The following is a 144179-nucleotide window of genomic DNA, read 5'->3' as shown; positions in this document are numbered from 1 at the left end:
GAGCTTGTTCAATTCCACCAAATTTAGAAATTTTAAAGGTATATACAGTGTATATAGCCTATTAAAACGGATCACAGTCAAATAAAATATCGTAGGCCTAATAATTTTACCAATGGCATTTATTGAGCTGCTCCTATGGTTTAATATTGATATTATATAATTGAGCTCCTTGTCAAGCTCCTGAGTACAGGGACTAACTGAGCTCCCGCTATTTTCAGAAATGAAGGCCTGGCCTTAAATGAATAATTAAGATTGAGGCAGCCTTTTGTTTCATTTTACAGAACTTTTTTTTAATCCCCCAAAATTAGTGGGTTTTTTTTTTTTTTTTTTAGGCTTTTAAAACGAAATTCAAATTTGGCAATATTTTCCATTGCTTAACGAATTGATCTGCGTGAAAATTCCTAAACATGTGGCCAGAGCGGGATGAGTGGTATAAAAATCTTAACTTGTGAGAAAGGACGTAGGCCTAGGCCTATGGGGTTGTAGGCTATGAGGTTGTGGATCACGAAATGCCCCTTTAATGTGTGCTAGGTAGGCCTAAAGTCATTCTTCCTCCCTTTCGACATGCCAAAATTTATTCCCTCCCCGCCCCGGCTTGCCAAAAAATTATGTTCTCGAAATCGAAGGCTGTGCAATCAGTAGGCCTACCGGTATTAGCCTACTAATTATAAGCCAAAATTTCCAAGCGACTCGCTAAAAATCGCTTGCCTCCCGTCTCAGCCAGCCAAAAATCACTTGTCCGCACCCCCCTGGACTGCCAAATTTTTGTGGCCCCTCCTTGGCCTGCCGAAAATGCCCCACCCCCTTTGCATAGGCCTAGGCCTACGCCTATATGCCAATTTTTTGGGATCCCCAATTTTCATACCCATACCTTAAATGGATTTCTAAATATCTACCTGTTGCAAGCGCAGCAAGCATGAAAATGTGCACATTTTTTTTTCGCGCCTAACTACCCCCCCCCAACATTTTCCCTCCCATGCACCAGGTTCATTGGCGCTAGATTTTAAGCTAGAAAATACCTAAATATTTTAAAATCCAAACTCGGCAACACCACTTTATCGGGCAAATAGAGCCCGTCGTATACGTAAACAGCGTGTTTAAAAAAAAATGAGAGTGTCACTTTTGTCCAAAAAATTTCGAATTTTGGCCTTGAGCAGCGACAATCAGAGGTAAGAAAAACACAGTATGACGCAGCTTGAAATATAGAATCACTATATCAATTTTGAAGTTTGTACTTCAAAGCACAAGCCGAAACGAGGTGAAATGGTTCTAAAAAAATTGATTTCGCTGTATCTTTTTATCGCGAAACTAGACAATTTGACAGCAGCGAGTCGGAAAAATAGCAAATATCTCAATTTTCTGCTATCGAAATAAAAATTTAAATAGCACCTGCATATAGAAGAGGGTTTATAGAAATAATGTAGGTCAGAATTTTGTCTATGAAATCGTGCACGGAATTGTTATTACTGGTTACAAAACGACATACAAGTGGAGGCCATTTTACTTCAAATTCGGCAAACATGTAAGCTTACTAAAACAAATCGAGACAAGCAATATCAAGAATGAATATGCACATTCTTTTATTGACTTGTTTGTAATGTGCGTCGTAGTTCCCAACAAAATCGCCACTTCCACTGAGAAATTATGGCCGTGTTCCCAAAAATCTTGATGCTCCGGATATTGAAAAAAATTGAAATGTTTGAAAAGTACATTTCTTTTTGAGCCAAGTGGAAAATTCAAGCATAATAATAACCCTTACACTTTCAGCTTTTAGACGTAGTTTGCGTTTTCTCTCTACGATATTTATTTCCAGAAATAGATAATTTTAAAGGGGGCTACATGCAGTCTCATTCTGGATCGATCATTGCAAAGTTTAGTATAACCTTAAGATTGTTCTGAATCCATATGCCAAGGATTTTGGCATCATTAACATAATCAAGAGGGGTGTTATTTATCTCTAAGGCAGTTGGAAGGGGCACATCTCTTTTAAAACACACCTGGAGGGCCTGACACTTGCTGGGATTCAAACACAGTTTATTGTCACTGGTCCATTGCGAAAAATCATCTAAAACCTCTTGGAGCTTGCCAGACGTGGAATTAGTGCGATTCTCAGCAAGTGTCAGGTCATCGACATATTTCCAACATTTAGAATTTGGGGCAAGATCAGTGGCAGCATCATGAAATGAAATCTGAGAATGACTGATTATATTTAACACATTGCACACGCTCGTTGATGAAATCACACAACCATGGTACGATGGCCCCCCTGACTCCCAAATGAATAAACTTCTCAATCATGAGAGTGTGGTCAACCATGTCAAACGCTTTTGAGAAATCAGTGAGGACCACCGTACCAATGTTGTTGATAACATCAGCACCTGTATGAAGAAAATGTAAAAGACAAACTAGGTAGTGGGAAGTAGACACTCCCTTTACATTACCAAATTGTTGAGTGTCTATTTTCTCTGAAACATCCTCTAGCACCCAGTTGGTAATAAAACTCTCACTGACTTTGGCAAAACAATCAGTCAGGGAGACAGGGTGTAATTTGTCTTCCCTGGGTGGGTGTGTCTTAGGGATGGGAACAACCACAGCTCTTTTCCACTGTTTCGGGACCACACCTTCAGTAAACGAGCAATTGAGCAAGTCAGTAAGAGGGGTACTTAATTCATAAGAGAATTCTTTGACTAATTTAGGAGATATTCCATCAGGTCCACATGCCTTTGATGGCTTTATTTTTTGAAGTTCAGCATAAACATCCCATGTGTGTAAAGTGGGTGGCGGTGTAGAAGCAGGAAGATAGGCCTCGAGCTTGGTGATATCGAGAGGGCACAAATGATCTGAAACAGAAACAAATCTGTCATTGATAGCATTGGCAATGCCTACATGGTCACCATCTTCCACACCAGGGATGGGTATGTTGACTTCAGATTTATTATTATTAGTCATGAGTTTGACCTGCTGGTGCCATTTGCGTAGGGTCAGTCTTTTGCAAATGACGCATTACGATTTGCATAATAATTAGTCTTTGCTTTGTAGATCTCCCGCTGAACACGGTTACGTAATCGACGCCATTCTGTAGTTCTTTGCGGTGTGAAGGCTTTTTGTCGTAGCTCAATTAATTTTGTTATTTTAGAGTTAACCCATGGTTTGTTATTGTTATGTATTTTAACAGTCTTCATTGGAAAGAACGACTTGACAGCTTTTGATATGCTAAGGGATGTATTCAGTTGAGAGTACAACAGAAGGATACTTTATAATATTTGTAGATCAAGTTCATTTTCTTGTTTGCATAATGAATTTGATGATCAAGTAACAGTGAAAATTTAAAATGTGGCCACACAACATTATGCAGTGTTCAGGTAGCTTGTTTGCTCTCTGGCTGCTGAGTAGGTGTTGGAGAGGGCTTAAATCATCACCCGGTTTAGGATCAGTGGAGATTTATCAGTGTTATATTACTCAATATTTAATATAATCAATATAGCCAGACAGGTTGTTGTTCATTTAAGTTATCCCTATTTGTTTTTCTTTCTTTCCTGTGTACGATAAAGACACTTTTTTGCATGATTTTAACACTAAAAATAGGTTTTATTTTAAACCTGAAGTAACAGGCACAAGCAGAATTTGTTGCATGCATTTTTAATCTCTTTTGATATACAGGGTGTATCAAAATAAAGTAAAAAGTTTGAAAAATGCCACTAGATAAAAAAGCATGATACATAACATGAGGTATTTGGTCAAAATGCTCCAGTTGATAGCCGACTCATTATCTTGTCCTCCCAAAACTGTAAAATCACTGGTGTGTGATCATCGACCATTAACAAAGACTCGGAACCTGGCTATTTTTGTAAGCAGAGTAAAAAAATACAATTGTGCAAAGTCAATTAAAATCAACACAACATGAAAATCACATGTTCCACCACTTTCTTTACAGTAATTGACAGTCTTAGTCTTCCACACGGCCACCATTTAATATTTGCATGCAGATTTCAGATTTCCTCAACATGGCACTATTCACACCATGTCTAATGAGAGGTCTGTCCTGCCTGAGGATGCCAACTTGTGCAATTACACATCTCTGGAGTTCATCAAGGTCTGCAGGAGGACTTGCAAAAACCTTGGAATTTCAGATAGCCCTACAAGAAGAAATCTTTACAGTGGTGTAAGATCCGGAGATCATGTTGTTTTGATTTTAATTGACTTTGTGTATTGCATACATTTACTCGGCTCACAAAAATAGCCACTGAATCCTTATTAATGGTCACACACCCGTGATTTTACACTTGTGTGGGAGGACAAGATATTGATACATGTATCAACTAGAGCATTTTAACCAAATACCTTAATCTAGTGGCATTTTTCAAACTGTTTACTTTATTTTGATATAATATACACTGTAATGGCACCAGTACTTCTAAAATAATTATTCTTCTGAATATGAAAATGCAATTTATAAGTTGCCAAATGTTTAATTGTTGCATTTTTTTAAAAGATAATTATGTAAAATTATCTGATCATTTGTAGACTAAGATATTTGATAAAACTGGAATAATAATTTCAGGTTTCTTGTGTTATAGTACAATCTTACTCACATTATATATGCTTTATTGGGTAGTGCAAAATTTTGCACAGTGGTATCCGATGTCATATTTAGTGTTTGATATCATACACATGCCTTGTTTATTTTGAGTAATTTGTGTACATAAAGCAAGCTTATTGAATTTGAATATTAATCTACATAACTATGCATATTTTAACAAAATCCATCCAGAGTTTTGAAATTGCATGTATTTATTGACTACATGTTGTTTCAAATTATGAAATGTAATTGCTAACATTGTGAATAAACCCATGTTTAATAATAAACTGCAGTCTCATTGTATACTTTCTGTTGCATCTATACATTTATCCCTCATCTGATAAGGCCAAGAAAAAAAATGTTTGGTTGCCTTCTATAACTTTCCTGGGGTGGGAGCACAGGAAGAAAAAAAATTCCATTCTTTTTTTTTTCAAGATTTCATAGTTAAAACGTCATATTGAACTAAATGAAGACGTGAATAAGGATATTTCACTATTATACCACTTCATTCATGTGAACTATAAACCATTTTCAAATCTTTTTAATCATAATTTAAAATGCAAAAAACCCTAACTTTTTCAGGTTTTTCAAAATTAGATTAGGTATTCTTTTGTAGTAGAATAAAAATATAGGAAAACTTTCCTAGTTTTGGTGCAGACAGTAAAAGACAACCAAACATAATGGCCAAACCATACATAATTATCCATCCCTTTTGACTCAACCCCAATTTTTTTAATGTTTTTGAAAATAGGCTGACATTATCTTTCAGCTGCAGACTTTTCTTACCTTGGGATCTGGTTGCAGGTCTTGTCCCTTGGTTGAATATGTGCTCTATGTGGTTTTTTTAAAATACATTTTAATATATGAAGAGCTTTGTTTCAAAACCCCTTACATCCACTTGCCCAATTTGAGAACACATCAAAAAATCATCAAAATAATCACTGATATAAGGGGTTTGTAACAAAAGCAGTTTTTGTGGGATGCTCATCCTACAGCATCCGCCAAAAACTGCTTTTGTTACAAACCCCTTATATCAGTGATTATTTTGATGATTTTTTGATGTGTTCTCAAATTGGGCAAGTGGATGTAAGGGGTTTTGAAACAAAGCTCTTCATATGTCATGCATTTTTTATTGATTGTAAATTTCACATCAATTCAACTTTCAGCTGCGACTGTGTCTTTTAATAAACCATGAATGAATGAATCTTTCACATCCTTATGTGCTTCATCCAAGTTCATATTTCAAATGGCAGTTAAATAAAACTGCAGTAACAAAACATAAAACTGCAGTAACTGCAGTTCTAACTGTTCTTTTCACTACCAAAATTCCAAATTTTCCGACTTAATCCTCATGTTGCTTGATCGCCATGATCGGTTCACATCATCACATGTGACAAAATTCACAAACTAACGTTCCTTCAGTTCTTAGATTTGTATTTAATAGCAAAATGGGTTTATTCTATAGAGCTGCAACAAACTGTTATGAACAAATATATGATTGATGCTCATTTCTCCCATACATTCTGTTTTGATTCAAGAAAGTGAAACAAAGACTACAACGTTTACCAGTACAATTCACAAGTCCCTTGCTATATTTTGTTTCACCTTGACCTTGGTAGTGATGCCAGTGCGCTGGTCACAGTAATATTGAATTGTGTGTTAACCTATATCACCCTATATGGTTATACATGCACACAAGGGTTTAGTTTTGCATATTGCTAATACATGTAGACTAGAAATTGCTCTCCTGATAATTTTAGAAATTTTGCATAAACTATAAGATTTAAGTAGAGCAGTATTTTAGAAATTTTGCATTACTAAAGCTGAATTTATACTCGATTGCGATGCACCGCTTTTGAAAAGCAATCGCTGAATTTTGCGATGCATCGCTCATCGCTTTTGCATTTGTACTTATCACGGCGATAGCGATTGCAGATGACAATTAAAATATTCTAAATGCCACAAAATACATTTTTAGAACATCCTTTGATGTCAATATTTATTGCGTTGAATTAATTGATCTCAGAAAAGTAATAATCGATAAAGTTAAATTAATTAGCAAAATAATAGATCCATTTGATAGGAAATGATTGGCTGATGAATTCATGTGTCAAGCGATATCGCTTGGAAGTTGAGATTTCTTCAACTCGCAAAAGCGACATCGTTTTTGCCTCAGATATTTGTATCGATTGATCGACAGCTTGACGACTGAAAACGGAAGTAAACATTGAGCATGCGTGAGAATCGCTTTTCTGCAAAAGCGATTGAGTATAAATTCAGCTTAATACTTAAAGTAGAGCAGTATTATAGGAATCAAGACTCTTGAAGAATCTAAAGTGAGTGAGAGTCTGTTAGAAGACAAGTGAATTGACATCAGTGGCATAGATTTCTTTTTGACTGAAATAAATGTAATATGTAAATACTTGTAATATGATAGCAATCTCAATGAAAGTACATGCATGTACATACCCCAGAAATTACTTAACCAAGGGCTATGTGAAATTGCTACTTGAAATTCCAACCATTTATGGTGTAGTAATATGTCCAAGGTAGCTATAGTGAGTGTTTAAATCTGACCAGTCTCAATCAAAACTGTTTCTTGTTATATGGCATATTTATCGGCAGTCCTTTTTCGTACATTTTGTTTACTTGACGACGACCAGGATACTCCTTATATCCAAACCAGTTCCTATTTTCAAATGGTGCCAAAGGATCATCTGGGATGTTCTTTTGCCGTCTCCAATATGCTGTCACCATCAAGTCTAATTTCTTGCTCTGTGGACCACTACAAAATACAAATGGTTTGAGTCGTTTACGGCGTTTGAGACTTTTCTTCCAGAGGCCTTTACTGCGGCCTGCTCTGCATCGCAACCATAATCCACTGAAATACAAATAAACGGGAAGATAAACAACCAAGAAAAAATTGTTATAAAATGATAGGAATTTGCACCTTGTAATCCTAAATCTTTAATAATTATGTCTCTTTCTCCATGACACTGCTCCCCATCTTCATTATATTCAAAACATTTTGTGCATAGCAGCTGGGAACTTTACCTATACATTTAAACCCATGATGTCCTGCAAAGCATCTTACGTGTCGAATGATGCACTATGTGACTAAACATTCCATCTCACTTTTAATATATCCTGTGTACTGTTCTCCCAGTCTTACTTAAAATTACATGATTTTCCTATGACTTTCCCACAACCTAATCAGATATCGAATTTCCACTTTCTCTTTGAAAAACAATTATGCAACTTTTCCATTATTTTTGACATTTCTGAATTTCCAAATTAATAATTAAAATGTTAAGGCTTCTGACCCTTCTCTGAAATTTCCACGCCAAATTTGTTAATTTTTAGTCTGTGGGAGCCCTGATGAGTAATTAATTGATGTCAAATGTTAATAAATCGACTAAGGGACTTCTTACCTGTTAAACCTGTAGAAGCGAGATACAACAGCCTTGACCGTTTTCTTCTTCCCTTTACCCAAGCTGTATCTAATAATGGTTCTCTTTGGTTGTACCAGGAACCTGATGGTTGGCTGCAATAACTGTGATGATCTGAGAAGGAAGAATTAATCAGTAATACTGTAATACTGCAATTGTCCCATGCCCGATAATGAACCCTCCCCCTAATTTTAGGAAAATAAAAGATTTGGGAAACATCCAATTATATTCCCAAAGTAAATTTTTGAAGCCTCGCCTCACACATCAGTCAAAATGCTGCAGAAAGTAGGTAAGTTTCCTTCTATGTTTGTTAAAATGCCAAAATGGTACAGTCCTGGCATTTGTCATATAGAGGACAATTCAATTATGTTGATCATCTCCCTCAGTATGATTTAGATGTCTGGATTATATTGTTTTGATGTGATATTGAAATAAAGCTTGAACTGAATTAAACTGAAAGAAACACATAATGAGGACTTACTGAGGGTAGCAGGATACGGTTGTTGGTGCAATGCTGGTTCCTGTGTGTGAAGTAAGGGATGAGAATGGACGGCTCCCTGGACTTCCTATGATACATTGCCTGCTTAATCTTGTGGCTAGAGAGTCACCTGCTATTCTCATATGCTGAGAACATACAGGCTGAAACCTGTGCTGCAGTAATGTTTGGTGTTTGATTCCATAATGTCTCACAGAATTTATGATTGTTGTCAGATGAACTGAAAAGTTTCAAATATGATATTAAACATAATATTAAGTTATCTTCCCAGCTAAGACCCTTTACAATTAATTCTTAGTTTCCTGTTTCCCGCCCACATCCAAAGTAGAGAATTGCAAAATATTTAATTATTTTATTTTTATTTTGGATTTTCTCTTTTAAAATAACTTTTAATGACTTCCATTTGCTACTTTCTGACTTTGTTTATATCAACTATAATGATGAATAAACAAAGAACATAAATGTAGCATTACTTATGTATAAAATCAAACATAGTTGTAAAATAATTAAATGCATGTTCCTAGTCTAAACGAGTTGATGTAAGTTGGGACCACTTGTTTTAAAATAAAGAAAATAATTAATTAATAGATAATTAATAATTAAAAGTCGCCTCATCCCTAGTTTTCAACCATGAAACAGGAAACTAAGACTCAATTGTGAAGGGCCTAATACAAAAACATTGTCTTGGTTTGAGTCAAAACGTTATGACAGGTTATATTAAGGTCACAACAGGGTTGTCACTACACTGGTCGGTACCGGTCGGTAGTAACCAGCACTCAGGCAGACCAACCGGCACTCAAGGGAATATGAGGACTTGCCAACCGGCACTAAAGTAGAGAAATTGTACTTTTTACCCTAAAAACAGCTGGAAAGTGACGCATGAGAGTATTTTGGACAAATATCATGGAAATTTAGCCGGCACTAAATTCAGTCTAGTGACAACCCTGGGTCACAACTATGTTTTGAAGGAAAAAAATACTACAACAACATTTTTAAAATGTTATTTTGAAATTATGAAACATTGTTTTCAAAAATGTTTTTAATGTTATTAGGAAACACACCAGCTTGGCATGGTTCAAAGATTTGCTTCAAGGATGTGTACTATTCCAGAGAATCTAGCATGACTGCCAAGATTTCATCTCTCCAATGAATGAGTGTTGAGATGTTCAAGATCAACAGCAGCTTACACATACATGTAGTACGGTAGATGTTCATTTGGGATTTGGGAACCCAATCTGACCAGGCTTACATGTACACCCAACCCCACACATAATCTGAAGCGCATATTCTTCCTTCCAAAGACCCAGAACAAAATAAACTATTCCAAATTGGAATGGATATAGATGTAAAGCTTCCAAAGACCCCGAACAAAATAAACTATTCCAAATTGGAATGGATATAGATGTAAAGCTTCCAAAGACCCAGAACAAAATAAACCACTTAAAATTGGAATGGATATAGATGTAAAGCTGAGTGACACTTTGATTTCTGGCTAGTCATTGCTCTTTAAGACCTTTCAGCCATTTGCTTATTCGGAAAATCATCAAAATTTAGTAGTACAAGTTTGGGCTCAAAACACAATCATGCATGGTAAAAACCAACCTCAGTGGTATGTTTAGAACATCAAAAAATTTGCAAGTTAAGGCTGTACATGTATGTCTAGCATACACGAGCATAAACACAGGAGTGATAAACAATGACGCAAATGATGGTTGAGTTAAGGGGGTACTACACCCCTCGATAAATTTGTGTCTATTTTTGCATTTTTCTAAAAACTAATAACACAGTGGTAACAAAAGTTATGTATATTATAGGGGCAAGGAATCCAATTACTACACTGGAATTTAGGTGACCCGAGACAAGCGGTTTGTTATTTATGATAAGAAATAAGGTACCGCTATGATGTACCTCGTTTCCTATCATATATACTGAACCGCTTGTCTTGAGTTGCTGAAATTTCAGTGTAGAAATTGGATTCCTTGCCCCAATAATATGTGTAACTTTTGTTACCAGTGTATTATTATTTTTTGAGAAAAATGCAAAAATAGTCACAAATTTACCACAGGGGTGTAGTACCCCCTTAACCAAATGGTAATCAGTGTGTAGAAGGGGAGGAGACCTCACTTCTACGCGATCATTCACTGACATCGTGTACCTTGGAGTCCTGGACTACATAATAAAAAATTTACTTTCATATAGTTATGTACAAACTACACTACACTACAGCAAGGTATTGCACTCAGTCATTTGCAGGTACATGTACATGGTTATTAAAATGGATCATCAATACTTTGGAAGTTACAACTCATCAATCATCATCAGACTTTTCTTTCATTACCGGTAATTTACCGACTCACAACACTGGGTATGGGTCATTCCAAAATGCCCAAAAGTTTTCCAACTGCTGCAGAATCTGTTACAATTTCCACCATACATTTGTGTATGTAGGCAGGTGTACACACAATAGCTAGCATTGTGGCCACCCTACTAATATCATGTATTGATTAGTGCCCCAGACATTTAACAATAAGGTCGCATGTACATGTTAATAATTTGACCTTTAACGGAAAATGTGCATGATGGCCGTCCGACTGCTGGGACTGATTTAATATTCAGACTAATATTAAACTGTGCAGGAAATAAAAAAAAATTTAATTTATACATTTTGTCATTCCCTGTTGTATTTTATAAATTTATAAATATAAGGCATAAGGCCGAGTAAAAAAACAAACATGTTTCTCGTCCGCGCCCTCCTCATTTTTTGAAGATTTTTCAAATTTCTTTTTATTTTGTAAACTTTCAGTTATAACTTGTAGAAAAAGATGTTTCAGAAGTTGAAACTTATTTTACGGTTTTGTAAATGCATTAAATACATCATTTAAGAAGAGTTTTGTGATCACTAGAGGGTCTACCTCTCAAAACAATAAAATAAAAGGGCCTCCTCCTTTTCTCAGATATCAATCTGTATGTCGAATACCGAAACATGGTGCCAAATACAGGTATTTAGCGTCGTTTTCCAATAAAAAATAAAAAATAAAAAGCCCCTCATTCTCCTAATTTTTAAAAACCCGGACGAGAAACATGTTTTTATTTTTACTTGGCCTAAGCTTACTTCTTACTGAGGCTGAGCTGAGCTTTTAGCTTGATAAAACTACACTGAGGCTGAAAACAAAGGCACAGACAAAATGAATCAATTAAAAATGTAAAATTAGAGCCATGAAATTAAAAAGGCTAATATATCAAGTAAAAAACACCTAAATTAGTCCTTAAACATGAAAAAAATCCCTACCTCCTTTTTTCACAAGTCTTGCCAAGGGCGCAGCCATTTTAGATTTGGAACGTCCTCACTACATAAAATCAAAATATTAGATATATTTTCCTAGCTTATATTTCTCTAATATCATTAAATTTCATAAATAAATATTAAGATATTATACGATGATATAATTAGAGACAGAATCTGGAAGTAATGTTAAAAAGATCATACATTTATTAAAACGGAATGATTAAAAGTGCACGAAAAAGGGTACGGTCAAAGGTCATCTGCCGTGGACGTGAGTGAGTTGAGAAAACTTATGAAATTTACGATTTGCTAGCTAGTTTTTGGCTGCTACTTCTGGTCTTTATGGAGATGTTTGTCAACTAACAGCAACAGAAGAAGAAATTTATATAAAAGTCAAAATGTTGCGGGTACCTAGTAGTGTTTCGGTCAGCTTAAAGGTAATAGTTGGAGCCGTCAGTCCGTAGACCGTAGCGTAGTCTAGACGTACATGCGTAGACGTAGTCATAGTCGTAGTACTCATTCAGTTATAGTAGCCTACTTAGCCTAGGGGTGGTGCAATAATTAGGCCAATGGAACTCGATTATTAGTTTCCGATTGGATGTTTGAAAAAAAAAGGACGAGGTCGCTATTTCATTATTCATTATTCGGTGTCAAAAATTGCCGTGATAGTACAGCGACTCCTCTCGTTTTTCAACTGCTACGCATCGCGATTTTGTTCGAGATAGGCCGAGCGACTCAGGCTAAGCAGTCAAGTTAGCTCAATCGATAAGGCGTTCGACTATGGTGCGAGAGGTTGCGGGTTCGAACCCTGGTGGTGCCTAGTATAATGCTCTCGTGGAAAAATTGAGTTAGCTTGAAATTCCCTGGACAAGGTACTCACTGATAATTTGTCTTGTTGAAACCCGTACGAAACTCGGGAGCTGATCCTGGTTGCGAAGGATATTTGTGGAATGTCTAGGGTGTGTGCTTTTGAAGCAGTCCCTGTATTGTTGTTTAATGGTTTATGGAATGATGTGGGCCGTAGTGGTCAGCGACAACCTGTAAAGTGTGCTGAGGCTTGTGGATCAACGTCTAGGCGTTGTGCCTGTGCGTAGCGCACTATAAATCACTGCGCTTAAAAAAAAAATTTTTTTTAAGCATACCATGACTATCATATTGAGATACACACAGAGTTTCTATATTCTACACATTATTACGATTTGTGCCAGGCCGCGACAAATTTTATTTTTTAGCTTGCCTGATCGGGCAGGCCATACTGTAAATGTACTTGCCCGAACTTGGTTCAAACTTGCCCAAGAATTCCCGCGAATTCCCGCGATTTTCCATGGGAAAAATAAGTTTAAAAAACGTTATTTTTACGGCGGCCATTGTGGTTTTAATAAGCCTATACTTTATGATGTTAACATGGTTAATGCCGAGTGATGCTACCGACGTGCCGTCACGTGCGGCCGCCGGCCGCCGGCAAACAGATTTAACTCACAAGTCTCGCATGATCATGCAAGACCCGAGGGCCTACATAAAAATTTAAAATGTATAAATTCTGATATGTACAACACTGAATAAAAAATGAAATAACAACATGTTTTTTTTTTTAATCAAACTTACCTTAAATTATTGAAGTAGCATTAGTGTTTTTGTGGTAATTTACACGATACGCGATCTGATTAAATGCAATCTCTCATGAGCTGTGTACAAAAAAATGCTTGCTTCACACTTTTACTCGCACGTGTAAATCCCTTGGGGCGTTGACCTGATAACCTGCATGTTGCAAATTGACATCGCCAGATTGACCAATAATATGATTGCTTAAATGTTTTGTTTATGTGGCGCTATTGGTATGCAAATTTTATCCCCTGACACGCGAGTACAAGTCAAATCACCATGGATACAGGGCTTCACCTACAGCTGTAAAGGGATGGGCACTCAGATTCCCACGATAGATCAGTGATATGTTTACATGAACGTGCTAGTAATTTTGCAGGACAATAATTTTCGTAGGACAGCTTAGACCAGAAAATAATATCAGTATCGTATTAGTATGGTATTATTATTAATTATTATTTATAAAAATTGTTTTCTGCACTGTATAATATTTGCGATACTATTATAAATGGTAGGTGGTAAAACCCGGGCTAAAAATGAATTAATATTTACTGCAAAAAAAGACTTGCGGTCCCCAACCGGAAATCCCCGACTCGCTGAGAAATCATGACAACAATACACTGACTGTGCCGTGCCGATCAGAATTAGGAATGCGTTATACAATTACATTCATGCTCTCCCGCAATAATTATTGTAATTTTTAGGTCTAGAAAATCAAATGTTTTCTTTCTTTTTCATCTGATGGAAATAATAATTGAAGATTTGACGTCCAAAGTCAAGCTTGTGCTTATGTATAAGTAGGCTTTCTATTGCAGGTAAGCTTTATTCAGACTTGCCCGATCGGGCACAGCTCTTCAGAGTTTTAATTGCCCGACAAAAAAATTGATTGCCCCGGGCTATCGGACAGGCGATTTGTCGCAGCCTGATTTGTGCATGCTCTAGTACCCCATATGATGTTTCTAATACAAGAAAATCGATTTGTTTTCAGGTAAAACCAGGGTTTTGTTTCCAGTACACTCACTAGAAAAGCAGTACACTAATTAGCGGGGCCTTGCAGCTTGCTATGGATATGGGTGTTTATATAAATATGGAGGCCAGAGTGTGACATTGGGACCAAATTTTCAAAATGGGTTAATGAGAATTTTGTTTTCATTATTTTACACCCTGAAACCCATATTTCACAAAAAAATAATCCGCTTTAATGAAACATAATCCCTATTTGGACGGCAACACAATAAAGTGAGACATAAGACACAAATTAACACCTGTAACAATGACACCAAATTGTTTATTTGTCTTGGAGCTGTAACAAATGTATAGTTGAGGTATGATAATGATTTGCTGGTTTTTAACAAATGTTATCGACATCTTTACTTTGGAAAAAAAAAGATCCTTAATCCTTTGACAATACTTGTGAAAAATGAGAACTTAATGTCCCAATATTTTGTCAAATTACGTCCGATTCGGGCAATTATGTTTCAAAATTACTGTAATGTATACCAAAGTATTATCCTTGCTTTGAAAAGAAGTTTAATAATCAAGGATGCATTCATTAGTGATTGGCAAGATTCAAAAATACTACTACAATGTCATAAATATAATATCCAATGCTCAATGTTAAAAAACATTTACACCTGTAACGCTGACACTGGTGTCACTGTTACAGAGTGACATCATGAACTACATAAGCTATCTATCTACACTACCTATTATAATAGCAAGTCCAAAACTAAGTAATATTATGTGAGAAATGTGTAACTAAACAATATTATATTAGTTGACATGCTCAATAATGTAAAATACAAACAAAGTGGCCAGAATTAACTTCTACCTGGGGATGATAATGATATAAGTTTCCAAATATTTATTCTAGTTTCCAAATATTTATTCTACAGATCGATGTACGTTGCACTATTTAACTTTGATTAAATTTCAGAATAGTTGAATACTTCAAAGATTTATTTTCCTCATTGATAAATGTAGTTATTTTGCTCAGTTTGACTATGGTTCCTCTCAACAAGCCAAGCTATTACATCTTGTGTTATCTTTAATCACACCTGTAACGCTGACACCAAAGTAGTACCGCTGACATTAAAGTACAATGTAGTACCACAGAATGCAAGGAAATGCGTAACCACATCAGGGCGGAATTATTTTCACAAGACTATTTTCTGACTGAGCAACATTATACATAATTTTAACTATTGTATGGTTACTTATCATTTCGCATGTCACTCTGACACCAAGCCTTAAATTTAGTGTTGGCTTGATGCGTCAAAGTTGAAAGACATTTAGAGAAGTTAAAATGTTACAGCATCATGTTACTCAAGATATTATTCAAAGTAGAACTGAATCATTCAGGTGGTTTATAAACTTAATTTTGCTGTTTTCTGCAAGTGACATATCTTGTAAACATTGTAATGTTGATGTAGAAACAGTTAAATAAAAACAACAGTTTGCTTTATTATACTAATAAAACACCACATTTGGGTTATCTATAATAACTTGTATGAAATATTTCAACACTTATTTCAAAATAATCATTAACATGGAAAGATAAAATCCACCTAAAACTACTTATAGTTTATACCTTCTGCAGATATTGTAATTTTGGCTTCCAGGAAAAAAAACCCCAAATTTTGCCCAACCGACCCTACTTGAAGTTGAAAGGTCCGCCCGCCCCTAAAAGTAAAACAGGGTGGTTTTTTTCGTCGCATTATATATCATATTTGTCTAATTAATTAAATAGATATCCATGTAGCACAATATTGTGCAGTTGTTTACTATAAAAAGTGCAACTTCCACCATGGTGAACACTGAACAGGTATGCAAAGAAAACTAATAGATTTGGAAAGTTGAATTGTCATGAAGCTAAAGGGGGGGGGGGGGACAAAATGTTAGAAGTTCAAATTGGATTAAAAGAAAAGCAAATATTCTTATTTGAACATAAACATGATAAGTAATAAATATAATAAATAAATAATATCAATAATTATCAATGCTTTGTAAAAAAAGTGCAGTTTCTATGCACGCAAAACAATTTACCCACCCTATCGCCATGTTTTGACAACAAACACACCCCTCTGCTATCAAATGGTCGAGTCCAAAAACGATATGGGGTCAAGGTTACGGCGTGATAAATAAACTCTGTATTTGTTGAAACTTGGGCATTTGGCTAACAGTAAGACAAAAATACATTACCCATTTCATTCAATATTAATAAAAATAGAGCACTGATACACAAATACAAATATTTATCTACAAAAACCACTGTAAAATAGCTCATATCGAACACGACGTAACTATGAGATTTGTGTTATGCCAATTTCAGTTACGGATGAAGTTTTCTGTTACCAACTAGTCCGTATTCGGCGATGATCTTTAGTACTAAAATGGTGTTTCACAGAAATATTCTGCGAGTCGAATCTCATGAGTTATTCGATCATTATAAAAACAATTATGGAGGGAAATTTCCAAGATTTTTGTCAAGGGATAGCGTTTACGTTTCTACATCGCAAGAAAATCTCACTCCGTAACGAAAGTGAGTGACACCAAAGTTATTAAAATCTCAATTTATCATTGAATATTTATTTGATTTGGATTACAGGCACATTCCATATGTTTTTTAAGTTAAGGTACTGTCATATTTGTTTCAAAACTCAACTTTCACAATACAGAAAGCTTACGTTTTAAACTGGCGACCGATTGAAAACTCTTTACACACCGTAACATTGCTCACACGAAATGTTACGGAGTGGTGTGAAATCGGCAAAAACAAAAACACAAACTTCGCAACATTTGATAAAATCTTGTTGACAATCATAAAAAATGGACCTCTGTTCATGTTTCCATAGCAAACAAGGTAAGGTTTTAATTATTATATGGGGGAAATGTGGAATTTAAAATGTCTCTTTTCATGTCACACTGTTTTCACAAAAAACATGATGACTCCATTACTTTTCGCCCGTAAAATTCTACTATGTCAACAGAAGTAAAAAAAAAAAAAGTCTTGATTTAGTATTGTTTAAATATTAGTTAAATGCAATGAAAAAAAATTAGCAGGCTTTTACATTTTTTCTACAATCTTGAGAAATGCAAAACAAGGCCCATGTTTTACTACTGGCCTCCATATTTATATAAACACCCATATCTTTTACTGCATTTTTTATGTAAAGATTTTGAAATCCAATGTAAAAATTTTGATATATTTAATTTTGAGAATTACAATTCTACTCTAGGTATAAAGGAACACGTTTAGCCCATTCAGTTAAGTTCCAGGTGCAAGCCCTATAACACAATGCATATGTAAACTTTCTTTATCTGTGTCAATAATAGAATACCGTATTGATTTCAACGGAGTATTGAGCTGTATGGAAAAAATATTTATAATACAGGGTGTTGACACTGTGCACCGTTTCTATATTACACCCTAAAAAGGCGTAGGAAACATTAAGAACACGTGAAAATATGCAAAATTTCCTTGAGACAATTTAAGGTTTTAAATTCAGGTTCCCCAAAATCTTGCATGTGTAAGGGGGGGCAAAGATTTTTGGCACGCCAAAAGGGGGGCAAAGGTTTTTGGCACGTCGAAAGGGGGGGCAAAGATTTTTGGCATACCATTTTGAGAATTCACCACCCCGGGGGTACACATAATTATTGCACCACCCCTTATTAGTAGTATGTATCATTGATTCATGGATTGTAATGCATGTAATGATCATGTATGATTGCCAATCATGCAATGCATGCATTGCATGTGTGTGTGCTGCTGCTGGGCCGGGTAAGCTTAAAATTCCAACTCCCAAGTCTTTCCATTGTCATTGACAATGACATCACACTTTCCGTACAAAATAGTGCTTGCGTTTCCGGTCATTAATAAAGCTAGGCTAAAGGAAGGTAACCTGATATATTTGGAAAAGGAAAATCAAATTCTTTAAAACTTAAGGGGGTACTACACCCATGGCCAATTTTGTGCCTATTTTTGCATTTTTCTCAAAAATTATAGCGCATTGGTGACAAGTAAGATATGTACAATGTATATTATAAGGGCAAGGACCACAACTACTGTACTGAAAATTCAGCAACTCAAGGCAAGTAGTTATTGATTTATTGATCAAATATTGGTTTTCCCTCATTTTTGGCTGTAACTCCACAACTGCTGTCTGTGCTGAAATAAAATTTCCAGTGCAATAGTTGTAGTCCTTGCCTCCTATCATATCCATATTTTACTTGTCACCAATGCGCTTTTAATTTTTGAGAAAAATGCAAAAATAGGCGCAAAATTGGGCAGGGGTGTAGTACCCCCTTAAAGTAAACTTGCGTAAATAATAAAACATGTTGTCCCTTTCAAAGTAAACATTCATGCAAAAAGAACACCAGTGGCATAGCGTCATAGCCTGGCTGGGGCACGTGCCCCCTCAATCGATCTGAAATTTTATAAAAAGTTAAAATTGCAGAAAAACAGCTATGCCCCCCCAATCAGATCACTATATCCAGTCTGGAGCTATGTAATCGGCAAACTAACATATAACTAAATTATAAGGTGGACAATTTAGCATGACGGCCTGCCAATTTACGCTTCCTGAAAACACTCTTGCACATAACATACAAAACCACAAACTCACTAACTTCAACTTGCACTACTCACAAAATAATATTATTAATTATTACCGATCCTGCAGAATAACTTACATAATCGTCAATTTCATGGAATCCTGTTGCTGAAAATCGCAAATTTCACAAAGAACTGTCAAATGCGCTGTGGATGCGCTTCATAAATCACAGGTGTGAAACTGACTTTAGGGCAATTCCACGGTAACGGAAGGACATTTGCACTCTAAAACGACATTTCAAACTTGGGAATCAAAAACACCTACCTTTATTAAAAATATCAAACAAATGTTACCATTTCATTGTAACTAATACTGCTTCAAATTCCACATCTTTTTTTCACAGAAATACCTTTCGTGTATGAAATATGAATATTAATGAGCTCGGTAACGGAAGGACAGTAAAACGGACATGGATTTTTTACCTAAATTTCTTTCGCATAAATTATGTGAATTTTGTAAGGCAACATTGTTTTCAAGGTGGGAATGTAATCCTTTGAGTGTTAGCTACTTAATATCACTTTTCATTTGAATTTATGTGTTTCGGTAATATAATTACAATGCCTTAAGTGGATTAGCCATGGTAACGGAAGGACAGTAACGGAAGGACAAAAGGTTTACTAAATTTTAGGGGATAATAAAATACATAAGAAATACAAAAATCATGAAAAACACCACAGTATGTAAAACTTTCAACTCTCATTGAGCTATTTTGTACAAAAAACCTGTAACAACATCTGTAAGGTTTTTTGAAGAAATTTCATTGTAAACATATTTTAAATTATCTGTAAGATAGCTCAAATGACAGAGCACATTGAACTCTTTCATCTGATACCAAATGTGTCATTGTAGCATGTGTAATTTCAAAGTTCTAAGCATTTTTCAATTTTTTTCTCATGTCCACTTTGGTGTTGAATTGCCCTTTATACCACTCGCTCGCTTTTGCAGAAAAGCGAAGTCTCATGGCACTGGGGCATGACGTCATGGACGTGTGCAAAATTTCCGACGGGCGCCATATAACCCGTTTTGTGATTGGTTGCAAAAACCATTCATTGCAATCGTAAGCCAATCAATGAACGCTACGGCCTTTTACGGTATTAATTTATGTGACCCCGCCAGTAAAGTACGTCTAACCTGATTGGTTTACAAAACTACTTTGACAATTGCTAAGCCAGTCAGCGTGCTCGATGCTTAACAACCTCGTAGAGGTTTTCGAGAGGCGAATTCATGTGGTGATCCAGCGATCGAGTATAAATTCAGCTTGACAACTGCTTTCGCAGGTGCAAGAACAATCACAGACATTTACACAATGAATTTAATGACTTATGAAATGACATGCATCGGCTGGATTTTACGATCGAGGTAAGGTTTTCGGCCTGTCCCTGCGTGAATATTCTTGGTTTTCTGCATCAAAGATGCTTGCGATGACCAGTTTTTTGCGGACACTTTGATATAAACAGAAACAGGTAACTTTTATACGTCATATGGTAGAAACAATAGCTGTACAATTGTACAAAATATACATTTTGTTATAGGCAGGGTTATAGCCACGTCGGTCGTGCCATTCTATATCAATACATAGTGTTATTAGTCTTATTATATAAACCAAACAAACTTTAGCATTTTGTTTCAATAGAGTGATTGATGTGATTCAGTATATTTATTTTTGATATTTTGTTTGAAATGATCGTAATTCCAAATAAGGAGCGCTGTTATTTACGCTCCCGACTATGCTTTGAGGTGCGCAGTAGGAGCGCCTGTGCGATCGCGCTCCTCAAAAATAGTGGACTGTAACCTGTTTGACAGCCTCATCCCCCACTTTACCCCATCAAAATGCAGATTTTGGTATCAGGTGAGAGCTCATATTTTTGTCATTCTAAACATATTGAAATTAGGTTTTCCAAGTCGGTATATTTATGGAGAAATATATGCTGTACGTGAGTTTTAAAGAATTTGATTTTCCAAATATCAGGTCACCTTCCTTTAATAATGAGAGATTCTATTTTTCTCATTAACATATTGAAATTAGGAGTTCCAAATCAGTGTATTTCTGAAGATATCATCAAAAAGTGTTGAATTAGTCTCAATTAAATAATTATTGGACAACTGCTTGGTTACTGACCAGTGTTTAGAGTAGAGTATTGAAGTAATCCCATGTGCAATTTTGGTTCATTTTTATCGATAGGGTTTTAAGATATTACCTTGTGAAAAATCATAAGTTGCTTTTTGAGCCCAGTTTACATATTATTTACAAGTTGATCTAAATAAGTAAATACATGTAAGTATAGACATGGATGCATGTATCAAAACTAAACATGATTTTAGGTTCATTTTTCAATGTATCCAAAAATATTTGGATTCTATTTTTTAATCACTAATTTTTGGGTAAAATCCAAATTCAAAAGTCATTTTATTTATAAATATATTTTGATATATTTCAAGAAGATAGGTCAAATCAAACTCCCTGCACAGAAGCTCTTCTTTTTAGCCCAAGAAACATGTTTTGGACCAAAATAGGGTATTGGTACAATTACGTAATTTTGAGCACTTCATGCGCACTAGCCCTTTAAAAGCCAAATTTCACCTTCATTTTAGGCTAAAATAATCTGAAATTGTATAAGTACAATAAGCACAATTGTCCCAGTAAAAGCAGCCCAAAATCTGCTCATCCTCGCTATATTTTAATGCTTCAGTTGCATCAGATAAAATCTGTGCACATGCTACCGCACTGTCACTGCATTACTGGTATATGATTTGTGCCTTAGTGTCAGAACTGCTTAATTGTGGCCCAACTTTGTATCCATCCAGCAGTGTTTATTGAGAAATCTATCTCTCATTATAATTATGATTATTGGTTGATTTCAGTCTGCCAGTATAAGAGTACAAGGACGGGGAATCCAACAACGATGCTGCAGATATTGTACCAAACCAGAAGGTGGAGCCAAGCCAGAAGCTCAGCCATCACAGCCTCCACCAGTGCCACCAAAGAAGTAAGATTTTTTAATTTACTCTTTATTTTACATGTATAAATAGTCCAAAATCAGGCTATTCAACACTTGGACACATCCTGAGCATGCTGAGGATGCTAGTGGAGGAGCCCTGTAGAAGATATATTCTTTATGTTCCATCACATGGCAAAAGGAGACCAGGGTGACAATCTATCTTACATACATGTACATGTGGATACAGAAGCTGTTGGGGGATACCACCAACGATTTACAACCAGGTGTCATTCCTTCACTAGCTAGATGGATCGTGGGTGCTTAGAGAAACTTTGTAGATGCCTGTTTCGCAGTCAAATGTAAAAAACAACAATGCAAAATACAAAGTGAGGTGACATGATACAACAAAATGTATAAAAATGAAGAACATGCAAACCTTGCTAGTGATTTTAAGTTCTTAAAACATTTGTTTAAATGCACTTTGATGAATATAAAACCATGATTTTTTCGATAATTTGTTCAATTTGATTATGTTTGTTCATTTGTGTATTAAATGTTCAATACAGTAATTATTAATGAGATATTGTGATTGATAATTTATTTAAATTTGTATTGGTACACTAATTTCATGAACAATTTTCTTTACAGATCAGGTGGTGGAGTATTAAAAGTCCTTGGTGCTGGTGTGCTACTGGCAGGGGGGTTAGCTGCTGGTACTGTGGCCTATGCTAAAACTAATCCAGAGTTCCGTAAACAGGTGGAAAGTAACTGGCCTGTGTTGGTCCCTATCATGCCATATTTATTGAATGAAACGGCAGAGTCAAAAGACGGTGATCAACTGACATTAGGAACCAAACAACCTTCGTAAGTATATGCCATAGCTGCTTTATCAGAGCACAGGGAAATAGACTAATAAAGGACTCCATTTATGTGAGAACCGTTTTTTGGAGTTCAAGAAGGCTTCAACCAAATGTTTTGTTGAAATAAAGAAGAATGTCAACACTGAAAAGGCTTGAATGGATTCAAGATTCAAGATTTTATTTTTTTAGTTATTTTACAAATTTGGCTAAAATACATCAAAAAGCAAAATAAAATTACATTGAAAAGAAAACAAAGAAGTTAGACCCAATGGCTAGTCTGGAAGATTTAGAATCAGAATCAGAGATGGGCATTTTGTTATATCAACATTGAGTGTGATTATTAACACTACTGTTGGTTTTACAGGGGACCACTTGCTGAATTTAAGAGTCAGCTGGAGAAGAACCGAGCATTAAAACCATCTACTACACATGAGCAAGAATCTGATGAGGATATTGGAAGTCTGCCAGGTCTCTCAGCACATGAACAAACTCCAACAGGGGAGGTAAGCACTGGTATCTGTAATTTAACATGAAGATGATTCAAACTTGTTTGCACCCCCCACACATACAAACCCACACACCCCACGTTAATATGCAAACGCAGCCGACTGAATCCGTACTCAGTCGATGTACCAAGGATGTTTTCTGCCATTTTGTTTGTGTATTTTTACCTAGCAACTGCGGACGTTATATCTTCATATATGATAGAGGACGTATTTTGCAAATTGCAGTCATTTGCAGACCTCCTTGAAGCAGACCTTATTGAACTGAGGACGGTCCCCTTTGCAGAGAGGTCCATGGTTTAAATGTGAAAAATGGGTGTGTGTCCTCGTTTACTGGAAAACATCTACGCAATCACAAATGAGATACGATGTAGCAAAATTAGTGAACTTTTATTGCATATTTTTCTTTTTTCGCTTAAATATTCTTGCCCATTGTAAATGTTACAATATTCTGAGAATCCCATTTACCATTTTAGTGGTATTATGCTTATTTTAATGCAGGCACCAGCAGTAAAAGTGAGTGTCACAAAGAAAGATGAAGCATCAAAGAAAGAGCTTCTATGGAAGAAAGAGAAAGAAGAGAAAAGGGCTAAAGAGATGCAGCAAAAACTTGCCAAACAGGAGGAGGAGGAAAAGGCCAATGCTGCAGGTAAGAGGTTACATGGAAACAATTTTTATGCTTTTAAGTATTAAACAGTTAGTCAAATAAACTTTATTTCAAAATTATTACGAAGAGATAACTTTTGTAAGTAAGTAAAAATGATGCTGAAATTCGAAATGTTTTAAACTGAAGAAAAAACTCTATAAAACTTTTTTCTAATGGCCATAAATTTTGAGTACACTTAAGGTTACACGAAGAAACGTATAAAAAACGTATAAAAGACGTATAAAGTTGTTCTTTAAAACCGCGTTTTCTCAGCAATCAAATATCGCAGTGAGTCAAATGTTGGTGCATGGACGTATCTTAACATTATTTTTGTGTCTTTATACAAATTTTTAGAATCCGTTTGAAAATCCTTCGTTTAAATCATTTTTACGCACCGTGTTCACAAGATCAAAAACACGTTCCATGCAGTTTTTTTCAAATATTCGCTCCGTATAAAACTACGCCGAGTGATTATTTTCTCCTTTTTTGTATTGAACTACAAATCGACCAAAGAAATAATGTTGCCATGGGGAAGAACCAAAAACAGTACCGATTAAATTTTATTAGCCTGTTTTTGGGAAAATTTTTCGAGAATCTTGTACCACAAAACACTGTTATGTTACATTATCGATATCTGGATTGTGGAACATTAATTTTGATTTCTAACTGCCTACATTATTGCTCAAAAGTATGTCGATTCCTTTCCCATTTGAATTTCACTCCAAATTTAAGCTACTTTTGCAAAAATCGAGGTTTTTCACCATCGATACCTCCGACATTTACAGCGGTTTACAGCGGTTTATCATAAGAGCCTGGTATGCACTATTCCATAATAGTCAGTTTGAGATCAATCGATTTCACAGATCACTCAGTAGCTCAATCGGTTAGCGCGCTGGTTCGGGCTCACGTTGGACTATATAATACTATAGTTTTGAGCTGGAAAACTTTGGTACGTGTTCGAGTCCCTATGTGGTCCATTCCATCTGTTTTATTTTATTTTTCTCTCACTTTTTTCTTTTTTCTTGTTCGTTTCTTTCTTTCTGACTGCAGCGATTGATTGTTTTTGCCCGTTTTTTTTTCATTATATTCAGGAATTTTTAGGCTATACTAGTCTAGGCGCGGCCTATGAATATATTTTTACAAATTAGATTAACAAAATATTTGTTGTTGGTTTTGTTACTGTTGTTGTAGTTATTGTTGTAGGCCTATATATTGCATAATCAGGGTATAAATAGGCATACTAGGGCTATTATAGCCTATAGAAGCATTGATTTATTTCACGACAGATATCATCCAGGATAATTTTAAAAATTGAAAATTTAGAAAATCCAAAGGAAAATTGCCGAAAACGGCTGCCCACAATCACCCCCCGCCCATATCAGCCCATATGGTCCTATCATGGTCGCCCCTTCCCTATCCCTGCAACATATAGGATGACTCACGAGCCGCGGTTTGTCCGTGTTCTAGTTCAGATTGATAAACTATTATACGCGTGAGTTCATTCTTTTCTGCATGGCTGTTTCCATTATTAACTTCCGCCCCTCTGGAATCAAGCCTTGAAAATCAATTGCATTTAACCTTAAGGGATCTAAAATGAGCATTTATTGCGTTTTACAGTATTTTTTGTGGGACATGAGAGCACCTCAGACCTATCGAATTGCATTCTGAATCTGAAGCATGTCTTTCTGATATCAAATAATTTTCATTTTTGAAAATCACAATAATACAAATTTAATGACAAATTATAAAAATTTGATATTTTTCAAATTTTTGATATATAACAGTCCTCAAGTAAATTATATAAATCTAATGACATATTCTTAAAGTGTATGTAGCAGGGAGGAAAAGCCGACGGTCAATTGAAAATTTTGACCTTTCATATTGAAGATATGGATTTTTTCCCAAAAAGACCTAATTTTTTTTGGTGTTTTGGGAAAAAAATCCATATCTTCAATACTGAAAGGTCAAAATTTTCAATTGATCGTCGGCTTTTCATCCCACCTACATACACTTCAAGTATAAATCATCAGATATATAAAGTTTACTTCAAGTACTGTTAAATATCAAAAATATCAATTTTAATGATTTGCCATAAAATGTGTATTAAATTGCAATTTCAAAAATCAAAATTATTTGATATCAGAATGACATTCTTCGTATTCAGAATGCAATCGATATGTCTGATGTGTTCTAATGTCCCACAATAAATACTGTCCAAACGTTCATTCCCCAGCCCTTAATTTGACTTGAGATTGTTAAAGAAAGATGAGCATATGACAAATTTCAACACTTCTTTGAAACTTGAATCAAGAATATGTGTAATAATAATGAATTCTTGGGTATTTTGTTCAGCCTATGAAGCCATCTTGAGCAACATCACAGATTCCAGTGCAAGCCTGACGCAAGCAGCCATAGAATCACAAAAGAGAGCTGTAGATGCTACAAGTGTGCATACAGAGAAACTTAAAATAGCGCTAGATGATGACACTGTAAGTTTAATAACTTGCTCTTTTCTGATGTTGCAGTTTTCAAAGCATACAATAAAATGTATATGAAGTAAATGATGCCTCTTGAAATGGGGATTATAAACGTGTGTGTGACTATTATGTGAGCAGATCAGGCCTCAAACTGAAGGCACTGAGACTGTATTATGTAATTTTTATCCCCCTGGCTTTAGCCATGAGGGGGATATTGTGGCTTTAGCCATGAGGGGGATATTGCGATAGTGTAATCCTTCTGTATGCGTACGTGTTTGCCGACAAACGAGGACACACACAAGATTTTTCACCCTAAACTGTGGACCTACTTCCAACCGAGGACTGTCCTCGGTCTCAAACTGCTGCAAAAGACCTCAAATGCATGCTAGATGCTGTAAACGCTATTTGCCTGAAACCGAGGACCACACGTGTAAAAACTACCGTCCGCAGGGTGATGGCTAAAATTCCGTTTCGTATTATACACACAAAAAATCCGCCATGTTAGTCCACGGTTAGGCGATGAAGACAATCATACACACGTCCTCGGTTAGATAGCAGAACACAATGTCCACGTTTGGAGGCAAACACAGACGGGGTGTGTGTGTGTGTGTGTGTGTTCCATTTTGGTTAGGTTTTGGTTTTCGCCTATTTTCTCAGAGACTAGGGATCGCACATTCCTCAAACTTGGTGGGTGGGTGCATCTTGACCCGAGATAGACTGCGCTGCATTCCTTTTTTTTTTTTTTTTTTTTTTTGATAAACAATCCATACGTTTCCATGCATGAAACCATTTAAAATCTATGACGAAACACATCACATCTCCAGTGACTGCCCTGCCCAGAGAAAAAAGGACTGCGGTAGTTGGATATGACCTGTGTGACCCACCATATCTTAACACATAGACTCAACCTCTTTCATCTCAAATCTGAGATGAATGTTAATGAAGTAAAAATCAATGTGGGTGGTAAATCTTAACCAATAACAGATAGGCAAGCATACATGTTTATGCATTAGCCCAACCCACTGTGTTCACTGAACCCAACCCACGTGGGGTAGCTCTATCTGTGTCATTCAGATTTCCTTTGACAGCTTAACCATCGCGTATATGTGCGCGACGTCAAGCGTATACATTGGACCTTGTGCAAATAATACGCGCCGGACTGCTATTCAAACAGCTTAATTTATAAAAAAACAAAACCACAGGATATGTGCATAAACAGCCAAGACTGCATTTTTAATGAGGTAACATCATACCCACTATAGAGTGCATAGTTCATTTTATATTCGAAATACAGTAGACCAGTTTTCTCGTGGATATCTGAGCTGTTGAATCAGAACAGGAATGATGAGTTTTCCATGGTCAGGTCAGAGAGATTAATTTAGGGAATGATAAATTAAACTGGTCTACTACAGTAGACTAGACCCGAGACAGAATCGGTTTGTATTGGTTAGTGGGTGAAGGTCACTGAGGCCCGGGGGGGCCACTCAAATATAATGATGTAAGCATGCGTGACCGAAAAAACGCGTGAAAAGGGGTGTTTTTTCTTGGTTGAGCACGTTACGCGCGTGACGCGTTATAGGGGTAAAAACGGTGATTTTCATGAAAAGGGGTATTTTTTAAATCGTTTGTAACGCATTTAGGGTACCATTTTAATCTGCTGAAACTACGATTCGAAAAAAGTTTATTCCAGTGCGGAATTCCCGTTCAGATAGAAATGTTTACAGCATACTCCAAACCTAGAGTGTCACTCTATTATGCAAATATATTTCATGACGTATTACATGTGATTTACCATGGCCTTGTACTTCTATGTAAAAATACTGTTCAGATAAAAAAACGTGCATATTAATTAATGACGTCATATGAATTATGATGGGTATATAGTTCAGTGGACAGATGGGGGGACGAAAATATCATGTATTTCAAACCCGATTTCAAAAAGATTTTCAAGACTTTTATAGATTCCTCACATTATTTACTACACCTGCTGGTAGATTTTTGAGTTTCCCCTTCTCTGGATTACTTTAGGAAATTATATTTGCGGTAGAAGCATGAAAAGGGGACACGATACCGGGACACGATACTTTAGGTGCCGAATTCGGAACCAAATACGAATACTGCTTAACGTTGCCTCTGGACTGGCTAAATTACGCTGTATATTGGTATTTTATATTCTCACAAAACTACTTTACGAGAATCCAATCAGATTCATGTAACAATCTGCGAATCTGAAGGCCTCATGGTACACTCTGAATTCATCGTGTCATTATTTATATGTAGGCTAGACCTAAATAAGTGATACCGGAGGGGGGTAGGGCATGCCTATAATAGGGAGGGGTAGACTTTTTAGTGTTCAATAACAAGAACTGACAAGTTAGTAGGCCTACAAAAAATTGTTCAAGTTGTCAAAATCCATCAAAACTTGTAAAGTGGGTCAAATTTAGACAAAAACTTGTTTAGGGGTCAAAATTAGACAAAAACTTGTTTAGGGGTCAAATTTTTGGGGAAAGCGCTAAAAACTTGCTTAGGGGTAATTTTGCTCACAGAGGAAAACTTGTTTAGGGGTGTTCAAAAAATTTGGTCACGCATGCATTACACTCTCATATTTGAGTGGCCCCCCCGGGCACTGAGGTCATCCAGGGGTCATCTGAGGTCAAATTAGCAAAAACTGTCGTATGGGCATGGAACTTCGTGGGTACAGTCAACATTTAAAGCCAAATTTTTGGAAGGTCATTTCGAGGTCACCAGGGGTCATCTGAGGTCAATTTAGTAAAAATTGTTGGATGGGCATGAAACTTGGTGGGTACAGTCAACATTTAGAGCCAAATTTTTGGAAGGTCATTTCGGGGTCACCAGGGGTCATCTGAGGTCAAATTAGTAAAAACTGTCGTATGGGCATGAAACTTGGTGGGTACAGTCAACATTAAAAGGCAAATTTTTGGAAGCTCATTTCGAGGTCACCAGGGGTCATCAGAGGTCAAATTAGTAAAAACTGTCGTATGGGCATGAAACTTGGGTGGGTACAGTCTATATTTAGAGCCACATTTTTGGAAGCTCATTTCGAGGTCACCAGGGGTCATCAGAGGTCAAATTAGTAAAAACTGTCGTATGGGCATGAAACTTGGTGGGTACAGTCTACATTTAGAGCCAAATTTTTGGAAGCTCATTTCGAGGTCACCAGGGGTCATCAGAGGTCAAATTAGTAAAAACTGTCGTATGGGCATGAAACTTGGTGGGTACAGTCTACATTTAGAGCCAAATTTTTGGAAGCTCATTTCGAGGTCACCAGGGGTCATCAGAGGTCAAATTAGTAAAAACTGTCGTATGAGCATGAAACTTGGTGGGTACAGTCTACATTTAGAGCCAAATTTTTGGAAGCTCATTTCGAGGTCACCAGGGGTCATCAGAGGTCAAATTAGTAAAAACTGTCGTATGGGCATGAAACTTGGTGGGTACAGTCTACATTTAGAGCCAAATTTTTGGAAGGTCATTTCGGGGTCACCAGGGGTCATCTGAGGCCCAGACAAACTAGTACCTAGACCAGTGACTTTGGTTCGCGTAGTGAAGCCGACACTGCTTAGCAACGACTTTGAAAAGGACGCATACCCGGACGCAAGCAAGCAGATATGTTCGCGTCTATGGAACATGTTGCATTTGACGCGAGCGATAATGGCGCAACAATCACGCAAACGATTGCGTCTTTCTCTCCAGACATGAACGCTTAATTCTCCGCGTCCGACCACCCGACCAAAATCACCTTGGATACGTGGCTTCACCTACTGCCACGGTTAGGGATGGGCAGTCATAGGTCTAGGTGGTATGTCTATGATCTGAGGTACAAGTTTACTGACCGCCCAGCCAGGGGGATCGCGTGGTTCGAGAACCGCCTATTTTTTCAATTGCAATGGTGACTTTGCACAGGTGGTTGTTCCTATTTCAAGGCTAGGGGTAGATACATGTCATGTAATTGTTTTTATATATAATGGTGTACTTGCTCATTCAAATGTTGTTTAAAGCACAGGTTGTTACAGAATTATTATACAGGAAATACTACATATAACAAAATAAATTTGCTTCTTCAGAAAGAAACAGAGGAGAAGGAGAAGCAGTGGAAGGAAGTGGTGACTGCAGCAGAGACCAAACTTGCTGCTCTCAATGATGCAGAGAAAAACTCAATATCTGCACAGTAAGTTAACTGATTGTATCAATAAGGTTTAGAAAATTAGCATGAGATTGAAAATGACAAAGGTTGTCAATTTGGTAATGACATCAGGGTAATTTGTACTTGGTACTTATTTGTGACACATTTTTTGTCATTTCCAAGGTGTGATCATTCAGGTAGCAGCTGTTTGCATGATATCAAATGAAATTCTTAGTGTCTGTATGTCTATAATCAGATACTATGTTAACAGCGATACATTTAATTGAAACGAAGGTGACAATAAATAAATTTCATCTAATTTTAAATGAATCAACAACATTTGTGATGCATTCAAGCAAAATCAGTCGGAACTCAGAAATATTGATTTTGAGATACAGCCAAACAAAGGAAATATTTCCTTTTGTTTCCTCTTGTTTTGGAAACTCTTTAATTGCGCATATCTTTGGAACTGGTTGTTCAATTTCAATGGGGTTTTCTGGAAAATGCAGCTTTGTAAATGTTTTTTACTATCCTGTAAGAAACTGAAAATTTAATATCTCCGAGTTCCGACTGATTTTGCTTGATCGCATCACATTTGTAAATGTGCTGAGATTATACAGATTTAATTTAGCTCATTGTCATTAATATTATGAAATTATATATATAAATTTATACTCTTGTTTACAGAGAGGAGCTACAAAAGTTAAAATCTGTTATAGGAGAGAGTAAGAAGAGCAAGGTCAAGGGACAGCTTAGCCCGGCAATTATAGGTGCAGAAGAAACTCTGAAAATGCTTACCTATGACTTACAGCAACAAACATCAGAAGTAAGAACTTTGCTTGATTTCCTGATGTATATATGTTTAATAACCAATTATATTTGCTTATTTTAAAAGGGTGTGTCTTAGATGTGCCTTTTTCGCAATATTTTTCTTTTATTTAGAGCATTTTTAGGTCAAGTTGTGTGTCAGTCAGTTAGTCAGTCAGTTTGTCCTTCAACAATTATGTAAGGTGTTTTGGTCTCACATGAACAGTTCAAATCCTATTGTAACCAAACTTATGTCATAGCTGCACTATGGGAACCCTCATCTATTGGTGGTGTTCAAGGTCATTTACTGAGGTCAAACGTCATTTGAGGTCAACTTGTAATGTTGTGTTTTTAAGATTTTCTGCATACTCAGTTAATGCTATCTGTCTTATATTTTAGGTTGTTAAAGCCCAGATTGAAGCAAGAATATTAAAAGAATACCACACACTGATTGAGGAGGGCAAAGAGAAGTTTAAGAAAGAATTAGAGAGCATTGTGCCAGATGTCAAACTAGGCAGGCGAGGTAAGGGATACATGGTTATGAAATGATGATAGTCATATGTGATGTGATCAAGCAAAATATCAGGAAATATTGATCTTCAAATATAGCCAAACAAAGGAAATAATTGCTTTTGTTGCCTATTGTTTTGGAACCACTTCAACTGTTCATATCTTTTGAACTAAATGTCATTTCAATGGGCATTTTCTGCAAAATGTAGCTTTACAAATGATTGATGCAATCATATAGAAAACTGAAAATTAAATATGCCCAACTTCAGACTGATTTTGCTTGATCACACCACATATATGTTTCCCCCCAGTTTTATTCCCTGTTGTTAGGTTTGTCCACCAAACCCAACACTTAAAAGATACCAGCTCATCTGTGCTCATGTACAATAGAATGTATGAAGACAATTATCTAATAAGCACGAAGTTTCATTACATTATTATCAATACAGAAGAGTACAGGACTTCATTAGCCTACTAAGTAATCACATTTTTTTTTGAGAAGCAAACCTAATCTACAATACAAAACACTGAACAAAAGACAGTCAAACATGCACTCACACTAGTCACCCAAATATTCATCAATCATACCCACAGTGTTGATGGTGCCAAGACAGCCATGTTATTTTAACTTAAAAAAAGAAAAAAATCATGAGGCTTCTAGATCAAGGGTCCATTGCTTTAAGGTTAGTTTGCTAGAATGTGCATCTGTGAATATGAAATTTCGGGCACAGAAATAGATAATTCACACAGCCATCATGTTTAGTTTGAAAACGTAAATTATTCCTGTGAAACATTATTAGTTAAAAAACCTAAATGTGACATGATCAAGAGGAATGAGTCACATGTCAGCCCTGGTCAAAAATGAGTTTTACCAATGTTTCTAAAGAGGACATTTAGAGCTTTCAGAAACTGAAAACCCCATGTTGATACGACTTTTCGTTGTGAAGTTACGTAAATTTATCAATCGCTGAAAACAATATAAAACAAAAGAATTTTAACACTTCCTATATCAATATCTCAAAATCAATATTAGTGACATCCGACTCATTTCCCTTGATCGTGTCACAAATTATCTCACAAGGGGGAAACTTTTTCACAGTCACAAAATAAGTGGTTTTTTTTTACAAAATAAGTAAATTTGTTACAAAAATAGCAATTGGTAGAATCAGCTTTAGCAATTTTATGAAGAAACTGGTTAGTGGAGATTGCCCTGTGAAAAAGTTCAAAATAAAATGACATCAACTGTGATTCAATGGTGCATTTGAAGTTAGCATTCTAAATATGATTCCAAACCACTTCATCCAAGATGAGCAGAGAATCAGTCCATTTATTTTAAACCTCAACAGCAGCATGGTCTCTCAGAATAGAGTAAACATACTTTGAAACTTTAACTTCATTCACAAGAGAAGCCAAGATTTTATTGAAAACATTTTTGGAGTTCAGAAACCATTTATGTTCAGACTCTACAATGGCTTCCACACTGTCTTACAGCAAAGTTATTATGATGCTTTTTTTAGAAACAATTGAATACCTGAGTGGAAGAAGGGCCCAACTCCATCAAAACTGTTTTCGAGATATTAAGAAAAAACTTAATATTTGGAAAAGTTTTATAGACAGAATGTTTTCACCTTCAGGGGACCTTTAATACATAAACATACAATATTACATACATTCAAAATTATATATGATGTTTCCATGGTAACGGTACAGGTCTTAATACGAGCTGGAGTTGGGCCCTTCTTCCACTAATATACTGCAAGATAGTGCCAATTCCGTAAGCAGATGTGTTATAAATAGCTACAGAAATTTGGTAATTATCCATTAATTGCACAAATAGAAGCATGTAGTATGTTAGCAAGAAAGTTTATTGTAGTGAAAAGCAGAATTCATGGATGAACAAAATTCCTCTTTAACCCAACCATGGAGATGGGCCTTTCTTCCATGAAAACCATGATTTAAGTCTAAGTGGAAGACTATTTCAAGAGTGGATTTTGGCTCATCTTTCACACACAAGGAAAAACAGTCTGCTTGCAATAAAATGCTGGGTCTAACTCATTTTCGTAAAAAAATGGAGTTGGACCCTTCTTCCACTCAGGTATTCAATTAAGACCCTCATTATATTCTTAGTTTTCAACATATCATTCACAATTTGTGTTATTAGTACACATGCATTTGATGCAAAGCTTAATTAAACTCAGTTGGGTTGGAATATTCAACTTTTACCACATAGCGAATGGTAAAACTATATGTAAACTGCTAGCAACTAAGTACACCTACAAGTTATGTTTACATAATTAACTTAGAAATTAAATAAAAGTTACAAAATGTAAACAACAAATTCTATAAGATCAATATGAATACTGGTCTTTGCAAGGTGCTGCGTATGTAATTATTATTATAATATTAAAGCTCTTCATTTCTATGATTTCAATCTACTCTAGGTAAGAAACTGTCAGAGGATGAACTCAACTCTCTCATTGCCCATGCCCATCGTCGTATAGAGCAGTTACAGAGGCAACTTGCTGAACAGCAAGCCATGGAACAGAAGAGGTTTGCTGCGGCTTTGGACATACAACGGCTGGAAGATGAAGCTATTACAGATGCAGAAATTAACAGGGAATTGGACAAACAAGCAGGTGATCTGGCTTTTGAACATCAGAAGAAGGTAATTCTTAACATTAGGGTGCAAGCATTGCTGACTGATTAAACACAACAAACTTTGTTTTACAGCCTAACTTCCCTGATCTGATTTTCATACGAAAATATTTTTTAAATCTTTTATGTTGCATTTCACTCGGCATCTTATTATGCTTCTTGTCAATCAGTACTCTTCTTGCTGTTGTCGTTTATTCTGATATGATTGGCACAAATACAAGTCTTACCTGGAACAGGTTGCATTGCTCCTAGAAGCATCCAGGACAGGTAGAACCATCATGATGTCTCATGCCCTTCAGCTAAGATACTCTCATCAGGCAATTATTTTCTGTACCTTGTCAGTTTCATATTCTTGCGAGTCAATTCAGTTGTACCCTACGTTATGTCAACAAGAGAGGTGGAACAAATATAAGCAAGACATGACTACATGAGGCAACTAACTTGACTTACTTGTAGAAACCGTCCTGTCAAATGGCCTAATTCAAAAAATCTAATTCAATAATGCTCTCAATATTTTATTTCTCTTCTTGCCTTATCTACACTAAATGTTGTACCACAGCAGATGGTTTGTACCAATTTCTTCACATTTGCAGTTTTTGATATGTTTATGCAACAAATAGCAGCTGTCCCTGTTTCTAAAGATGTTTTTACCATAACCTGCTAATTAAATTAGGTGTATTCTTGTTTTCAGCATTTGTCATTTTGTGGGCTGCAAGAGTAGAAGTTCTCTGCACTGTCTGCATGCTCCCAAGTTTTAAAGTGAAATTCCTATGAAATGGCTCCTGTGTAATCTATTGATTTTATATTGTGCCATTTGATCTCTTAACCTGTTCTGCAAATCTTTCATTTTGTGTAATTAGGCCCCCCAAAATAAATTGTTTGGTTGCCCTTCCAAGACAAAAATTTGGAGGGACGATAGGTTGACCTTTTTTGTCATGGGCTTTTCCAAATGTAATGACAAATGCTTGATCATTTTATGGTATAAAAATATGCATTTTTGGACTGAATTTAAATTGTTTTTAATCAAATATGCATTTAATAAATAAAATGTCTTTGATACTGTCCAAATTTAAGGTTTCTTCTAAAAAAGTGATTGAAAAAACCCAACCCAAGATTTCAAATTTTTTTGGCCGGTTGCTGAGGGCAACCAAACATTTTTTTTTTTGCTTTATGAGTGTAGCCATCTTTATAGATGTATTAGTAGTAGAAAAACAGTTTATTAGAATTCTTCTTATAAATGGAGAGAGAGTTACTCAAAAGTTGAGATACGACATTGGACATGAATACTTGACTTGTTTTTATTTGCCTCCACTTCATTAGTTGTGTGGAAAACAGGAGGTGCTTGACTGCTAGCCAATGGTTTAATTTGCCTGTTGTGTCTAGAAAGGCAGTTGTTATATGTAGTATTACATTTATGTGATTCTGTTATTATGCTCACATTCAGGATGTGAAAATATGGGTATTGATTCAAATTGTACAATAACATGTAACATGAAGTTCATTTCTAAAAATAATTAGTCTTTAAAGAGTGCCTGTCAGATTGAAATAAAATAAAATATATTCTATCATCTCTCTTGATATTTCCAGATGAAAGATATTAGACGAGAATATGAGGAGGAAATGAGAGTTCAGTTAAGGCGCCAAGCAGCTGCCCACAGTGACCATCTCCAGGAGGTGCTACGTATTCAAACCAAAGAGTTTGAAGAGGAAATACTGAAACATGAGGCACAGGTGAGGGAGGAAGAAGTAGACAGATATAGAGAGAAGATGGTGGAATCTTTGGGCAAATTGAGAGGAATAGAAGCCGCTATTGAAGGTAAGTTTTGCATCATTTTAATTTTGGTAGGGTTTAGTGTGAATTGAAGAGTGATGTTAAATATTTGATATGAAATGAATATATCATTGATATCATCTTGTGCTGTGGGATTCATGCAATCTACCAATTAGCAACAGGAAAGGAAAAAATGAAATAAATGGGCTATTGAAGTAGGTCATTGACAGTACTTAAAATGTATGGTCTCTATTGTAATGCTTACGGATTAGTGTAAGGCATGGGCTTTGTATAAAATTCATAAAATAGACCCTTTTTATATATTCTATCATGCATTTTACAAGGGGTCACTTCCACTGGCAGCATTTGCATTATACCCATTTGAATGTCTATGTTACTATTGGGCAGTCATCACATATTTAATCCTGTGCACAAGGAGGAGACTGCATACTGCCATATAACCCTTTTTGGGATATACGGAAACAGGTCTATAGCTTTGTAGATTTTGTTCATTTTGAACAATTCCTAAGAAAAAACTAAGTTTTTAACTCACGTTTTAGTGACGTTTCACCACTACACTAGTGGCTTCATCAGACTGGCAACTCATCACATCTGACTGTTTCCTTTTATGGGTAACAGGAGACGCCCGTAGAGGGCGTGATGAGTTGGTCAAAGATGTTGTTGAGTGCGTAGGCCCCCTCGTCCTTGTTTAGAGTGTCATGTCCTTTTCTGCGGATCAAAATGGCTTCCTTGAGCCACCTGGTAGTCTTATCAGCTTCACGATCATGAACTCCTGTTACCCATAAAAGGAAACAGTCAGATGTGATGAGTTGCCAGTCTGATGAAGCCACTAGTGTAGTGGTGAAACGTCACTAAAACGTGAGTTAAAAACTTAGTTTTTTCTTAGGAATTGTTCAAAATGAACAAAATCTACAGTTGAAATCTACATTCCTAATGAACTTGTTCAAAAAAAAAAGAGGTCTATAGCTTAGAGACTTGAAACAAACAAACAAACATTACAGAAACTGGAAAACAATGAAACAGAATACAGAAAATGATATGATAAGGAAGTGGCAGTAGGTGCAAATTTTAGACTGTTTTTATTGTGTAATTATATGTGCAGGTCATGCTCATCTTGAGAAACAAGCTAGAAGGTCCCATGAACTGTGGTTGGCATGCGAGACATTCAAGAGGACTATAGCAAGAGGTAAGATGAACTACTTGAAGATCAAAAACAAATGTGAGATTGAATGTAGCAGGTGACCACTGTTATATAATGTTGAACTCCATAATTCTGTTTCAATAATATGTGACACAGCAGATCAAACATGTATCCAACTCATAAAAAGTATAAAACTCATGTAAGGTTTTCCAAACTTATTGCATTGCTAAGGAGTTGAATGTGATCTGATAAAATCTGGTAAATACAGACTACCCTACATGTTGTTTTAAACAAAATGTAGATGAACTAGACCCCCTACACATGCACATCTTTTTTTCTACCGCACATCAGGAAAAATGGGACTGCTACCAGAGATACCTTACATTATGGACTATATAGAAAAGAGTTGGTGAATTTATCTGTTTTGTGTCTGTCAAACAGCAAAAAAACTAGCAGGAAAGAATTTAAACTTGTTCAACACAGACACATTTTTTTTTCTTTTCGGAGAAATGCTTTTTCATCTTGGGCAATGTTGGTTAGCAAATTCTCTACCAATTTTCAAAACATTATTAGTATTATCTTAGTGTAGATTGTTGAACAGTTTTAAATTGTTTTCTGTAAGTTTTGTAAGTTTGTAACCAATAGGTATGAGAACTTGTATACAGGATCAAGAAAACTAATTGGTTAGGATTTTTTTCTTTACATTTGCAAACCACAGGTAAAGCAGAAGGTGGTACACTGGAGGACAAGCTTAAACCACTAGCCAATGAAGTAGTAGCAATTAAGGAAGCCACTGAAAACAACCCATTTGTTGATGCAGTAGCAGGTGCTATCCCAGAAACAGCTCTGACACGTGGAGTATTCAACGAAGAGTCACTAAGACAAAGGTGGCAATCAGTTAGAAGGATGTGCCAAAGAGTCGCTATGGTAGGGGAAGAGGGGGGTTCTTTGTATCAATATTTCATCTCATACTTCCAATCATTGTTACTTTTCACTGATCCGGCACCCCCTACAGTTGATGAAGAAGTCGATGTAGCAAATTTGGATACATGTAAGCTTTTGTCATATGCAAATTATTATGTAGAGCAAAATGATTTTGAGCAGGCAGTTAGGTATGTAAATCAGCTGTCAGGAATGCCAAGGCATGTTGCCGCAGATTGGATAAAAGAAGCTAAGTTGCTATTAGAAACAAATCAGGCAGCAACTGCATTGTCAGCACATGCTTCCGCATCAGGGTTGGGTGGTATCATATTATGAATAATGTAATGTAGTGATGTTACACAGAACACTCAAGTGCATTAAATTTGTGTAAAAAAGTTTTAGCCATGTTTTCCAATTATGAAATACAGAGCGAACAGTGCATGAGGGTGAGAAAAGCTATGACTGGAACATTTTAGCTAGGTAAAACCAAAGCTTATTGTTCAAAATACTTTCCCATTTTAACAAAGACTAGAGTAAATATGGCAATTTGCTGTCTTCAAATCTGTTAGTAAATTATTTGCAAGGTTTTATTGACTGCTTGATATACAGTGGACAATGTGGGCTTATTTTATTCCCTCCCACTTTATGTCTCCTATTTTTTTGAAGGCGGTAATGAAGCATTATTTTGGAACAGACATGCACTGTACATTACTTTATTTTGTGGTATACAACGTGCTGAACAGTAAAAAAATGTATATGATTTTTATAGATAAAAGAGAAACCGATGGGGCCCATCAAGAGAATTCTCAAATATTCATGAGAGCTGATCGTTCTGTATCCTGTGTCTAACAACTTGTGCACTGTGTTGCTTGCCTTGTCTTGTTTGTCTTGGCATTCATATCAAGAATGAGCTTTGAAAAAATTATGCCCTAGCTATAGACCGGCACAGAGTGGGCATAGCATTTTCTTCTCTTACACTGCATGGAATGATTGACCCTCGTAAACAGATGATGCTGGACTTTGCCAGTTAGTGCAGTTTGTTATAGTTTGGTTCAACTCAAGTTCAGTAGTGACGTCAATGCTTTTTTGCGGTTGCGCCGCAAGCGTGCCGACAAGCCGCCCCTGTACACGTGCGTGGATACTCAGCGCGTTTAACTTTACGCGCGCGATTCGATACTGCGGCGAGCAAAAGACGCACCTACGTCACTACCAAACTTGAGGTGAACCAAAGTATAGTCTATGACTAGTTTATTCCAAAATGACCAAGTTGATACATCTTTATGGTATGCTGCTTGATGTCACTCTTACTTCATGATTTTGTTAAAGTGATTATGCATGTTTAAAAAAATGTGCTACATCACACAGGGTTTAAAACACACATAGCACAAGTGGCAGCTTGAACAGCTTGTATTTGAATCATGTGCTCTTAAAGGTCATACTATTATCATTTCACTTCACCCTCAAAGGTTGGAGTGGTTAATGGTATACGTAGAGAAGTCTCAGCAAACACAAAAATGTTATAAACATGTTGTGATTTTGGTCAAAATGTTTGAATGAAACATTTTTAAAAGTTTGTTATGGAAAAACACTACAACAATAGTGTCAAAATGTTATTAAAAATATTTTTGGCAAACAGTTTTGCAAAATAATTTGTCAACACTTAAATAACTTTATGTTAGAAAGTTTTCAAGTTTCCAGAAATGTTTCTTTATGTTATTAAAACGTTTTATATTCTTTTTATTAACCTGTCATCTAAACGTTTGCTGTAAAACGTTCAGTGTTTGCTGGGATGCAATGATAGATGCAAGTATTAGTTCCCTTGTTAAAGTATGTTTGCCAGAAGTGTGTGAAATCATTTGGCAAAAACATGACTAAATCATGCATTGATTAAAGCTGTTATACAAGATTCCAGTCTCTCTCTTCCCTGTACATGTGCAACACGCATACTAGGTATGTCCAAGGCGCAAACAGGCCCAAGCAGTGTTGGCAAATAGTGGAAATAATAAATGGTAATCAACCCATGAGCTATCTAGAATTAATATGAGTGCTAACACATGCTTGTAAGCTGCCATGCCACCATTTTGTGGAAATGGTCAGTACCTGGCTCATTCATTCATATATAACTCATACTTCAATTAAAAAAATTCTCCCCATATTGCACCTAGAATTGATATTTTGTTTTGAACCATTGCTGGAGATTTTAATAAAATGTCACAGTAAAATGGTTTTGCAAGAACATAGGTGACATGATCTGATTTACTCAGGCCAAAGGGTAGAATTGTGAAAATAAAGTTGTAATATTATTGGTCATGAAGTATGAGGTATTTTGCCTATCCAAGGGGGCAAAGAATACATTTGGTTCCCAAAAGGATAAATTTTCATTATTTTAAAATCCTGATTTAGCCGGAGTGTGCGGTTTCCCCTTAGATCACACCCATTAGCTACATTCCTGGCGGTATAGACTTGAGTTTAAGTGAAAATATTTGTTTACAATCTTACTTTTTCATGGCAGTTGACTCATTCAAATGATTTGGGTATTGTTGTTTTCTCTTTCAGTATTTTATTTTATGATAATTATCAAATAGACTGAAAAATAAAAAAACACACCCTATTGTTTAATTCCTTGGAAAGAGTTCATGGAAAATTAATGTACATAGCTTGCATTAATGGCATCCATGTTCTTGGCGCACTAAATGTGTAAAATCACAGGGTTTCAAATCTGTTGTCCTTTGAAAGGAATTTAGGGTGATTCTCAAAAGCAATACAATGAAAATCAATACAGTGTCCAAAATTTTCCTTGATGAATGTGTGGTTTTAGAGAATCCAAGTGAATTATGCCAGTTGTTGCCAGAATCCATTCACCAATACTTAAAATTTCATTCATAGGTATATATCTGCCAAAAGATGAAAAGTTTCAGGTCTGTATATGAAATTAGTTTTAGGTGATGCATATGTTAATAATTTTATTACCATCCATAATGAATATCTAATACTTAATGGGATATTGTACATGATTGGCATACCAACATGACTCTTGTTAGCCGAGCTGATTTTGCTGTAAACCTTTCCTGGTATTCTCATTTAATGGTAGAATGAATGCGACTATAATGTATGTGCATGGCGACTGATGATTGAATGAAATAAAAAACAATATCATTATATAAATTGACTGTTTGCATTTCCTCTTGTTGTAACACATTGTTTTTTATAGGGGGCCAGGACCCGCAGTCTTGTTTCCGTCTCTGGATAACGGAGCAATACATGTGCCTAAGGCGACTTTGGCATCAGTTATGATAGCCCTACCCCATTGTCAATAAATATGCGTAACCCAGTCCTATTTTTATTTTGTGCACATGTTTGATTGTTTATAGACTGTCAATGAAAGGCCCTTCAAATATCGCTTGCTTGCTGAGAGCTGCTAAGTAGACGATTGCACAAACCGGAAAATGTTTTAAATGTCGGGTTAAAGGTCATGAAAACGTTTTTGAAATGCTTTATATGAAAAAAAACACTACAACATTTTAGAATCGCTGTCATAATGTTATTGTAAAATATATTTTGCAAATATATTTTCCAACATTATGTTAGAATGTTTTGCATCAAATTTTTCAAAAATGTTTTTGGAATGTTATTAAAACATTTTTCTACCCTTTATATAACCCAATAAAAAAATGTTGGTGTTTGCTGGGTTGGCGGTGTTTAATTCCCTCACCAATGACAAACTAAGTGGGACTGCCATCCATATTTTTCGACATGTGCAGCCAATCTTAACCAAATTCTGGGCTTCAAGCAAAAACTAGCTTAACATTTGGGTTACTCATACAGATTAAAAAACCTTCCCACTAAACAAGCAGATTCTTTAAATACTCAAATCGATGTAAAGTGAGTTTGGAATTTACCATTAGGCGACGAAAAAAGAAAACCCTGTTCTACGGGCTCGATTGACCCAGATTTTGAACAAATTGGGAAAAATTTGTCTTGTGCAAATGAATGCTGACCCAAATTTTGGAAATTTCAGGAACAATTTTTTTTGTATTTTCTCAAATTGCAAATTATTTACAGATTGTGGTTATTGTTTGGGTCACTTCAAAAAAAAAATTGAATACAGGCCGACCGACCGACCCTACTTGAAAGGTCTGTCCGCCCGTAGAACAGGGTTTCTTTTTTTTCGTCGCCTTAACAAGAGATTTACCAATAACATAACATTACTTTATGTTAACCATTCTCATGAAACTATTAAAATGTAGGAACATGTTAAAATGAGGCCAATTTGTTTTGTAGCAGATTCAACCCATCATGGGACATTTTTACAAAAGGGTGTTAACTGAGGAATTTAATTTGAGGTTTTAGGATTTTTGCTTCAATTGAGAAATTTGCAAAAAGGTAGAATTGTAATTTTTTTGAACAGGTGATTGTACATGTAGCCCAATGTTGAATTTCAAAGTTTAAGAAATCCTTAAATTGAAACTGCTTCATTTTCAAATCACACAAATGAGGAACAATATAGCAATGCAGATATCATAACAAAATATTTTATTTACAACTGCAATAAAACTGATTAACATGTAATTCTAGCTACTGTTACATAATATAATACTGAAGTGAAACAATCTTGCATAGGCTATATAAACATTTAGATTGCTCCGAAGTGGGTAAGTGCAATAGTTGCCCTGTGAACATTTGGCAATTTACCACACAGTATATTGTACTCATCTGCACATGGTACATGTAGCTACACATGACAGCTATTGCACTTACCCACTTCTGGCTCTGAGCAGTCAATTTGTGACACATTCACTTTCAAGCAAAATGGGTCGTTTTGGGCAACATCAACTTTGATTCTTTGGTGATAACTCCATTGGAATGGGATAGGAACAAAATGTCTCATGTTGCTTGATGTCACATCTAATCCACATTATATCAGTACTGCTTAGATGATCAAAATATAAAAAGAATACATAATACATACAAGTGTATTTTCATAAACAATGAATACAATCATAATTGATTGGTTAGATTAGAAGTCATTCCAGTGTCAAAATTAGGGTCACTGATCCTCTTAGTCCACAAAAAAATTTGTCTCAGCTTCCTTTGGCCAAAAAAACCCAAGTGCTATGTTTTTCCCGACAATTAAAAAAAAAATATATGAAAAAAACATGTAAATTTTAAAACCTATTGGAGCTGGTAGCAGAGACAAACTTTTTGTTTTTTTTTTTAGTGATTTATAAAGCATGATTATGTTCACCTTGTCTGCGACTTAACAGTTCAATATGTAATACAGGTGTAAATTTGTGTTTACATGAACATTTATAAAAGCTCACATCTGCTACTCAATATTCAAAAAGCACTTGTCGTTTGTGCATCGCTCAAATGTGTATGTCACTTGATATCAATCCAGGACAAAATGGATCTCACCTATTACATGCTGATTAAAGGTAAGCTTCAGCATTCAAGTAAAGTCCCACCTTTGCAAGTATAGTAATCACTTGCAGCTGGACTGGCAAACATGGCAATGTAATACTATAGGACCAGCGACATAGTTAGGGGTTGTGGCGCCCGGGGTCAAGGATACAGAATGGTGCCCCCTCTCAACTCCTGAAGATTTGCACAAATACTACTAATTTGGTTATAATCAAGTTGAATTTCGGTGATTTTTCAAATGATGTTGGCGCTTGTGAAGCGCATTGAAGGGATGCAGAATCGATCCCTATACCCAGGGCACATGCTCTCCCTTTCTCCTTAGCTACACCACTGTACTATGAACTGTGATTTCTCAAGATTGTAGAAATTTGCTGAACCAAAACTGAACTATTTATTAATCCACGGCATAAGTTTAATGCTTGTGTGCTTATTGAGGAACTAATGGTACTTTTACAAAATAATGGGTACTTTTCAAAAAATTTGGCACCCTTAGAAGTTAGTAAAATAACAAAAACAAACGAACATAATTCAGACAAATTAGTTTGCAACTTTCTGGAATCAGAATTTGGAAAATAAGAACTGGCAAGTGTTTCTAATAGAGCCAAGTCCTAAAAGTGATCATCCTACTTAATTGAAACTGGGTGGTTATCAAATCACTGTATCTCCATTCACTTTTCAATAAATGCAAGTGTAAATCATTTTCAATCAATCCTTTAAAGACTAAAGAGTAAGAACAAGTAATACAAAATAAGTGCCAATTACACCCCAAAAGAGTTGTAATTGTCTGTGTCACTGTAATAACTACAAATATAGGGTCCACAACTTAAGTTCCCCTCATAAATACTTTTCAAATTAAGTCTAAAATATTTGACGAAATGCAAACGTGTAAAAAGATATGTGTATTCTTATTATTTGTTTTACACAAGTCATATGGACCAAATTATAGCATCACACATCATTACATTCAGTCACAATGGTTCATTACATAAAAAGAGACCATTTTAAACAGTGTTAAAAGTTGTAATCTGAGTTCATAGGAATCGACTCTCAAACAATACAATAGACCAGGCCTATTTATGTGTTTGTTAAAAAGAAAACCTGACTGTTATGGACTTGGGTGCAACTCTTAAAATGACCTCTTTTCGTACACAATTAACCATTCTGACTGAACATAATGATGTGTGACGTTATAAATTGGTCCACAGTGGTTAAGCAAATAGGACTATACATATCTTTTTACATGTTTACATTTCATTATTTTTTTTCGATTTATTTTAAAAAGTATCAGGGGGAACTTAGTTGTGGACCCTATAGATGCCATTGTGAAATGTGCATCATACACATAACATGCTCTCGCTTATTGTCCTTTCAACTGCTGAACAGAGAGAATTTACTAAGTTTCACATGAGAAAACCATCAACTGGATTTGAATGGCAATTGAAGCTCTATTTATATAAATATAACAATGTTTCTCAAAACAATATCAATGTACTGTACAGGAGCATGGCAACAGTTACATGCTCCCATGTTTTGTGGGAGAATGAATGGGGTTACATTGTTTTGCCAGATATAGTAAATATGAAACATACTCGTATATATGTTCTAGCTGGCTTCCTATATATGCTGCCGATGCCATACTTGTATGGTCTCAAGATATTATTTCAAAACTGTAACACATATCATCACCTCAAAATATTGATGGATCTTTAGTAAAGAGCAATATACCACTGCAATAAAAATAAAACTTTTGCTATCAATTTCTCTCCATGCTTATCATATATACCAGCTGAGTTGTGATAGATGTATGTTCATAGTTTTGTCCAATCAATGGGCTTTTTTCCAACACTCTTCAGAAATGTGTTGGCTTTTGAGAAGTGTCCACATCCAAAGAATCCCCTGTGAGCAGATAACGGTGATGGATGGACGGCCTTTAGCACATGGTGCCTCTTCTGTAAGAAAAGAATGAACAAGTGCACAAACATGATATCTAATGTCTACCTTTATTTCAATGTTAAAGATATGATTATATACTACAAATTGAAAGGCTACATGGAAGTCCAGACAAGAGAATAAAAGGTTTGCTTGTATTGTGTATTTAATTACGTGATTGCAATAGCCGTAATTGCATATTGCTTGCATTGGTACATGTAAGACAGAGATGCCACTTGGTGTTGTCAAAATTTCCTGAAAAACATGGAAAAATCCTGAAAATGTACTTTTCCCTATCCTTTTGCACAGGAAGGGGTAGAGCAAAAATTTCCTGAAATTGGTAAATTTTCTTTCCTGAAATCAGGAAATTTCCTGAAAAGTGGCATCTCTGGTAAGTCCACAGGTTTGCATCCAGAAGTGAAGAAAGCTGGTGGAACGTAAATGTGAGAATAAATTGCATGGAAGAAGTTTAAATAAAGAAAAGGGAGTAAAAAAGGAGATATGAACAAAGAAAGAAGTGAGAGAGGAAAAAAAGAGAAAACAAAGAGACATAGGGCCAGTGTTGCCAAAACTTTTCAGTGGCAAGGCCGCGTATTGACTCGATCAGGCCGCGGTAAAGGATTTTCAAGTAGCCCAATTTTGAAGCTTTAAAAAAAAGCACCCAATACCGGATATTTGGGCGGATTTATCCGAATTTAGAACGCAAATTACCCAATTGGGCGGAAAAGCACTTGACTTCAGGTACTTAATGGGAAGATACTGACCGATCAATATCAAATTGATAAATGGTCACAAAACCCATTGTATTGCATTTTGGAGCTTCAGTCTTCAGAGACTCAAAACCTTTAAAAATCGGCTAAATTCAAAGGAAAATAAGTTAAATTAGTGTCACGGCCTGACACTGGCAAAAGTAGTCAAATTTTAGGCAAGTAGCCGCATGTGTTTTTCAATAGCGGCAAGTGATTGCCCCCCTTGCAATGAAAATGCCCCCTTGCTATTGCAAAGACTGCTGCTTCTGAAATTCTATCGAGCTTGTTCAGTTAGCCAGGACTCTTCACTATCTTAATCTGTTTGTTTAATATAGTGGTGTGGTGGGTATGAATTTTAACAAAATTTAGATAAGTTTAGATTTGACCCCTGTGTTGACCTATGATTGACCCCTACACTCATATCCACAACCACATTATTGGCAAACGATCAAATTATGATAGCTGAAGACCCTGGCTAACAAAAACAGCATGGTGAATGAAAATCTCTAAGGCTGAGGGTTTTGATTATTGGCACATGCTCTAATAAACAATATGTGACACAATCTGGTCCATGGGGGCCAAAGGCGGCAAATTTGAAATTGAGATAAAGGCAAAAAGAACCTCACAACTTTTGAACCAACTATGCTAGAACTTTGGTGTTTTCAGTATATGATAGCCTAATGTTACTACAAGGTAATAATTATAGTAACTCAATTTTCAAAAATGCCTCCTTTGGCATCCATGGAGCAGATTGTGTCACATATCATACAACCTTTTGTTGAATTAATTTTGGTTGCACTGGTGGCACTGTATTATCAAATTCCTGCCTAGCAAACTTACTGAGTTGATAACGCTTCCTTTCTTGTGTGCATAAGATCCCCACAGCATAAAAACAACATCATCAAGATGTTTGTTTATCCATGAGATAACAGCATCAGTGAATTTTTCCCAGCCTTGGTCTTTGTGTGAGTTGGCATTGTGGGCTCTTACAGTCAACACAGCATTAAGAAGTAACACACCTGTAATGAGAAGAGGCAGGGTTTAGCTTTATTGAATATGTGTACCTAAACACACAAATGTATACACACCCCAACACCTCCTTGTATCACCAAACTTTAAATGCACATCCTCAGAAACCAAAGGTTATTAACCCCAACCCACCAAAAAGCCACAGCAGCAATGAACTGCAAGTATCGCATCCTCATGCGAATGCACATAATTGTGCATGGAAAGCTTGGCTTACTGACCGATACAAGTTGTAAAGTTATAGCCTAGGCTTTCAACGAACACATTTCTCTAACTTTGTATTGTTTGTTTTGCTTGCCTCTCAATTCTTATGTTAGTATGTCACTTTCTGTCCTAAAATAAAACGGTCAAATCCTTTTTACAAACCGTCCAGTGCATATCAGAGTGCATATTAAATTTGCACAAGATCCGATGCAGGTTTGGCATTGTGAGCATACTACGTCAGAACTATACTTTAAAAGAATTTGGCATTTTATTTTTTATAATAATTACCTTGTTGTGCCCAGCCATTTAAGTCACCATGGCCTGGATGGATAAAATCTGCAATCTCATCATCTTGTTGCAACTCCTTGAACATATTCTGAAGACTGGAACAAAATAAAAAAAGTTATGTTATCTCTTCAGTGCTTTTGAAATATTATAGATTTTTTGTTCATGTATTTACATAATTATTAATATGTTGTTTGTATATGCACCAGATACACTAATCTTGGACCTGAAAATGTTCAGGTTTCCAAGAGTAGTGTATCTGGTATATATATATACAATATTATGTAAATACATGAACAAGAAATCAAATTATACAGAAGTATTTTGTAATTTTGTGCCATGTGTGTAATTTTAAAAATCTCTGCAGCTAATCAATATGCAATATCTAATGCAACAGTTTTCTTTCTATACCGTCATTGGTAGTGATAAATCTCTCAATATTGCATCCAACATAACTATCAATCAAACTCTCTGTGGCCCGTGATTGGTTAGTAACAAGGAATAAGGGTATTCATCTGGTGCCTTCATCAGAGAAAGGGAATCGCAGCAAATAAGGTACACATACACATGTTTAAAGACACTGCATTCTTGCTGTCTTGCCAAGATGAAAAATAGTACAGCAACAATTTGTTGATGTGAATTTTGACTTTTTTTTGTGAAAAAAAATCACCACTATTTAAAATAAAGTGTTTTAAAGTTATTTTCTGTGATCTTGCTGTAACTTTTAATTAATCAATTTCACAATGATAAAAAAACCCTGTGTGCAGTATCAGATTGAGATAGCAAAAATTGCAGGGAAATTTTAATTGATATTTCTTGCCGTTATCTAAAATTGTTAAATTATATCGTACCAAAATCAACAATTGATAGGACTTAGAAAGATCCTTACCTTGGAGGTGGTTTCACACCCTTGACTACACTAAAACATAAACCTATAATGTCAACAAAAAAAGAAAGAAAAAAGAAAAAAAGAAAACCACTATTATTTTCTCTCAATAACTTGTGACAGGTATCCTATTATCTAACTTTGCGTTGGTGTTTTTCAAATTATGATGATTCCTGGGGTGGCATGGCACTCCCTTATATTAGAAGGATATAATATGATAGCAAACAAGACACCCAGGTTACGACCCGTGAGCTGCATTCAATCCTAATTCATGGTTGAATTTCTAGTCTGTAGCGTATCCGTTCACATTTTTTCCTTTCTTTCTGTTCACTTCTTAGTGTCTGCCCTCTATAAATTAAACATATACTTCCTGTCCATCACCAACCCAGTTTCATTCAGCGCATTAAAATGATGCTGTGTTCATTAAGAACCACCAGTTCAGGCTCTACAATTCCTTCTTAGCTCTGATCCATTCTTTAGATATAATATTGGCACCACATGCCCCTACAAAATGTACATATACCATTTTCAAAGTGAGTGTCCCCCCTGATGATTTACAAACTTTTATACATAAAATAACAAAACAAATAAAGTAACAATTATTGAATGTGAAATAGTTTCTTTTGATTGCAATAACACATACCATGTGCTTGTCCAGGTCCATGATATGGGTCTTGACCAAGGATTACAACTTTGACCTGTAGGTAGAAAATCAATCAATCAATCAATCAAATTTATGTACATCAAAAATAAAACATACAAATAACAAACATGATAAAAAACGATGGAGGAGACACAACTAGAAGCAAAAGCCTGTAAAATGTTGTGTCCCCTGAAACACTTAAAAGGAGGGCCTAAATATATAAACACAAAATGAAAAAATACAATACACCAAGCCTGAAGGGAAAAAAGAAAATACACTTGATTTCTCACCTCACACCTGGCACACTCCACCACAAAAATGTCATAGGCATGTAATAAAACGGTATTCAGTATACACATAAAATTAAATGTATAATAAATTTATTTATATCAAATTCAGTGGTATTAACCAAATGTTACCATATCAATGAATAAACATAATTCTACTTGTAAATATCAAAAATAGATTTCAAGTTTGACTTAAAATGACCTAAGTTTGCTGAATGCTGACATTTTAACATTTTTTGGTAATGCATTCCAAACTTTTGGTCCAACCGTTAAGATACCATACATGTAGGTATGTTATAATCATTCCTATTCTGTGTATTATAATTATAATTTTCTTTGTGAGTCAAAGAACATGCTGACAATTGGAATATTTCATCCAGATGAAAATAATGCTCAGTGAAAAAGGTTAATGTACTCAAGGGCTTAGTCAGCAACCTGTTCATCAATCATTTGGACGGAAGATTGCAAACTGGGATGGCCTGGAAATGCCTAAACCATCCATAACCTGGCTGTCTGATAAGGCAATTTCTATTTGAGAATGCCTGGTATACATGCATAAAGGGAGAGTGGAGCGATTATTGAATAGGGTGTAACTCTACTAGTCTTTATTACAAGACTGCCCTACCCCAACCCTAAACTCCGTAAACAAGGAATGGACTTGACTCAAGTTTAGCAAGTTGCACCCTATTCGGTAATTGTACCAGGAGAGTTAATAGTCTAGTGCTTTGGGTGGACTATCTGTCTATCGCAGCCTATTGTAGATGGTTGCGGGTTTGCTTGTTCTGTGTCTGCACTGTTGCCACATTTTATATCTGTGATTGCACTGGCAATGGTTAATTTTCTTTGTCTTTAGTCAAATACTCAGATTTATAGCATGGGTGGGTAAAACTGTTCTTTTTTTTTCAATTGCACCAAATAAATTGTAGTACTTTTTCTCAATTCCCAGGGACAAACATCAAAAATCAAGGAGGGGGAAAAACTCTTGTTCAAAAATGTGGATGAGTACCAGGTGTTTGTGTGTGTATGAGGCAAAAATCACCTAAAGTTGGCTAGATATAAGGGACCCATCCCTCATTGCCAAGTAAAGCTCCGGTATCGTAACTTACGTCATGAATGTCACACTGTTGGGTCCATGTGAACACTTGATGTTCAGGTGGGTAAATGGTTCCCTTGCTCCTTTCCTTTGAAACAAAGTCTTGCAGCTGGATGAAAAGATACAAATATTTGCATAATTATGTTATATATAACGACAAAACATCTTGATTTACGTAGAAATGATATTGTACCATTCAAAACAGAATACCGACTCAGACTGCAATTCATTTTGATCATTTATCTTATATTACCGTACTTGAAAATGTGAAAAGTTGCATTGCATCTTTGACATTTTTATCAGTACATTTCAGGTAGGAAATTTTGTACAGCACAAGTAGAAATGAATGGTAAATAACATAATAACAAATAATAAGAACATCCCTCGCCGATTTTGGAAAAAGTCCGCACGATATACATGTTACTTTATTTACTTGGCCTAAGGCGCGTGAAAGTCGATTCCGAGTTTATCGTCCCCCGCCCGCGTCACTTTTTGGACACCAAAAACACCCGCGTCAAATTTTCAAAAATGCCAAAATAATTAATTATTTTCAAAGTATCAGTGTTTTCACCAGTTTTAGCAATTGGAAACATAGCTTTTTGTTTGTTAAACATATAAATTTATAACTTGGAACCAAAACCAGGCTCTTTTCTAACTTTTCTAGTATAAAAACATGTTTATAAATAACATGTATGAGTGTGGCTTTAAATCAACACACACTTTAGATCAATAATGAAATCTGATGAAATAATGAAAAATGAAAAATGAGAAAGTCACCTCACCAACCTGGGAAAAAAAAGGAACGATAAACTCGGAATTGACTTTCATGGGCCTAATCACGCATAACTTGACAAGTACACAAAATCAGAATCAACTGAAATTTTGGGAATTAGCTTTTTTTGTGGATATCTACTGAAAAAACTCATAAAAAGAGTATGCTAGGGTCACAATACACCTTTTTAGAAGGACAAAGAAAAAGAACAAAATCTTACTTTCTTGAAATACTCCTTGTTGAATTCTGGTTCCAGAGCTTTTGCCCATGAAGCACCAAAGCCTGGTGGAGCCTTCTGAAGAATCTCATTGTTTTCAGCTTCTTTATTGCTTCAGCTCTTTTGCTTTCCATGCGCTCTTTCTGCTCAGGTGAGAGCTTTCCAGAGCTTGGAATTTCATCTACTTTTACTTTCTTTTTTTCTGTTTACTGAAAAGAAGACCAAAACAGCTGTAATTAAAAATGGATGCTCAGTACTTTGTTGTGTGGGCTAGTGATGGGGACGTTCTATGTACACTAACTATATTACCAGGTCAAGAAACAATTAAAATTATGGACCCAGTTTTTTTTTCCGCTAGGGCACTCAAGAATCTATAAAGTGGGGTGGGGGGCATATAAATTTGTTAGCAACTAGTAGTACTTGTGGTCACCTATCTTTTGCGATTGGTAAATAGCAACATTTGTGGCGGTTTGTAAATGGGGCCATTGACAAATTGAGATACAAAGAGCAGAGGTTGGACTGAGATTTACACAAGACTAATACAGAGATAAACGATTTGACTTTTGTTCTGCTCTAAACATGGTAACGCATTATTATGCAAGTGTTACAGTCAGTCATGTGCACGGTCGCTAATGACCTCAATCGGCTCGTTGTGAAATGAGTATCTCGACAAATCTCATGGTTTCTCGCTCGCAATCTGTGTACAATCTAAAATATCCTCTTTACCTTAAGGAAGTTAATTCCCAGTTTCCCGACCAAGTCCCGGAAAATAGCCAGTTAAATAATTAAATATTTCCAAATATTTCATTACTTGATATTTTATTATATCAAGTTTAAGAGAAACAAAAACTAATTGAAACTATTCCTTATCAAGAAAAACCTTTCTATGGATATAGGGGGTATATTATTATTAAATGCACTCAACTGACACCATGATATCGTTCTTGGCTTGTGTTGCACAGTCTACATTTGTAACTTTACCTGATCAACAGCATCATCCCTCACTTTTTCCTATTAAAATGGAGATTTTGGTATCAGAAAAAGCGAATATTTTTTTCATGAAATTTTAGACCTAAAATATATTCTGTTTAGATGTTATAAACGAAAAAGTGACAGCCTCATCCCCAGTGGTATACCACACATACCGTTCTATGGGCCGTTGCGAAACACATTTTTACTTCTAACATCAAAACGGCTAGTGCAATTTTACATCAAAACTCTTACTCTTACGAAGATACTCATCAACGCCACAGGTGGGGCACAGTGTCAACACCCTGTTCCTGTATTATAAATATTTTTTCCATACAGCTCAATACTCCGTTGAAATCAATATTATATTATTGACATAGATAAAGAAAGTTTACATATGCATTGTGTTATAGGACATGCACCTGAAATGGCTAAACGCGTTCCTTTATACCTATAAAGGATAATTGTCATTCTCAAAATTAAATATATCTCAATTTTTACGTTGGATTTCAAATTTTTTACATTAAAAATGCAGTAAAAGATATCCACAGCAAGCTGCAAGGCCTCGCTAATTAGTGTACTGCTTTTCGAGTGAGTGTACTGGAAACAAAATAGTCCCAAACAGAAATGTTTGGTAGACTCATAACCGGTGCGATCTTACCTTTCCGATGTTGATTAAGATACTTCTTGCATCGATCCCGAGATGCGGAAAAAAACCAATAGTCATTTTGTCCCACATAAATGAATAAATAACAAAACCCCGATCCCCGGTGGACTCACCCAAAAGGTGACGTCACACCATATGATCGCCCTTATCCGACTTGGGATCCCCTACTCGGACCAAACTTGTAGGGGGTGGCGGGGTCGGGATAATCAACATCGGAAAGGTAAGATCGCACCGGTTATGAGTCTACCAAACATTTCTGTTTGGGACTAGACTCAGTACACCGGTCGATCTTACCGCTTCCGATGTTGATTAAGATACTTCTTGCATCAACATCTGAAAGATCGATCTAGCAAGTAACCGACGGATGGAGGTACAAGATTGGTCAGCATCTGATCAGGGATCGGGAGCGGTAACGATGGTTTTCGCGAGGTCAGAAAATATTTTCCCCAACGGTCGGGAAACAAAAAGACCACGCGATCACAGACATAAACCTCCTTACTTAATAAGTTTGGTGGTTAAGAATAGCGACACTGGTTCTTACCATGCTGAGTATTCTGTATAGTCTGAAAACCTGGTACCCGTACACCACCGTATTATGATCGCCCGAACAATGTCCCGGTAAACCTCCGCCCGTCTCTGATTACTAACGTAAACGGAAGTATCGTAGAGAAGGGCGAAGGTGGCTTCCGGGACACCGCCTGCTAGATCTCCTCAAGGGACAACCGAACGGTATACCCAAGATGATGAGATAGCTCGTGTCGAGTGGGTCGTGGGACGCAAAACCTTCGCGATCCCCGGACCCCACCAACACCTGGACCAGCCATTGCGACAGCGGCTGGACCGAAAACTCTGTAAGGGTGATGAATGCGGTCGTGAGTCCTCGCAAGGCTTGTGTTCGGAAGAAATAGTGCTGCAGCGCCTTATCGGACACCCCAGCCTATCTTTGGCTTCAGCCGAACCTTGCCCAACCCTGGGGATTGGAGAGGGGCGAATGTCGGTATGCACCGCGCCCGTTAAGTCACGAGAACAGAGCGCCGAAACAGTGTCGCTCCAGTGTTTGTGAACACGGAAGCTAACCTCGAGACCGTGTGCAACTCAGCACCGCCGTCCCGAAGCCAACGCCAAACCGGAAAGCCATCTTGAGAGTTACGTATTTAAGCGTCGCTTTTGACGGAAGGTCAAAAGGGGTGACCCTTAAAGTAATCTAAGACTGTGTTGGGATCCCTTAGGAGGATCACTTTCCTTTTTGGTAGACACTGTTGAACATACCGTCGGCGTGAGACTAATAAGGTAACCATCGGCTATGATAGTCGACCCGTCTCGAAACCTCGGTGAATGGAGAGGACAGCTGACTTATAGCTGGCCCCAGTGGCCCGCTGAAGTCTTGCTTGGAACTTTTCTGTCAGAAACTCCGGAACTAGCAGCACAGAGGCTCTAGCGGGAGAGCTATTTGTCTCATTGCACCAAGCGTAGTGTGGAGCCAGACTCTGGCTATACGTACGGAGGGTAGACTTCCGTCTAGCCCCGGCGATGAGAAAAACAGCTTCTGATGAAAAGTATCCCTCCGCTGCGTGTTCCCTGGTAAGGGCCATGCAGCTAACTGCAGGTGCTCTAGTGATAGACTGGGTACCTCCGCTCCGGGCATCCGGAGTAGATCTGGTACCTCGGGGAGTGCCAGCGGCCTTGCCGCTAGCAGAATGACAATGCAGTCTTCCCACCCGATCTTGGCCACCACCCTCATGAGTAGTGAGATCGGAGGGACTGCATAAGCTGTCATCCTCCCCAGTCTATGGACAGAGCGTCCACGGTGAATGCTTGGGGTCCGCGACCCTTGAGCAGTACACCGGCAGTGGATGATTGCGATGAGATGCGAACAGATCTTTCGAGGGGAGGTACATCCCCTTGAAGATCGTCTGAGCGACCTGCGGAGGAAGGGACCATTCTGCTGGTCCCGACACCCTTCCTCGTGCCAGATTGTGCGCGAGGATGCTGGTGACGCCCGCGATGTGTATCGCTCTCATCGTAATCTGCCTGAACTTGCACCACCCTATCAGGTGTCGTGCATGCAGGCTCAATCGTGGTGGCCCGGAGTCCCCTTGTCTGTTGGGGTAGGCTACCACGGTTGTGTTATCCGTCAGGACAACGGTATGTGATTCCACGATCACCTCCTCGTAAGCGAGGGAGGTTGATGTGAAACTCTGTCTCTATGGCCCCCATAGGCCCGAGACGGAGTCTCCGTGGATGTGGACCCCCAGCCCCGTTTTGGCGCTTATGGTCGTCAGTGCGTGACATACCGGGGTGCAGGAAACCTGACACCCTGGGTCAAATTGGGCTGATGGGTCCACCACCAGAGTTCTCTCGCGCGATCTCCGACAACGGAACCGCGAGGGATATTGGTGACGACTGGGCCTGCAAGCAGGCTAGAAGGTGTAGTTGGGTAAGCCTAACGTAGAAACGGCAGTACAGTACGAGGTCTACCATACTGGCCATTAGGCCTACCACCTTCATCCATGCCACAGCGGGTTTTGCCCGAGACTCGGCCAAGAGTCAGGCACACCGCACCATGTTAAATCACCCGCTTTCGGGTGAGAGCACCATGAACCCCTCCGTGAGGGTGATCTGGGCCACTACAAATAGTGGTGTCTGCGTCGGGACCATGCTGGACTTTTTTGAGCTGATCAAAAAATCCACGGACCCGCACCCTACGGACTATCAACCCCATGAGACCCGTAGTCTTCAGTGGAGTGCGTCCGTATATGAGCCAAACGTCCAGGTAGCAACTGATGTTGACACCCCTGTGCTTCAGGCGCTGCCACCGCTCTGACCAAGAGTGTTAAACACCCTGGGAGAGATGGACAGGCGGGATGGCCGGTATCAAAACTGGTAATTTTGATCCTGTACCTAGAAGCGCAGATGCCTCCGATCTTGAGAGGCGATTGGCATATGCAGATAGGCGTCCGAGAGATCTAGCGATGCTGTTCCCATGCCCCTGATGGGGCAGGCTAGCACCGAGGCGAGAGTCCCCATTCTGAACCTCTTGGGCCTGAAGAACGTGTTCAACAGCCTGCGGTTTCGGATGGGGCTCCCGTCGCCGGTCTTCCTTGGAGCCAATGGCTCCAAGATCACCCGTAGAACGGGGGTAGACCGGGACAATCGCCCGCTTCGTGAGAAGCTGTGTGATCCCCTGTCAGTAGTGCCCGACGCTGGGGGCCGCCTCTGACGGCACTACTGTGGACCTCTGAAATGTGCAGGCGAATGTGGGGAGACTGGGTTGCCAGTCCGTAACCCCCACTCACCACTGACCATACCCAGGCGCTCAAAGAGATGGTTTCCCACCTCTGGGTGAAAGCCATAAGCGGTCGCCCACTGGGAGATCCCCTGTGGAAAAACCGCTGAGCCCCCAGGAATGCTCTGCCTAGCTTCCCTTGGAAGAGCGCTTGCTCTTCTTCGGGGCTTGCCAGCTGTTCCTGTGCTACCCTTGCGCCTCCCAGAAATGGGTGCTGCCGAGGTAGTGGGCTCGGGTACTGTTGGTGGTGCACGGCCTGCTGAAGTCGGAGCTCCTACCCATGGTAAGGGCAGTTTCCGACCTCTTCAGAGTGCTCCCGTTGGTAGCTTCTTTGCACGGTCCTCCAACGTAGCGCAGAAGCATCCAAAGAGAAAAAGGACCCTGCCTTTCCATCGCGTTGAGCGATTGGAGTGGCAGGCCCCTCCCCCCGGCGCTGAGTGGACACCCTATGGGCTAGGCCCATGGAGCTCCCGTTGAGGCTAGCTGTTAGCACCGCTAATAGGCTCACCCCGCGGAAGAGCTCAGATGTTGTCTGAGCGTGATACGCTTGACGACATCTGGGTCCCTCTCGGATCCCCTCAGGTAGGTCCCGTGGTCCTCCCGCGTTACGCGCAGAGGAAGCGTGCAAGCACGCGGCGTCATAGCTCTACTGAGCTCGACAGCCCTACGATATCTACCCGTGAGGTTTGCCGGGAATGAGAGTGCAGGCGTCCCCTGTGAGGAAGCAGCAGCTGAGCATCCTACTGAAAGGATCCCTGGTCCTCCTCCATGGACTCCCCCTTAGTGGGTGTCCGGAGGAAGATCAGTGCTGTTGCTCCCCTCGCGGGGCAGCGGGGGCAGGCGATTGTAGTGATGTCACTACCGGACTCAGCTTCCGACTCCTTTCCTCGCCCACAGTATCCGTATCATGCTCCGATGATGGCGGTAACTGAGGACGGCATCTGAAAGCGGGTAAGAAGGCATAACCACTGTGTGGCTCGCCGACTACCTGCCAGCAGAAGAGGGAGTACTCCGCAAGACCCTGAGGTATCCGCCATGGCACCACTGGGTCCGCATGCTCTCGCAGCCGTCGTCCTAGCGCTAGCAGCACGGGCCTACCTGATCAAGATCTGGGTTAGCCCCATGCCGGCTGGCCTGGTCAACAGCTGATGTTGGTACTGCGTGGCCATCGCTAGGCGACACTTGCCACGGTGCTGGGCCGTGGAAGAAACACCCTGCGGCGGGTACCACGGGCATACCCAGCCGGCAGCTGACCCTGAAAGGATCCGCCACCAGGGTAACCCCATGGTACTGCAGTACCAGCACCGCCTCCCCTTGTTGCCACAGAGACTGTGGCGACTAAAGCGAGTGCTGCGGTACCGGTGCGGTATCAGCGTGGGTACCCGTGAGGGTTCCCAACTGTGGACCGCTGTACCCTCGCCACACTGCGTTCCCTGTTTGGGGGATCAAGTTGTGTGCTGGCGTGGTACCGGCGCTGATACTAGCGTAGGTGCCCGTGAGGGCTCCGGCTGTGTACCACTGTACCCATGCCTCACTGCGTTCCCCGCAAGGGGATCAAGCCGTGTGTATGGGTACCGCGCTATACCGGCTGACCCGTGGCTAGAGGGAGCTTGCCTAGTACCACGGGTAGCTGAGCGTGCATACCCCCGATCAATCACCTCGCCACCTGAATAGGCAGCGTCAATCAATGGAGCTATGCCCTGTTGATTTGACAGTGATCGATCAAGAGAGGGTAATTGACCCATTGACGGTAATGGATCACCCACGCTCCGCTGGCTCTCGAGGACATAAGTGGGTTGTTGATCAGCTAGGCTGTTCAAGCTACTTACTGTACCCTCTAGAGCTTCGCCCAAGGTCGCTGTGTGTGGCGGACCACTCACGGCAGCTATGGGCGGGTGCATAGCGGCTACCACTGAAGTCAAGCCGTGGCTCGTCTTTGTAGCTGCCACCGAATGCACCTGGGTCGCTGTCCCGTGAGAGACTGCGAGCCCAACCCCTGAATAATCGCCAGCCAGTCCCTGTGGACAGCCAGCAGCTATTCTAGGGCCCAGGGTATCACTTTCGGCGGTCCCGCCATGGAACGCTGCCGTGTGACAACCCCAGTTGGTTCTGCTAAGACTACACCCACAGCGTTAGCCACGGTATCGTCTCTGCTGAACCCATGCATGCTAGGGTTCAACCCAGGCAAGCCCGGGTACCCTTGCATGCTGCCCGTCGCTAGCTACTACTGTGGCTGTTTGAGCCCGTGAGATATGCCTGCAACAGACGGGTGTCCTCCTGCTAAAAACCCGTGAGGATTTTCGCTGAGGGCTGGTATCCTCCTGCTACAAAACCCGCTAGGGTTTTCGCTGGTGGTTACCGCTCTGCTGCCTGCTACTTTGCTCCGACGTATAGTCAGTGCTTTCGCTGGCTGCTGAGCCTTTGGACGCGCTTAGCAGTCCCGAAGGAACCGCCTGCTTGTCCGGGGACCGGAGCCCCTTAAGCAGACCTGCCATGACCCATTGGGTCCCGCTCCGTCACCAGGGAAGGGCAAGCCCGACAGGGCCGAGGCGAGCGAGGAGAAAGGGAGGGGGCACTACCCCCCCCCCCCAACACGCGACTCAAGCCCAGTAAGCAAACCTGAGCACGGAGGCTGGTCGCTAACGTTAGTGGTAAAGTAAGGACTGGCTAACTTTATTACTAAAATGTCAGACGGGTCCCTACCAATCCCCACCGTATGAATATCTGATTAACTCGTCTTTATTGGACGGTAATGAAGACATAACGATAGAGTAATCACCCTAACATAGCAACAATAACCTACCGTACATGAAATACAATGTGTATGTACAAACATCTATTGTAACTTACAGGCTGCAATGGTTGTTTTACGTGGGAAACAAAATGAATGGCGTCAACGAGCGGCCATTTTGAATTGCTCGTGTGTCCCGTATACAAACGGAGGCACGAAATGTAGCTAAGTTTTGGATCGTTTTTTGTCACTTTTTCGCCAGAAAATGCCGTCAAAACTATCCTCAGCCGAACAATACCGGTTTGGTTTTACCTAAGGTGTGAAACTACAACCGTATATCTCGCCTTGGTCGAGAAATTGATACACAGTGCTATGAACAATCGATAGGCACGTCTGTGTCAGTCGGAGACCAAGGAGGATAAGGGACGATCATATGGTGTGACGTCACCTTTTGGGTGAGTCCACCGGGGGATCGGGGGGTTTTTTTGTTATTTATTCATTTATGTGGGACAAAATGACTATTGGTTTTTCCGCATCTCGGGATCGATGCAAGAAGTATCTTAATCAACATCGGAAGCGGTAAGATCGACCGTGTACTGAGTCTACACTGGTTTTACCTGAAAACTAATTTTTTTCTTGTAATAGAAACATCATATGGGGGTACTAGAGCATGCACAAATCGTTATAATGTGTAGAATATAGAAACGCTGTGGTATCTCATATGATACTCATGGTATGCTTAGCCTGAGTCGCTCGGCCTATCTCGAACAAAATCGCGATACCCAACGGCTCTTTTCAGAGCCACCAATTCTTCTAAAAGAGCAATGACCCACTGTCCTAAAACCTATCCACCATGTTCAAATTTAAATCACACTCACAGGATACAAAATAACAAAATATAACTAACACACGTAGGCCTCGGTAAATCCGTTTGTTTTTGGTTGTTGTTGTTTTTCGGAGAGAAGTGAATTATATTTGACGCATTTTCAAACTGAAATTTTACAATATTTTGGTTTAAAAAACACAACATTAGATAGGCCTACAATATTAATTTTAAACTTCCAAAAGGTTTAATTTTTATTCGATCATTATATTGTAAATTTATTCCTTTTATTTTATGCGTAGTTAGAGAATTATCATGTTGTTTTAGAATTATGATCAATTAAATTTAGTGAACTGAAAGGGAATGAAAAACATGCATTAAAAAAAATAATTCGCATTAAAAAAAAAAAAAGAAAAAAAAAAGGGCAAGAAAAGATTATGATGATTATGTTATAATAGGATCTCGGCAAGTCAATTCAAATTTGCATCTAGGTAAATGTTTGAAAATAATATACTCAAGTCATTAATGTTCATGTTCCAAGATTGCCATCAGTAAAGGTTTGTAGTTTTCGTAACCCTTAATAAGCATGGCTATTAAATCTCAACGAACAAAATAGAATTTTGAAAATGAGTAGGTCTACGTCATGTTTTTAGAAAGAGAATCTACAATTTGAAAATAATATGAACACACTTTTCACCTTCTTCACATGTCTGACATAAGAATCGTCTCTCTTTTTTTGTATGTGGTGGCTCTGAAAAGAGCCGTTTGGTTTTTAAAGTAATTAAGCTGATTTACTTTTTCTTTGGAAGGAGTACAGCCTGAATGTTGGGTAGTACACCTCCTTGGGCAATGGTCACTCCACCTAGCAGCCTGTTCAGTTCTTCGTCGTTGCGAACGGCTAGCTGCAAATGACGTGGGTTGATCCTGGTCCTCTTGTTGTCTCGAGCTGCGTTGCCTGCCAATTCCAGAATTTCTGCCGTTAAATATTCCATCACGGCAGCCAGATAAACAGGGGCACCGGCACCCACCCGCTCTGAGTAGTTACCTTTCCGCAAGAAACGGTGAACACGACCCACTGGGAATTGCAACCCAGCTCTGCTAGATCGGCTCCTGGCCTTGCTCTTTGCTTTTCCTTTACCACGACCAGACATTTTCACAACATTTATCAAAACACTGCACTGCAATGATGATGCAAACGTATTCGATCGGTGACAAAGTTTGTTTTATACCAAACTCCTAATTTGTTTCAGGATCTCAAAAAGGATCCTGAAACGCTAAAAATAAAAAGATTGACGCGGATTGGTCACAAGAATAAATCTTTCAACCAATAGAAGAATTGTGTGCGTATTTAATTTTTGATTGGTTCGCAAACAACGCGCCAAATATACGGAGAAAGACTCGAAACTTTGATGGATCTGACCTGCGGGCAGCCATAAATATATCGTCCAATCAAAAATTAGTTTGAACCGAGCGACCCTCTGATTGGTTGAAAGTTATCAAGCGCAGGATCCCTGTGGTGGCATATAAAAACGAGAATACTCGCGTTGTCGGCGATTGCTGATTAAATTTTTCAGTAGAATTATTCTGAAAGCTTTGCCTTTTGTGAGAATCAAAATGCCTCCCAAAAGTCCGACAAGAAGTGGAAAAGGAGCCAAGAGAGCTGGCAGCCCACGCCGCAGGGGAAAGCGTGCTGCCAGGCGTCGCCGCCGTAGACGAGAAAGCTACGGAATCTACATCTACAAGGTACTGAAGCAAGTTCATCCTGACACTGGTATTTCCAGCCGTGCCATGAGCATCATGAACAGCTTTGTGAACGATATCTTTGAACGCATTGCTGGTGAAGCATCTCGCCTTGCACAGTACAACAGACGTCGCACCATCAGCAGCCGTGAAGTGCAGACTGCTGTCCGCCTTCTCCTGCCTGGAGAACTGGCCAAGCACGCGGTTAGCGAGGGTACCAAAGCCGTCACTAAATACACCACTTCCAGGTAAAATGTGACAGGCATCTTTAAAACCAAACGGCTCTTTTCAGAGCCACCAAAAAATCCTAAAAGAGAATGATTTGTGTTGTCACAATGTTCGATTATATAGTCTTGACTTTAACGTCTAGGCCTACGTGTAATACTGTGATTTAAAAATTTATTGTTTTTTTTACACGTATTGACATGATTGATGGAGATTGTTTTTATAATTTGTTTGTAAAAGAAAGGTTAAACACTAGCCCTATTCATACTTTTCTTGATTTAATTTTTCAGTAGAATTCTAAAGCTTTGCCTTTTGTGAGAATCAAAATGCCTCCCAAAAGTCCGACAAGAAGTGGAAAAGGAGCCAAGAGAGCTGGCAGCCCACGCCGCAGGGGAAAGCGTGCTGCCAGGCGTCGCCGCCGTAGACGAGAAAGCTACGGAATCTACATCTACAAGGTATAGTACTGAAGCAAGTTCATCCTGACACTGGTATATCCAGCCGTGCCATGAGCATCATGAACAGTTTTGTGAACGATATCTTTGAACGCATTGCTGGTGAAGCATCTCGCCTCGCACAGTACAACAGACGTCGCACCATCAGCAGCCGTGAAGTGCAGACTGCTGTCCGCCTTCTCTTGCCTGGAGAACTGGCCAAGCACGCGGTTAGCGAGGGTACCAAAGCCGTCACTAATGACTAAATACACCGTCACTATGTGCCAATTATAGATGCGATGTAACCAGATTGAACACCTTCATCAAGGCCGCCATTCGCAACGGTGTAGCCAAGGGTACGCTAGTGCAGGTCAAGGGAAAAGGAGCAAGCGGTTCATTCCATCTGGGTAGGCCTACAAGGAGTCCCGATGCTGCACAAGCTAAAGCCAAGAGAGTCAAGGCAGCACAACGCAGAAAGGCAGCTGTCCAAAAGAGAAAGGCCAAGAGAGCGGCGGCAAGAGCGAAGAAAACTGCAGCAAAGAAGGCAAAACGAGCAGCCAATGTTGCAAAGAGAGCCACAAAGAAGAAGGCTAAGAAGCCCAAGAGGAAAGCTACAAAGAAGTCGGCCAAGCCAAAGAAGAGAGCAGCACCAAAGAAGAAGGCTGCGCCCAAGAAAGCGAGAAAGACAAAGCCAAAGAGGAAATTTTCACCTAAGAAGAAGGCAGCAAAGAGAACTTCGTCAAAGAAGATCTAAAAGAGCAATGACCCACTGTCCTAAAACCTATCCATCACGTTCAAATTTAAATCACACTCACAGGATACAAAATAACAAAATGTATTGATGGAGATTGTTTTTATAATTTGTTTGTAAAAGAAAGGTTAAACACTAGCCCTATATTCATACTTTAAAAAAAAAGCAACGCATAAGTTAACAAGATGACAGTGTCAGTAATTTTGTTTAAATACCACGTAAATAAAAAATAAATCAACGCAGAAAGGCAGCTATCCAAAAGAGAAAGGCCAAGAGAGCGGCAGCAAGAGCGAAGAAAACCGTGCAGCAAAGAAGGCAAAACGAGCAGCCAAGGTGGCAAAGAGAGCCGCAAAGAAGAAGCCCAAAGGTATACCAAGAAGTCGGCCAAGCTAAAGAAGAGAGCAGCACCAAAAACAAGAATGCTGCGCCCAAAGCGAGGAAGACAAAGCCAAAAATGAAATCTTCACCTAAGAAGAAGGCAGCAAAGAGAACTTCGGCAAAGAAGTACCGTAGCTCTTTTATCAGCCACAAAAAAAAACCAACGGCTCTTCTCAGAGCCACCAATTCACCTAAAAGAGCAATGACCCACTGTCCTAAAACCTATTCATCACGTTCATTTGATCCGATGTTCAAATTTAAATCACAAGATACAAAATAATTATAGCAAACACGTTGGCCTCGGCTTTTTTTCTCTCTCTCTCTTTTTCAGAGATAGGTGAAAAAACATACAATTAGATAGGCCTTCAATATTAATATTTAACTTCCAAAAGGTTTAATTTTTATACGATCATTATTATTGTAAATTTATTCCTCTTATTTCATAGATTAGTTAGAGAATATCCTGTTGTTTTATATGATCAATTAAATTTAGTGAACTGAAGTGAAAGGAACAAATGGGGAATGAAATAATGCTTCGTATTAAAAAAAGAATAAACAGCAAGAAAAGACACGGCAACTTGTCGGCAAGTCATTTTAAATTTGCATAGGTCTAAAATGTATGAAAATAATATACTCAATCATTGATGTGCATGTTCCATGATTGCCAGGATGGAAAGAAAGAAAGAAAGAAAGAAAGAAAGGAAGGAAGGAAGGAAGGAAGGAAGGAAGGAAGGAAGGAAGGAAGGAAGAAGGAAGGAAGGAAGGAAGGAAGGAAGGAAGGAAGGAAGGAAGGAAGGAAGGAAGGAAGGAAGGAAGGAAGGAAGGAAGGAAGGAAGGAAGGAAGGAAGGAAGGAAGGAAGGAAGGAAGGAAGGAAGGAAGGAAGGAAGGAAGGAAGGAAGGAAGGAAGGAAGGAAGGAAGGAAGGAAGGAAGGAAGGAAGGAAGGAAGGAAGGAAGGAAGGAAGGAAGGAAGGAAGGAAGGAAGGAAGGAAGAAAGAAAGAAAGAAAGAAAGAAAGAAAGAAAGAAAGAAAGAAAGAAAGAAAGAAAGAAAGAAAGAAAGAAAGAAAGAAAGAAAGAAAGAAAGAAAGAAAGAAAGAAAGAAAGAAAGAAAGAAAGAAAGAAAGAAAGAAAGAAAGAAAGAAAGAAAGAAAGGAAGGAAGGAAGGAAGGAAGGAAGGAAGGAAGGAAGGAAGGAAGGAAGGCCAAGAAAGAAAGAAAGGAAAGAAGGGGTCTGTTGAATATCAGCCTGTTGAATATTTCGGAAATAATAGCGCCACCAATTGGCACTCACTGGGTAGAGTTTTGATTTTGCTACCAAGCAAAACCTCAATTAGGTAGCCCAATTGGGCAACTTTTGACGATCATTTTCCAACGTTTAAAACCATTTCCACTCCAGTAGTTTCCATTCTCACCGAAACCACTTATCTAGAACAAAATAAGATAATTTTCGACATTGGTTCCGCGATTTTTGGTGGTTTTATATATCATAAAGCAATGGTTAAGAAAAAATTAGACGAGTTTTGTGTGATTTGACCCGGGAGTCAGGCTGAACATTTGTAGCAACACTGTTTGTGCTGTTTGCTATTCGTCATCGATGTCGATGTCAGGACCTGTACAATGTCATGCATGTGATCATATTGTTGTAAAGGCTGTGTGACAGGAGGAACTCTAAAGCTACTACCGTATTTTTGTTGTTAGTGCCCATTATCGCTGTGTTGTGATTGCAATTTTAAATAATTTCAGTCCGACACAACTGCAGTAATGGGGGAGCAACAGGGACTGGTGAGCGATGAGGAATTAAGCCAGCTGTTGGATTTGTTTTCCCGAACACCGTATCGGGCTCGAGACAACAGCAGCAAGGTAAGCTTCCTTTTCCCCAGTTCATCAACTTCATGCATGCATGAGTTTCCGTACAAATCCAATGTTCGTCTTCCTTGTTTCTTGTCTTTTAACATGTTTAAGATGTAAAAAGTAGCAGCTTCTGATGCTGGAGCTACAGTTAAGATCATTAAACATGTTATGTTTTGTTACTTATATTATATTATGTTTATGAACGCGTATTACTTATTGGGAGAGAAATTAGACAAAATAATGCACGCGTGCTGATGTTGATGCGTCTAATGCACGAGCCCCGAAGGGGGGGAGTGCATTAGACGGATCAACATCAGCACAAGTGCATTATTTTGTCCAATTTCTCGAGCAATAAGTAATACAAGTTTATTAATCTATTTCATACACGAGAAGAAAAAAACACGTGATTTTTACCTTTTTTATATAACAAATTATCACTAAAATGTTGGAAAACAGAACCAAATCTAAATGCATCAACCCGCCCGAAAAATGAATCAATCTTACGCACGCGAACGCGCGAGAAACACTGCAGCGTAGTACACGGAGTGCACAATATACACAATCAATGCATGTTTCGTACTTTTCTAACAGCTTTTCTGATTGGCTGCTTTGATATAAGAGTGTATGAATAGCAAACATGAAACGAGGGCGAGATGGCCGAGCGGTTAAGGCATTGCGCTGCCGGCCGGGAGATACATGTCCAAAAATCACTGGGGACAACCATATTGAGCTATATGTACTTATCCCCTGGACAATCACTATATTTTACCTCCAAAAGTATGACACATTGTGGGGACAACCAAAATGTATTGAGGACAAGCAGAATTTATGCTTTAGTTTAACCTCGGGATAACCTCCAGATTTTCCTTATTTCGGACACTGTTTATGATGGAAGAAATACTGGAGTCACGGTCATGTATTGGTGACAAATCTAGCTGCTCAGAAACAGGCATAATCTAGATATGGGCAGACAAACGTATGATATAGAACTTCTCTGTATTGGAGGATGGAGTACCCCCGTATGGTACATGTAAAAGTTTCTCCTGATGAAGTTCAGTATTTCACAGTGGCCTTTCCAGTAGCATGGTCAACCTGAGGGTTCCAGCGAAGGTCTTTTTGGATCTGGATGTCTAAATACTAAGTGTCAGTATTTTCCAAGTCGACACCAAGCATATTGTAGGTTGCAACAACTGGGTCTCTGCTTCTTTTACATTTACTCGGGTTGAATTCCTTGAAGTTGAAGCTAGTTGTGTTTACAACAGGTATCTGGGTTGTGCCTGGATGGAAAGAAGGAGTTCTATTATATTAAACCTGGTTCAACATTTTTTGATTGAACTTGGGTTGGTGCCGTATGGTATAAAGCTTGGTATTCTGAGTCAAGTACTCATCCGTCTAACATCGATTCATGAGCTTTGACCATCTTGTGAGCTGGTTCAGTATCCTTCTTTTCGAGTATTCCAGTTCTTGAAAAATCTTAGTCATTGAGCCAGGTTTTCTGGTGTACTCTCTTCACTTGGCAGGACTTGTAGTTGTACCATCCCATGGCAAGACTTGCTACTCAAGAATATATATACTATGTAACTAACTAGTAACAATTGTTGATCTACTCAATTAGGGCTCAACCGATATGCCATTTGTCTACCGATCTGATATTGTTTTTATAATATCGGCCGATATCCGATCCGATATCGGTAAAAAAGTAATAAATATAAAAATTTAATTTAAAGAAGTATTTGGCGACTTAAGAGAACCACTGGACATATTCTGAAGTGCTAGCTAGGACCAATCACAGTTAATTTACGATAAAATTTCAGTTTGTTGATCCTAAATATATGCAAACCATTAACTAATGTTTACCTCTTCATATATCACATATGATTTTCCATGCATTTATAATATGTGATAGATGAATAGGTAAACACGACCTTGCTGTGGAAATCCCAAGATAAAAGAACCCTTCCAGGCCATTGAGAATCTTGAATGCTTCTGTCAGCTCACCTCTGGCTTCTTGTTTCCAGATGACTTTCAGCTCACTGTAACTTGGTACATGTAGGCTCGTGATGAGTTTTGTTGCTCTGGGGTGAAGTACAGTGAACAAAGTTCTTGTACATGTATAGCAGTCTAGTAAAGCAGGTTTAATTTGTCAAAATACTTGAATGTTCTTGTGATTAAAAGTTTAAACAGTACAATACCGTACTCGTACTGTACATATCCTGACAAAATTGCCATTGCAGTCTCCATCAAAAATCCCTAATAATGCTGATTTATGGAGCATGATCTTTATAAAAAAATATATAAATTTTAATGTCAAAATACACATTCATCAGTGGCAACAATTTTGATCTCTAAATTGTGTATTTTGTTGTTTTTTACTGTGATGGATTCATCCAGATTTCCTGAGTTTATGTGAGCTAGTATTCTGGATTTATTTTTAAATATACCCCTTATTATCTCATTCCCTAATCCTTCCTGTTTGCCAAAAAAGATTGTGCCCAGAGTAAGCAGCTACTTACATCATGATTTACGTAATGAATGTTGTTGTTATTATTGGTAGACTGTAGTGCAATACATCATATCTGAAGTGCAATTATTATACAAATTATGTTTCATTACAGATAGAAACTATTGAAAGAAAATGTCTTGCTCTCTTTGCAAAGGATTATAGATATTCAGTAAGTATTAAATCCAAGTCATGAAACCACTTTTGTTTAATGAATGCTAACAACTAATTTAGCATATTTTCAGCAATACACAGTCAACAGACTCATGCATCCAGAAATCTTCCAGAACACATGTTATTTCATGCATCCAGATGCATGGCATCATTAAGAGTGTCTACTTTCCTGTTTTCAAATTATGTTATGTTAAATTGGCTGTAAAGTTATGCCACTCCCTCTTGACCATTTTTGTGTCCAGGTAAATCTGCATCATTATGTAAAAATTAAAATAATTGATTCCCTGCTTAAGATTTGAGTTCTTAACATACATGTACATGCAAGTACAATTAGTACATGTACTTCTCTGTTATCCAACAGATGTGTACTCTGCAACACCTCATTCATGTTTAAAGCACGCAAATAGAAGGTTAAATGATACTACATTGTATGTACAGTGTATTCATAATCCTGAAATTGAAAATCCAGGCTTAATATTTAATTTGATTCAAGAATAATCAATAATGTTGAAAATGCATTGATTTGTCTTTCAGGTTATTTACAATGTGAATGGGGAGTTATGCGGCCACTACCCAGGGAAGTTAGTCATTTTAGAATATGCACTGGTAGCTGATCAAATCAATGAGGAACGGTAAGAGCTCAAGGTTTCACCTATGACATGACTGAAGAGAAGCCAGCAAGATCACAAAAAATTATTATAACCATGCATATGTCAACATGTTAAACTGTCACAATCTTAGAAGATTTGATACATTTGATAGTGCATAACTTTCTGGATGCTACATTGTAGATCAATTATAGTTTGGGCTTTTGGTGACCACTGTCCATGCATCATTGCAAAGAAGATAAATTGATTTTAACAAGAAAAAAATCTTTCCATACTAGTACTTTCACTGCCTAAGTTGCAAATTAATGTCCCTTAAAATGAGATTTCTTTCTTTTGATAGTTGGTCTTGAACTTTGAGCTTCAAATCTGATTGTTACCATGAACCAAGCATAACCTGTATTGTACATGTTACTAATCTATCATATCCTTATATTTTCCAGAGTGGAGAGTCTGTATGATATAGCTAAGCTGAGAGATCTCATGTTCAAATCTCGCTTTGCCCGATGTAGAGAACGATTTGTAGTGCCTGTTATTCTTTACGATGGAAAGGTAAGTTACCCAAGCCGCCTATGCCACTATAAGCACCCACCCAGTGACTTTACAACAAGCAAACTGATGCCCATGCAAATCTGAATCACGGTCTGAAACATATGACACACTGATGATGATAGATGAATATTTTGGGCCTTTTTAAGCCTTGTTGGCCTAAACAATGTAAAAAAATAAGCGCCCACCAAAAAATGATTTTGTTAAGCGGCCTGGGTGTTTAATTAGGGATGACCATCATAATTTCATGTTGCCCCTATTGCTACAAAAGATTGTTTTCTGGAAAGAACTCATCAACAGAAGTATTTTGGTGGTTAAATGGTCAAAATCGGTCAAAAACATGTCGAATTATGAATTTTCAAAGTTTCCCATTCTGACCGGTCATTGGAACGAAATAAATTGACAAAGTCTAAATATAGCAATGTGAGCAAAATTGGTATAAGCATATATTTACCTTTTTATATTTCTTTATTTTAATATATATGCAAACATGAAACAAGCATATTGTGAAAGTATCAAAGGGGTTTTCTTATGAAATGGCACTTTACTACTCAATAGCATTAAGTATTTTTTCAAACCGAGGCACTGAAATCATGCTTTTAGAAAACATTTGCCAAAAATCATCCATAATGGCCAAAGTGGCACAAAATCAAAAGTCCAGGTGAACTTTTTTTCCACAACAATATACACTACACATAAGAAAAATACTAATGTACTACAAGGGATTTTCAACATAGGAATCCAAACAATCAACGCCAGTTGATTCATAGTTGTGTGCCCTTAAGGTGCACTGAGCCTGGATGGGCTCTCACTCTCTGTCTCTGCACTCGTGGAAGCTACATGTGCCTGGTTGTGATTATCACATTAGATTAATCCCTAATCCTTTTATTGGCGTGGTGACAGCTTGGATTCGAACCAGTCATCTCTGAAGTCTCTCAGCTGACCTTCCTGACGAAATTGGTGGTCATCTTGAACCCTAAATGTGTGATCTTTCACAAGACTGTGAGCGACCAGTAAGCTTAAAACAGTAAGCTTAAGCCTGCAAGGCTGCATATTAGCTTTTATTCTGGTTCACATACACGAGTGTAAAAACAATCAGCAATGGCCACAACACATCGTATGCGCCAAGCAATGGCCTCTAACAAAGAACGAAACAATAAACTCATTTGAAAGCTGGAAACATAACCTCCAGTATACACTGTCATTAGACCCAAGCTTTTCTCCCTACTTGGTCGAAGGAGCGGTATGGGGCAAAAAGTCAAAAACTTCCCCTCTTCGAGGTCTCACTAACGACGGTGAGGACATACAGGAAGCCCAAAGGAAAACAGCAGTCCAGAAAAATGCTGCATTGGAGCTTATGCTTGGACAAATAGCCAACTATTGTCCAATTATCTCACGAAATACAATACTCAAAAACTGCACCAGCCTGAAACAAATATGGCAAGCCATCCGTCTCCATTTTGGCTTCCAAACAACAGGTGGCCACTTCCTAGAGTTCAACAATATTACCCTTGGCCCTGATGAACGGCCAGAGGACTTGTACCAGCGTCTAGTAGCATTCACCGAAGACAACCTCATGCGTGAAGGAGGCGGCATCAGTCACCATGACCAAGTCATCGATGAAGATGAGGAGATTACGCCTACACTCGAAAACTTTGTAGTGTTAACGTGGTTGTGTCTTATAAACCCTGATCTGCCCCGATTAGTAAAGCAGCGGCACGGTACAGAGCTAAGATCCGCACCTTGGCTTCTATCAAAGCCGAAATTTCTCAAGCTCTGGATTCGCTCCTGGATGAGCTGAGCTCAAACGATGCTGCTCGCAGCATGCGCATCTAGTAGTCAGCGTGAGACCGATGCCTAAATTGAAAGCTAAGAAATCATTTGGTAAATCCTGCCCTCTGTGTGAGCAAGCTGGTCGGCATGACCATGCGCATTTCTTAAGCGAGTGCTCGTACCTCCCTGAAAAGGACAGAAAATACCTGGCCCGCGCTCCTCAGATTTAGCATGCGCCTTTGTTGACCAATCTGACCTTAGTGCGCAGCCCAATGTTCAGACAGCGCTGCGAATTCATGTTGATCAGTCTCCTTATGTAGATGCATTCCACAAGCACCATGCGGTCCGCATCACCATTGACAGTGGATCCACTGGTAATCTCATTCGCGAAAACACTGTCCAACGATTAGGATGCCCCATTCATCAGAGTTCGCAGTCTGCCCGTCAAGCTGATGGGTCATCCCCTCTTAAGGCCGTTGGGGAAACAACCCTCACCTTTACTCGTGACAGACACTCCTTTGTCACTAAAGGTCTAGTTGTTAGAGACCTTGACGAAGAAATCCTTGCAGGTATTCCCTTCATGAAATGCAATGATGTCGCAATTCGCCCTGCTAAGAACCAAATCATCTTGACAGATGGTACAATTATCACTTATGGCGCCAACAAGAGCCCCAAATCCGAGCACACTGTTCGTCGTGCCCATATACTTCGTGGACCTTCTCAAAACACTACCATATGGCCAGGCTCATACGTTGAGGTAAATCTCCCTGCAGACATCGTTGAATCAGATGCTACTTTTGCCATTGAGCCCGTGTTGATACCCCGCTCGGTAGGTTCCTACCGCCCAAACAAGCCTGGCCCAAGCCTGATGTAATCACAAGTATTGCAGGCAGGGTTCGCATTCCCAACAATACTGGTGTGCCACTTGTCATCAGAAAGCATGAACATCTTGGCCAGATACACACTGTTTTTTCACCATCACTAACTTCTAAGCCATCACACACTGCTGCAGCAGCATCAGTCAATGTCCCAAAGCCCAGTTCACCGGTTAACTACTCAGCTGCTGTTGCCCTTGACCCAGATGGTATACTTGGCACTTGTGAGCAATCCAACTTCCGCAGTCTTCTCGATGAGTACGATGAGGTTTTTGACCCTAGTTTCCCAGGTTACAATGGTGCTGTCGGCCCTTTCAAATCTGTGGTTAATATGGGACCGGTCCAACCCCCAACGCAAAGGTCGCCTCCCATTGTATGCACAGGATAAACTCCAAGAGTTGCAATCAAAGTTTGATCAGCTTGAAAAAGCAGGCGCCTTTGCTAGACCTGAAGATGTCGGTGTGTGTGTCGAATACCTTAACCCGTCCTTTCTTGTCAAGAAGCCTAATGGAGGCTTTCGTCTGGTTACTGCATTTGCTGATGTCGGTAGATATAGCAAGCCACAACCCTCTCTAATGCCCAATGTGGACTCAACATTATGCTCAATTGCCAAATGGAAGTATTTGATTGCCACTGACTTGACTAGTGCTTTCTACCAAATCCCTTTATCCCATGAGTCCATGAAATACTGTGGTGTTGCAACTCCCTTTCGTGGGTGCGTGTGTATACACGGTGTGCCATGGGTATGCCAGGTTCTGAAACAGCCCTTGAGGAACTGATGTGTCGTGTCCTTGGTGACCTCTTAGAGAAAGGTGTCGTAGCAAAACTCGCTGATGACTTGTACTGTGGTGGTAATACTGTGGATGAACTTGTTGAGAATTTGCGTCAAGTTTTGCAAGCTTTGTCTAAGTCTGGGTTACGTCTTTCTGCTTCCAAAACAGTCATTTGCCCCCAAAAGACAGTAATTCTGGGTTGGATTTGGTCAAATGGAACCCTTTGTGCTAGCCCCCATAGCATCGCCACACTTTCCAGCTGCTCGCCTCCAAGCAAAGTTGGTGGCATGCGGTCCTTCATCGGTGCATACAAGGTTCTGGCCCGTGTCATTCAGAATTGTGCCAGTCTGGTAGCCCCATTAGATGATGCTATTGCAGGGCACCAATCAACTGAAGAGCTTACATGGTCTGATAGTCTGCATACTGCTTTTCACAAGGCTCAAGCAGCACTGTCTTCCGCTAGGGCAGTCACACTTCCCCATCCCAATGATCAGCTTTGGATCATTACTGATGGATCCGTGAAGAAACATAGCATTGGGTCGACATTGTATATTTCCCGCAATGACAAACTCTTCCTCGCCGGGTTCTTCAGTGCTAAATTGCGTGATCGACAGCCAACATGGTTACCCTCAAGCAAATTGAGGCGCTGTCTATTTCTGCCTCCACCAAGCACTTCAGTCCCTATGTTATTCAGTCCAAACACAAGACATGTATCCTCACTGACAGCAAACCTTGTGTTCAGGCATATGAAAAGCTCTGCGGGGTGAGTTTTCAGCCAGTCCTCGCGTGTCCACATTCCTCTCCACTGTCAGTCGTTTCCAAGCATCTGTTCGCCATCTTGCAGGATCAGCTAACACCCCCTCAGACTTTGCTAGTCGTAATGCCCCTGACTGCACTGAGCCCACTTGTCAAATATGCTCCTTTATCAAACGTGAAGAGGAAGCAACTGTCCTTCGTGTTTCCGCACATGACATTCTGTCCGGAAAGCTAAGCTCCCTTTGCCAGCAAAGCAGCCTGGCATGCTATTCAGCAGGAATGCCCGGATCTGCGACGAACACATGCTCATCTAGTTCAGGGCACTCGCCCTTCAAAGAAAGCTACTTCTGTCAAAGATGTGAAGCGCTATTTGCAGGTTGCATCTATCGCTAGAGATGGCCTACTTGTTGTTCGTCGTGATCAACCATTGTCCCCAACTCGCGATTGTATTGTTGTTCCAAGACAGGTCTTAAATGGTCTTCTCACTGCCCTGCACATCCAACTTGACCATCCCGCCAAACATCAGCTCAGTTTGGTGACCCAGCGTTACTTTTATGCTCTTGATATGGACAAGGCTATTGATCAAGTGACATCAACTTGTCACCAGTGTGCTTCTCTGTCCAATGCCCCTAAGACATTGATCGAGCAGTCCTCAAGTGACCCTCCCGATGCAGTTGGCATTTCTTTTGCAGCTGATATCCTGAAGCGTAGCCGCCAGCTAGTCCTTGTGCTGCGCGAAACCTCACCGTCCTACACAGCTTCTTGCATTGTCGAGAATGAACAACATGGCACGCTTGCGTGATGCCCTGATTCAATTGTGCATAGAACTTCGTCCACTTGATGGCCCCCTGCAGTCATTCGTACTGACCCAGCACCAGGGTTTGTTCGACTCGCCAATGACAAACTTCTCACACGTTACCATCTATCGGTTGAGATCGGTCGTATTAAAAATAATAACAAGAATCCTGTTGCTGAGAAAGCCATTCGTGAGCTTGAAGATGAGTTGCTCAGACAAGATTCTACAGGTGGTCTGGCTACAGCCTTATCACTTGCCATTGCTACTGCAGCCCTTAATACTGCATCAGATCCCGAGGTCTTTCAGCCCGTGAGATGTGGTTTCAGCGAGACCAGTTTACCAATGAGCAGGTTCCTTTCACTGATTGTCAAATGATTCAGGCCCAGCATGCCTTGCGAAAAGCCAACCACCCACACAGTGCTCATTCAAAGGCCCCATTAGCCTCTGCCTCCCCAGCAGCAGAGTTGGAGGTTGGTGATCTTGTCTACCTCTACTCAGATCGCAAGAAATCTCATGCTAGAGATCGCTACTTAGTCACTACTATCGAAGGCCCATGGTGCAACATCCGCAAATTTGTGGGTTCTCAGCTTGAATACTTCTTATCGTATCAAGAAATCTGAGTGCTTTAAGGTCCAGTATTATCCTGACCTGGATTCTCGTCCCTTTCCCAAGTCGTCTCCACCCACCGAGGATTCCGAGTTTGTTGAAGTGGTCCCTGAATGTACTCCTCCAGAGCCTCCTTTCATACCTGGCGAGTTGTCCACACCTGCTACTTGTGCCCCCCTGCCCAGGAATGCTACTCACTCGCACCCCAGTTCTGAGTCAGATCCTCGCGATCCCTTGCGCGATAGCGGTCATAGCTCCAGCAATACCTCCGGTTTGGTTGCACAGTCTAATCCATGTACCGGTAACAGCAGTGAGGTTAGTGAAAGTATCCCCAAGCTAGTATGGTTGGCCCTGAGATCATGCCACCATTGCTCACACAAAGGCGTTCCCGCCCCTCGCAAAACTTCCTGAGCACCTGAAAGACTATGTGTTAAACTAAATGGACAGGTCACTGTGTACTATGACATTAATCCATCATCGGTGTCCTCCTATATGGTCACTTCATTGAACTTTGAACTGATTTACGTATGTCATTTGTAATTCTAAAAGAAAACTCTGGAACTGACGTTTACTTCTTTGAACTTTGAACCATTTTACATTCATGTTGAATGTCAGTTTGTCGTTGCAGACAAAAAGACTCTTGAACTGTTGATGTTATTGACTGTTGGCACATTGCCTATTTTGAGTGTTCTAAACCAACAGTGTCTTCATTCACATAAGTTGGTTTCTGCAAGTCAGTTGTTAGTAGTAGTAGTTGTTTAGTAGTGTTATCCTCACTTCCTTGTGAGGAAAGTGATCCTTTTTTTTTCTTAAAAAAAACAAAAAGAGAGAAAGAGGTAGTTACGCCAGTTGATTCATAGTTGTGTGCCCTTAAGGTGCACTGAGCCTGGATGGGCTCTCGCTCTCTGTCTCTGCACTCGTGGAAGCTACATGTGCCTGGTTGTGATTATCACATTAGATTAATCCCTAATCCTTTTATTGGCGCAAGTACCAACATGCACAGCTTTGTCCTGATATCACTTCTGGGGTTTTAACAAAATGTTTAACCTCTATTGTGATTGGCAGCAGCATAAGGTATCTCTTTGATAGCTGATAATGCCCAGCCATTCAGCAAGTGGCTAATAACTGACCTTGATAGGCTTGAATGAATACTGTCATGTGCTACAAAACCATCACACTCCAGGGCCTGGTCACTCCATATGCCACAGGGAGCACAATACTTTAACAATGGAGTGAAAGACTCATTATTGATTAGGCGCGTATTTTAAAAATACAGCTCCTGTGCGTGTATAGCAGCAAGTCAGTGCAGATGGTATAAATATAAGAAAATGTTTAGGGTTGAAATCAGGTGAAAAATACATCAAATGAGCACGAAACTTCACATTTATGTTCAGAAAGGTGTCTTCTTAGCATGATTCGAAAGGAATATGAAAATTCCAAAGGGAAGCTGGTGATTTAATTTTTAACTCGAGATCTACTTGTTCAATATTTTAACCTTTGTACAGAGGGTATGATAGAGGTATTAGTGGCAACTCTGCCAAATTTCAGCTCAGTAGGCCACGTTTTTCACCTGAAATTATTGACATGAATATTTTGTGCCATTCTTGAGCAGTGCTGAACTCAGCGACTGGCAATTAAGCGCACTGTGGTGATGGACCAATTTTGATTCGCACTTACAGGAAAATTAAATAAGTTATGTTGCTGTAATTTGCAAGATAGTTACAAAATATAATTGGCATTAACTTCCCCAATTTTTACAGAAAAATATTGAAAAATAAAAGAATGAGATCAATTTAGAAATGTCTGTGCAAGCAGTGCACAGTTGAGCTCCCTGCATGTCTATGGGAGTGTTCTAATCAAGTTGATGGTTCATTGGTCATCCCTAGTTTAATGGACAAATACAAAATTTAATCTTGGCAGCTTGATGTATACCTATTCAGGGGTGTGATTTTTCTGGATTTCCGGATTTTTGGGATTAAAAATAAATTCCGGATTTTCAAAAAAAAAAAAAAAAATTTGTCGCTTTTGGAGTGGCCCTGGACCAAGAGCTAAATGCTTAACAGAGATGTCACATTTCCGAATTTTCAGTTTCCAGATATGAGAAAATCTCCAATTTTAAAATGAAAATTCCTTAGAACCCTGACTGGATGATTCATAGACACACTGTACTGTGCAAAAATGGTGATGCAATTTCTCATGTGTATGTGAATGATATGATACTGGAAGTATGTATTCGCAGTATAATAAATGTTTTTATACTATAAAGTGAAGTATTTTAACAGTTTCTCATTTTTGCATTTTACCCCATGAAATTGCATCTCCAGTGGTGCTCAAGTGTGTAAAACCCCTCTGGCTTCGGGGGGCTTTGCCCCCTCGACCCCCACCGGGGCCTTGCCCCTGCACCCAACCAGGGGCCCTTGAGCGGGCCCCTGGACCCCCCGCCGCAACAGGCGAGAGCTCCGCTTGCTTCGCTCGCTCCGCTTCGCAATTTCATTGCCTTGGTTTTTTTTTCAAAAAGCACCAATCGCACCCCTGCCTATTGTTGGACGAAGCAAGATTACAACTGAAACTTTTAACTTGTAACTTGTGAAGGTATTTTATGAAATATTATTGATTTATAGAGTGAGCATTGTACGCAATGTTTAAGGGTTCTTGCCTCCGGTGCATGAGGTCCCAGGTTCAGTCCCCAGCGATGGCGACTTGCTGTAGGATTGACTTGATGAATTCGATCAGCAACATGTGAAATCTCAATTCAAACTTTCACTGTCCCCATGGTACATTTGAAATTGGGTAACTTGCCCTGAGAGTGTTCCGTCTTTCAAAAGGGATGTTAAGCCCTTGGTCCCTTATAAAAAAAGCCACACATGTAGCTCGTATTCTGTTTTTGAAGATGTTAACCCCTGAAGTACTGGTTCTGTTTGAATATATTCACAGAATGATGTGCACCATGCTGGAGGAAGTAATCCGATTCTTGTATCCTCGTATTCTCATACGACAAAGGTTACATTCAGTAAGAGAAGATATTAATAATGCAGATGTCCATGTTCATATAAATGGTGTTAATATTAAGAGGGTGCAAGAGAGCAAACACCTTGGTGTTATTATTGATGATACTTTGTCTTGGAACCAACAAATTGATACTGTGCGTAAAAAAGCTCTCAAAGGAATGTTCATGCTAAAAAATGTAGATCTAATTTCCTCATTGAAGATATTTTGAAGATGGTTTATAATTCAATTGTTCTGCCTCATCTAGAATATTGTAACATTGTTTGGGGAAATTGTGGTATTTCTGTAGCAAAACGTCTACAAATTATCCAAAACAGGGCTGCACGTATAATTTGTAATGCTAAATGGGACACATCTAGTAATATAGTTCTTGATCAACTTGGTTGGAAACCAGTTTCAAATAGGCAGCAGTACAATTGTTCTGTTTTAACATATAAGATTTTGAATAACTTGTCACCTCCGTATTTAACTCACATATTTTCAATTCCAGAGAATCATTACAACTTTCGCCAGAGTAAATTTAATGTTAAGATCCCTCAACCGAGGACAGATTATAAGAAACGTAGTTTATCATATAGAGGTGGAATCATCTGGAACAATTTAGATGAAACTATTCAAAAATCCATGACCTTACATATTTTCAAAAATAATGCTAAAAGTGTATATTTTTAACTGTTGTTTAAATCTATCAATTTTATGATGATGTAAATTTTATTTGTACTTTGTTTATTAATATTTTGTATGTTATGTTATGTCATGGCCCCAAGGAAGAACAACTTTGTTGATTTGGGCCTCCGTGGTGAAATAAAGCTTCCTATCCTATCCTATCCTATCCTACAAAATTCGCATTGTACCCCAATAGATATTATATTAATTATTATAAGCTGCCCTTTTGGAGGCTTTCTTGGAGTTTAGAGTTGTAGTCGATCCAGCAATCCAAGCCAATAAAAATGTAACTGAATATAGATATCAAGATGAAATTTATTAACAGTTTCGTGAAATGAGATCTTTCATTGCGATATGATAAGAATACACTCAGTTTGTTATTTTGCAGTTGACCTTTGGAGTGTGCAAAAATGTGAAACATTATTAGTTCAACTTAGTGTGTTACATTAATATACACTGTGGAGATACAACCACTGTCAGTTGTATTACCCAATCAACTGTTGAAAATATCTCTGTTTTGTTGTGTTTTATTGTTGCATTGCTACAAACTTCATTTTAAATTGACTGAAAGAATAATAAGAGGCACACAAATAATCAAATTTTATTGCTACTAAATATTAACTTAAGTACTTTCTTTGTTGATTTGAAAAGAACTACAGTGTAGCTAGAATCACCAATACTAGCAGCATATAAGTGACTTTGGTGTAATGTTTGAAAGTTAAATCTAATTTTACAGCTTAGGCCCAAATTGGAAAGCTAATTTCACAGGGAAAGACAACAGGCCAGATAGTAATATGAGTAGGTTTTATATTTCACCATGAAAGCATGTATATGAATTAGTAGGTTTACAACTGGTATTTACTGGTCAGTCTACTGGTCAACTGTGGCTTTAAGTGATTAAGTTTAAACTAATTCTGATATTTACTTGTTTGCTTGACAGCACATTTGTAGGTCAGCTACACTGTCTGGTGGTCCTGAGATCTATGGCAGATCAGGCTTGGATTATTTCTTTTCAGGTAAGTGTGTATTAAGATTTGGATTTATTTCATGCAAAAGCAAATTACTGAGGAATGGATTTTAGCTAATGGCACTGTCATTTATTTGCAGAAAATCTGACAAATCAGATCAGATTTGTGCATTTTTCATGTATTGTTGAGCTATACTATGCAACCAACCACCTATAAGCTATTCCTACAATTCCTGAAGCTGCCAATTATTTTTATATTGCTGTGAGCCAATGTTTTAGCTGTAACCTATATCATATGCATAAGCCTATTCCTGTTGAGACATGACCTTAATCGCCCATTCAGGGGGATGTAGATTTCAAATGGGGTTACCTGGATAGGTGACTCCATTTGAAATCTGCACCCCCTGTGTAGGAGATTGTTTAAGATGAGCAAGATTATGCAAACCATAGTTATGTGCAAAATTGGATATGATTTTGAATGCACGTTAGACTGATACTGATTACACTTTAAGGCAAAACAGTACATGTCTCAAACCGGGTCTCAAAGCTGCCTCACATGTTTGTTTTGCTTAAAACTGTGGTCCTTATTTGTCTCGTAGAAATTGACCAATTAATTTTTTGTGTAAAAATTATGTTATAAGTATTGTAAAGAATTTTGTGGTTTTACTGATTTACTCAGCTCATCTAGACTTTAAGGGAGGGGGGCTAATATAAATGGCAGGTGGATGATGGTAGTGGTATAAAATTGTTAACAGTAATAAAATAGCCTCATGTAAATGTGAAGTCGCTTAGACCATAGATCCACAAACATGTGTTTACTAAAATCGTGTTTGAAATCCTTTTCAAATGTAGTCTTCGCGTAGTATGTGTGTGACATCAAGCGTGTGCATAGGACCTTTGTGCAAATTGTACGCGCTGGGTGCTAAGTAATGTGCATAATTTGTAAAAAGCATGTGGCAAAACATTTGAGCTTATCATAAAATCACATCAGAATAGAGATTTGTTTTATCAGTCATCCTCTGATAAAGCTACTGTTAACACTAAACTTTGTTCAACACGTAATTGTTTAGACTCATAACGTCATTGGTGATATAAGCAACTAGATGGGTCTACATGTAACCACTTGGGTGAATTATTTGCTTTGTTGAGTCAACAATAATATTTATTACTGTTGTTTATATGTTGGGTCATGAACTGTTGGGCATATGATAAATGGCATGTATGTGTCTGCCTCTATATGTAGCAATATTTGGTCCTTACTCCTTCACATGAACATTATGTATGAAACTGGAAGAATGTCCCTCAGTTTCACCAAAAATTGTAAATCTGAAATACAGAGGTTGTCATATACACTAACCAGTGCTGTATCAGTTTCAGCTTTACCCAACCCATTTTATTCCTCATGTACATGTATGTCAAATTTTACAGAGACATAAGTTTTTAGGCATTTGCTTGATTCAGGCCAAATTTCTGCACTTTTATTGTTTTCAGCCCACTTTGAGGCATTTTTATAGCCCAAATCCGTGTGCTTTTTCCGACAAAGTCTCTTCAGGCCACTTTCATCTCTGATTTTATTAGGCAAAATCAAACTGCAGTTGATAATCATGTTCTTTTACAGTTTAAATGTTAAACTTGTGAACATTGTCCTCATTTTGCTGGTTGGATATGTTGTTTTCACAACACTTGTCAAACACACACCTCTATAATTTACAAGTTGAAGGAAATGGGAATTGACAATATATTGAGTAAATTATGTTAGCCAAAACCTATAATTGATTCTAGCAAATCAAATATAGCCCTCCCTCAAAACTATTATTGTGCAAGCAATCAGTTCCTTTGTTATTTCAATTTTAAGTATAATTTAAGCAGTCACTCTGCTCCACTTACATACTTGGATACATGGATAGCTAGGTGGGAATTGTAGATGGTAAAGACATGTTGAAATTCAGATTCAGATGTATTGACAATCTCACCATATTTCTGAAATCTTTCATGATCTTAAATGATCAGATACATGCAGCGATCGAATTCGACGGTATCGCATCGCAAAATGCGATGCAATTTCCATCAACTGCTATGCACTTTTCCAAAATGCATAGCTAAAAGTGCTATACTGCTATGCAAACATGTGTTTTGCATAGCACAAACTGCGATGCAAAAAAATTGGCTGAATTCGAACCCTGAATACATGTACAACCTAAGATACAAAACTACTCATGTTATCAGAACTTATAATTTCCATTTTGACTATCTTTTTTCTCCATAGGTGGGGGTAGTCTTGGAAATGACTCTGCATCTGAAGAGGATTTACCACCACCCAGACCTCCACCAAGGTAAGAATAAACTCACAAAATAATATTGTTACATGTAGTGCACCAAATTTTGATCATGTTTAAAGGAACACTCCGGCAATCACAACATTATGCCTTATATGTTAGAAAAATAATTTTCAAGCATAGATCATGTGATGTGGTTTTATTTAAAACAAACTCATATTGACCATAAAACAGCCATCTCTCACCACACGATATTCAAAATTCCCACCAAAATTGACTGTGGCAATGAAGTCCCAGTAACACAATGAAGGCTGACAACAATTGAGCACAAATAACCATGACGTCATTGCCATAGACAATTTCGGACAATTGTTGAGAGCCGGCTGGTATAATTTTTTTTATGGTCAATATGAGTTTGTTTTAAATAAAACCATGTGATTTGTGCTTGATAATTGTTTTTTTGTCATATAAGGCATAATGCTGTGATTGCTGGAGTGTTCCTTTAAATAGTTATTGTTTGTTTACTTTGTTATCTAATACTACACTATTTTGCACAAAGATCTTTTGCACTGGTCAACTGCTTGTCCTGATCATAGTGTTTGAAAAGCGCAATATTATTTCTCTTTTAGAGCTCATATTGAAATACCCTACCACGTTTTCACACAGAAAGAAGGCAGGATTCCCCTCGCTAAGCGCGCGCCTCAGGAAAGCTCGGTCATAAAACGGATGGATTATATGCATCAGTGATACACCCTGCCCAGGATTTTAACAAAAGAAGGCTAGCACAGGAAAGCTGCAGGATGGCGCACACCTTCCTGTGTAAGGGAATTTCAATATGAGCCCTTATTCATGTACAAACAACATGTTCTGAATATAAAATTGTAATAAGTAAACAATAAAATAAGTTGTCTTTATGTAACAATTCCATAAAACAGACTTTATGCCTAAATATTAATTTGCAGCAATGAGTGGCCATTGTTTGACAGATTTCGAGGGCAAGACATCAAACTCCTTAAGATGCTGTCTGTAGGCTGTATTTCAGATCTGATGGTTGAAAACAAGAAGGTCAAGTTTGGAATGAAGTAAGTAGCATTTTGTTTGATTTCAGAATTTCTTTCTTCTAAAATTTGTATCTATAGATTCATTCATTTGATCAGTACAGTGTTATCATGTTTTGTCAAGTGAAATCATGTTCTTTGATTTGACCTAAGAGGTCATAAAAGTCAATTTGGATGGTAAAAGTATGTATACATTCTATTTCACATCAAATGACCAATTCAATTCCCTTGCCTGCAATTAAACAATCCATCATCAGGATGTTATTGTACAATTTTATTTATTAGCATTTACAAATGAGAACATGGATTTCTAGCTATTTCTCAAGATTTTCTTAAAAGTTGTAAATATATGGAACCTGGTTGTGCATTGTACATCATGTGTTGAATTCACAATTTGTGTGAACCAAATAAACTCTCACAAGGTATGATTATCTGTCTGCTGTGCAGCTAGTTCATCAACTATATAAAAATGTGAACACTTTTACAGGTACATATAAATATAGGCCAGTCAAATTAAGGAAAATCAGGGCTTAACCCACCACTAATTGTAACAGAAACCATTTAATCACCATTCATTTCAGAAAAGTATATTAAAGAAAATATCAAAAGTCCCCAAAAGTCCAAGAAGTGGAACAGTGTCTAATTTGCATAAATCCAAAATGGCCGCTTATGCAGGGGTGAAATTTCAAAGTTGGTCAAATCTGATTTAACACCATTTTCTGTTACAATTAGTGGTGGGTGATTTTTAATTTGATTGGCCTAATGGTACACATCCGCTGCAATGTTTTGCAAATTGTTTGATAGCTAAATGTGTTTTGAATGATTTTAAAGTAACCAAGTAAATGTGTTTTTCACCCTTTGTAGTGTGTCATCATCAGAGAAGGTTGACAAGGAGCACCGTTATGCTGATTTCAGTCTTCTGTCTGTACCCTATCCTGGTTGTGAATTCTTCAGAGATTATAGGGATAATGGCTTCAATGCAGAAGGCATGCAGTTTGATTGGAGTCAGGTATTCAATGAAAGGCCATTTGTGACATGATCTGGTCCAATTGGAGCAAAGTCTGCAAAAATGCAGTTGAGATGTAGACCAAAAAAAAAGATCTCAACATCAGTAAGCATAGGTACTGAGCAAGTGTGAAATGGCAATGACTTTGGTCTGAGTGGATCAAATCAGGTCATATTTTTTAACTCAGCTAAACTCATTTCAACTGGGAGAGCAACATGGTGCAGCGTTTGTTCCCTCCCCTTGCACCACTGAGTCCCAGATTCAAGCCCTGGCTGTACCCAAGGACAGTATTTGTATGGTTTGCTCTTGCCTTCAAAATTAGTGATTATTTGGTTTGATTTATCAAACTTGTGTTTATGTGCTCCTAAGCTGCAAAGTCCCTGAGTTGTTGTTAAATGGTTTGTGAAATGACATGGGGCCATAGTGGTCAGCAACAACCTGTAAAGTGTGCTGAGGCTTGTGGATCAACATTTAGGTGGTGTGTGCCTGTGCGTAGTGCACTATAAATCATTACATTTGCCCTTTTTTTAAAGTTGATTAATAGATTCTAAGATTAGACAACTAATCTCAACATTCTTGATATGTTGTTTCTTTGCAGGATTACGTAGATGCAGATTTTTCCATCCCAGAAAACATAGCAACAAGTACAGGCATTGACTGGAAGAGCTACAGGGTAAGTCGAGTGAATATGTTGCATGTCTTAATGGCAGCAGCAGTGACTATACATAAAATTACCAGTATCTCAATGTGTGTTTATACTGTACCATGTGTAGTTTGGTTTAACATCTAATTCCTATAGTATCACTTGTCAACATGAGAAATTTGTTCTTAACATATTTAGGAGATGCTGATTGAATCTCTAAGAATTTTATTGGAAGTTTGACAAACTTGTTAGTATGTATGTAGCATTTTGTTTCTGAAACTCCATTTACTGCTGTGATAAGCAACTTGACAAAAATGGGTTAAATTGTGCCTTGCTGACTGCATAAAATGCATTGGTTTTTCATGACTAATACATTACTGTTTTCTCTTGTACAGGGATGGGATCTAGTTCAACTCACACAAAATTTGATGAAGTTATTTCTACACATAGTTAAAGAAGGTGAGTAGTGAGGGGTGGTGATGTTAGGCTTAAAGGAAGTCTCCGGCAATCACAACATTCGTCCTTATATGTAAGAAAAATAATTATCAAGCACGAATCACGTTGTTTTATTTAAAACAAACTCATAGTGACCATAAAAACGAATAAAAACATCCGTCTCTCAATACGCGATATTCAAAATTCCCGGGTGCCAAAATTGTTGAGTGCAATGACGTCCCAGTAATACAATGAAGGCTGACGACAATCGAGCACAAGTAACCATTACGTCATTGCACTTAGACAATTTCGGGCGCGGAATTTTGAATATCGCGTGTTGAGAGCCGACTGTTTTATTCGCTTTTATGGTCAATATGAGTTTGTTTTAAATAAAACCATGTGATTCGTGGTTTGATAATTATTTTTCTAACATATAAGGCACAATGTTATGATTGCCGGAGACCCCCTTTAAGGTCCCTTCAAGTTTCAGCAATTCTTCTTGACAAGCTTTAGTTCCTAAAGAATTCTTTCCCTGTCCATGAATTGAACAGTTAACTAGTTTTCATACAGCCAAGAGCAATATATATATGTCCCAGATGGGGAATCAGATAACCATGGTCAGTCCAGCTTTTCAGAAAGAGACATTTGCCTGAGGCAGTTGGTTGTCAAATGTTGAAATTTATTTTGAAAGATAAAAATCAAGAACAATTTAAGGAAAAAGTTACAGTTACCATTTGATTCCAGGTATCGTAACTCTTAACAAGACTTTTTAGAATAAATCAAAATTTTCTTCCAAATTAAAAAATTATAAGAGTAATTGGTAGCACATTTTGTTTGACACAACTGGTCCAATTCACAATGTTACACATTGCATTGAATCACAATGGCTTAGTATGTTAGAAAACATGCAGTTTCTTAAGTTGTACTGTAGTCCATTCGACTCTCAAACAATGCAGTAGGCATGACCTACTGTAGATTACATTATTCATGTTTTGTGAGAGTTGACTGGGCCAAACTTCAGCTTTCAAAATTGCATTTGTTTCTTACATAATGAGCTATTGTCACTGAATGCAATGATATATGTGACATTGTAAAATTATAAGAATAATTGGTAGCACATTTTGTTTGACACAACTGGTCCAATTTACAATGTTGCACATTGCATTCAATCACAATGGCTTATTATGTATGAAAACGTGCAGTTTCTTAAGTTGTACTTAAGTCCATTCAACTCTCAAACAATGCAGTAGGCATGACCTAATGTAGATCACATTATTCATGTTTTGTGAGAGTTGACTGGACCAAAGTTCAGCTTTCAAAATTGTATATGTTCTTGCACAATGAGTTATTGTGACTGAATGCAATGATATGTGACATAGTAAAGAAGACCGGATGTGTAAAACAATATAGGCTACCAATAACATTTTTAATATTTTAAAGTTAATAAAATCTTAGTGGAACTTGGAACTTGTGAACACTTCCATGTGTGTAATTCATTTAGATTTGAAAGAAATATCTGAGTCTGAATCTGTAATTGTCAGTGGTGATGATTTAATTACTGTGCCAGAAAAATAAACAATAATGTGAATAAATGATTTGATTACTTAACTGTGCTTGAGGAACACATTCAAGATATCCAGCTTTGAAATGATTGAAGTTTGATATGATTTTATTTTGTTTCAAATATTTTGTTTTTCAGGTGATGTTGGTCTGTTAATACATTGTATATCAGGCTGGGATAGGACGCCTTTGTTCATCTCACTGCTTAGGTTAACATTGTGGGCCGTAAGTACAAGTTCATACATTAAAATATTGACTTTGATATTATACTATCCTAAGAAGTCAAACCAGATCAAGATTTTAAACTGAAGTATAGGAATAACAAAACAAAGATAGGCTTAGGTTTCTATACATGATTCACATGATTTTCCAAAATACAACACTAATTATGTATACATTTCACGTCAGAGCTGCTCATATTTTGAACAGTTTATCACCAATGATGAGAACTGATATGGAAAATAATGTCTTTGAGACAATTCAAAACAAATGTTCTCATTTTATGTTGAAATGTATAGCTTATGAATTCCTAATTGTGATTGCATTTTTTTTTGTATATCTTATATTGCATCACTTTTGTGTACTATTATACTTAATATTATATTATGTTTTGTATTGACTGAGAGAGCCTGCTTGGAAAGTAGTGCTGGTCACTGAAGTTGTTACCCTCAATAAAGAAAGAATAAACTAACTAACATGTTGAAAAATGTTGGATTTAGGGCAAGAAGCCTAAAGTGTGATGTGGTAAAGGGTACTCTTGACCATATTAAGAATATGCAGTATAGTATTTGTTTACTGCTTGTGCAAGAAAGGCATACCAGGGTGATGGTAGTTATAATAGGCAGGAAATATCAATAGAACAAAATGATATACCCATGTCATGCAAATTATTGTAGGTTTTACTAGAACTTTACATTCCCTCCCATCTTTCATTAATTTATCATATAAATACCCAGACATATAATGTTCACCTTATATATGCTTATTTTCAGGATGGAAAGGCCCACACCAACCTCAGTGCCAGTGAAATTCTATTTCTTACTGTGTCATATGATTGGCTACTATTTGGGTAAGTCATGCAGTCATGGGCAACCAGAAATATCCAATATGAACAAGTGCTTGTATATCTAATAAAAACACAGTGTACCTAATCATGAAGCACCTGATGCAGTCAATTATGTCATAAGCCTAAGGTCTTGGATTTGACTCCTTAATAACTTATCTATGGTCTCCCTAAACCTAATACTATAATATTGATGGCAAAGATGTTGATATATTGAAATTGAAACTGAAACTGAAACTGAAACTTGCTTGTTACAATCACTTTGTTTTACCATTTGCAAACAAAACCAAAAGTCAGGATGAAACAAATGCATGCCATGCCATGTATTTTTACAGTACATTAAGATTGTTATTTGAGGTATATTCCTGTGTTATAGGTGGGTTGTATTTTTTTAAATATAACTAGTTGATAATTTTTCCCTAAAGCACGCTTGAGATAAATAGAAAAAAAACAGTCTACAACTGAACATAATTTTTTTTTATTTGGATGTAAACAACTAACTGTTAGCCATGTAGTAGAATTGCTGCTTCAGGTTGCATTAGCATTGAAGTTATGTTAGGCAAATTCAACCTATAAATACAGCCCGAAATATATACTCACTCACACTGTATGGTACAAATATATGATTATGATCTATGTCATACAAGTAGTGATACTGTATACATGTGATACAGCATGGATGTTTGATTTATGGTGTGTTGTATTTTTCTTTCACTTTCAGTCACAATCTGTCAGACAGACTAGGGAAAGGCGAAGATGTAAGTGTAATATATCTCAAGAACAACGCAGCAATACTAGTTTTATGTGTGCATGAAAAACCCATGTGACATAGAAGACATGCTTGTGTCACTTGTAGTAATTTCATTGCACATTGTGTGTGAACCATTTTACGGTATTCTGTCGGTCGGACATCCGGGCTATCTCTAGTCTCGGGCCCAAACTGCATGTGGCTCACGGTTTGTTGTGAACAACAGAAACCGGCTGTGAAGGAGGCTACATAGCGATGTTGCTGGAGTGACCCTCAATTTCGGAAAAAACGACACTCGACCATTGAATTTAATTTTAAGTTTGTCAGTATATAAACGGTAAATCAAGTAAGTTTCTTTCACTCTGAAGACTTAGAAACGGTTGTTTGATTCCACTGACTATTTGCGATCGAAATTTACATAACACTAATGACAGAAATCATCAACAAAAATCGAATGTTTTCACTCGACCGTGAGTCGCATCATCAACCGGAAGTGACGTGGCACGGACCGACAGAATTCTATTAACTCATCGTTTACAGTGCTGACAACAAAAACATACATGTCACAAATTCTAGGGCATAGTGCCTATATGTTATATGTATTGGTGATCTGGTCAGCAAGTCACAGAGGTTGAGGCGTAGGGTTTATCATGTACACACGTTTCATGACTGTGTTTGACCTCCCATGTCATGTGTAATGAAATTGGGAACTACAGATATTATGAACACAATGGTTAATTTTATTAAACAATGAGTAAGTTGTTCACCATAATTGAGGGGGCACTGTACTTGCTCAGTCCACCACTTGCCAAAATGAAACAAAGTTTTACTTTATCGATGGATATGGTATGTGTCCATTCAGAATGTGATTAATTTTTTTGTTTGATGCTTACAATGCTTTTTAATCTTACAGATATTTTTCTTCTGCTTCAATTTTCTGAAACATATCACATCAGAGGAATTCTCAGTAGTAAAAAGAAGGTAGGTTAGACCAAATGTATGTTAGACCAAATGATTTTTTAATTGCCTCTAATAAATGAGAACTTAAGCTTAATTCCCAACACAGTTCAATAGCAGAAATGATTAACAAAGTGCTCACACAGTGTCTCTTATTTTCAATATTACCTAGATTTTTGTCTGCAATTTACTGCGTGGTAGGCTCTCTAATTATTCAATCTATCAAAATTGAAGGCAATGTTTTCTCATCTGATATTTTGGCGATATCCCACACAGATCCTTTAAGGCCTCAAAAATGATTTAGTTCACCTCCTGAGAGTTGTTACAAATTGATGAGCGAGGAAATTCAATGACAGTATTTCAAGTATGACCACAGATAGTGTGTTTATTTTATTCAAAAAGACTGATTTCAATACAATTTTAGCCTCTTTAAGGGGTGGGGTGTGTCCGTGGTGGTGGGGGTTGTCATAAAAGTCATAAATTTTTTGTTGCCAAAATAGGGGGGTTGCAATTTTTTTGACGCTGACTTTGTGTAAATTTGGGACCCCCCTTCCGAAGAAAATACCAGCCCCCTTATGCTCAATATGGTGTTTATAAATGATAAATTGATGTGTGGAAGCACAAGTACATGTTTATTAATTATACCAAAAAAGACAACTTCATGCCATGAAAATAATTAATAGTTTGGTTACTGCTGCATAAATGTTAGGCATTGAATATTTTCAAATCCTGATTAAATATGTTGTGTTTCTCATCAGTTGCTGCAGAGGTAACAGGACAGTAAGCAGAACAGACTCTGAAACCTGCATGGATGCCATGGTGCTATTAGGTAAGAAGCCTTATGAAGGGATTTATAGGTACACAACACACAAATCAAAAGTTTAGTCAACTACTACAGGGTGTCCCAGAAATGATTAAAAGATGAAAATCCATTATTTCCAATACTTTTAGACTACGAATATCATTTCTTTTTTATTGGTAATTTTGTTTATAGATCTAACTTAAACATACTTTTTAACTTTCTTAGGAATTTTAGATTGTAAAAATTGGACCTTGTTGAAATTGCACAGTATTTTGTTGAATTCAAGTTTTCCTAGTTTCACAGAAATGGTCTCTGTTTTGAATTTTGTGAAATGAGTGACCATATTCAGCACAATGATTTTGAAATGTTGTGTAGGTATTTTCATTGTATCTTTGTGTTTTCCTAACTTCCAATAAGAGTGTTGATATCTGTGGATTGTTTCTGATGGCTACGAAGTAATTTTTGTATGGAGTAGAGGATTTGTATGTTATTAACACAATAATCATTTGGAACACATATGTTGTGCATAGAAGAACATAAGCCAAGAGACATACAAAATCAAGAAACACACCTGGAACAAGTCAATTAAAAGTCTGGGGCCAGATGACAGAGCTTTAAACAAGGAAAGGGCAGCTTAGAAAAGATCTTATAAAAACAATGGACTGATATTGATTCTTCATTTTTTCTCAGATATTGATGAAGCCAAACACCAAAAACTAGGCAGTAATTCCAGCTTGAATAGCAACATAAGTATAACCAGCATTAGCAGTACTAGTTCCCCAATCTTAATAGGTACCACAGAGGTGTATTATGACACCAGGCAAGAACAACATATAGGCAATGGTCAACCAAAGTGCAATGGGTAAGTAGATTGGCAGTAATGTATATTGTAATTGGTAGAAATCTACCTTGTATCGTTCATGTCACCTGTGATAATTGCTAAATGTGTAATATATAGTTCCTATAACAAGACAAGTTTCAGTGCTTGTGGTGGATATATATGTCTTATCATAGATATTTGGTATTGACAATCACTTGCCACGAAACCCTCTTATTGCAAGATAAGTGAAAAACAAGTCATGAGTAAGAGTTTGTTACCTTGGCATTCACACTATGAAACCACTAGAATAGAATTGGGATAAAGGTACAAACTCAATAAATGGTAATGTGTAAAACACAGGTAAAAATGTACAAAGCAACCCCATCTAATATATTTTTGTTCTTATTAACTTGACAAGTTGCTTTTATGTTAAAGCTTTGTAGGGGCAATGTAGGGTGGTATGCATGAAATCTGGGGTCAAAGGTCATTCAGGAGTCATGTGAGGTGATTGTTGATTTAGGGCACCAAAGGTGAACACTTTGTCATTTTCCCACATGTTTTTATAGATTTCAATAGGACTTTGACACAACCTTTGGGTACATTGATATGTGTGAAGTTAATGTATGTAAGGTCAAAGGTCATTTAGGGTCATTTTACAGATATGTTCATTCTTCACAGTCTTGTCTTTTCTGATCTTGTAATTTAGCGGGGACATGTTTTACACACACATATAATTTACTAATCTACTAATTTAATTCTTGGACAAAATACAAGTGTATACAATACATGTGCTGAGCGTCATGTCAAATGCGTGTTGTGTACTTCACAGAAGCTATGACCGTAGCGACCGGCTGCCTAGTAACAACATTGGGTAGCGTGATTGTTGGGTTTTTTTAGTTGTGCATAGTTTACAACGTCATGTGCACATGGAATGCTGGTGCATGTACTCTTTGATTTCAAATTGTACATATCGTGTCTGAGAATTAAATATAGCAACAGTTATTTACTGTACTTGTTGTGGATTGTGAATTTAAATCAATTTACTTGTTCTGGTGTGACAGGTCTGCAATACCAATGGACAACTTTAAGTCAAGGCCACAAATGCAGCGAGACAATAGTCCCCATTGTAGGCAATATACCCACCCATCAACTAGTCCAGTAGCAGTACCTAGACCTCCTAGAAGACCGTCAGCTGATGCAGTAAGTATTAGTAAAACAAAAGAAACGCTAGTTGATTTGCTGGACTCTTCACATAACAGTCCAAAATGCTGTAGTTGTCTGTTGCTATTGAGATAAATTTGGATCATTTTGGTTCAAGTAGATGCAGCAACCTCACTGTACTAATATTGTCAGCTTTGCATTTCACCAGTTATTAATGGTGTGTATGGTGAGCCTCTCATATCAACAGGGTTTAATGGGAGCTCTCAATAGTTATTATAAATGTGATGGCAAAGGTGGGAGATATTATCATGTTGCCCTTTAAGCAGCATAGTAAATGCCAACTGGAATGACAATATTTCATTAATGACACACAAATTGAGTGATGAAATTAAGTAAATAATGTAGCACAAAAAGATTAAATGTTTATGTACCTGATCATACTCAAGAAGAGATAAATATTTCAATACAACATCAGTGATTATTTTGCAATAGTATTATTTAAAGTATGAAATGTTGTTTAATTTGGATATATAAGCAAGTTTATTTTTCATCCATTCATTTACAAAAAAAATGATCTACAGTAACAATGTCTATAACAAGAACTTCACATTTTGTTTGTTTTTTTTCTTTCAGGCCAAATCTGGTTCTTCAACATGTGGCAGGTAAGTGTCGGCATCCACCTGCTACTATTGTGGCTATTTTTAAAATGTGTACATGCCAAGCTTTGTGTTAAATATATGTGTGAGTTCTTCAGAGAAGCTCTATCTTTAGTGACCGGCTGCTAGTCAAGTTGTGCTTAGTTTACAACGTCATATGCATGTGGAATACTTGTGGGTGCACTTGTTGCTGTCGGGTTGTACATGATTTGTCAGAGAATTAAATATTGCAACTGGAGTAATTTTGATCACATTAGTATTTTCCACACTGTTTTCATAACAAGTCTAGACTTGGGACGGTTTAAAACTACACATACTTTGTACTCGACATTGGTAAACATGAACAAGACTTTATCTATGTGAAGCCTTGTATTTAAAATTAGTCAATATATAATGAACATTGATTTTTGAAAGATTTGTGAAAGTGTGATATTCAGCTTCAATTGACTCCCTAGTCCCTGCCATTTAATCTCAGTTTTATGTAAGCATGCTTATCATATCTTGGTGTAGATTATTCATTCACTAGTTTAAAACATTTTGAAATTAAATCTAATACTGGAACTGAAATTTTGTTACGTTGCATCTGAAACTTTGTTATGTTGCATCGGAAACCATCAGATTTCATTAGGCAACTGATTACTTATCATATTTATCCTATTTGTTTAATATATTTCAGCTGGCAGTTAGTCTCTGGTACAGGAAGTGTTAAAGGTTATGCCTCGGCGAGAGATTCCCCTCTTACAGTTCATTCCGTCTCTGATGTATCAAGTGGTTCCAGTGGGGCTGGTAGTAGTGGAATTGGAGGGAGTCTAACGTAAGTATAATAATCATAATTATGAAGCATTTTGTTTTTTAATCCCGCTTTACATGGTGTGAGTTAGTATTTCAAGGAATTGCCAATGCTATAATGGCATTCTTTGCTTTTCAGCCCTTCACCAAATATAAGTCTTAAATTAATGTGTCATCAAATTGAACTTGTGCATCAAGGCTAGATATTCTGACCTTAACAACTATGTATTTTATTCCATGAAACCAGCTATACCTTATTCTTAAATTCATGATTTTATCTCACTTTTTAACAAGTGATAATAGTTTCTACTGAATTTGTCTATCATTAAAGTATTGGTAGTAGCTGGCATAAAAGTAGCACATTATAAATCGGCAAACCCATATTTAATTATTATGTTACATGTATATTAGGAGAGTAACACAGCAAGAAAGTTGAGAATTGGCAACACTACTGCCAAGTGGGCAGAACATTTTTCACATTGATGATACAATAAATTGATTGATTGATACTTGGACCAACATGGAAGAAACAGCATAGACCATTCTGGGTGTGCAATACATGTCCTTAGTTCAAATCTCACAGGCTGAAACCATTTAACGTGTGTGAATATGATCAGTAATGTGTGGGGAAAATGTTTTATATTCACAAGCAAATGAAATAACCTGGATTGTGGCAATTTGCTTATCTCAGCAGGACAGACAACATCCCTGAAGACAGTCAAAGAAAACAAAGACTAGACAATGTGCGTATCAAATTCAACAAACTCTACAGCTCAGTAATTGGACCACGATATGCTAGCTTAGATCAAGGAGGTTTAGTATCAGGTATGATTGATTCAATAGCTTGCAAAGTAGGACTCAAAGGATCCAGAGGAACGTATGTATAGCACACAAAGGTGTCAGTGGTTTTAAATGTTATATCTTAAAGTACTGGTGTCCAAATAAAAGCAGACTGCAACATATGTCTTGATTTCTTGACAGTTGTTCTCTCTCATTTATTTGTCTTAGCTGTGTGCATGCTACATATGTGAGCTAATTTTTCTGAAAATGTCAAATTTATCAGCCCATTGCATCTTAGAATGTTGACTGTCTACATTGCCTTGCAGCCATTGTTGCTGATTTACCGGCAATGAGTTATAAGTAATTGAACAGTACTTTAACCCCAACAACTTGTATATTTGGAAGTATTTGGTCCATCAGAGATGCTCACAAATGTAGCTGTAACATATCATGATGTGTAGCTTGGGATAGAATAAGTTTTTAAGAAATCGGCAGATTGTTGGGCCTGCTTTTCATCTATGGTTTTAATTTGGTAATATCCTTGAATAGATCATTCCAACAAAATTATAATAATTATAAGCACCTAATATGAGATGTCATAGGTTTAGAACTTGTGCAAAGCACTGTCATGCCTTTGCCAGATCTATATGCGCATATTGCCATTTGAATCCGTAGGCAATTGATTTTGAGTAGAAAAGTTGTCAAACCCACTGCCTTCATTTCTATTATCTGGATCAGGTGAGCTTTCAATAGAAGAAATATAACCAAAAACAAAATGTAATTTTTCACATCAAACATCTTGTTGTCAATGATAATGGGAACAAAGTCTGGTGAATGTACAGTTCTTTATGGAATATTAATGTACTGTATCTATGTTGTAACACAAATTAACGTCACTACATTGCAGAGCTGTTTGGAGTACTGTACACGCTGTATAACTGGTCTTCAAGTAAATATAAATGTATGTTAGAATCACAGCTTTTATTTCATACATTTTTGCAGTACTTACTCCTTCAGGTTCAGTGAATCACTCTGCATATGTGTATGTTTGATAATACAATAGAAATTTCATCATTATTTCATGATGTGCAACTTGGTGAATGTTGCAAAAGAAAGACCAACACCTTACATATGTAGATTGGTTTTTGGTTAGTTCATGTTGCTGGAAGCCATATCATTACCGGCACACACACAAACATGTGTAATTCTCATGGTCTACTTTATTGTTGGAGTGACCTTCTGGTTGCTGCTTAACTGACTGGTGCATGTTTAATATTTGTACTTTTTAGGCAACCCATCATGAATGTGTAACAGTTCATTGATGGATTACGATGATATTAAAATTTGTAATTAGCTGTCACCACTACCAGTACTAAGAACTTAAATAACTGTGCAGGATTGATTTTCAAACAGTTTTCATTTTTCTGTTAACATTGACTCCAAACCACATCACTCATGTCTCAAGCATAAGACTTGTAACCAGTGACCTTACAAACATGACCTTTCACATTGAATATAGTTGCCAAGAAACTGAGCCCAATAAATGATACTATGATTATAATTACTCAACCTTCATGTATGCATGCATGCACAAATCCACAATGCTATAGCATACTGAGCATTCAAATAATTGGAAAGGGCCTGGAAAAGCTTGTTTGATTTCATTATTTTGGACACAGCTATATCTCAATGTTCATTAAAACTAGCTAGTTGGGCTAGTGATTCTCAGGCCTGCATAATTACAGAATTGGGAATTATCACACTGATCTGTAATTATTACCAACCAGATGGGTTGCTACCCACCCAACACCAAATAAAAGTTAATGCCTCTAGTGGTGATGTTAATTCAGGTACAGCTTTCTGCATTTTCCAGTGTATTTTGTAGATCACATGATGTAATTATAGCATGCAGTATGGGTACTTATCAATCTTGATGGATGTAATGAAATATATTAATTTACAATCTCTAAAGCTGCATAATAACCAAGATTAATGCTGCAGACACTGCAATTATCTTGCCAGTGATAGAAATTCTCCAAAATAGGTGCACTTCCAGATATGTTGGTCTATTTTAAACAGGTACGTAGGTCTCACAACATTGTGTGAGTTTAATAATTGAAATTGAAATGGGTTAAGTAAAATTGTTTGAATGGTTCATATTTTTTTTTTTTTTGTATCAAAGTTGACCAGCAGATGATAGTTAGTCAGCTCTAATAAGTAATATCTGCATTCATATGGTATAAAGTGCTTGAAAAGCATAGCATATTTCTATTTTACTATTGTTTCCTGTATTTGTGTGCTACTTTTATTTTTACATTGTTTTTGCTATTTGCTTGTGCCAATGTTCTGTGATGAAGAAGGAACTTATTGGTTAGTCTATTACTGTCACACCTAATCTCACGGGAATGTGATATTTGGAATGGGAACTTCTATAAACTACTCGCATAAAGAAAGTCCGCACTTATTTAACAAATCCTCCACCAAAACCTGATCTTGTTATGACAATTTGATTGTTAAGGTCATGTGCAGAATCTTGTTAGCTCCAATTTTGATACCAAATTTGCTACCAAACACTCTAAATTCACAGAGATGTATATGAAGTTTGGTGCATTTATAAAAGTTGCAAATTAAAAACGGACCACATGGACCTGTAGAGGTGAATTGCAGAGCGTGACCATTGGCATAGCCCGAAACAACCGCTAGGTCATATCGATCGCATTGTGCCCTAATATTCATCATTTAAGCATTGTAACAATCCATGCATTTTGAATTAGCCGTTGAATGAAGCGCACACTTGGACACAGGGGCCATCGTAGGCAAGCAAGCTTAGTTGACAGGGGCCATCATGGGCAAGCAAGCTTGACCACAAAATGCACCAAATTTCATATACTGGTATCAATCTTTGTCAGTTTAGAGTGTTTGGTAGCAAATTTGGTACCAAATTGGAGCTAACAAGATTCTCCACACGACTTTATCAATCAAATTGTCATAACACTATCAGGTTTTCGTGTAGGACAGGTAACATAAGCATGGACTTTCTTTATGTGTGTAGTTTAGTACATGTACTAGTAACAAATGTGTTCCAGTGGGTTTGCAATGCATTTGTACCATGAGACAGGTGTAATCAATGATATGGCTATTATTATATTAATTACTGAGGAAGGTAAAATTGTTATATTACGGTACACGTTGACTTAATAAAAGCAACCAAGATATATTTTATTCGAATTGTTCTTTGGAAAGGAAATTAGGATATGTTTACTATGGGTTTGTTGGCTGTTCATTTAATTTGATCCAAACTAGGGGATGGGATTATAATTAACATGGGATTATACTAGAACCATTACAGTAATAGTAAGTAATTCTCAGCTCAGTGCAGAATAGGAAGTTCTACATAACATTTACTTGTTTATATAAATGTATTTTTATTTTATGTCAAAATGCGTAACTAGTTTTAAGATGTTTGAGTACATTTGCAGGAGGAGGAGAAAGATAAACAAAAACCCAATAATTTCACTTTTCACCTGTCATCATAAGCAATTATATAATTGGCATGTTGTAACATATTTATATAATTTTGATAACATTTTATGTGGACTACTACAACATCTTGTTATAGTGACATCTAAAGTTACTTTTATTTTTATTTTGAAGCAAAGTTTTCTCAAATTTACACTACTACATTAAGAAATACAGGATCAGACATTGATACTGAATTGCAGGCTATCTCTTCTGTTCTCAAGTATGTGCTGATCAAAGTACAGTGCTTTTCAGTGTTGTGGGACTTCTGTACTCGATATTGCAAGGGTTCTGCTGCTTGAGCATTACTGAATGACACTAATCTGAAAAATAATAAGTAATAATAAGTCTGATCCTTCAATTTTTATGAGTAGTGTAGTGGTCAGTTATGTGGTATTGAATTGATAAATACTTGGCTGAAAAAACCTTTAAAATGTAGTGCAATATGTATAAAAATATGAAATTAAAATTTAGTAACAGTTAAGCATTTCTTTTTATATTATACCAAGTGTTCATTTTAGAAGGCTTTTAAAATGTCAAAAACAAAGGAATTAAAATTTCTCTCATTCATGTAACGTAAAAGTCAATATAAATAGGCAAAGGGAATGACAAGTGTCATAAGGTTTCAGCAGTTTCATCATCATAATATATATTTTAAGGAAATAACAGGAAAACATATCCTGTCAGGTTATTGACCCAGGACCTCGGGTTTGTGAGACCTGCTAACCCTTGGCCTCTGAAGCGTCATGATTCGGCAGACTGAAAATTGACCAGGATTTGAACCTGGGACTCTGCCTGGGGTATCTAGTCCAAGAGAAGAAATTGTATACTTGTGTTATTCAGTAGCTAATGTATTTAAAGTATTTATAATTCCATTAGACAGATGTGGACCAATGATGGACCAATTGAATGTCATTTTCTGAATTATAAAACCTAAAGTAAATCCTTGAGACCTTCAAACTTACAGCAATTGGGATATACTAGTACTTGTAGTCTGAAAAGCTGCCAGCTACATAAATCATGTGAAAAGCTGCCAGCTACATAAATCATTTATCAAATGGAAGTTCATAATGTGCTGGTAACAAACAATTGGAAAAGTTAAAACCTACTTTCAGCACACAAATTCACTAACCTTGAATTTCGATGTGTGACACATCTTCATCAGAAGTAGTCATAAGATGTTGTAATAGACATTGACGACTATTTTTGTTGACCATTAACAAAAGGGCAAGTCCATCATAACATCTTGGGACTATGTCTGATGAGGTGTGTCACACATTGAAAATTCAAGATAAGTGAATTTGTGAGCTGAAAGTCAGTTTAAACTTTAATTGGATGATCTCTGCATTGTTTCTTGCAGTAAGTTTTTCAAAGTTTGTGTTTCATAGAAATGATTAGTTTAACCCTTTCATGCACGAATTAAGTTTTAAATTCACAAAAAATTTTATATTGTGTTATTTTACATCTAAAGGGGTTACAAGAACATACCCAGTGTCAAATTTTTTTTGGGGTGTTCCATTAATTAATTATGCACATGTCCTCATATGAGGACACTGCGTTTTTGATGCTACATCTACATAGAAAAACTTAAGACTTAAGTCATTTTCTGAAATAATAGAGAGATTGGGGTAAAATGTAAACAACTTGGGCTAAAAATGATGTAAAAGTATTATTGGACTTTAAAAAATAAGGAATTCAGGCAAAAAACATAAAATAAGTGACACGTCTGCAACCATGTACATGCATACAAATGAATTGAAGTTCACGAATTACAACTTGTGAATTGGAATTCAAATTCAACTAGATGTTATTCCTAGCCTAATTAGAGTTGAACAACTCAAATTGAAATACAATCATTCTTACATCCACTCTGAAGTAGGCCTATTTCATTCTATATGTATGTACTTTCCTATACCACCATGGTAAATGTTACATCTATAAATGCACAGTGTCCTCATATGAGGACGGGAGGGCGCTATAGTAAGACACCTCAATGGCGCAGTGTCCTCATTTGAGGACACATGTTTTTTCACTATTTTCAAGCATTCTAAAATATTTGTCACAATAGTTGTTTCCATTATGTTCTATAACATCTATAAATACTAATAAAAAATTGTAGTCACTTTCCTACGTCATAAAACAGGTAAAAAAATTGGCCGAATCCAGGGATCATAAAGAATAGCGCATGGCTGTGATATCCCAATTGTAGAAATGTCCCTGGGGAAAAAATAGAGCCTGTAGGCACTTATAAAAGCTCAGAGTGTATACTGCCCTCTCTTGACATTGTAATGCAACATTGCACATTGATGAGGGGGTATTAATACATTTTTCATTGTGCATTTATTATCCGTCCTCATATGAGGACACGGTGCGTGAAAGGGTTCTTAAAGAGTTGCATTTTAGAAAAATGTTGGTTAATTTTCTGCTTGATATACTAAATGGAAAAATTGTATTATACAAACAAATTATGTTTGTCCAAAATATTATGAATAGGAAATAAGCAACAGCACATACTGTAATAGCTCTATTAAGTACATACACCTACAACCATGACAACCATTATTTACAGTGCATTTGAAATGTTATTCATAAATGCATTCAATATTCATGAGGCAAATGAACCAATAACAGCTGGTCTTTTACAAAATGTGTGTTATTCATTTTCATTTGTCAATGCACAGGCACGCCACTTCTAATGTTTACACACAATATTTCTGCAAACCTAGCAGTAATTGTCTACTTGAATAATTGCAGATGACATTCTTTGGGGCCATAAACTACTGGGAGATTATTATTTGCCGTTAAATGTGATTTTTTAAAGCTTTTTAGAAGGCAATTGAAGAGTTTTATTTTTCCATCACAAGCACAATGTACTCTTTTTTTGTCTTATTTAACCTGGGTAAATCATTCTGTGTTGCAACACTGTTCTCCCATGATGCCTAGGGACCATGTTGGAGGTACAGCCAGGGGTTACCCTGATGGGAACAAGCTGAGAGGTCTTTGTTAGCCACCAAATGCAATAATGGTGAGAGTGTATAATTGAATATGAATGATTCCCCCATCAGGGATTGCACCGGGGAAAGACCTTTGTCATTTGTCATTTGAAGTACAACAAAATCATACCCAGTCATTAACCTCAAAATGATATAACCATCGTTTGCTTCAATAAGACTTCCTAATACTTTGCTATGAAATTAGTACTCTACTTCAAGAAATGTACATACATTTTTTTATTAGCAAAATCTGCACATATTCACTCAGTTTTTGTAAAAAGAATACAAGCTTTCCACTGTCAAGAGTATGGAAACTTATTCCATGGGTGGTTTTTAATTGTGCTAAGCTTTGGCAATTAAATTGGCACTCCCCAGGCAACACTCCCATTACATGCTTGTGACATTTTGTTCAGGGACTTTGTTCAAAACTTACATATTTGGGGCAAAAAATCAATAGGCAAAATGTAATTGAATAAATAGAGGGTGGGATGTATAATGTCCCAGTTTCTTTGACTGAAATATATTAATGAGTTGTAAGGAAATGGCATTGTATACCTTTAACTGTCTGTCAGTCAGACAAATTCTGTTCAGCCATAATTTCTGTTTTTAGATTTTAGTACATGTACTGTTGTCATAAAGAGAGTTGCTGAGTGCGTATTTGTGGGAAAATGCTTTGCGATACACAATAAACCACGACATGGATGCAACCGTATCCAAGCGCAAAATGCATTTCCCAATGAAAAGTATTTCCCCACAAATACATACTTAGGTATAGTTTAAGTGCCCAATTTGCACTATGGTCAGGTTTATCCAAAGATTCTATGGCTAATGTTAAATCTTACAACTTATAGAATATACATTTAGTTTAGAGGACAGTGAACACTTGGCACTTCTTGATATATATGCGTTTGCTATGAGCATGGTCCAATATTAATTTGCCTTACCAGCAGAGATCCATGTTGGTTTCCCCATTGTTTTGATATCCAAGGCAAAAATGGACATTTGGTTGTGGTCATATAGAATACTGTGTTAATAATGAATAAGTTATCCCAACTTTACTTCCAAGTTTGGTAGTGATGTAGGTGTGTATTTTACTGGTTGCAGTATCAAGTTATGCATGCCTACCTGCATGTAATCATACAGAGCATATACATATATACAAGGGTGGTTTGTTAACACACTTGCAGGACAACCAGGTAAAAGCAATGATGTTACTACCAAACTTGAGGTGATACAAAGTATACACTTTTTCTGGCCTGTAAAACAGTTTAGACTATTGATTTTATTTTAAACCGGTGGTACCAAAAGTCTCCATTTTAATGGGGAAAGTGGTGATAATGTAGGGATAAAGCTGTCAATCAGAGCAATCTGTAATACAGCAATGTTCTTGTATTTTGAAATGTTGTAACAAATTGTTTGTCAAAAAATTACAATTGGATATTTATAAAAGATCTATATATATATTGAATGAAACAGAATGACTCTATATAAATAATAGAACTTGAAAACAAACGATTCTTTTGCTGCGTCAAATTTATTGAAATGTGTCCCTTTTAGAAACGTCCACATGAAAGTAAGCTTAGTTGTGAGGCAAATACAAATACATTGTAGAAGTCTATTACTCTGGCTAAGTTCAAGTCTTTGACACTTTAACAAAAGGTTTCTGTTTCCCAAAAAAAGGTTTATCTTAAGTTGAGACGAGACAGACAAATCTGAGTTAAAGCCATATTATAACATTTTCAAACAAAATAGATTAGCATTTCTTTGCCATAAAATGTTAGCTTTTACTGTCAGATATATCCCTTTTATTTTTGAGCCAAGCAAAGCAAAGAAAATTGGAATTTACTACCAGCGCACATAAATCGCTAATACGCATACCACTCCTTCGGTTATGTTGTGGTACGACCCTTTGTTGTGTATATCACCGTCCCGCGCCGTGACGTACTGTGTGTTATGAACATCGTGTATGCGTTCGACTAATAATTCCATCGTAATAATAAAGCGCTGAATCAGCCTTTAATTCAAAATCACGGATTTTGACAAAACTACAGCACTTAGAGTCTTGATTTTTGCAGGGTATATTGGTTTTAATAAAGTACAATTTAATCGTTTAAAAAAAGGAATTTTAAAAATTCAGTGAGGGCGTCTTCCTCAGCAAATGTTATAATATGGCTTTAACAGTATTGAGCTGTCAATCAATTTCAGAATTGAACAAATGAAATTACAAAATATGTAACCTAGACATAATATATCATCCCAGGCCAGGAAAACCCATGTACTCATTTTGAAGGTATTTTCATTTTGCACATAGGAGGATTTTCCTGCCCAGGGATATCACATTTTATGCAATTGAGGTGCTTTACATTTCCAAGCACTTAAATAGGCCCTGTGTCTGGAACATAATTTGGGGTTACAAAACCTGTTCTCCCTTTGCATGGATCTGCCATCTTGCTACCAAAACAAGGTTCTCCCTGCAAACGCATGCCCAAAATGTGCATTTTTGTTTCTCACGCTTTTCTAGCAACGTGCCAGAAGGCTTTTGCAATGCGTATGCTGTAATATAAGCATGGGTTTGACAGGCGACGCACACATAGCACGCACTTTGTGGGTAGAACCTCGTTTTGAGGTGACCATGCAATTGGCGAATTACAAACATGTTTGTCATACAATGCCAAAGACTTGAACCTGAGCCACTGAGTAAACTTTTGTATTGTTGGTATTTATAATTTGTTGCTGTGTTATTTTTTTTGAGGGAATGCTTGAGTTATTTATTTCACAATGTAAAACATGTAGACAAAAAAATATACAGACCGTCACCAACAGGCAAAGTCCCCATGCTTTGTATGCTGAGAATTGGCACATAGTCATGAGAGTCAATCGTTCAAACGCTTGTGTCTAACAAATCAAGTACACGCCATCATCATGATTTGTGGTTATCATGGAGCTGTATTCAGGTTTATTATCAGCTATATGGTGCCTATGTACATTTACACAAAAGATGTTGAGACTGTTTTGAAAAAAATGGGTGGAGTGTTTTCCTGCACATGCTTCATGGAACAATTGGCCCTCACTAACAGATGATGCTGGACTTTGCCAGTTGGTGAATGGTCTGTATATTTTTTATCTATGGTTAAACATCTTTAATTTAAAGTGGTTATATTTACAATGTTTTCATTTGCAAACCTTGAATAAAGGGACAATCATTGATTTCTAAACGTAAAATGAAGATTTTGGTATAAAGATTTGCAAATAAACCGTGCAAATGGTAAATGTGAAAGCGATCTGATGAAGATCAAATTTGACATACGACATGAAAGTAGCATCATAAATGTCTACATGATTATTTTGATCCTTTAATTCTCATGCAAGTGAGACTCAATGCTGGGAACACTTAGGCAACAGTTAACTAATGCCAATCAAAATGACCAGTGCATGTTAACGATTTTGATGGAACAGGCATAGAAAATCTCAGATTGTCCCTTGAAGCTATTAGATAGTGAAGGCTGCACTCCAAAATTTACCTGTTGCAAAAAAACTTCCTAAATGCAGTACAAAATTGTGACACATGTTATAAGGATTAGCATTCTTTTGCCTTTCATATTCCATGTCCACAGTGGTATTGCAAACTATACTTTGATTTTGTTTGCAATGAAAATTAGACAAATCTTTACAAGTCTTGATTCATGACACATCTATATTTGCAACTTCCTACTGATTTGCAAATATAAATCCACAGATAAACGGCAACTTACAATACAGGTTATACTTTTAAAGAAAGATAATATACCAAAATAAGAAAGGTTATTTAGATATTACAAGGTAAATAACATAATGGCTATTTTAACTTTTTACATGAAGAAAGTAAATTTGGTATATGTCAATTACAATCTATTGCGGTCTGTCCAACTGTTACGGTCAGTCAGTCTTCCAAACTTATCAATATCATAAGAGCTGCATGTACGACATGTGCAATCATCATGTACCTTCACACTGCGACTCTTAAATGTAATATCTTGGCGATTTTCAGCAGTACATCGGAATTCCACAGATTCGTAGTGACTGTTCTTTACCTCGCATGTAATAGGACACATTGAGATGGATCGTGTAGACTCACAGGTTCGCATCATGTAGTCAGGGTTAGCCATTGTGCGGTTTTGGACCTGGCAATCTGGTGGTAAGAAGTTATTACATTATCAATTGATTAGATTTAAATTTTGCCCCCAACTGGTGTATTTACAACTACATAAAATGAACCAGTATAATGCTCGCTCCTTAGGAAATGCACTACTGGTGATCCATGTAAAGCAGTAAACACATTTTATTTATGTAGGAAGGTCTTAAGAAGGATAAGGTTGTGTTAAGTTGTATCTCTTGCAAGGTACGGTATGCTAGCACACCTAAAATCTTTACAAAAAATGCAAAATGTTTGATTTTTTGATGATATATTTAGATTTTCAGATGGTATTTTTAGATTTTCTAATTTTAACAAAGCACAGGTAGTGCCTTTAATCAACCATCCCATGCACTGATAGCCACATCTGTATATGTAGATCACAGTCAGTTGTGACTGTCCCAATACACCATTAGTAGGGACATAATCTGCAGCAAGGCAGTTGTCTTGATGGAAGTGAAAGAAGATATACTTGTATGAACACCCCTGCCATGATGCAATTGGAAAGGTGTATATTAATATATGTAATATTGAATTCCCAAGCTTGAGGGTGAAATGTGTATTTCAGTAGAGACTTATTATTTGGTAGGGAACAAGATAATACATGTACACATTTTTGGTACCAAGGTTGGTTTTCATGAAAAAATTCAAATAAGATAAAGGGCTTCGATTATAATCACTTTTATAGATGATGCAAATTTAGTAGTCGGTATATATATATAAAGTCAAGGCTTTTAATGTCAAACTTCATTTCATGGATCCTTGTACTGTGACACTAAAAAACCTTGAGATTGGATCTGAATTCAGTGGATTATTAAGTGAACTAATGTGTGTATCACTGTCTACTTTTAATTCTTCAACATGCTCTTACCACATTTGAGGCATGGCCTCTGTTCTACATGTAGACTCTGACACTGTTTGACTCTTTGTTGTGTACCAATGCCACACACATCATCATCAACTACAACACAGCTACTCCATGAGCTCCACTCTACATTACAGTCTGGTTCTGGTTGAACTTCTGCAAATAACCAAAGAATTTGTCAATGTGTTGGATGTGAAGGTATGTAGCATATTTACTGCTGGTGATACTAACTGGTTTTAAGTTTGTACATTCATGCATGCTTAGCTAGCATAAAAAACCCTTAATATAGTGTTTGAAAGATTTAGGGCATCTATAGTCCATATGACATTCAAGATAGTAGCATGCACGGTCAAAGGTGGTGCATCGTTATCATCAATGTGGTAAGTAACTGCACCCCACAGATACACTGCCTTTGATCGCTCGTGTGTATCACACACTGACTTACAAAAAGTCCACAGATGATGTGAGTTGTAGGGGAGGGTCCTTATTAGGTTGAAAAATGTGTAGCTCATGCAGATTCTGTATAATGTTAAGAAGTGTTATGTTGTTCTGTACACATGCTTTGCATAAGAGACTTGCCTTGTGGCGGTGTGACTGGCAAATCTAAAGGTGTATCACATGTCACATTCACATTGAAATACTTGATCACAGAGTCACCTTCAGGGTTGCGGGATGGAATCACCTAAAATCATCAAAAGGAAAGTAACAAAAGGAAATTAATTTTAATATCACATCAAAGAAAATTTGATTTCATTGCTCATATTTTTGGGTCTGTACATTCTGGAAGCTCATCTTTGTCATTAATACAGTACTAGGAATGAGTAGGTAATGTAAAAAGGATGTTTGAAATATGTTGATTGTATTGATAGTGTCTAATGCCACTCCACACTGTACCAGTGAAGAGTTTCAAATGTGTGGACTGTTAGATGTCAATTTGGATTTGTTCATAATTTTGCTTGGACAACATCTCATTTCCCCACGACTCTGAACTCAAAGGGAATAAACAGCAGCCAAAAGTAAGGGGAATAAGTTCTTGAGGTGGATGCATTTAATCTGACATCGTTTTGTGGCATTTTTTACAATTTTGCAAAAGGACTAGTAAAACTGATGTTTTTCTTTGTCATCTATTAATAAGGCTCAAACCTGCTTATATAAGTTCCCTGTTGCTAGAGAAATGAGGCAAATCAGTGTACGCTCATACTTGCACTGAATGGTGCTGCTTGTTAGTCCAATGCATTCAAGGATAGGAGAGGAGAGGATATGAAGGCCCAAATCCACATAAGTGTTATTGCTTGGGGCCAAGAGCATAATACAACATACAAAACATTAAAACAAAGTACACATGCAAGTAAATTATCATTTACATTAAATCATATTCAAATGCTCATGTATGAGACCCTTTGGAACAGTGAGATGTGAGTGAGTTCTGTTTCAGTAATAAGTTAATTTGATTGTCATTGCATCTTACACTTATTCTAATGTTGTCTGTCTGCCAATCTACTCTCCTGTCTGTGATAGGTTGTCCCCTGTCATCCACTTGACATGACTTGGATATATACGCCAGATTGGCGTCTTCAAACACACGATTAAGAGTAGTAATCGTGCCATGCATGACCACATTGTGTGGGTTGTAAGAATTAACCATGCCAACTGCATCATAAAAAACAAACAAAAAGATTATGCAAATCAAATTTAGCCTCCAATGCAAACTATTTTGATATGTAATGGAATACTCTTTCAATATATACAATAGAACCCATTCCAGTAAATTTAGATTCTATATTTGACCTTTTGGACACCTGCTCTCACAAAATGAGCATAAAGTCGCAAGGGCCGCCAGGGCACTATAGAAGATACAGTCCATTAATCATGACAAAAGTCACTATAACAAAAGACATTGTGGAGGAAACATTGATTTTTGAAGACCAAAGCAAGAAGCCAACTTTATGCTCATTTTGTGAGAGCTGGTCATACTGAGTTACAGCTGTATAATTCTGTGACAAGAGCAGCGCAACTCCTACAGTGTACTATTTTCAAGGCAATTGATTTTCATATAAATCTTGTGAGGTTTTCATGATTTAGTGTTTTACTCATATCAATATTTGAGTTACTTCATCCCCATGTCTGCAGTGTTCGAAATATGCCTCAAAAAGTTACAGGCCAGCCGGGCTTGACCTTAAAAAGTTACCCGCCAGCCGGGCCAGCAACTAGATGCCAGTCAGAAAAGTTACAAAAAAAAAAAAAAAGTTACAGGCCAATGGCCGGCTGACCGGCCCTATTTCGAACGCTGCATGTCTGTATAATTATTTACCTTCCACGGGTTCTATACATTGTTTGCCACAGCCAGTTGCTACAGCACAGCAATGCTGAGTACCAGGACATGTGTCATCTGTATAACACTCATCAACAATGGCACAGGATGGCAGTGCACTTGTGATTGCTGGACACTCATCTGTAAGAAAAGAAATGTGGCTTTGTATTGTGAGATGAAGAGATTTTGGTAGGAGTAAGTTTGAACTATTTGCATGATTGGACATTTTTGTGGGAATTTAAATTTTTATGTTCCTCCAACTTATGGGAGATAGTAGGTAAGCTACCACAGAATCAGTTAAGCACTCCAGGGTATATTAAAAGCTGTAGACATATTTGCTTGTGAGGTATCTGATAAAAATGTTGCTGTTTAATTGCAAATCTGAACTTACATAGAGCATCAATAGCCTCATCAACAGTCATAGTTCCTTTATCAGCATATAGAGAGATGGTGACAATCTCATCTTCTGTGTAGCGCTCTCCAGTCTTATCTGATCCAATAGCAGAAGTTCACTCTCCATTGTACATACTTTCTCTGGTAGACTCAGTACAGGAAAATATGGTCGCTGACCATTGAAAACTGAAATCTTGGCTTTGAAAGTCTGCCTAGGAATTGGAGAACCTGGTTAGAATAAAATTATTTCAAAGATTTTAGAATATAGACCTTAATTAGACATATTATGCAGTTTAATACCACTTTCTTTGTTTCAAGACAAAGCAGGAGGTAGAACAAATTGTGTGGCTTACAGATTACGATGGTGAAAATGAAGCTGGTAGAACTTACTATGTACCATGGTATAATCAACATGACAACAACCAAAAATAGAAAAGGAAAGAAAAAATGATACAAGAAAGGAGCATAACAATTATAACAGCAAAATACCTGGTGGAATTCCATATGTGTGTTGTAAACTTCGGCTTGTCATTCCATACTCTACTACAACTTCAGTGGTTCCCTTGAAATTCTTGAGTGGTGTAAATTGGGCTGTCTTGAGAGCCTCAATGACCTCATATGCTGGACCAGACATGCAGAAATGAGTAACCATATCACTGTGTTGTCCCATATGGTCCAGGTAGACACGCAAACCAGTAGGGGCAGTCAGAGTGACCAGTCCATGTTTGGCCTGGACTGTGGTGTGGAGTATTCCTGAATGAATGCAGATGGGTGGTAATTAGGTATATTAGTAACTATCAATTTTGGTTATCATGATGTGATTCATTAATCTCCTATTCCATTCTCTCATTTTCCTTTTCATTAGTTTTATTTATTTGTCATAAAACAGTTCTACTGAAGTGCTTCATCTCAAAATAAAGGTATTTTCACAATACATGAGCATGTATGAACAAGTAAATTATGTATAATTTGGTTCACTTCAAGTTTGGTAGTGACGTCAATGCTCTTTCGCGGTTGCGTCGCAAGCGTGCTGACAAACCGCCCTTGTACGCGTGCGTGTACACTCAGGGTGTTTAACTTTAACACGTGTGATTCGATACTGCGGCGAGCGAAATACGCACCTACGTCACTACAGAACTTGAGATGAACCAAATTATAGACAGTACCTTTCATTTCAGGTTCAAAGACATTTGATGTGATGTTCAAAGGAACAGTCTGTCCCTGCCCAATGAAGATATTGTCCTGTACAGGTGTCATTTCAAATTCTGGATAAGTAGACCTGACATTAACACACTCATCAGTGCTCTTAACACCCCAAATCACCATGTAGTCAGCCAAGCGCTGAGAATCACCCTTGTACATGAAGATCTGTGTGCAATTTGAACAGTAATGATCTGATATTGCAAATATTAGATACATTTACTTTGTTATATTTACTGTATAAACAATCAAGATAAATGACGTACATCATGAGTCAAAATGATCTGTTATCAACTTAATTATTTTTCTGCATAAAAATAACTTCAATCAGAAGATTTTAATGTAACTACATAGACTATTAATTGTTATGTAATACCTGTTGTCTCCCATAGCACCTTTGACTTATGGTTTAAAACAATATAACTGCTACCAGAGCATCTTCATTTGCAATGCTCAGGTATGGATGATTTAATACATTTTTAAATATGCATTACTTTTAAATCAAGATATTGTTATTCAAATGAACACTGAAATCACTTTCAGGTATGTACTGCATGATCTTTGTACAACATTTGTAGAGTTCATATGAAAAAGCAGTGTGGTTCTATTGAACGTCTGTGTACAGCTTGGTTTTCATGTTGTCTTTTTCAAAGTATCTTGTTTTGAAAACTAACGGAGGTATGTTATGTTCAGAAAACTTTCACTTACAATAGACAACATCCCAGTCTATAATGTCCTGCAATATTAATAGATTAAAGTATTATTAGCAATTTTGTTATTTTTGATGCATATCATTTGACTCGCCCGGGTTTATTATCAAAATCTGTCTGTATGTACGTCCAGTTTACCACTAGATGTCTTCCAATAGTGCCAAACTTTGTATTCCCTTCTCTTCCATTGAGAAGCAACATATCACCACCATTGGGATAGACAAATTTGTTTCATTCACTTTTTGTTATCTCTTTGATAGCAATTCCAACAGAATGCTATCGTTGACATGACAAGTATTTATATTGGTAATGCTTGTTAGGAAAGAAACCTGTAAGATATTATTGAACCTACTTCAATAGGTATATGGCATACACCCTTAATTGTCGCATACAAATCCACTCTGATCTGTCTTAGGAGATCATTGCACTCAGTAACTGAATTACAGCTGAATGTTGGTAGCCTGGTTTCCATATTCTCAACAGTACCAATCTGAAAACAACATTTCAACATGCACCAATGATTATAATACCATATCTTGTTTCTTTGTTTAAGGTTGGATATTCTTATTTTCAAGGTACTGTGACTTTATTCTTTGATTCTGACTTTTCCTGGTTGATATCTCACATGCACTGTGATGTTATGGGTAGATAAGATTCTGATCTGGTAAAGGTAGTAAACACCATGTCAGAACCATTTGTGCTTCTTTGCACTGTACACCGGATTTTTGAAGTCCAAATAGATTTGAATTTGGGTAGATGACCTATTGTGTACAATTTGAAAGTCATAGTTTGAAACTTCTTAGCTGCTGATCTTCTGCATCATAACGGCTTTCCAGTATCAGGATGGTTTCTCTGCAATATGCCAAAATTTCTCCTAATTTCCCCAGAATGGTATTTCATGTTGCAAAAAATTGTGAAAAACTTCTGCCCCTTCTGTCTTTAAATTTCTGCCCCTTCTGTGGTGCCACTGAAGCTGATTTTTCAGGCAACATGTTGCCAGAAAACTTGGACAAATATGATATTTGCTTCAAACAACTCAATAATCATTGTCTCAAAACTTGACAAGCATGTATGTATTAAGAAAACTATTTATGAAACATTCAGAATGTCAAGATGTAACTCTTACTGTATTGTTTATACTGAGCCTGAATCTGAGTTTCCCTTGTTCTTCTCTGGAACGAATGTAGATGTTTTTCACCAAGAATCTATTGGCATTAGCTGGGAAGTAGGTGAACAGGTTGCTGTGTAGGAAATACAATTAATAATACAAATAAAACAATTCTTTGTTTTCAATTAAATTTACAGTTCCATTTTAATAACATTTTTTTCTGAATCAACTCTTCTATTTAAAATGATGAATTCAACGGTTTCCATGTTGTGAATAGATGATGGCTAGGCCCCGGGGCTAGGCTTGCAGGAACAAGCAAAATACTTCAAAAAACTAATTTAGAAAGTCAATAATACGTAATGCTTTGAACTGATTTCATGAACTTACTCTGTGATCAAACTCTTTGGTGTTGATGATCTTGATTCCACATGAATATCTGCATCCCAGATAGCTTTAGGATGATTAGTATCAACATCACAAGTCTGTGGTGTAATCTCCTGCACTTCAAGATGGATACGACTGGTCCAATCAGAGCAGGTATTTTCCAGCCAATAAGGAGGTATAACTCTTGGCCACCAACTCCATGCTTTGATGGGGAATGGATACCAAAAACGTGGGTACCTGAAATAGGATTATGTTTGTCAGTGCTTAGTAACTATATCTTGCTCAAAATTCCACTTAGTGGCCAAGAAAAACAAACAAAGTAACAAACAAACTGCTGTTTTTGCAGCAAAACTTTGATGCTTTTGACCAGGGTTACAGGGTTTAGTTCAAGCTGCCTGTTTACAAAGAATTGAGCTTAATTTGAATACCATAGATACTAAAGGAAACTAACCATTGAGGCCAGACAACAGGTCTGTCATCACTGTTCATACCAGCAATTTCATCCCATGGATGAGGCACCATCCAACTATCTTCTGGTAGGTTCCAGTTTGGTGGTGTAGGCCATTGACTACACCATGGGACAAACAACATGCTAGACAGTATGGTGTTTACCCCCTCCAGTGAACCTGTAGAAAACAGAAGTAAATAAAATATTGTATGCAGTCCGAATTTAAATAAAAGTGAATGGCTTTAGGGTGATTTTAGGGGGCTGAATTCAAAAATGGTGTTGAATTCTCATGCTCAATTTTGTGGTCTTGACCCTTAAAAATTAAATTCAAAGTGGCAGCCAATTCTATGGGTAAATACAATGATAAAAAATCAACATGCTTCGATTTCGTTCAAAATCTACCAAATTATTCCTGCAATCCTAAGAATTAAAGCGTTCATTCACATTTGATCTCTAGTTTAGGATTTATGAGTCAAAAGGTCATTGTACAGGGGTCAAAATTTCAATTTGCTCTGATTTCCATAAAATTTGCATCAAATTATTCATCTACCTTCAGAGATTCACAAAAAGAATAGTTTGCACTAGCTATGATGTATGATTAGTGTGTTACCTAACGAAATGGTTGAAATCCCCTTAGATCAACTCATTTTAATGGTCAATGACCTTTAACATCTCCAATCTTGGTTAGTATACATCACAGCTAGTGTTAACTATGCTTTGCGTAAATTGATGTTTTAATGAACTTGATGATATGGAATCCAGAGCTTCTGCAAAAATTTGGGCTACTCAATTTGAAATCCATACACCCCCTATGAAAGACATTACCTTAATCTCCCACAGAGGGTTGTAGATTTCAAATAGAGTCATAACCATTCAGGTAACCCCGTTTGAGATTCACACAATTGTGTGGAAGATTAAGGTCATGTCTTCAATAGTGGGTATATGGATTTCAACTGGAATTAGCCAGTCCCCAGTAACCTACCCATGAAATTCAAGGTGTTCTTTCCATTGTTAGACATGGTAGTATTATATGCTACAAAATTCGTTGAGAAATCGGCATCACGATCAAGTAAGTCTATCCGTTTTGTTTTCTTCATTGTGGTGTCAGCACGTATTTCTTTCTCCTGATCAAAGAAAATAAATACAACAAACGTTTGTTTGGTTATTACCAGACTTAGCAACCATTCTTCACCTTGTAATACTAGGCAGGTAACATGAGATTGAAAAACGAAATGGCTGGTTATTGGTATTTTCAATTGAATACTTACATTAGGAAACGAATGACCTTGAAATGTAAATGTATTTATGTTCTGAATCTTTTAAAGGCTTCGTCGATATAATTAAAGTTAAGCAGCTCGATGATAACCAACCAAGCAGGCTTTAGACCAGGCCTTCGAACATCTGACTACCTCATTTACTAAGCCAAGTGATTGAAAAGTCGAAAGAATAGCAACTTGTTCTTAGGTTTTGTGGATTATGAAAAAGCCTTCGATTGCCTAGACCGCCAATCACTTCTGTCAGCCTTAGAAAACAAAACATCGATGGGGAATATGTAATCAACGCAATATACAAAGAGCCCACAGCAATGATTCACGTGGATGATATCATCACTGCCTCAATTGAAATCCTTAAGAGGTGTTAGATAGGAAGATCCAATATCACCAAAGCTATTCATTCATCCGAGCCGTGGAGGAAGCATTCAAGAACATTTATTGTATCGGCAAAGGATTCCTGGAGGACAGGGAATATCTCACCCATCTAAGATTCGGAAATGCAACAGGAAATGATCTTGCAGAGGAAAGTAGCAAGGCATGCCTATAAAGAAAACTAAAGTCATGATGAGCAACAACAGCAAAAGCTCCTAAGTATCTGTGCAGGGAAAAGATCTGGAAACTGTGGACCGTTACATTAATGGAAGAAGATCACCCTCAACAATGACACTAGGGAGGAGATAAAGAAAAGAACCCAGTCGGCGTTGTGCGCGAAATTGGGCTCACACATCTACATGTTTCAAGACACTTCTCTTCCTGTCTCTTCGAAGAGACAGGTATTTGACCAGTTCATTATGTAACTGTTCTTTCATAAGACCTGGACAAACACCAAACGTTTGAAGAAGAAACTCAGGCTGATGGAAAGGGCTATATGGAAAGAATTATGATTGGTGTATAACAAGGAATGACAGGATGACAAATATATTTAAGATCGAGATCAGGAGTGCAGGATATTATGTTGACCATCAAATCAAAGAAATCACGGAGATGGGATTATGACAATAGCAACAGATTGGAATCAACCAGAAGAAGAAGGAGACAAAACAGGAGATGGAAGAAAAACACAAAACGGCATATCGCATTGCTTGGGAAAGAATAGCTTATAAAGATAGATTGGATTGGAAAGTTGGTGGAGAGACCTTCCTCCTGCAGTGGAGTGGAGCAGGCTAAAGATGAAGAAGAATAAATACAAGTATGATTATGTGATCCAATAATTGATAACGAAGCCACATAATTCTAAAGGTTAACTGGTGCTAAATTTATTTGACTAGTATGCATTGACAGAAATACCTAGATACTGCAGAGCGTCTGAAATGCCGTTCCAAATTTACTTCGACTCTACGTCATTATTCATTGTAGAGGGTTTCATAGTACGGTGGTGTTGAATAGATAATCTTAATAAACAGCGAAAAAACTTCATTTCGCAAACTCTCCACTGAGTACTTTTGTGGTGTCATACTTTCATGTTAGCATAACAAAGTTTGTATAATCCTAATATTAACCATTACCGTTATCTTAACCCTAAACCCTAACTCTAAAACCTAACTTTAAATTTCATGACTAAGGTAGAATCACTTTTTGGTTACCTTGGGAAAGAAGACTACATCATCTCTGATATCCTGTCGTACCCACAAAGTACCACCCTCATCGACAGAGACACGGATACGATATGTCCCTTCTATTCCATCATTATCCTTCACCGACAGAGTCTTGAACTGTATGGGTTGACCTTCCGTGGTATAGAGTTGTGTGACATTGTTGGGCGTGTGTTTGTCAGCATGTGTTACTATGGGGTCCTTAATGAGTGGTTTCACGTGGATCATCATCTGGCGTTTAGTTTGACTTTGTCTATTTCCTTGACGATCAAAAGTATTTCGGTCCTGGCTGATTGCGTGTATATCCAGGCAGTGTTCTCCACTGGAGAATGGTGCAGGTCTGTTTGAGTGGAAACGGGAAAATAATAAGGACAAGACAAGATGGGTTGAATACTAGAAACTTGTAATAGTTATGCCCAGTTATGAAACTGTTTTTAAACTTTTAAATCTGAAGGAGGCGATCCGAGACACATACATCAAAACCTTGTGCTTCGCTCCCGCACTCTCAAATGGCTACATTATCACAAGAATCAAGCGCAACTTACACTCTGTTATGTAACATGCAATGTCAATTTTTTTATATCCTGCATTTCCGTTTATCATGTTAATAAAAAAAACATCATGGTGTGTACATCTTTAGAAAACTTGGTATTTCCTACAACTTCTGAATGTAGAAGAATGATAAAGAAATATACTTTCATGCATTTAAATACGTACCTTAGAGTAAGACCGTCAAGATCAGATGCTCCCAAGTTTGTGAGGATATTGTTCGGCAGTGGTTGGTTGTTTTTGTTGACGATCTCCCAACCCTCTGGCATACTCAAGTGACAATGACATTTGCCTGTGAAAACAACCCAAATTTTTGATGAGACAAGTTGCTTGATTCTTTATAAAGTTGATAAATTATATTAGGTCTACTGCACCTTTTCAAATGTGTGTGTTTTTCCCTTCTATGAAGTAATTTGTGAAAAATATTACCTGAATAACGGTTGCATGTAATATCTTGTGCACAGCTACAGAGAGCCACAGTAAGTTTCTCGGAGCCATCGATATCATCGAGTCTTGCCCGGATGTCCAGGAGAATGTCATCTCCTTCCAAACCAACGACAACATCTGATACGTCTAGTTGAGGTTGGTCAGCAATCGCACGGATACTGATGATAACACGGGCTGGTTGACTACGCTCACGCTCGTCTTCAATGATGTAATCAAATTGAATGGTTCCAGAGAAATGTTCTGGTGGTCTAAAAAGATACAGTGACAGTCTTAAAATATCATGTCTGTTATACTGTGATATCTGAAATGATAGATCTACCATGGAAGTACTGACTTACAGATGTCATATCGTACCCGGGATTTCGTATAGATGCTGTTAGTTTCCTGCTGGAACCCTTACCACTGCAATTATACTCTTCTGTCATGTATTTAAGTCATATTGGAATATACGCGTATGGGCTCTGTATTCTTGCGTTTTATATGAAAATAGGCATACACTTTTTTGTACATTATTCCTTGGGAGCAAGTTCAATAAACCTAACTCCATCGTGTTTAATGCTTATCTTGATCTTAATGTTGACACCAAAATATCTGTCTGCTTATCCCAAAATATTTCTATTACCTCATCAACCTACAATCATGGAAAAAAAAATGTTGGGACACGTGGTCAATCTTACTTTTTTCAAATAAATTACGTGTAGCTTCAACCCTCCTGTAAGCTATATCCCTCCCCTTTCCCCAATCAATGTTGCAGAGTCCAACACGGGGCCTGATGATAGGACCCCAATCAACATTGTTACGAGGGGAAGGGGGATCGATTTCAGTGCATGGTCCTAAACTGTCCCAAGACATATTTCCATGATTGTTGTCTTGTGTCAGAGACCTTTGCTATACTAGTAGGCCTATATCAGAGCGCCAAAGATGCGACTAAAACGAAGCGAACTAGTCTAAAACATATTCCATGGTCGAGAGCTTTCATAAATTTCTCGGAAAAACTAACGCCAACATTAACCCAAAACCCTAATCGCAAAGCTGATGATGGAAACTTTTATTCCATGCAAGTATTTTACATGGTTATGGCATTTAGTTGTATACTTACGTGTATTCAAAATCCCCGGATGTTTCCTGTACTATCAATCCATCAATAGGTGTGACAAGACGATAACGGGTATTCTCCAAAAGCTCCTCATTCACTCTTGGACATGCAGATAAACGTCCGAATAAAATGTGATCTTCATGGCTTTTATATGACTGGTCCAATGCTTGGAGTGTGTCTGTAGCTATATTTTCATGGATTTAAGTGTTTAAAAGTTTAAATTTAAAGTTTGAAAGTTATTTCTATGTAGCATGATGATGGTAACCATAAAGTCTTAAACTGTGAGCCTGTGGAAGGTAAATATCTTTGAATTCATCATATTCACAGATGTCATGCAGTAAAGAAAGACCTTGTAGGACCTCTGAATTCGGTTTTTAGTCGGATTAGAACTAAAACTATTCGAGGGTCATTGGAAAAAAAGCAACAGCGTACAAAATTCAGTGCAACGCACATCATCGGAACTTTTTGGACATTTTGATAAATTTTGTCGCTTTAGCGTTGCAATTAATTGAATGTATTAAAAGTGATGTATGTGAAATAGTAAAGATATGTTTTACCGATCCCTATCATAGAGCTCCCTTGACCCTGTCATCTCTTCATAACATACAACAACAGAAAAGTTGGCTTCATAACTTGTAGCGTAAAATTACTATCAAGCTATGCCGGTAATGGCAATTTTACTGATTTTACGTTGTTTGTTTGTTTGCTTTTGTTTATTTGTTTTCTATTAGTTTGTTTGAATGTTTGTTTAATTACTCCCCAAAGGGAAACACATATTCAGTCCTATATGTTCTGTTGTTAAATGGATCCGATTTTGATTACAAATATTCTAAGATATAGTCATCGTATCAGTAAACTATTTCAACCTAATGTAACCTCTGTTGACAATCAGACACTAACAGTCCAAAGTACATTGGTAACAATAACAATAAAATAAATGAAATCAAAGGTTATCTAATGGAGATTGCATGGTTCATGGTTATTACCACGTAATTGCTATGAAATTTATTATGATGTCATTCGTATTATGTGAACATTGCCAAACAAAATGACATAGCAGCCTCTTTTCACCCTGATAAACAAATATGCGCAGCACATTACATTGAAAACCAGAAGGTCGATGCAATAAAGGTATCAAAAACAATGGCCAATTAAAAAGAACAGGAATAATTACAACAAAAGGAAATATGATACCACTATATTTAATCAATACTTTATATTGTATTAACCCAGTTCCTTGATTTATTTGTATTTTATCTGAAACAAAATCATCAACATGTAGCAACATAAATACAAATTTATCATTTTTTTCCCTAAATTGTTTTCCTTTGTTTATCATTTAGTGCAGAAGTAACAAGTTTTTAGAGACAGAAGTGTCGGTATTTTTGGTCCATGACTTTTGATGTTATTATGCTGTTATTGTTATGTTTATTTTATGGATATAAATGATGAATGAGAATTAAATTATACTGTTGTGTAACGCAATTTTAAACTAAGTATAATGAGATTTCTTTTAATATATGTGATCTTGCCTGATTTGAAGCATGAAACTATTACCCTGGTATGATACTCCCCGATATATTTGTGGGTGTGGAGGGTGGGAAAAAAATCCGAAGCTCCTAATGAAGCAATGTAATCAAAATTACATCCATAAACTTCTGCTTTGTAGACGAATCCAAACATAGGACGATATACATTGTACAAATGATGAAAAGCATACAGCTTTCCAGCAGCTAACGCAAACAAAGGGGAAACCTAGAAAACGACTTGAGGCAAGTAAAGCAGAATAGGGCCTACCTGTATTGTCAACAAGACGGACAATTGGAATAATTTTCCATCTGTGATAAATGCGTTTTTTTACTCATGTTTCATATAATGTACCTCATCAAGAGTCCGCAGAAACACGGTATATGCCAATAGAGATCCTATTGTGAAATCAGTCGGCGTTAACACGTTGTCCGATATATAGACTTTGAGTTTGGAATTGTTTATTGTAAGTGTTTAAAAGGCATGCACCTTCATTTACAATTCTCATAAGTCTCCAACTATTTGAAATTGGCAGGAATAGCTAAATGTATGATTTCGATCAAACTTTAATTGTGTTATTCTTTGCCAAAAACTGTTAGCTAACATTAGTAACAACTATCAAGGAGGTTTCTGATCATTTTAAGCCAATATAATGAGGTAAAATGAAAGAAAACCATTACCCGCTTAATTGTGGAGGTCTACAAGGAAATTTGTCAATAGAAATCCCCGGTTTTAATCAAAATCTCTTATTGACTGTAATTAAAGCACTGGGTATTACAATCCTGCAAAAAGTAAAAGATTTGGAAAAAATTGAAGGCGTCCTTGTGAGCAAATGATCAAATCACACATTGCTTAAATTTATTTTTTCATATGAAAACTCGAAAGAAAAGAGTACTTCAGTGAAGATATGAATGAAGCCAGATTCAATTACGCAGAGTAAAATGTTTTTAGATCGCTTTTGGTCCTATCAGAAACTTATACTTGTTACAAAAAATACAAAAGCTCTGATTTTTATGTTTTTAGGATTTAGCGAATAAACTGATAGCTTGATGTACATGTCCATGTCATGACACTTTGCAGACGATTTAGTTTAATGCAACATGCCAACATCTTCTAGTGAGATCAGATGATATGGGTAGGCCTATGCTATCACCATCAGCGTATGTGAAAATCCATGTAGGCCTATAATGATACAACTATAGAACAGAGAATAAGAGAAATTACTTACGACGACAAACTTGTGCTCTTGCGATTGCCAAAAAGGCAACCAATAGGAGGAGCGTCTTCATCTTTGAGATTGTCACATATATATTTGGTTCGCAAACTAAATCTGCATCAATGGCTTGAAGTGAAATATTCCTTAGCTATAGCTTTGTTTTCAGTTTTTATGTAGAACCAAAGGTCGAATGTTGGAATGGTGGATTCAAAGTTAAAGAACTGAGTAAGCTTATCTACGTATACTGTACACATAACCTTTGATGATAACCTTTGACGATCGTATCATGATATCAATAATCACGAGAGTTTGGGAAGTGATTGTGCAAAATAGTAAATGTCATTAATGACACCACGGCCACGAACAATAGAGGTTGTGCGTGAAATTATTGATTGGCTCCAAAAAAAGGATTTGAACCGGTGTCCTTCACCGTAATCATGGCGCAGTGCAGTCCATTCGATCAAATGTTGTCATCAACTTATTTGATCGTAATGCATTTGTTATGTGTGTGAGACGAACTGTCGCGGTAGGTTGCAATCATGCTTTTGTTTAATGCATTTGAGTAGTCCGCCATATTTACGGTATGATACGTCATATTATGCACAACCTCTATTGGAGATTGACCATCTTTTTCACAACCAGATAATGATCCTTACAGATACTACAACCTCGGTCATTGGACAAAATCATGCGATGCGATTAATATAATTCCCAAGTAAGCAGGCGTGATTGGAGGGCAACTCACCGGACTCCTAGCCGGTGGTTATCCATTGGCACCCCGGGCGCGGGCCCTGGGTTGGCATCGAGATTTCTGTAGGCGACACATCTTTTGAAATATCATAACAAATAAACAAAATATCATTATAATAATATGAAATCATGACGTCGCTTGATAGTGCATAAATACAAACAGTTTACACAGATGGCTTCTCATTTGTATATATAAATGTGTACACACTCATGTCATATTCGGTAACAATTAACCAAGGGCACTTCCATACTTGGATGATTTTGTATTACACAAAAAAGCCAAAGAGGAAAGTGATAAAACCAAGAAGGTTCTAATAAACACGGGTACTAGATTACGTAACGTATTGTTCCTTTGGTGCCGATTTGATTTACCGATGGGGGCGGTAGACTTGTCTTCACTTTCGAGCAGACGAGTGGCCAGTCCCTCTACTGAAGTTTTATAATCATCGTGTTTTCTGATATAGTTCTGAATTAGGTTTTATATCTCGTCGGCGTTCAAACGATCGATTTTGAGTCTTTTTTACGCGAGATATGTTTGAATGCGCGCATCTGGACGTCTTCTTTATTTCGAGACATTTTTTTGGATCGGGTATGGTAAGTAAGTTACGCGTTGTTTTTACTTACGAATTGACGCTAGAAATACTTCAAAAATTTAATCAATCGATAAAATAATGCTGCAAAGGACGGTACATAAATCAAACGATAAAATAACACTGAAACAGACATCTTATATTACTAACATTTGCAAGATAAACTTTTAAAAGTATATATTTTGATTGTTAAATATACTACACACAAAAAGTGCATATATCTTGGCATTGTTACTCTTGGAAATGAGTCGTACATAAAATTAAAACTAAACAGTATCTGGAAATTAATTGGTTTTATAAATGTAATACCCCGCGCATTTTGACACCTCTTGAGTCTGTTGTCAGACTAGCGGTTGCACCCCAATATAATTATAAGATTCCAGCAAGTGCAACAAAGAGACATTTTCTTCAGCAGTTCAGTCAAAGCGAGCTATTGAAGCAGTATATTTTTCTTTCACTTTTTCTTCCCTATACTTTTCACAATTTTATTTATTTTTCAGTTCTTTTGTTTCGGTTTTCTTCAGTTTTGGTTCTTTTGATTCAATCAGTATTATTGTCCACAGCTGCTGCGAAGAGTCGCCGCATGCTCCTGATTAGGCGTCCGATCTGTTCTTGTTCCACTCCCCAGCCGTTATCATCTGCTTATTAACATACCTCTTGATCAGAGGATGATTTAAGCACTTCCCACCACGCCACTGTGTTGACTTGCGGTTAGCACAGTTGTGTGAGTAAACATGACACCACTGCTCGCACACTGCATTGACGGGCATGGTTAAATTTGAATTTGGACTGATATATTCACAATAAAAACGCATTCAAAATGCTAGTCGATTTCACATTTCAGGTTACCTGCAGAAGGTGTGAATTATCCTTTATGCATACATCACTTTTGTTCTGAAATCGACCAAGTAATAATGACACACGCACAATTCTTAAACAACATCTTTTGCACAGAATTCAATGGGATTTGAAAAGTAAAGTGGCAGTTGAAACTCTAGTGATAACACGTGTGCAGTGCATGATGGGGCTTCCTTATATCATCCTCTGCCTCTTGATGTCCCATATCTTCTGCAAAAGGTAGAGATCTATCTGGACTCTTTGCAGGCCAATTTAGCCTCTACGGCTTTAACAGTCTGAAACTATACTGCCTACCTTTGAAGTTTACAGTGCCGACTTCTTGATCGGAATTGTGTCTTCTTTAAATCCCTTCAAACTCGCCATTGTTTTATACCAATTGAGAAGCAATCAAAAAGGTCTAGCCAGTTTATCACTTTTAAAACTGTCACCATTCAAATAATTGTAATCTTGCTTGTAGAGGTTACCAAAGAGGTGTCAAAATGCGCAGGATAAGATATTACATCTATTTAAAAATATAAATGTACCCAAATTAACAATTTGTTTAGTTTTATGGAAGACTAATGGAAGTGTACAGATACTTGCGAGTAGCATAAGTTTATGTTGATAGGCCAAAAGTTTATTGAACATCTTTTTCAGGAATCCAATGGTTATTTCCTTTGTATAGAGTTCCAGATGAAGTTGTCCAAACTGACCACCGCGCAAACATGTTTAGACAAATCTGTATGTTTCCCTTTCGAATTTTGTTTCATCTCTAAAATAATAAAAGTACTTGAATTCTTTATAAGAAAAAACAAATCTTGACCATGTTGATGGTTCACAGCGCAATATTTAGGAATATGTTTCTTTTTAATATAATTATTTTATCCTAATTAAAGGCAGAGGAATACAGATATTTTGACCAAGCTTGTATCGACATAGGCCTATAATCAGTGTTTTTACTTTAATACGGTCGCAAAACAGTTGCCCTCGAACTTCAAAATATTTTAATTAATATTTGTTATCTATAATTGACATATGTATATTGATTAGATCTGATATGCACATACCAATACGTATGCGATCTCGCTGCACGTAACATTTCATTCCTTGTAAAAATCGTTGTTGTTGGGGAAATTACAAAATGGATATTGGACTAAACCTCTTCGTGGTTCTCGTTGTGAATATTGGCATCACCTGGGCCACATGTCCGAATTATTACACTACCTATAACAACAAATGCTATCGCTATTTCTCTACAGCGAAAAAATGGCAACAAGCTGAAAATATTTGCAACAATCAGCAAAACCAATATGGACACCTCGCTTCCATAAGCTCTCAGAGTGAGAATAATTTTGTCACTCAGTTGACCGCGAGTTCTCGTCCTGAAACATGGATCGGTTTAAATGACCGCAGCAATGAAGGTACCTTCCAGTGGAGCGATGGTTCGCGTTACTCCGCCAGTAGTCCACGCCCTACATACAAGAATTGGATATCGTCAAGTGAGCCTAATAATGGAGGAGCGTTGCATTTCATAACAGGAGATGAAGATTGTGTGGCGATTAATTACTCGAGTTCTGGAAAGTGGAACGATATGTCGTGTAATATCAAAAAACCATATGTTTGTGAATGCTGAATGCGTCATGCAGCTCTGTTAAACACAAAGAGACACCACAGTGCTATGAGATTCACTGCAATTTTGTTCAATAATTAACATGCTAGAATGCTACAGTGATTTCTTAAACGACGGATAGGCTATTCTATTTTGTCACACAAATACAAGACCAAACTCCGGGACCAAACTTTGCCACACGCAAACGAGGGTGGGCGAGGATATTTTAGCACGTCAATAAGAGGGACAAGGAGTTTTTGGTACATCGAATAGAATGGAGTACAAGAATATTTGGCACACCAAGAAATGATACCCTTCCCCAGGCACATCATTATTGCGTAACCTCTATCACATGCATTCAGGAAAATTCAACGTTGGCATAGTTGGTGACTTGAAAACTGCATGCATATTGTCATCAGCCTTAAGGGCTGGGGTATGAACGTTTGGACAGTATTTATTTCGGGACATTAGGGCACATCAGACATATCGAATTGTATTCTGAATACGAAGAATGTCATTCTGATATCAAATAATTTTGGTTTTTTGAAATTCGCAATTTAATACACATTTTATGGCAAATCATTAAAAATTGATATTTTTGATATTTAACAGTGCTCGAAGTAAACTTTATAAATCTGATGATTTATACTTAACGTGTATGTAGGTGGGATGAAATGCCGACGATCAATTGAAAATTTTGACCTTTCGTATTGAAGGTATGGATTTTTTTTTCCCAAAACACCAAAAAAAATTAGGTCTTTTGGGGAAAAAATCTATATCTTCAATTTGAAAGGTCAAAATTTTCAATTGACTGTCGGCTTTTCCTCCCTGCTACATACACTTTAAGAATATATCATTAGATTTATATAATTTACTTCGAGGACTGTTATATATCAAAAATTTGAAAAATATCTAATTTTTATAATTTGTCATAAAATTTGTATTATATTGTGATTTTCAAAAATGAAAATTATTTGATATCAGAAAGACATGCTTCGTATTCAGAATGCAATTCGATAGGTCTGAGGTGCTCTCATGCCCCACAAAAAATACTGTCGAAACGCAATAAACGCTCATTTTAGATCCCTTAAGTGAGAAAGTGCATTGTTTGAGCAAAACTTGGTTATAAAAACACTAGTCACATTATTATTCTTTGAATTAACATCGTTTTGGACAGAATCGTTGATCTAACATTTCGATTTTGAAATCTTTATATTAAAAAAATTGCAACAATCAGCAAAACCAATATGGACACCTCGCTTCTATAAGCTCTCAGAGTGAGAATAATTTTGTCACTCAGTTGACCGCGAGTTCTCGTCCTGAAACATGGATTGGCTTGAATGACCGCAGCAATGAAGGTACCTTCCAGTGGAGCGATGGTTCGCGTTACTCCGCCAGTAGTCCATGCCCTACATACAAGAATTGCGGGATATCGTCAAGTGAGCCTAATAATGGAGGAGCGTTGCATTTCATAACAGGAGATGAAGATTTTGTGGCGATTAATTACTCGAGTTCTGGAAAGTGGAACGATATGTCGTGTACTATAATTAACACAAATGTTTGTGAATGCTGAATGCCATCCGGCATGCACAAAGAGACACCACACTGAGATTGACTGCTATTTTGTTTAATAATTAACATGCTCGAATACTACAGTGATGTCTTATAAGGACATGGTAGCCTATAAACGTTGCTCGCTTTATCAAGTTTAGATCTATATCGAGTTCATATCTGGTTTTAATACGTCTTCCATGATCGTGGTGTTCATGGTGTACCTAAAATCCGAAGAAATTCAACTGACACACCGACGTCACTTACGTCCATGCTTAGCCAAGTTATCAAACCTTATAGGCATACCCTTGCTTCCATAAATTCACTTTTTTAAAAAACACATGGATTGGTTTAAAGGATTGTATATAGCAACGGAGATACTGTACTTTAAGCTAGACTTGCGATTAAGACTTTCTCCAACAGTACCATGAGTAGGCCGCATACAAGAAACATCAAGTGCACTCTTGGAATAATGATAGATCATTGTTACATGTCAAATCAGGAGAAGAAGATAATTGTGCTGCGATGAATTCCAGATCATAGAATGGTATTTTCAGTGAGTCGTAGCGTACTTTTACCTCCAATCACAGAATTTCCCGTGCAAAAGGACTTTGTTTGCAAAAGGAAACCTGTTTGCAAGTTTCAAAAAGTGCTCTATATAGTGAACAGTTAATATCCATTCGTTCTCTTCCATATTAATATGTCATTTAGTAAGGTTGCCAAACTTTGACTCATTGTCAAAACGGGAGGGGCCAATTTTGGCACACAAATAAGATCACCATACGCAAATGTGGGTTGGTAAGGATAATTATTTTAGCACGTCAATAAGAGGGACAAGGATTGTTGGTACACTGAATGGAGTACAAGAATATTTGGCACACCAAGAAATGTTACCCTTCCCCGGGCACATCATTATTGCGTAACCTCTATCGCATGCATTTAGGATAATTCAAAGTTGGCATAGTTGGTGACCGGAAAACCGCATATTGTCATTAACTTTAAGGGTACACGATGTATTGTTGGTCGAAGCAATCTTAATCAATATATTATTGAAAAATAACACTTTGGACCCATTCCACGTCAACTCCAGGGATGTGCACCGCAGCACCTCTTCAATTTTTTTCTTTTTCTGTGTGGTGGTAGATATTGACGAGAAAGTAAAATCCCGAAAATTTGAGCTTCATACTCCATTTCGTTTTCCCGTGGCATCAAATTGAAATTTAGGGGTTTCAGCGTAAAAAATGTGTCGCAACGCGAAAGACGACGTTTGGAGGTCCATAAATGTATAAAGGGAACCCTTTACAACTTTGTAAGTATGTATCCTGGGGTACTTATTTGTGTAAAGTTCAAATCTGGTATCAGAAAACTTGTAACTCCTTTACTTTAAAAGATATAGGGCCCTCAAAATGCAACTTCGTCCATCCAGGACCAACTTTGGGGGGTCAGAACTCCAAAAGTAAAAATAATTTTTTTGCCAGTCAGAGCCCTTTGGTAGGACATTACTCTTATCCAATATTGAGCCTATTAGAATACTTTTAGCTGAGATATAACCCACTCACAGCAAAACCCCCAATTGTACATTTTTTGTACATTTTGACCCCCCTGAAAACCAATGTCAGACATTTTGATCCACCACCAACTTCAGGTATGTTGAAAATATGTCCTTGGACAACATTTCTGAGAGATATTGGCTTGGGGTCTCGATGGCTTCAACACATCAGTTAGGTTTGCATTCTCCATAGAGTTGTACATAAGTCATTATCCATGCGAAATCAAAAATGTGTACAACTCTATGGAGTAGGGATTTTACTTTCTCATCAATATCTACCACCACACAGAAAAAGAAAAAAATTGAAGAGGTACTGCAGTGCACATCCCTGGAGTTGACATGGAATGGGTCTTTGATGTTTTGCAATAGTTCATAGTCATATACATTGAAAACTTGCTTCATTTATTATTGTTAATGAGTTGCTGTTTCAGCCCTCTTTACAACATAATTCAAGAACCGTAGGACCTACAAAACTATTTAATTTTTGATTTCTTCTACACACTTGCTATGAAATGATCAATGCAATTTTTGCCAAAGCACATTGCAATTCGCAAGATGCTGTGAACTATCAAATCGGAACAGTTTAAAATAGTTGCTAACCTTAAGTGAGAAATTGCATATATTGTTTTCAGCAAACGCACAACAACAGCTAACGTACACGTAGTTATGAAAACACTACTAGTCACATAGTATTTTATATCAATAATATTATTCTTTGGATATGTATCGTTATGAACATTTCGATTTTAACATCTTTATAGCATATAACTGTCATGGAGCAAACAATCACAGCAAAGACCAATATAAAGCCCAACAACTAAAACGCCTTTTTGTCGCAACAAAAAAGGAGAAGAAGAAAAAAACACGTCCGAATACAATTGACTAAATATACGACACAGCGTACATTTAAATCAATGTAACCCAAGATTTGAAAGTTGCAGTAAATTCTATTGTTTTGTATTCAGTATAATGGAAGGAAATTTGTGTAGTGATATCTGAGTGTTTTTGTATTGTTGTAAGTGCAACTTTCAAATCTGAACCTCACTACATTAAATTGACCGGTGTTTTATTGTTTTCTGGGCCATCGTATCAAATGAGGTATCAAAATGCGCAGATGTAAATTCTGCTTCCAACGCATTTTACAGATTTGTAATACAATAGCCCGTTTCTGAATAATTGTCATTATTTAAGGGGGGTTGGTTACTTCTTTTTTTTAATGTTTACATCATGTACAGGCACTCTATAAATGAGCTGCCCTGTTCATTTGATAATTAGTTTACCAAACGTTCTGATATACATAACTACAAGACACGATTAAAGTAAATTACCTAAATCTAACCAAAAATAAGAAAGTCTTTTCTGATCATGACATACGTACAAGATGTCCCATTCTTTGGAACTCTTTAGATAAAAAGAAAGCTTCAAAATCTGTCAAACATTTCAACAATCAATTCAAAAGAAAACCTCTAAAATATAATCAATCTTTTCCGCGAGCACTCCCCTTCCTTATCTTGTCTTTTGGTTATGATATGTGGATCGAGTTACCTTGGGTTTTTTTTAACTTCATTTGATTTTATAGGGAAAGGCTAACTTCAGACCTTTTTGGTCTTTCACCCGGTCTTTCAGCCTTTTCCTCCATATGTACCGTGTTTGTATAAATTATATTATTTTAATGTAATGTCTTTGATTTTTATGGAAAGAAAATATGAATATGAAGGTAAAAGCAGTATTGGTAATATTGTGGAGATTATTACGAAATTAATCCAAGAGCAAGCAACTCCGATTTCTTGAAATCAATTGCAAGACCAGAATAATGTTTAAAACCGCTGAGAATTTCTTAAGATTTCCTCAGAGAATAATTTGACATCTCTTAAGTACAAAACGTTATCATCAGCATAAGCGCCAACTTGACCTTACTGTTACATACTGGACATGACAGTAAGTTAACATAATTCCATTAACATCATCATTATCAATTTTTAATAAGTAAACTTAGTGTCACTACGAACTATGCATGTATACAACAAAGTCATGACCATTATTCATTATACAAGACGAAATATCTGTGTAAAATAATATCAACCCATTAAAGTATTTAGGCAGTTTTAAAATGAATGACCACTCAATTTTGTCAAAGGCTTTAAAAAATTAATCAATAACATTTATAAGTAAAATATAATTATGTATTTATGTGTAAAATTTTGTAACAACACATAACACATTAGAAGCAATTTAGAACTAGCAATTCAATACTTACAGGGGTATTTCGTTATTCTAGCATCCTCATTTTATGGTATTGGGTCAATAGATATACGAAAAAAAAAGCGTATTTACGAAAATACGACATTAGATTCGGACATTACATTTGCGAGTTATGCATTAATTTCACACAAAAGTACATATTTGGACAATGTCTTTGTCAAACGATCGAATCTGCAAAAAAGTTAGCTTGGGTTTCTGATGGTATAAAATATCAATATTATTATTGAGTAATAAAATCATTTCTAATTTAATTTGGGTGACCATTTTTTTGTTCTATATGGTCTACCCACTGTACTTATGTATCTTAATCATTTAAATTATATTATATATCATGTATATATCTGCATAGTAAAAATAAACTGGAACTGAAACTGAAATATGTTTAATACCAATGGATGTTTACATAAATATTATAGAACCAAAGTACATCCCATACCTAAACCCCATTTGTTTCACATTTTCCCCTCACTGAAAGACCACTTACTAATCTCAGCCATACTTGAGGCATTGTGTAGCCCTACATACATGACATAGGGAAATGTTCTCATTTTGATGTGAACTTCCTCTTCAAATTGCTCAATTTAATTGACCCATCTTTTCGTTCTCAGTACAAACACTGGTCAGCACTCAGCAATGCTTCATCAGCACTCGGCAATGCTTCATCAGCACTCGGCAATGCTTTATCAGCACTCGGCAATGCTTTTTATGTAATCGCCTGTTCGCCAGTCCCATTTCATGTCGATTTTATCCTAATGTATTCAAAAGGTTTCACATCCAAGTCGATGTTATATAGCCTACATTATATCAAACATAAATTGCACCGGACACCTCTGATTGTATGAATTAAATTGAAAATGGAAATATATTTCGAAATAAATTTCGAAATATCTTTCTCAACCCTCAGTAAACTGGGACAAGCACTGTATATTTATGAATACGACCTCTTAGAATGTAGTGCAAGTTTCAAGGACGGTTTCAGCTCACAACTGACTATTAATTTTGGTAATGGGGATTTTACCAACATTTTATACAAAGTAAGGTGCATTACATGCAAACATATTATTGCTTTTAAAATTGCAATAACTAATGAAAATAAAAATAATTATTCACTTTGGTGCCAGTGCAAAATATCTGGTTTAATATGTGTGGGCCTACAGAATATTGAGGGTTGAGTTACAGAAGGTTATCAAAGACTATTTCTATGTGTGCATGCATGATTCACGATTGCGTTACACACTTAAAATTGTTCTTTTACCAAATTGGTATCATAAGAACGACACTTTACTTTTTGCCCCTTAACAATGTAATATTTCTAGTAAAAAATCGTTGTTAAATTTAAAGTCACATGTAAAAATTTTGACACGAAAAGAATCACGATTTTACTAGGAGTTATTAGAGATCTTATTTTACAAGGAATCCAGTCAAAAGGACTGTGCAAAACAAAATCTCGTTTATCGTCTCAGGTTAAAACACAAATGCATAATCCGACACAAATAGGACGTTCAACAGGTGATCTTGAAGAATGGATTATATATTCACACTGGATGATCTCCGTGATCTGAAAGAAATAATCAAGCAAGAATAAACATTTCTCAATTTTACAAATATTCAACAGATGTTATGGTCATTGTATACACCTCACGAAAGTACATTACAAATATGCATGAGCTATCATAACAATATCTTAAGAACCACTAGCCACTTTTAAGAATACTGTAGGAACCGCCCTATATTCCCTAAACCTACCATGTGGCACGGTTATAGGCATTTGTGAAGCAGCTTGCACTTGACAGGTCGCCGTTAATGTCATAGTTTCTTTTACTAATGTTTCAGGATTTCGGGATGACATTAGCTGAAAAAATATAACATCGGCACCGTAGCTCTGTGGTTGTGAGTTTTCGTTGGTCACGCAGTCCTTAGTGAAATACAAGATCCCATTCTCACGGAACAGGTCGCTGATAAGTTTTGTAGTTCCCAATAGCGTTATGTTGTTTTTCGCCCAGATGGTAATTTGGACAACTGAAAGCAAGAGCCAGAAGTTGAGAATGGATTGATAATATTGTCTGCATTGTCAGCCATTTTTTCAGAGGATGTTTCAAAACATTTATGTCTACGGTATGAACACATTGAGCAACATACAACAGTTATTCATTGAATTTTGAATAATACATTTACAGTTAGATATAACTATAACTTTATAAAAATGTTAGAATTATTTTTACGGACTTAATATTTGCACATGTGATATTTGCAAGCATACGTGAATTATGCAATATGGCTGCAATAGCAAGCAATAATGCATTTATCCTACAACTATATCACCAGCAAATACATGTAAAATCTTCCAAGTCGCATTTCACCAAATCTAATACGTACATGCCAGATGTAAGCATTAAAGCACACGGAGTCTAAAACATGCTGACTTCCTATTCGTCCAATCTTCAGGGATATGAGAATGTCTTTATACACCCTCTGATCTTCAACAATGGGATATGATTATTATTTTATATACTTACATATATTTGAAGGTTTTAACATACACGTATTTAATTAAATTAAATACACAAAATTGGTGCGTACCTTCAACGGGATATTGACATTTATTACCACAGCCAGCTGGCCGAGGGCAACATCGCTTGGTTATGACACAATCTGCATCATCCTGGCAGGTATCATGTAAGGCACATTGTGGAGGTTGGGGACTCGTCATCTCTTACAGGTGGACACTTATCTGTAATGTCAAGAGAAAAATCTAATATGTTGGCAGAATGTCCAATGCCTTTCGCACCCCAGTGGCGTAATCAGGGGACAAAGGGGTAGCTGTCCCCTGTGAAAAGTCTCCCCCCTCCCTTGTAGCACTTATATAGACGCTTCCGTACCTTGCAGAGAGCAGACAACAATAAAATTGTTAGCAATAGTACAATATGCCACTTGTGGGTTGTGAGTGTTGGCTAGGGGTCGGTGGGATTCGTAGGTATTTGTGTGTGGGGTTTCCTCCTAAATATCTTCCAAACACCCACAAGATTCGCGTTGAAGCTGATGAAATTAGGTTAAAATAAATTAATATTGTTCCTACACTTTTGTCTACTTACAACGAGCTGTCATGTTCTGTTGGATTACTCCTTTCTGAGAGAATATTGACAGTTTAACCATTTCGTCTCTATTGTAGCGTCCACGAATCTCAACCATATTGAGTGGTATGATACCATCATTTGCAACACCACTACAGAAATGATGCGGATGGATGAGTATTGGGGAAGCGGGCAATTTACCAGGACCAACGTGGATCTTTACCACCAATGACCTCCTGGGAATCTTGGAACCTTTGTTATTGAAAAAAGATAAGAAACCAACATCAAGTAATTTACGAGAACTCCACATACTGCGCCAATAAAGTATCCTTACACTTGGAAAAATAATCACAATTTCCAATCTAATCTAATCCTGCCCATTATGACACCACATTGAATCCAATGTGACTTCAAGAAGCAAAGTTACAAGCATTTGATTAGACGAAGGTCCCGTTTCAAAATTACTAAGTGTGGCAGTCACTGTGGAGTGCCGTACCATTATAGTTGAGCAATTACGAACAATTGTTTTCAACCTGTTTGTTCTTCTCTTTACATGCAGTTTTTCAACCCAGTTGACAATTTAGAGAGAGGAATGTCTCGTAATATGTCAAGCAGGAAAAATCTCCCGCTGTAAATTGTTTTCAGAGGAATTAACATTCCACCAGTATGTTGGTATAGAGCACATACCTTTCGGATACTGGTAAACTCGTCGCAAACTATTCGGGGGCATTCCATATTCAATTGTCACTTCTGCCACTCCCTTGAAGTTCTTCTTTGGTGTAAACTCGGCAGTTGTGAGTGCTTTGATGACATCATATGCTGGTCCTGATATGGAGAAGAACGTTGTCATATTAGGATACATTCCCATTTGGTCGAAGAAGATACGCAGATCTTTTTCGGCTTTCAATGTCACCAGCCCTTCCTCAGCATAGACGACACTATTCAATATACCTGAAAGTTATAAATCCGCGGGTCGGTAGGATTACAAAATACAAATACTTAAAAAAAAAAAATCTTCGGGCACTAAACTTTTCAATGATCCGATCCGCAGTATGAGAAGTATTTATTATCTGATTCACGAAAAACACTACTCTACCACAAAAGGCGCAAACATGGAAACGTTATTTTGGATTTTTAAGAAACATCACCGCGGCGCGGTGCGCCGTTGTGATGCGAAATTACCTTTCATGTGCGGTTCCAAAACATTTGGAGTGATGTTGAGCGGAACAGTGTTGCCCTGTTCCACGAAGATAGATGGCCAAAACGGCACCATGTTAAATGTCGGATAATTGTGTAACATATTAATGCAACTGTCTGTACTCTTGATTCCCCATACCACCAACGCATCAGATGCGAGATCCGAATCGTCTCTGTACATCTTAATCTGGTGAAGAAGAATCACGTTATTTCTTAATCTTAAGGAGAGGAAGGAATAGACGGTAGAAGGAGTACGAAAACACCACCCACCACCGGCACCACCACCATGCACTACCACCACCACAAACAACAACTGCAACACCACCAGCAACACCACCACCACCAAAAACAACGGTACCATGAACAAATTATGAGCTTTAGAGAGTGGATTTCTATGCGTCTGATCGTCACATTAATGGAAATAACGTTCACTTTCTTTTGCCTTTAATGGTTCATTACCTTAACCTTCACATTGCAGACATCCGTCACATTCTCACGGAACTCAACTCGAATTTTCCGCAAATATTGGTTACATTCGTCAACGGTGAAGCAGTTAAAGATAGGAGCTCCTGCTCCAACGCTTTCAACGAATGCAATCTATATAAATTAAAATACGAATAAAATAACTGGAAAATTGATCACACCTGGGTGATGCAAACAAATCCCCGAAATATTGAAAGGTCCGACTATTTTGCATTGCTAGACAGGCATGGGCGTCAATCCCGGGTGGGGTGTGTGGGGGGGGGGGAGGAGTAGTGGTTGTAGGGGGACGTATCCCCCATCTATCGGCAAAAGTACCCATTTTTTGTTCTTTTTGGCCACTTTTAAACGCTTTATATAATCATGATAACCTTTAGCTCAGTTCGAAATACCGTACATTAATAATTATTCATAACCTCATTAATAAACGCGATGCGTGCGATCCAATCATATTTTATTATTTGTGAAAACGCGAACGCAAATCGAGGTCATTAATATCTCACAATTGACCGCAAAATGCGTAATTGTTCCAATGTCGCACACAATTGACTTCTGCGTGCGCCGTATTGTGCGTCCAACGAACTGCGCGCGCGCTGGCTGCCGTATTTGGATTGCGCGCTACCATATTTGCACAGATTCTGATACGCACTTTTGTTATTGGTCGTTTTGTTTTAGCCTGATCGATTTTGGGAAAGGGAAGATGTAAAAATTGTTTATTTTTACAAACTTTTGAGGAAAATTTGGTGTTATTTTGTAAAGTTAAAAGATCAAAGTGACGGTTATGAATGAGGTTAATAACTTTGCATCGGTTATATGTCGGGCATTGTGAAAAATCTAAACATTTTGCTTTGGACCTCGGAATATCCCTCGGGGCTACGCCCCTCGGGATATTCCTCGGTTCCAAAGGCAAAATGTTTAGATTTTTCACAATGCCCTCCAAATAACCGATGCGCAGTTATTAACCTCTAATTCATAACCTCATTAATAAACGCGATGCGTGCGATCCAATCATATTTTATTATTTGTGAAAACGCGAACGCAAATCGAGGTCATTAATATCTCACAATTGACCGCAAAATGCGTAATTGTTCCAATGTCGCAAAATTGACTTCTGCGTGCGCCGTATTGTGCGTCCAACGAACTGCGCTCGCGCTGGCTGCCGTATTTGGATTGCGCGCTACCATATTTGCACAGATTCTGATACGAACTTTTGTTATTTGTTTTAGCCTGATCGATTTTGGGAAAGGGAAGATGTAAGAATTGTTTATTTTTACAAACTTTTGAGGAAAATTTTGTGTTATTTTGTTAATTTTAAAGATCAAAGTGACGGTTATGAATGAGGTTAATAACTTTGCATCGGTTATATGTCGGACATTGTGAAAAATCTAAACATTTTGCTTCGGACCTCAGAATATCCCTCGGGGCTGCGCCCCCCGGGATATTCCTCGGTTCCAAAGGCAAAATGTTTAGATTTTTCACAATGCCCTCCAAATAACCGATGCGCAGTTATTAACCTCTAAATAATAATAATAATAATAATAATAATAATAATAATAATAATAATAATAATAATAATAATAATAATAATAATAATAATAATAGAGAAAAATGGCACGCTTACTGAGGTATTGACCCTTATTTCGAAGCGTAATTTCCCTTCTGCTTCCTTTGACATTGACCGGAACTTCACGTTTGTGATTTGGAAATATCTGACACCGGTGTTGTAGTAAGTGAAAATGCTTCTGAAATGTTAAAAAATAAGCACATGATAGAATAAAGAGAAAGAAGAACCACACATCACACACTAGCACAAATTAACATGAAAATACAAATGGAAACATAACATATCATGATATAGTTATATATAAAGCAAAGAAAAAATGAACCCCAGACCTCCCACTTCACAGTCGAGCGGACGTTCTAACCACTGAGCTACAGTACACAGACTGTCCCTGATAAACAGGGTTCATGTCTGGTATGGATAGTGAACAGTCAGGGTAAACAGACAACAAACCATCACCAGCGTACGAGACCAATTCATGATGCTTACCCGCCAGCCTAATATCACAAACAAGGGAAGAGGCTGACGCATCGCACACTGCAACATAGAAACATTTACTGATCTCGTGCGCTAGTTGGAAATGCATTTAATGTTTTTATGTTCCAGTGTGCGACGCGTAAGCCTCTTCTCATGTTCGCGTGATAGTAGTTGTTTTCTCACTGGCAAATTTGCCCAGGCCTATAATAAACTAGATTTCGCGGTTCTCGGGTTTTTAGTATCGGGATTTATGATGTTACAAAACATGCGAGCACGCGTTAACGAGCCACCCGCACGCGATAGCGCGCGGACAGAGGGAGGGACGGACGGACATTTAGTATCTGGATTTAGGATGTTACAAAACATGAAAATCAATCGGGATAAATGTGAACGCAATTAGGCTGATATAACAGGATAAGGTTTAACTACGGAAAAATATTGCCCTCGGAAATAGTCATCGCACCGCTCGCACGCGAATCGCACCGCACGCACGCGAATCGCACCGCGAGCACGCGTTAGCGAGCACCCGCACGCGATAGCGCGCGGACAGAGGGACGGACGGACGGACGGACATTTAGTATCTGGATTTAGGATGTTACAAAACATGATAAAGAAATAAAATCAATCGGGATAAATGTGAACGCAATTAGGCTGATATAACAGGATAGGGTTTAACTACGGAAAAAATATTGCCCTCGGAAATAGTCATATTCTGCTACTAATATGCCTCTGCACGTGTGCCGGTTTGAAATATGTGTTAAAAATAGGCCTATTGATTAGTATTATGATGATATGAATTTTACTAGTTCTTATCGGACTCAGTGTAGGTTGGAACTTTTCAACTCGGTGTGCGTAGATTTCTTTTTGACATGGGGAGGGGGGATTGGGTTGAAAAAAAATCTTGAAATAGGCCTATAGTGAATCCGGCACCTTTTGGCGACAAAATAAGTTTATGGTACACATGCGCGCGAAACGCAAGAAAAAGTTTGCCATTTTGAAGCTAAACTGATGAAACATTGTGCAAAAGCGGAATAAATTTGCTCGTAGCGCTAAAAATTTGGGCTTTGGGGGGCTAAAATGGCCAGATATGAGGTTAATTTGGCGGGTAATTTGGTCAGAAACCCACAAACAGGTGTCAACATTGGGGAGATTGCAGTGGCGGATTTAAGCTGTCAGCAAGTCAGCAGTTGCTGACAAGCCCCCCCCCTGCTTTCTTTGCTTTTTTTTTTTTTTTTTTTGCTTTAATTGTTTTCTGAAAAGGTAATATATATGCCCGTGCATGCAAGAGGACATTCTATTTATGCCCGCATTTATGATTCTTAAAAACTTTCATTAAATTTTGCCCGTTTTGGCCACAGCAAGATTCTATAGAATCAGGACTACGAATTGGTATCTAGAGCATTACACATTCTCAAAATACAAGTAGGTCATCTTGTATGGGTCCAGGACCCCCAATGTTAGACATAAGCGTATCATCAAAGCTGGCTCTAAAACTACAAAGGACCCCGTATGTGGACCGTTGACTTAAGCCTAAAGGTCTTTCCCCTTAGATATGAATTTTGCCAATTTTGGCCCAGATATCCAAGATCAAGAGTTCCCGGGGCCCGAATGTCAATACAAAGGGCCAGTCGTTTCTCAGTAACTATTCATGGGTACATGAGTTCCAAAGGTCAAATATTATAGGCCCACTTGGCCATAGGCGTAGATCCCGGAGGGATTGAGGGGATTTATCCCACCTAATATTTTGCCAGGGGGGGATGATCCATACAATCATCCCCCCCAATGTTGACGGCTGTATGTGGGTTTCTGACCAAATTAACCTCATATTTGGCCATTTTAGCCCCCAAAGTGCAAATTTTTTCGCGCTCGAATTTATTCCACTTGTGCACCATATTTCAACAGTTTAGCTTCAAAATGGCAAAAATTTTCGCGCGCTTCGCGCCCATTTGTTCCATAATCTTATTTTGGAGCCAAAAGGCGCTGGATTCAGTATACTTCGATAATTTTTTTTCCAACCTCATCCCCCCAATGTCAAAAAGAAATCTACGCCACTGCACTTGGCCCTTTGTTTTAACATTTGCAGCCCTCTGCCCCAGGCCCTAAAATGTTTTTAAAAAGTAATTTAAAGCAAATATAACAGTTAATGGTACTGAGTTGGTACACCCAACACTTGGGTATAGTGTACCTTTACATGGGTAGATGAGTCTCTCAATGTCAAATATTATGGGTTACAGGACCCAAATGGGCCAAATTCACGCGTACCAAGGGGGGTCCACACAATCATCCCCCAATGTTGACACCAATATGTGGGTTGTTTACCAAATTAACGTCATATTTGGACATTTTAGCCCCAAAAGTGTACATTTTATAGCGCTTCGCGCGAAATTGTGACCCTTTCGCAACATTTCGACCAGTTTAGCTTCAAAATGGCAAAAAAATTTCTCGCGCTTCGCGCGCATTTGTACCATAACATTATTCTGTTGCTTAAAGGTGCTGGATTAACTATACTTCAAGATTTTTTTGAAACTCATCCCCCCATGTCAAAAAGAAATCTACGCCACTGCTGAGGCACGCTCCTGATTTCAACTGTTTACTATTGGGCCCCCAGGATATTTTGCTGACAGGGCCCTTTTCCTTAAATCCGCCTTTGGGGATGATTGTATGGACCACCCCCTCCTGGCAAAATATTAGGGTTTACCCCCCCGGGATCTACGCCTATGAAATCTATTCAACTATAATAATAGCCAACAAACTTATATGTTACCTCGCGACCACGGTCTTCGGTGGAGACGTAAGGGCATCAACGTACATCTCAAAATCAAATGAAGCAAACGCACCAGCAGTGTTGTCGTCCATTATACATGTATTTTGTGTTATTTCCTCGATTTCAACGTGAATGATACTAATCCAATCCGAACATACGTTATTTAACCAAAAAGGTGGCAATACACGCGGCCATCGTGTCCATTGCTTATTAGGATATGGGTGCCAGAATCTACTATACCAAGGAGGCCATACATTCGGTTTTAAGGGGTCGCTATTTCTCCCTGTCACTATGCTCCATTTGTTTGGTCGTTGTTCCACCATCCATGTTTTCTCTGGTATGTTCCTGTTTGGCGGTATTGGCCACTTTTCGCACCACGGAATAAACATTAAGGTAGATAAAACTTCATTAACTCCATCCAAGGACCCTGTTCACAAGAAGAAAATGAAATAGATAAACGTTGGAATTGCACAGCCGCCATCGGCGCTGTGCATTGTTTTTCCGCGTTCTTCTTCTTTCTTCTTTCTTTGCACAGCCGCCATCGGCGCTGTGCCTTTCACCGCGTTCTTCTTCTTCTTCTTTCTACTTCTTTCTTCTTCTTTCTTCTGTCAACATCATAATCACCCATCGTAGCCACATGCTTTCAGTCATGTTGACCATACTTGGTCAGTAGAACCGTTTGGTGGTGCCACAGATGTCACATGATCAACTTTCGGTCAAAGGTCATCCACTTCTGGTCAATGGTCAAAAAAGCTACTCACAGAATTCGGGTCAAAAGGTCAATCAAAAATTTAAAAAAAATCAAAATCCATGTATAAGTTCCGATTAAGCTGAAATTCACCAGGAATATCCCTTATGACATCCTAAGCACTATGTAATATTTTGCGGGGTCAAAGGTAATTAAGGATCACTTCCGGTTATCAACAAAACCGCCTGGTGGCTGTGCTCGCGGTCGCAGGTGACCGCAACCGATCGTACATCTAGTTTCAAAATGTTTCAAAATGAATCTTTATTATTACATTATTCTGCGGGAAAGGGGTATGAAAAATTCAGTTTTCGTCTGATACCGGTCAATGTACGCTATACACAACTAGCGTATTGTTGAATTATGATGTTTAATTTACTACTAATAATGAAGACGTCCTCTGGAAAAAATTGCACCCCGGGATTGCACCATATGCATTAAAATCCAATTCAGTAATTTGCTTATCGGAAAAAATCATCAAAATTCATTTTTGATGATAGTGTCATTTCATAGATGTGCTAACATACAGGGTGTAACAATAAAATTTGTACAATTGCATCTTGACTTCTCAGGAAAAAACTAAAAGAGTTACGGCACAAAATGTTATATGCAATTATATCATGGCTAAAAGAAGACGTTTAGTTGGTTTCTTTACTAGCTTGGGTTCAAAAGTTATGCCCGATTAATTAAATCGTCCAGAAAATGTGTTGGGCCACTTTTGCCATGTTAGCGTATATCAAGTTTGAACCGCATAGATTGTGCTTATCGTGCATCGAACATCAAAGAACGGACACAAAAGAATTATAAGTGATGTTTCTTCATTTAATTAACATGAACTTAATAATAATATGATATTTCTTTAAAATCTATAAATGAAGTCATGAAATTTCTTTCAAATTAATAAATAAAGTAATTTCTCATGTCCCTGAGATATCATTGGTAAAACTGAGAACAGTTTTTTCACCCATAAGTACAAAATAATAAAAATGTGAAATTAAGATCAGCTGGGCTTCTAGCTGTACTGGGGCGACCACTATTGCCAGCATTTCTGTCAACAAATTGTACATACTTCTCATAGTTATATGCAATTGTACGCCTTGAAGGAAGACGTGAGTTTGGAAAATGAGCTATAAACAATCTTATGGTTTCTGCTTGACTCCATGTGCTACCGAATGTCACAACCATAAAAATACGTTCTTCCAAAGTGAATTGGGGTTAAAGGTGAGGTTGTTATGTCAGTGCTTAGTTGTGACTTTCAAAAACTCAAGGAGATATTCTAATATGTAATCATTTCTACCACTTCGAATGCCCCATTGTTCAAATCGACCTATCATAAGAACACCGTCCAACTGGTCCATGGTTCAACTCTATTCAGTCACTTTTGTAACACTTAGACAAAAGTGGCCCAAGCGGTTTTAAGACTAGGTTACATAATTGGCTATATCTTCACTTGTATACCTACGATTTTATTGGAACAAAGCTTATCTGGTGGCTAAAGATATTATCTTGATAGAGAAATTAATATCAAACCAAAATATAGGTGGCATACTTGTGTCATTCTATTTTCAAAATTGTACAAATTTTATTGTTACACCCTGTATAGCCTGCTATAGCCGAAAGCCGGGCATACTAAAGACAGGATAAGACATTTTACAAGAATCTGCAATTTCTCTACTTCAGTTTTGGACACTATAGGTGACAGCCGGGTTAGAATTAATCGTCAGAGTCTCCTCTATCTGTTTAACCCGGCTGTCAGTTCTGAAAAGTAACGTGAACTGAGATATGTTGGTTGAAAAAATGTGCTTTTTGTGACTTCCTTCCAATTTTTACCCCAAAATGTCAAATATTAAAACAGCCGCAACTTAATTTTTTGCTCTGAACAAAAGAAAGCATATGAATACTTTATACCTACATGTGAACAAAGTATTCCATCATATTGGTGCACAATTTGGGTTATAACATTATTTTATTTTCATAATTGTTAAAATTCTTTACCAAAAATGTCCATTTTTACGCTATTGTTTTTGAAATGAAAATGTATCAATTTGACAAATATTTATATCAATGTATTGAGCTGGAAGTTTGAATCAAAAAAGTTAAGTTACATATTCTGTGAACCATAGTTTTTTACCTATGACCTTCCAAAAACCATAGGCCATTTCAGCATGAAATTCATTGAATTTTTCCACTTTCATACATAAAAGGGAGGCCGCAATAGCAAGTCATATGATTTAAGGTTTAGCAAAGGTCTTTGGATTTAAAGAGGTCACATAGTGACTTTGGTGTTTTTATGCAGCATTTTTAGAATGGTGTTAACATTAATCTGGTCTTTCATTTTACCCGGCTGTCATTTCTGAAAAGTGACGGGGGCTGAGAAATTTGGTTTGAAAATGCATTTTTTTTGGCTTTTTTTACAATAATTATACCAAAAATAGGAATATTGAAATAGCTATGAAAGTAGATTAAGTATGAACTTCATATTTGCTGTGGAGAATGCATGTTATATGTATATTCAATAAAAACAAAAAATGGATGTTTACATCTTGCAGAAATATTTTGGGGAAAATTATTTTGGTGATTTTGTTCAATTTTGACCCAAAAAAGTTAATATGACATGAAATGACAAACGGGTTTAAATGAAAAGATCAGATTGTTAGACCAATCAAATTAAGAAAAATAAGGGGTTAACCCAGCACTAATTGCAACAGAATCCATTTAATCACCATTCATTTCAGGAAAGCATATTTAATAACACTTCAAAAGTCCAAAAACAGTGCCTAATTTGCATAAATCGAAATGGCCGCTTATGCAGGGGTGAAATGTCAAAGTTGGTCAAATCTTAACAACAATACCAATGTATTGCTCTCCTCATATGGATTCAGAAAAAGTATAGTTTGACCAGTCTCCGACATATAGTTCTTGAGTTATAGGCAAAAAAGTCAAAGGTCAAATATTGGGGCCCCAAGGGCGTTTACAATTAAAATATGCTCCAATTTTAATCAAATTGGTCTCAAATTATTCCTTTGGCAAAAATAAATCAAAATGATAAAAATGCATTGCATTGGATGTTTTGTTTAATACATTGGTAACAACACAAATAGGTCAAGGTCAACAAGGCACAATTATCTTCTTTGCTATGTTACTAAGGTAACAAACCACCCGAGATATATGACAAACTATTCTTTTTATTAAATGCTTTTGCAAGTGGAACAATGTGAGACTGTTTTGATTTTATGAGACCAAATTTTGAATTTTTTTTCTGAATCCCTGTGACGAGAGGAATACATTGGTATGGTTTTGATTTGACCAAATTTGAAATTTTACCCCTGCATAAAGCGGCCATTTTGGATTTATGCAAATTAGGCACCGTTCCACTACTTGGATTTTTGGGGACTTATAATATATTTTTTTTGTGATAGCTTTTTGGAGATGGGCGCATGCAAAATGAATTCTGTTGCAATTAGTGGTGGGTGATTTCTTAATTTGATTGGCCTATGTGTAGATACATTTTAACACCATAAGAAACTTTGTCCAAAAATGTTGCACGAAAATCTTAAAGATGAACATACACGAGGCAATTTCAATTGCCAGGCCCATTATTTAGTGAGTGAGTTATGTGCTCACTGACCATGAAGCTCAGCAATAATTGGTCAAAATACACGAAGCCTTGCAATTCCCCGAGTATGGTCATAGGTTTGGGGATATAAAACAAAGTTAGTGGTTAATGATTTTCATAATCATATCAAAATGGCACATGTGCTGTCTAGACAGCAAAATATCACCATCCTGTGTATATCTATACAACGTTACTTATCTTAAAGAAGAGACGGAGAAGGGAAACAACTATCAGAAGGGCATGTTGGGTACGCCAATAACAGCATAGGCATACAAATGTATAAATTATGTATTATACAACGTAGCATGCCATGTGCACACATTACAATGTTGGTGGATCAAGTTGGTCCCTACATTTCCCAAATGAATGCAGCGACCAGCTGGTGTTCCCTCAGCTGATTGGCTGGAGGCGGTTAGAGTACATGCAACAACCTTGAAAGTAGAGCATGTCTCTACTTTTTTGCATGTTGCTCGGGGTATCAATTTCACCCTGCAAATCCAAAATACACGGCGCAATCTTGTTGCAAGGTGTACCGAGGTGGTCTGCAACAGGCAATTGCTTGGGAAATTGCCTCGTGTATGTTCAGCTTAATAGAGCAGATAGACCGATGTGGCCTCTCTTTAATACGAAGACAGAATGACATAACAGAAGTGTAGATGATATGAGGCATACCTACAAATTCCAAGTTTCTCTTGCCGTTGTTTGTAGTAATGCTTCTGTCTTGATTGCGATAGATCTTGT

The 144179-nt window shown here is 37.5% G+C and overlaps 8 protein-coding genes across 10 annotated transcripts; 3 read left to right on the top strand and 5 right to left on the bottom strand.

The window, feature by feature from the left end:
- Positions 1-6792: 6792 nt before the first annotated feature.
- LOC140148940 (uncharacterized) lies at positions 6793-11865 on the bottom strand. The gene is made up of 4 exons (XM_072171052.1): positions 11814-11865; positions 8510-8744; positions 8011-8142; positions 6793-7460 (listed from the first exon to the last, which is right to left on the bottom strand). The coding sequence occupies exons 1-4, from the start codon at positions 11848-11850 to the stop codon at positions 7166-7168; spliced, it is 699 nt and encodes a 232-aa protein (XP_072027153.1). The 5' UTR covers positions 11851-11865; the 3' UTR covers positions 6793-7165.
- Positions 11866-12049: 184 nt separating this feature from the next.
- Positions 12050-41580, top strand: LOC140148937 (MICOS complex subunit Mic60-like). Of its 2 annotated transcripts, XR_011858540.1 has the most exons (14): positions 12050-12244; positions 21884-22008; positions 22609-22824; positions 23185-23323; positions 23825-23972; positions 26322-26458; positions 30529-30632; positions 31275-31413; positions 31794-31917; positions 34346-34569; positions 36147-36375; positions 37454-37537; positions 38211-39452; positions 39645-41580. XR_011858540.1 is itself a non-coding variant. In XM_072171048.1 (13 exons), the coding sequence occupies exons 1-13, from the start codon at positions 12206-12208 to the stop codon at positions 38747-38749; spliced, it is 2247 nt and encodes a 748-aa protein (XP_072027149.1). In that variant the 5' UTR covers positions 12050-12205; the 3' UTR covers positions 38750-41580. The 2 variants fall into 2 exon arrangements, 1 of the variants encoding a protein (XP_072027149.1); XM_072171048.1 differs by having other exon boundaries at positions 38211-41580.
- Positions 41581-42931: 1351 nt separating this feature from the next.
- Positions 42932-52131, bottom strand: LOC140148939 (uracil-DNA glycosylase-like; the record flags this gene model as incomplete). Its single annotated transcript, XM_072171051.1, is given in 8 exon segments — positions 42932-45783; positions 47353-47531; positions 48031-48125; positions 48917-48959; positions 49557-49611; positions 50950-51045; positions 51929-52015; positions 52018-52131. Coding segments are annotated over 8 exon segments (810 nt in total), but the record flags the coding sequence as incomplete, so codon positions are not given.
- A 9061-nt stretch (positions 52132-61192) lies between these two features.
- LOC140147422 (histone H2A-like) lies at positions 61193-61552 on the bottom strand. Its single transcript, XM_072169200.1, has one exon. It carries the CDS (start codon positions 61550-61552, stop codon positions 61193-61195), a length of 360 nt encoding a protein of 119 aa, XP_072025301.1.
- A 463-nt stretch (positions 61553-62015) lies between these two features.
- Positions 62016-62418, top strand: LOC140148938 (histone H2B.1, sperm-like). Its single transcript, XM_072171049.1, has one exon. The coding sequence runs from the start codon at positions 62016-62018 to the stop codon at positions 62391-62393; it is 378 nt and encodes a 125-aa protein (XP_072027150.1). The 3' UTR covers positions 62394-62418.
- A 3109-nt stretch (positions 62419-65527) lies between these two features.
- LOC140148935 (phosphatidylinositol-3,5-bisphosphate 3-phosphatase MTMR14-like) lies at positions 65528-99830 on the top strand. Of its 2 annotated transcripts, none has more exons than XM_072171047.1 (20): positions 65528-65785; positions 68392-68448; positions 68985-69082; positions 69499-69607; positions 79796-79871; positions 82089-82155; positions 83061-83180; positions 84021-84165; positions 84761-84835; positions 85201-85264; positions 86940-87025; positions 87793-87869; positions 88585-88621; positions 89525-89592; positions 90327-90397; positions 91061-91232; positions 92252-92390; positions 92985-93013; positions 93684-93821; positions 94491-99830. In XM_072171047.1, exons 1-20 carry the CDS (start codon positions 65687-65689, stop codon positions 94681-94683), a joined length of 1920 nt encoding a protein of 639 aa, XP_072027148.1. In that variant the 5' UTR covers positions 65528-65686; the 3' UTR covers positions 94684-99830. The 2 variants fall into 2 exon arrangements, with proteins under 2 accessions (XP_072027148.1, XP_072027147.1); XM_072171046.1 differs by having other exon boundaries at positions 94488-99829.
- Positions 99831-104019: 4189 nt separating this feature from the next.
- LOC140147421 (uncharacterized) lies at positions 104020-120471 on the bottom strand. Its single transcript, XM_072169199.1, is given in 19 exon segments — positions 104020-105256; positions 106131-106280; positions 106704-106806; positions 107593-107774; positions 108436-108576; positions 108827-108913; positions 108916-109056; positions 109318-109581; positions 109995-110196; positions 111091-111228; positions 111865-111979; positions 112234-112467; positions 112682-112856; positions 113661-113802; positions 115536-115884; positions 116262-116385; positions 116523-116788; positions 117640-117820; positions 120392-120471. Coding segments are annotated over 19 exon segments (3342 nt in total). The 5' UTR covers positions 120453-120471; the 3' UTR covers positions 104020-104969.
- Positions 120472-129923: 9452 nt separating this feature from the next.
- Positions 129924-133466, bottom strand: LOC140147420 (uncharacterized). The gene is made up of 5 exons (XM_072169198.1): positions 133286-133466; positions 132620-132850; positions 132108-132258; positions 131274-131546; positions 129924-131085 (listed from the first exon to the last, which is right to left on the bottom strand). The coding sequence occupies exons 1-3, from the start codon at positions 133464-133466 to the stop codon at positions 132200-132202; spliced, it is 471 nt and encodes a 156-aa protein (XP_072025299.1). The 3' UTR covers positions 129924-131085; positions 131274-131546; positions 132108-132199.
- Between the last annotated feature and the right edge of the window lie 10713 nt (positions 133467-144179).

This window comes from Amphiura filiformis, chromosome 3, assembly GCF_039555335.1.
Source record: "Amphiura filiformis chromosome 3, Afil_fr2py, whole genome shotgun sequence".
Lineage (NCBI taxonomy): Eukaryota > Metazoa > Echinodermata > Ophiuroidea > Amphilepidida > Amphiuridae > Amphiura > Amphiura filiformis.
Note: the sequence above shows the minus strand (reverse complement) of the source record. Positions and strands in the feature narration are given on the sequence as shown.

Coding starts and splice junctions, on each gene's coding strand:
- LOC140148938 (XM_072171049.1), top strand. CDS start 62,016: ATGCCTCCCAAAAGTCCGACAAGAAGTGGAAAAGGAGCCAAGAGAGCT.
- LOC140147420 (XM_072169198.1), bottom strand. CDS start 133,466: ATGGGAATGTATCCTAATATGACAACGTTCTTCTCCATATCAGGACCA. Junction 132,851..133,285: donor AGTTTACCAGTATCCGAAAG/GTATGTGCTCTA, acceptor TCAATAACAAAG/GTTCCAAGATTCCCAGGAGG. Junction 132,259..132,619: donor ACAGAACATGACAGCTCGTT/GTAAGTAGACAA, acceptor TTGACATTACAG/ATAAGTGTCCACCTGTAAGA.
- LOC140147422 (XM_072169200.1), bottom strand. CDS start 61,552: ATGTCTGGTCGTGGTAAAGGAAAAGCAAAGAGCAAGGCCAGGAGCCGA.
- LOC140148937 (XM_072171048.1), top strand. CDS start 12,206: ATGTTGCGGGTACCTAGTAGTGTTTCGGTCAGCTTAAAG. Junction 12,245..21,883: donor GTGTTTCGGTCAGCTTAAAG/GTAATAGTTGGA, acceptor GGTTGATTTCAG/TCTGCCAGTATAAGAGTACA. Junction 23,973..26,321: donor GGAAAAGGCCAATGCTGCAG/GTAAGAGGTTAC, acceptor TATTTTGTTCAG/CCTATGAAGCCATCTTGAGC.
- LOC140148940 (XM_072171052.1), bottom strand. CDS start 11,850: ATGGCTGCGCCCTTGGCAAGACTTGTGAAAAAAGGAG. Junction 8,745..11,813: donor AAGACTTGTGAAAAAAGGAG/GTAGGGATTTTT, acceptor GAAACTTTTCAG/TTCATCTGACAACAATCATA. Junction 8,143..8,509: donor ACCGTATCCTGCTACCCTCA/GTAAGTCCTCAT, acceptor CTTCCTTCTCAG/ATCATCACAGTTATTGCAGC.
- LOC140148935 (XM_072171046.1), top strand. CDS start 65,687: ATGGGGGAGCAACAGGGACTGGTGAGCGATGAGGAATTAAGCCAGCTG. Junction 79,872..82,088: donor CTTGGATTATTTCTTTTCAG/GTAAGTGTGTAT, acceptor TTTTCTCCATAG/GTGGGGGTAGTCTTGGAAAT. Junction 89,593..90,326: donor TTCTCAGTAGTAAAAAGAAG/GTAGGTTAGACC, acceptor GTTTCTCATCAG/TTGCTGCAGAGGTAACAGGA.